This window comes from Spermophilus citellus (assembly GCF_964194105.1).
Source record: "Spermophilus citellus genome assembly, chromosome: 2".
NCBI classification, from domain to species: Eukaryota; Metazoa; Chordata; class Mammalia; order Rodentia; family Sciuridae; genus Spermophilus; species Spermophilus citellus.
This window is the reverse complement of record NC_138183.1, coordinates 246896377-247040555: the sequence shown is the minus strand read 5'-3', so window position 1 is coordinate 247040555 and position 144179 is coordinate 246896377. Positions and strand designations below refer to the sequence as shown.

General features: G+C 44.1%; 2 protein-coding genes across 6 annotated transcripts; both read right to left on the bottom strand.

Annotated features, from left to right (window-relative positions):
- Nucleotides 1–10326: 10326 nt before the first annotated feature.
- On the bottom strand, nucleotides 10327–13295 carry SCGB2A2 (secretoglobin family 2A member 2; the record flags this gene model as incomplete). The annotated part of the gene is made up of 3 exons (XM_081280484.1): nucleotides 10327–10365; nucleotides 11631–11818; nucleotides 13241–13295. The coding sequence occupies 3 exons, from the start codon at nucleotides 13293–13295 to the stop codon at nucleotides 10327–10329; spliced, it is 282 nt and encodes a 93-aa protein (XP_081136610.1).
- A 27659-nt stretch (nucleotides 13296–40954) lies between these two features.
- On the bottom strand, nucleotides 40955–75822 carry INCENP (inner centromere protein). 5 transcript variants are annotated; one of them, XM_081281303.1, is made up of 20 exons: nucleotides 75699–75822; nucleotides 72590–72740; nucleotides 72037–72150; nucleotides 70450–71243; nucleotides 64746–64797; nucleotides 63409–63466; nucleotides 63170–63293; nucleotides 62115–62166; nucleotides 61367–61481; nucleotides 61160–61294; nucleotides 60711–60722; nucleotides 49366–49475; nucleotides 49168–49288; nucleotides 48673–48795; nucleotides 47580–47761; nucleotides 45976–46051; nucleotides 45706–45813; nucleotides 43665–43818; nucleotides 42097–42304; nucleotides 40955–41772 (listed from the first exon to the last, which is right to left on the bottom strand). In XM_081281303.1, the coding sequence occupies exons 2-20, from the start codon at nucleotides 72727–72729 to the stop codon at nucleotides 41754–41756; spliced, it is 2697 nt and encodes an 898-aa protein (XP_081137429.1). In that variant the 5' UTR covers nucleotides 72730–72740; nucleotides 75699–75822; the 3' UTR covers nucleotides 40955–41753. The 5 variants fall into 5 exon arrangements, with proteins under 5 accessions (XP_081137429.1, XP_081137430.1, XP_081137432.1 ...); XM_081281304.1 differs by having other exon boundaries at nucleotides 70450–71240; XM_081281306.1 differs by lacking the exon at nucleotides 48673–48795.
- Nucleotides 75823–144179: the final 68357 nt, after the last annotated feature.

The following is a 144179-nucleotide window of genomic DNA, read 5'->3' as shown; positions in this document are numbered from 1 at the left end:
CTATGCTCTCCAACAGATGAATGGATAAAGAAAATGTGATACATGTACCCAATGGAATATTACTCAGCCATATAGAAGAATGTAATTATGGCATTTGCTGGCAAATGGATAGAACTGGAAACTATCATGCTAAGTGAAATAAGCCAATCCCCCCAAAAAACTATAGTCTGAATGTTCTGTCTGATATGTAGACAAAGGGGAATGAAGGGAAGGGAGAGAGATGGGATTAGGAAAGAGCAGAATGAATTGGACATAACTTTCCTGTGTTCAGTGAAACTTCCACATCATGCACAACCACTAGAGTGCAATTCTAATTAGAATAATGTATTTTCTTTGTATGTATTATGTCAAAATACACTCTACTATCATGTAGATCTGAAAATAATAAATAAAAAACAGTGAGTGCACACCAAATGACACAATGTGCTATAATGTTAAATAAATGCTTTACAACTAAAACAACAACAACAAAAAGAACATATCAATAGATTCAGAGAAAGCCTTTGACAAAATTCAACATCACATCATGATAAAATCCACAAAGAAATAGTTGTAGAGTAATTACACTCCTTGGGCACATTAGTCCAGGAGCAGCCCTATAGAGTTGATATTTTTAGCTGCCCTAATGGATTCAAGTGGCTCCTGTAGCTCAGCAGGGCTGAAACTGAATTCACTTAGGAGGTGTGTCACAGCTGGGAGTAGGGGGCAGGCACAGAGATACATTTGGAAACAACTGTGGCATTAGGAACTGACCATGTATCATGTGATAGCACACAGACATACTTCTCTGCAAGTCACCAAGAAGCAGATGACCTAACTAAGGGTGGAGGACTGGAGATGTGACAGACTAAGATGTGACGGCTTCACTCATGAAAGGGAAGGGAAGCTCTCTGCGCCCGGGCTCTTACCCTGCCAGTTCTATGACACAGTAGTCAGTGCCTCATAGGGTGGGGCAGGTAGCTCAAGGGACATGCCCTGCACAACAGTGGCAGGTGGGCTTCAGGGGGCCCTTGACCTACTATGAGTAGAAACCCACACGCACTGCAACAGGCCTAGACCTGCAGAAAGGCCTCGGAGAAGGCAACAACCATACAAGACCTCAAATGCTTGGTGCCATACGTGGCACCTCCAGATATACACAATGACAAGGAAGCACACCCAGCAAGCCACATGCTGTGACAGTGGCTGAGCCCTGGACACACACTGGCATTTCAACTTACCATATAGCTCAGCTGCAGCTGGGTCGACTGCTGGGATGAATGGCCCACTTAAACAGAAACTAACTCAAAATATGATTCCGATTCACCCCCAAGCAATGATAACTGCCCATCAGGACACCAAATATATGAGAGCCGCACAGGCCCCAGCACCTGTCTGATGTCAGCACAGGAACGTGGTGACCCCACGTGGATCCCAATGACCACAGCATGGGTGGTTCTTGGGGTGAAGCATCAATGACTTAGAATAGTGTTACACACTAGAAAAGGCTCCATGAACAGTATGTATGTTATTTATTATCATTAATACTTACTACCCGTATTAAAAATATAAGCATTTTAATATTTACATCAGAATTCCCATTAAATGGAGAATTGAAAGATTACCAAGAAAAGTTGTTAAAATTTTTTTTGTTTTAAAAAAACACACACAAAAAAAGGTGCTTATAAAGGAGATGTATCCTCCCCAGTGGAAACACAGGATGCCTTTCTATTGCCGCTGTCATATGACCTGCCACGGGGAATCCATGTATTCTATTGGCCATGGGAATGGCAAAAAGGTCTCAGTGGTTGGGGATCCCAGGTCCCAGGGCAAAGGTTCTATAAGACAAAGAAATAGGAAAAAAATTAACCCCTAGAGGAAAATATGACATTTCATTAGGGACTCCCCCACCAAAACCATAAAAACCACTAAAACAAAAATAGGTGGCATTGTAAACATGGGGTTTGACCATAAGCCTGCGGTATTCTCATCCTGAGTGATCAGGTTGCTTAATGTATTGAACAATATTCAAGATTTGCCTGTATTATCACCTGTTAAAATACCTCACGTTTAATCTTTAGAGCTTAACTATTTCCAGATGGGCAAATACAATTGCTAAGGTGGAGAATAGAGCGGATTGCCGGGTGTACGGTGAGCTGCCGCTGACCTCCTCCGCCGGCCTCCTGTAGCACCAGCAGTGGCCACCAGGATAGAATGGAAGCAGATGCTAAGCTGAGCAACAGCAACCACCCACAGGCACAGCTGGCCAGCTGACATACAGACGTTAACATGAACCTGTAAAGGACTCCAGACACGTCTTCTACTTCATGCAGGGACAAAGGACATGGGTAAGCACTTGGTGACGTACACTGTGTTTGATGCCCCAGGGTGGCTACAGGCGGCAAAGCTGTGAATGAAAGGGAGAGCTCTTCTCGTGTGTAGAAAGAAACAAAGAGTAATACCTCAACACCCTCTTTAAATATGGGTGAGACCCCTGTAAATCAATACTATAACCATTGCACCCCAAAACACGGACCACACAGGATGGGAAAATCAAATATCAGATGCAGAAGCAGCCTCTCCCCTGGGGGGTGATTGTGGGCACGCAGCACCTAGTGATGCCGTACCTGCCTCATGACTGGATTGACCAATGTCATTAGGAGAGAGCTTGTACCCATGCCTGCAGGCTCCCCTTTGTTTATGACCCCTGCTAACCGGGAACTGGGACCAGGGAGACAGAGTAACTCGAACTCCCTGTGCACTTTACCCAATTGCTCTATTTTCTCTTCAAACTGGAAGTATCGAGCTCCAGGTCAAGACCTCAGCTAAGAAACTCCTACTGCCTTCAATAATACGGGGCCAGGGCTTCGGTTAACCAAGAGACCTCCCAAAGGTGGAAGGTGGTACGTGAGAGTAGAAAGGTGCTGGACACACTGAGCGCAGAGCAGGGAGGTGATGGACCCTCATGAAAACAGAACCATGCATCTATCTCCCTGATAATTCCCACGATGTGCCGCGCAGGGTGCTGCAGAACTGGGGGCACTGTAGGCACACCCGTGCCACCCGTCCTCCAGGCCAGGGAGGGGAGGCACCACCTACGGAGGCCTGCTGAGGGACTGAGGGGACCTGTTCAGTCTGTTGTCACAGAGCACTCCTGGGAACCATCACCTATCTCGTGTCAGCTTTCACCAATAAGTCACGTGCCTCACACAACTCCAGCCACTGTTTTTGGCCTTCGGGGGCTCACCCCGCTGCCCAGGCACAGGTGGGCTGTGGACCTGACTGCCGCAATCTGGCTGGGCACAATTCAGGAGCCACTTGTCAAAAGAAACGAACTTTATTTTTAGAACCACACGCCAAACAAAACAGCTCCTCAGGAAAAACCTTCAGAGCCCAACTGCCACCACAGGCTTCCCACAAGCCTCTCCACCTCCCCCACTCCTCCTGCTCTTGAGGCTGATTGGCTGGGTTGCGTGGGCGGAGCCAAAAGAGTCCCCCAATGAGCAGCTCTGTGGTCTGAAAGGGCGGGGAAACAGCCCAATGAGCATCACCACAGAGGAGCCAATCAGTTGGCAGCTAAAGGTTGCTGGGCCGCTGTGAGCCAATCATCAGCTGGCAGCTGGAAGTTTGCTGGCAGCTGGAAATTTTGCTGGGGCCCCTTTGCTGTGGCTCTCAACATCTCCCCCTCTCTGTTTAAACAACAAGCATGTGGCTTAGGGACCATGCCTGCCTTAGGTTTCCAATACTACATATGGTTCTTACCCGTTATTGCATGAGCTGACCTCAAGGCGTTAGCCTCCTGTCTTAGGTTGGTACCATTGCAATTGGATCTTACCCGTCACTGACTACCCGTCCAGTATACAGCCACACCTGTGGAGAGGTCTTTGTACCAGCGGGGGGGGGGGTGAGGTTCTTTGCCTCACCTCTGTTGGCCCCCAAATTTTAGCTGAACCATCATGACAAGCAGAAGGGAGGAAGATACACCAAGCCAATTGACGGCTCCTTTTGGAAATATTGTACCACCGATGACATCATCAGCAAAAATACCCCAACACTACCACAAGTCGCTGCACCAACAGATAGTTCACAATGCATACAGGTGAGTTCACAATGCATACAAGTGATTCATAGTCCAGGCAAGTTCTGCAAGCAGTTCAGTGATGGCTCCTTTTGGAAAAATTGTACCACCGATGACACCATCAGCATAAATACCCCAACACTACCACAAGTCGCTGCACCAACAGATAGTTCACAATGCATACAAGTGAGTTCACAATGCATACAAGTGATACATAGTCCAGGAAAGTTCTGCAAGTAGTTCAGTGATGGCTATTGCAGAAGCTGTAGATTGGTTTTATCTTTGTCTTCACCGGCACTGGGATGAAGATAGGAATTCTGGCAATAATGGCTAAAGAAAAAATTATATAACATTCCAGAAGGCACTAAGAGAAAACAATTTTCTTAACAATGTACCTTATCTTGAACAGAATTATTAAATATAATGAAAAGGAAAGGTGAAAGTAAACAAACAGATCTGTTAACCTCCTTTTTTGTTCATATATTAAAACAATCCTCAACAGCTGTTTACCCAATTTAAATTAAACCATTTAAATCAAAAAAATATTTGGATCCATTTTTTCATGAGCGCTCATCATATATGATATATGGACATACGTACATTCAAACATATAACACAAAACACAAGTGTGCACACATAATATAATACATACAACACATAACATAATAGTAAAGGCCTTATAACTTTTTACAGATGAAATCTCCATTGCAATGTTTAAAAACTCTATAGTCAAAAAATAGAACTGATCAGCAAAACATTAACCTAGGTCTGTATGAGCTCAAAAAACAAAATAGAACTTCATGATGTGGGAAAAGGCAATAATAAAATAGATATTGAAAAAAGCATCCTGGTTCTGTTGCAGATGTAAGGGTAGCCAAACTGGAGTTCTGGATATCAGCTGTTATGGATTTGAGTCAAATCATCTTCTTTTTCTGTAGAAATCGCTTTAGTTAATCTCTCTGGAATCCAAATCGGTTGCTGTTCTCCCTGTGGAAACACACAAACAGACCCCCGATCCAGACAATTACTGCGTAGGACCTTTCCATTGTCCCGTTAGAATATCCTTCCAAAGTACCTTGGGCTTATGCACATTTTTTGGACACATATGCCTTTCCGCAGCACTAAGTCCTGATGAATTCAAATTTAAAAAGTTTAGAGTAAAAAGGGTTATTTTAAGTTTATCTTTGGGGAATATATATATATATATATATCCCTTCCCAATTCCCTCTTTTTGCTTTAATAAGTACATCTTAATAGTTTGATGAGCTCTTTCAACTATGCCTTGTCCCTGTGGATTGTATGGGATTCCTGTTATATGAGTAATGCCAAATGATGAGCAAAATTGTTTAAAAGAGGTAGAAGTATAACCAGGGGCATTATCTGTTTTTAACTGTTTTGGAATGCCAACAGTGGCAAAATTTTGTAAGCAATGAGCTATAATATCTTTAGTTTTTTCTCCGGCATGAAGGGAGCCCATCAAAAATCCAGAAGTATCAACTGTAACATGCAAATATTTTAATTTTCCAAATTCTGGCAAGTGTGTGACATCCATCTGCCAAATATGGTATCAGTCCTCTAGGATTGACTCCAAGATTAACTTGTGGTAAAAAGGTCACACAATTTTGACATTGTTTTATTATATGTCTGGCTTGTTCCTTAGTTATTTTAAAACGCTTTTATAAAGTATTAGCATTAACATGAAACCTTTTATGAAAATTTGTAGCTTCTTCTAGTGTAGAGAAAATATGTATGTCATGTGTAGTTTTATCTGCTAAATCATTGCCCAAACTAAGGGCTCCAGGCAATCCTGTATGTGCCCTGATATGTCCTATAAAGAATGGATCTTTTCTGTCCCAGATTAGACTTTGTATAGTGGAAAGCAAAGAGAAAACAGTAGAGGAAGGGGAAATCCTACCAGCATCCTCAAGGGATACTATAGCATTAACTATATACTGACTATCAGAAAATAAATTAAATACAGAATCTTTAAACATCACAAAAGCTTGTAAAACTGCATTAAGCTCTACCTTTTGAGCTGATTGTTTGGGTACTAAAAATGTAAAAGTTTGATCAGGTGTAACTATTGCTGCTGTACCATTATTTGACCCATCAGTGAATATATTTGGAGCATTCATGATAGGTGTTTTTCTTGTCATTTTTGGAAAAATTACAGGATGCAATGACCAAAAAGACAATAAAGGATTAGATGGTAAGTGGTTATCAAATGAAACATTAGATTTGCACATGATTATTGCCCAAGAATTTAACTCATTAGCTAACTCATCAATTTGATTCATAGTATATGGAGTAATAATTTTATTGGGAGAAATTCCAAACACTTCCTTTGCTGCTTTTATTCCTTTGAGTATTAATTGTCCTACAGCCTCAGGATACCTAGTAAGAATAGTGTTAGGAGAATAAGATAAATGTATCCATAATAATGGACCTTCTTGCCAAAATACTCCTGTAGGAATATTTTTTGTTGGTAGTACAGTAAATAATAAAGGCAAACTTATATCAATTCTATCCAAATGCATATTTTCCATATATGTTTCAATGATTTTTAATGCCTTTCTTGCTTCAGGCGTTAACATTCGGGGTGAATTTGGATCTGATGGACCTTTTAGGATATCAAATAAAGGTCCCAACTCTCCTGTTGGTATGCCTAGATAAGGCCTTATCCAATTTATGTCTCCTAATATCTTTTGAAAGTCATTAAGTGATTTGAGTTGATCTACTCGTAATTGAATTTTTGGTGGACGGACCATAGTTGAGGATAATAGAACTCCTAAATAATTAATTGGAAAATTTAATTGTACTTTATCTATTGCTATCTCTAGATTATAATTTTTTAATAAGTTTGTAAGTGTGGTATAACATTCTAGCAATGTGTTTTTATCTTTATGTGCTAATAATACATCATCCATATAGTGAAATATTTGTAGTTCAGGATTTTGATTTCTAAGTGGCTGGATTGCTTTGTTAACATAAATTTGACACATAGTTGGGCTGTTAGCCATCCCTTGAGGGAGTACTTTCCATTCATATCTCTGATCAGGACCTTCATGATTCAGTGCAGGGATAGTAAATGCAAAATGTGGACTATCCTCAGGATGAACTGGAATTGAAAAAAAAACAATCTTTAATATCTATAACTAAAACATACCAGGTTTTTGGCAAAGCAGACAATTGAGGAATCCCCAATTGAGCAGGTCCCATAATAACCATCTCATTATTAATGGCTCTTAAATCTTGCAATAATCTCCATTTACCAGATTTCTTTTTGATGACAAAAATGGGAGTATTATGGGGAGATACAGAAGGTTGTATATGTCCTTCCGCTAATTGTTGTTTGACCAGATCATGGGCTGCTTGTATCTTTTCTTTAGTCAGGGGCCACTGAGGAACCCATACTGGTCTTTCTGATTTCCAAGTAATTTTTATTGTCTCAGTGGCCCTTTCTGAAAAATCCAACCCATGTCTGTCCGTTCCTTGGTCTATTTGTATTGGTGCTGCTATACCTTGTTCTTGTTTTTCTAATCTTTTTCCTTTCCTAAAACCTTGTCTAGTCATAATAGTGGGTGCATTTTGGTTGATGTTATTTGTTAATGTCAAACCTAATTGATCTAGGACATCTCGTCCCCATAAATTTACGGGAAGATGATCCAATACATATGGTTGTATAGTTCCTTCACATCCTTCAGGATCCTTCCAATCTAATATCATTGTACTTCTATGGGGATTAGTCGCCACTCCTAGGCCTCGAAGCGTTTGAGTGGCTTGTTGTAATGGCCAATGTTTTGGCCATTCTTGATGAGAGATGATGCTAAGGTCAGCACCTGTATCCAGTAGCCCATTAAATTCATGTCCTTGAATATTTAGTTTTAGCATGGGGCGAGAATCTAAATTTAAAGAAAGCATAGCCCAATCTACACCTGTGGAGCCTAATCCCTTGGAACCTCTTTCTACAGTACGACTGGAAAATTTATCATGTAGGCTGGGTATTATTAGTAACTGTGCTATTCTATCTCCTGGTGAAATTACTGATATAACCTTTGGAGAACTGGCTATAATTTTTATTTCATCTTCATAATCGGGATCAATTACCCAGGACTTGTCATAAGTCCTTTTAGAGTAGAAGAGCTGCGTCCCAATAATAAGCCTACTGTTCCTTGGGGAAGAGGTCCTTTTACCCCTGTGGTAATGATTTGAACTCCCATCTCTGGAGTTAGTACTGCTCTGGCAGAGGCGCAGATGTCCAACCCTGTGCGCCCTCTGGTTTGTCTGATGAGGGATCTAATGGACAGTGTGTCCTGGGCACTACCCTGATGGGGTTGCTGGGTTCCTCCAGTGCTCTGTATATTTGTGGTTTTGGGCCCCGGAGCATTTGGCCCCCCTGTCCATTTTTTGGCAATGGAGCCTGATGCCTTTCTCCACGATATCGTGGATAAACACCTGGTCCTTGTTCGTTTTTTGATAATGGTTTGAGAACGGCATTCATTAGCCCAATGTCTCCCTCTACAGCATCGTGGGCAAATACCCGGTATTCTACTCTTTTGATACCTAGTTTTGTTAAACCCTCCTCCTATGGGGCAATTCCTTTTAAAATGTCCTGTTTATTCACAATTGTAGCATGTTCTTGGCCTGGCATCTAAAGCCTGTTGTACTGCAGCTGCCAAGACTTGCTCTTGCTCGCATCTGTTGGTCCTCGTGCTTATTGTCATGCTCCCTCAGTGGATCCCACAATGATGATTTATTATTATTACTTCTCCATCCAACAGTTTTCTGGGACAGTGGGAAGCCCCACAATATACACAGGAATGCTGGGGCACTTGGTATGTTCCCCAGGGTGCAGAGAGTGCAGAAGGTGCACCGTCTGTGGAGAATTGTAAAATAAAAGCATATTGGAATAAATTCCCTCTAGTTTTCCTTGACACCAGGGGATGAATGTCCTAACACTGGTGAAACGTAGTCCACTCTGAAAATTTTTTGGTCTAAGTTTAAATAAGTGTTTACAATGATTGTGACCTGGAGCAGATCACACCCAGCCCCATCTCCTGGTCCACTCTTGGGTCCATGCAGTCATTCGGGGACTCAGGATCTTGCAGGAAGGGGCTCCAGATGTCTGAGGACCTGAGATTTCTGCTGGCTGTCTGGCATGTGGTGGTGGATGATAGAAGGGACAAATGCGGAGGCAGCTCTCTGGGCCACATCTGGACAAGTTTGTCACTCCTCCACATTCCATTGTCCAGAACTCAAAAACCACATGGCCACAACCCCTGGACACTGTGGCTCTCCCATGTGTCCAGGAGGAAAGGGAAATAGCTCTCTAGATTTTGTTTTTATTATCATTCGGACTACAGCACACACTGTTTAAAACTGCTGACCTGCGTGAGCTCAAACCTCATTTCGTTTCTCAGGATGTCCTCAGCAGGAACCTGAAAACACCTTGGTGACAATGACCCTTCCCAGGCGATGGCCAGCCTATTCCCTTATTCTGGGAAAAGTGGCTGAATTCAGGTGTCACTTCTACCTCCACCAGATGGACAATTTGCCTAAATCCATCCATGCACGTGTGTTAAAGTGGAGGCAGAACGATCCTTTCCGGCTAGACCCGGGTCACCATCTCTCTTCCTCCCCAGCTGGCCCCTCCTCTTCCTGTGGCTGTTCCTGAGCACCCTCTCCACGGAGTCCTTCCTGTCCTCCTCTTTCCTGAACCATAAGCCACGAGAAGCAGGGCTCCAGGTGGACGTGAGGACAGTGGTGGCTGCAGGAGTCTGAGCAGGAGCTGAGCTCAGAATCGAGCAGCCTGAGGCCTCAGAAGGTTGTGTGATGAGGTGGTGGACACAGGGCAGGGAGAACCCGTCTCCCATCACCCAGGAGAGCACCCCTGCTTGGAGACAGGCAGTGAGGACAAAAGTGTTGTTCAGAGGCCTCAATTCCATGGCCAGGAGACCTTTAATAACTGTGTGTGTGTGTGTGTGTGTGTGTGTGTGTGTGTGTGTGTGTCAGAGAGAGAGAGAGAGAGAGAGAGAGAGAGAGAGAGCGCTCACCCAGGCGTGTGTGCAGAAGTCTTCCTAAGCCTCCAATTTCCAAGAAAAATGAAAAGGAGCTTTAGTGATTGCAGGTGATTTATTGAAATTGCTTTTGAGGTTTCAACAATTGTCTTGCAATTTATAGGTAGAAGAACAAAATTGGGAAAGAGCAGGACAGCATCCGTAGTCAGTTTCTGAACATGTTTTGCAGTTGAGTCAAGTTCTTGTGGAAACTTAGAAAAATGCACAGTAAATGCTGTTGTACATGATGTTCTGGAAAAGAAAGGCAGGGACGTCACTGAGATTTTCAACTCTGTCCTGCCATGTCAAATACTCAAAACCAAAAATATCTGCTCCTTGTCTTCTTGTTTTTTTTTAGTGAACATCAAGTCTCCCACAGAATTCAGAAAGCAAGATCGGTTACCAACTTCTGGGTTCTATTGTTAGAAGACTTTTATTAATTCCAAAGAATGGCTGATATTTCTGAATCATTTCTCCAAGGACTACCCCCTGACTACTGTTCTTTAAAATAACTTTTCATTAAACGTGCTACAGGTCATATGTGTTGAAGATAGAATTTGGTCCATTTTGATACCACTCTTCCACCCTGAATTGTTAAAATCTCTGCTCAAGTAAATGGATGTGATCTTTCTGAATTCCTCTGTGGCCTGAAAAGTGAGAAACTACTGAAAAGAACCTGTGACCCTCCACCCTTATCACATGTTCTATGCAATACTGGAGTTTCTCACTGTGAATGGTGAGTCTAACCCGAAATGCAGGCACTCTGTGTCTCAAAGAGAATATTGATATATTAAGTATATTCCCAAAGAGATTAATTAGCAAGTATCTGTCATTAGAAAGAAATACTCATTGTTTTATTTGAAATACTCCATCACCTATGCTATTGTGTAACTCTTCTACCTGGGTTTTCATGGCTGCTAAATGAAAGGGTCCATAATTTCCACACATGTATGCTGACAAAGTAGGTTGAATAGAAGTGCATCTTAAATGTTTTCATTCAGGAACAAAGAATATGACTCAATGGTACGTTTGGGACCCCTCCAAAAGTGTCTACAAAATGGCCTCTTGATGTTTGGCGTTTTGCAATAGGGGACCTGGCTTTCATATCATTAAAGGTGAGGGCATCCTAAGAATCAAGGATTTTCTTTCTGTAGAAAGTGTGTGTGTGTGTGTGTGTGTGTGTGTGTAACTCCGCCTTCTCCAAGGGGTGTATGGAGAGATGAGTATGTGCACATGTGTATGATCTGAGGAGCTGAGAGGTGGGGATCAACCTCTGGGACTGCTTTCCCTTCTTTTGTCTTTGGCTGCCATTCACTGAAGAGTGTCAAAGTGAGATAGAAAACCAACCCTGGGGCCTTGGGTGGCTTTCTTGAGGAAAAAGTCATTAACACCCTACCACTGAATTACATGATTTTTTAAAAAACATGTGCACCAATTTCTTTGACATTAGGACTCAAAAATCTCAGAGCCTGCTTGTTTCCGATCACTGATCTTACACGAGAAGAACCCCAAATTACCATCATCCCTTGAACATTGGCCAGAGTTTCGTTGGACTGGTTCAGGAAACATTGTTTAAATTCCTCCACGGCTGTCTGAGTGGAATTACTATGCACAAACTCCTCAATGAAACTTAGGAACTCTTCTTTGGATATGTCTGGAGCAATTGCCTGTGTGACAACTTCCTCGAGAAATTGGCAGCCAGAACCTGGGAAGAAGCATCAGAATATGGCTCACGACTGGTGGTGGGAACCCATGACGAGGAGCACCTGTGGTATCACTCATCTGTGAACATCTCAGGAGGGCATGGCTAGAGATCCCAATTCTAGAAGAGGAAGTTCAGGCTCTGAGGTTCCCTAGAGCCCTGAACTTGCTGTACCCAACACAGCAACCCAGAGGAGTTGAACCCTGTGCCATCTTGATTACCATTACATAAGAAATGAGATAGTCCAATGTATAGGACTTACTGAACAGCGGTTCTTCTGTCTTTGTTCAAAGCCATGCCACACTACTCTGTCATCATTCAGAACATCAGTTAAGATTTTCAGGGACCCTAGAATTACTGGATTCAAAATTCTGTTCATTAGCTCTGTTGACTCAAACTAAGCATCAACATTCAGCACAAAGAGGAACGTCTAGGCAGGCACAGTGATGCGTGTCTCTAATCCCAGCTGTTTGGGAGGCCAAGGCAGGAGGATCGCAAGTTCAAAGTCAGCCTCAGCAATTTAACAAGGCCCTGAGCAACTGAGCGAGACCCTGTCTCAAAATAAAATATTTTAAAAAGCACGGCTGGGGATGTGACTCCATGGTTAAGCACCACTGGATTCAATATTTGGTACCCAAAAAGAAAAAGAGAAAAGTTCTAGTGCATGAAGTGATCTCCTGGACCAACCTGCAAGGAGAAAGCTCAGGACTTGAGTTCACACGAGCTGATGTAACTCTTGTTTCTGGAATTTTCTATCTAGTTCTTGGGCACATCGCCTTTTTTCCCCTACATTAGGAACAAGTGAGGTAGGCCCTATAAAAAGCTTTGTAAATCAGGTCACACATGTCACGTATCCTGGCGGGGCCTCCTTCTCCTCCACTGCTGAATGTGGGCTCCACAGAGGGTGAGGTCTCCCCTCCAGCAGCGTGAACATGGAGGCACTGGAGCTCAAGGGCCGCCTGGAAGGGCTCAGATTAACCCTGCGGATGTCTGTGGAGTGGCCGAGTCCCAGGCTGTAGCCCGGGCCTTCACCTCCACAGGCTGCCATCTCCTTCACATATAAGGAGATGCATGAGGCTTCTTTTAGGAAACACATCTGGGCCCAAAGCCATATCCCCTCGTCCCACTGAAACGTCTCATTCCAGAATTCCACAGTGAGACTCACTCTTGTCTTCAAGGTAGGTGGGACCACGGTGGGTCACCTTGAAGACAATGACACAGTCAATGCAGTTCCAAAGTCGGAGACCAGGCCACAAGGGAGCTGCTTCTTTGATTATTTGTAATTAATGGTGATTGTGGGGGTTTCCTACTCGGAAATTTGGAAATAGGACTGAACCATATTGCGGCTTGGGAACTGGGACTCCTCCCCAGGGGCCCTGGCTCCCCCCGCTGGCCCACAGGCAGCCCTCCCTGCACAGAGCTCACCTGCAGAGCAGTAAAGGGGGAGGGCAGCCAGCAGGAGGACTGCGAGCAGCTTCATGGCGAGGTGGCTCCTGGTGGCTGTTCCCGAGGGGGGGCAGGATCAAGGAGTTCACTGTGGGCTGAGTGGCCACAGCTCCTCTCTTTATTCCCCAGGGAGCTGCCTTAGTCCCTCCCAAGAACGAGGGAGGGAGGGACAGGATCCACCGGGGATTGGACCAGGGAACCACAGCCTGTGCCAAGGGGAAGCAGCCAGGCTCTGATGGCTTTGCACAAACCAGCGGGCAGTGAATTTGGAACCAAGGCAATCTTGAGACTGCAGTGACGGCACGTGGCCATAGGCAAGAGGGAGGAGGATGTTTTCTAAATGATAAGCACATCCCCACTGTGAGCTTGTGCCGTCATCACCCTTATTACTACTATTGGGTCGGACTGGGTTCCTCCATCACTTTTCCTCCTGCTTTGTCTCCTCTTTTTTCACACTGTCACCTGTGTCTGCTTCACCTCGTGCTTCTTCTTCAAGGCGAGAGCAGTTTCACAACCTGTGTGCCGGACCCTGCTCTAATCAGCCTGCTAGGACAGCGACAGCCCTGATTGACCTTTAATGGTATGCCATTGGCAGTGAGGAATTGTCCAGCACTTCCTGGATGGCAGGGCCTCTCCTAAGCCTCTTTAACCATTACCATGGCAACCCTCTGTGGGGGAGCCATGGACCTTACTTCCCACCCCGGGCAATTTAGATGGTGAACAGATGCACAAAGTGGACGGGATGCCAGGACTGAAGAGGAGCCTGGACCATCCTGGGCAATCTGGAAGTGTCCCCACCTGCCTTAGGAGGTGGGCCGGTCATTGCTCTCAGCCTCAGAGAATGATGCTCAAAGATATAAGTAAGACTTCCTCAGGGCTCGATTAGTAATGAGCACAACCAGGACATGAATCTGAACTCTCAGCTTCAGAGAAGGCTCTTGGTTCTATTTTCCTGCTTCCCTGGACCCTCAGGGACATCCCAGCACAGCTCAGGTGTTCCCCGGAGGCCCTGACTCCACAGTTGCATCAGTGAACTCTGGGTTGATTTCTGGGCAAGCCCCACAGTTTCCTGCTTGAGGCCTCTGCTGCCTGTGGGCTCCCCTCTGCTGCCTCAGTCACTCAGGGTTGAAGCACCTAATTCACTGCCTTGGCCACAGGGAGGACAGCCCACGTCTGTGCCCTCCCTTGCCTCTGCATCTCTAGGGCCATCCTGGTTCCCAGGACCCCTGGCCGTCCATGAGCAGCTCCCCTCCAACACCCCCAGAGCCTCATCCTGACCACTTCCTCCCTGCTCTTGCTCCTTGAGGACATGGCCCATGCCCTTGTCTCCTTGGTTGACCGGCGTAGATGCTGTCCTTAAGAAGTTATGGTGGGGCCAATCCCTGAAACACAATTTATCATTTTAACAAACATTTCACTGGTTGCGTACTTCTTTACTATGTTTATTTACAAACAGGAGCTCCTTACCGATACATTTTTTCTGAAGCCTGGCATCCAGTTCCAATTCTAAATAACATATTGGTGTCAATTGCTGGTGTCAGTTGAATCTACCATTTTGATTTCATGAATGAAGACTTTGGGGTCAGAAGAGAAGAAGCAGGAAAGGGGAGCACGTGGCTGAACCTCTATCATCCTATGTCACCTCAGTGTCCCTTTTCCCCCAGAAGGTACCCTTGCCATGTGATCTAATCTGAATCCATCTTGTGTTTTGGGACTGGGAGCTACATTTGGAAGCAGAGCCAGAGTGAGTTGCCAGCCACTGACTAATTCTCCTGGACTTCTTCCCCCAAGTCCTAGATTTAACACAATTTCATATTAGCTGATATATGTGGCTAAATATTTAATCACTTTACCCATGTGATGTTTATTTGATTCATTAGTTTTGTCCACCAACATCTCCTGCAGTGGTTGGTGGTTTGTGCTTCCAATGCAATGCCAGCATTTCCCTGCTACCGTGTGACCTTCCATATTTCTGGGCCTCTTCAGCATATGGGCATCAGAAGAGGTGAAGTTTCTGTAAATATTTCCTCTGCTAACGTAGGGATTCAAAGGTAGGGGTAATTTTATTTCCTCATCTTCTCAAGGAGAAACTGATATTAGGTCCCAGAAATACGCAACTGCAATAATGATACACACTTTCAGGAAAAATAGATCCAAAATGTTTTCCGAGTTATAAAACAGTGTGATCTCCTATCATCATCTACTCTAGGTAATGCCTCTATCACATGCTGTAAAATAAGATAGTCATGAGTAAATGATCATGGACAGCTGGAGTTTTCATCCTTCTGTCCGTCCAGTCCTGTCTCCCGCACTGAATGCAGGCTTCATGAGTGTCCTTCCCCGTGCCCCAGGCCCTGGGCTGTGTGCTGCAGATTCAGTTGCAGGAACAAGTTAATCCAGGTTCTTGCTTTTGAGGAGATTTGCTACAGAGGACTACAATGAACAGATGGAAAAAGTGGTCCTTAGAGAAAAGAATACAGGGCACTAGAGAGTAGAATGAGGCAACAGATGGACAGATCAGGGGGCAGTGTCTCATATGCCATTCAGGGCAGCTTGAGGGAGGAGAGACCACTTTAGCTGAGACTTGGATGAGTGGACATGACATCCAAGGGCTGAATTGGGAGAGTGACCTACACAGAGGGAAGAGCAACTGCAGAGACCTGAAGGCAGGGGGTCATTGCACAGCTCAAGGAAAGAGACCACTAGGGGCCAAGAGAAAGGTAAGGCAGAATCAGGTGATAGAAAGGCCAACCAAGGTCAATTAGGAACAAGGAAAACAAACTTGACTCAGGTGCTAGAAATCAATCAATAAATGCAAGTGCCAGAGTGATGAGCCAAATGACCCATGAATGCTTTATTTGCTCTCTGGATTACGGGCGACATTGTGTTTTTCATCATTCCGATGAGGCATAAGATGCCAAGAACAAAACCGGCTTAGAAGACAACAGAAAGCGGAAGCAGGTGTTCTCTGTAACTTCAGCAGCTGCCAGTTCTGAAGTCCTGAAGTACAAAGTCAAGCCAAAGACATTGACAAGAAATGGGACATTGTCTCCTTGCCCAGGACTTCATGGGACTCTTCCTGATTCCCCAGTCTTTATGCACCTTCCCTGTCACCTGCTGAGCCAGAAATGCCCTCAGAGGTTTCATTCATCTAAAAAAAAAAAAAAATGCCCCACATCAGGTGGGCCCCCCCCCACTAGAGACTGATTTATCTTCAGTGGTTTACCTAGACATCTCCTTGTGATCAAATGATTCTAGTGAATCAAATAGCAGTAACTTAGCCCAGAAAAGAATCAGTGGAAAACCAGTGCTTAGAGGGAAGAGAAGGAGACCCACAAGTTCAGAACATCTTGCATTCTCTCACTCCACAGGGACTTTGAGGTTCAGAAGTTCAGAAACTGGAGATGTTTCCTATCCTCCAGAATCTCCCGTTTGTGACAGGTATTTATAGAGGACCTGCTGTGATCATCTGCAGACATATATCACTCACAGATTCTATTTCTATATTTCTGTAAATATTTCCTCTGCTAACGTAGGGATTCAAAGGTAGGGGTGTCTTTTCTGGTGTCTTTGCTGAGAAACAAACAACGTGGTGATGAAGAGTGGTATTTGACCTGATTTCAGGTTTCTAGAAGACCTCAGACATGACAAATTTGAGGCATTGGAAAGCTCTTGCCACGCTAATGGAAGTAGCTTCTTTGAGAGCCGTCTTTTTCAGTGACTAGTGAACTTGCACAAAATCCTGTTAAAGAAGGTTTTTGAAAAGTATATGAACATTAAGTTCATTTTTAATTTTTTAATTTGTTCTAATGAGCTCTGCATGACAGTAGAATGCATTTTGACACATCATACATAAATGGAGTATAACATCTGATTCTTCTGGTTGTACATGATGTAGTTACACAGGTTCTGTAATCACATATGCACATAGGGGAATAATGTCTGATTCATTCTACTATCAATCTTACCCCCATTCCTCTTCCCCTCCCTTCACTCCCCTCTGTCTAGTCCAAAGTATGTCTATTCATCCTTCACCCCTTATTATGAATTAGCATCCACATATCAGAGAAAACATTTGGCCTTTGGTTTGGGGGGATTGGCTTATTTCTCTTAGCATGATATTCTCTAGTTCCATCCACTTACCAGCAAATGCCATAATTTCATTTTTCTTTATGGCTGAGTGATATTCCACTGTATGTGTGTGTGTGTGTGTATGTATGTATGTATATATATATATATATATATATATATATATATATATATATATATATATATATATATCACATTTTCTTTATCCATTCATGTGTTGAAGGGCACATAGGTTGGTTCCATAGTCTAGCTACTGTGAATTGAGCTGCTGTAAACATTAATGTGGATACATCACTGTAGCATGCTCCAGTTCATTTTTACATTCTATGTTTCAGGTATGCATCTGTTCCACACTATTTTGGGGAAAAATATCCCCCATTCCTTTTTTCACGATGTCTCTTTCCACTGTGGGGGAATTTAAACTCCAGTGTCTTCCCAACGGTAAACTCTTGTCTCCTTGAGCAAGATCACAAGACTAGAAGTGGGGCTGGGAGACAGATGCCTACCCCAGACATAAATTTGGGGAGAAGCCCCTGCTATTGAAGACATCTTGGTTGACCACAGATATCATTATTCAAATCACTGAGTTCTTTCTTAAATCAGGGGTTGCCCTTGCCTGGGATCTAACCTGGTCCTGGGATTTTAAGACCGTGTTTCTGAGTGTTCAGTCCACATCCCAAGACTCCAGTGCATTCCTGCTCAGCGCCTGGGACCTGTGAGAATCCTGCGAAAGACTGATACTCCCCTCTTTGCAAGAGTGTGTGTGAAGAGATAGGACTTGAGATTAGATGAAGGGAAGTCTGTAATTACCCCCTGATTTAGCCAGCTTTTTTGCTGCTGTGACAAAAAGACCTGACAAGAACAATTTTCAGGAAGAAAAGTTTATTTGGGGGCTCACGGTTTCAGAGGCCTCAGTCCACACATAGCTACCTCCATTCCTCAGTGCTGGGGACGAGCAGGACATCCAGGTGGAAGTGTGTGGCTGGCAAAACCAGCTGGAAACCTGGTGACGGGAAGCAGAGAGAAACTCTCTTCCCCCACACAAAAGATACATCCCAAAGGCATGTCCCCAAAGACCCAGCTTCTTCAGCCACATGCTGCCAGCTCAAGTTCCACCCGGGTAATCCCTCTCAGGGGACTGATGCATTGATTAGATGAAGGTTCTCATACCCCATCATTGCACCTCTAAATCCTCTGGCATTGTCTCACATGAACTTCTGGGAGACACCCCACAGTGATTCCCAACAGGAACAGATTTACTCCTCACTTCCACCTGCCCCTGTAGACATTAGTCACTGGCCTGTGGTCAGGTAAAGCATATTTTTGCTCAGATGTAAGCCTCATCACAGAGGGATGGGTGCCAGGCTACTAGTCAATGACTTGTAGCCTACTACAAGTGGCGCTACTACTTGTAGCCTACTACAAGTGGCACGACGGACGTGGCTGTACTCTAATGCTGTGATGTGGGTCACACCTGAGCCCACACCCCACTGAGACCACAGCAACACAGGGGCAGAATCATCAGTCATTTGCTATGGGCAGCCTGCTGTGGGGTGGGCTCGTGGCCAACACCATGACAACAGGCCACAGGTTATCCTGGCTAGAATACAGTTCTGGGGCTCTGCTGCTGCAGATCTAGACCTGGCCCTTGTCTGAGTCCTGAGGCTCTGTTAGTGGGCACTAGCCTGAAAAAATTAAGATCAGCTCAGTTTGGTTTCATTAGCTGCACTGACTTCCAAAGCAATATTCTGTGCTCACTGTCTCCCCTACCCTCTACCTGGTAGAGACTTGATCTTTGGTGCTTGATCAAGTTTCGGGGAGGAGTGTTGGAGGCACCAAGACTGACAATAAACTGTTTCATGTGAATCTGAGGGTGCACCTGAGGCCTATCCCATGGCTGCCAGTAATATGGGCCAAAACACAGGCATGTCCCTGGAGGGGGTGGTCCCAGGTCTCCCCTTTGTGCCCAGTTGAGATCTAGAGGCTCAGTCTGTAAGCACTGCCTTAGGGCTCTTCCTGGTGGGAGATCTGGCAGTGTTGAGCTGAGCCCTGACCTTCAAGACAAAGCCCTTGGCTCACTTTCCTACATTCCCCTCAGCAGTTTAATTTTCACCTTGCTGGGCTGTCTGAGGTTAGAGAAGGGATGGAGGAGGCAATTTCTTGGCTACCTGACTAAGATAGAGCTAGATTCTCAGTCCTGGGGCCTGGCCTAAGGGCAGAATTGTGGGGCTCTTCCGGGTGCTGGGCTTCATCTTGGCTGGCTTGGGACTAGCTCTGAAGTCTCAGGCCTGGTCTTAATTCCCTTTCCCTGGTGCAAAAGGGAGGTGTATCTCTCCACGCTGCACTTCAAGTTCAGGAGAGCATGATATGAGCAACTCTTTTATTCCTGCCATCTTCAGTGTGAATTTCCTGATATTCCTCTATTAATGGGTACTGTGGTTTCTCACCTGGACTTCCTACCTCCAGTGAAAGTAGTCCTAATTAGAATAAGATATATTTCACGTTGTATAATTTTGTCAAAATGATTCTACTGTCATGTATAACTAAGAACCAATTTTTTAAAAAGTAGCTTGGTATGTGAGTTATTGGTCAAATGGTGTCTCTGTGAAGATGAGTCAAGGGAAGAAAACTATACAACAATATCCCCGATGAACATGGATATGAAATAAAATATTAGCAAACCACATTCAAAAACACATCAAGAAGATAATACACAATGATCAAGCTGTTCGATCTCAGGAGCACAAAATTGGTTCAATGTATATGCAAGTCAATAATGCAATTCACCACATAAATACAATTAAGCACAAGAATCATAAGATCATTTCAATAGATGCAGAAAAAGCCTTTAATAAAATCCATCACCCATTCATGTTAAAAACACTGGAGGAACTACAAAAAGCAACAGGATACAGGATCAACATTCATGAATCAATAGCTTCCCTATACTCTGACAATGATTCTGCTGAGAATGGAATCCGGAGAACTATCCCATTCAAAATAACCTCAGGGGGAAAAAAAACCCTTGAGAATTAATCTAACCAAGCATGGAAGATCTCTGTGATAAAAATTAAAGAACACTGAAGAAAAAAAATTGAAGACCTTAGAAAAAAGAAAGATCTCCCCTGTTCTTGGATAGGCAGCATTAATATTGCCAAAATAGCCCTACTACCAAAAGCACTATACAGATTCAATTCAATTCCCGTCAAAATACCAAATGCAGTCTTCATAGAGCTAGAAAAAAAATAGTCCTTAAATTCATTTGGAAGAATAAGAGACCCAGAATAGCCAAAGCAATCCTGAGCAAGAAGAGTGAGGCTGGAGATATCACTGTACCTGACTTCAAACTACACCACGGAGCCACAGTAACAAAAACAGCATGTGTTGGCATCAAAAGAGACATAAAGAGCAATGAAAGAATAGAAGACACACAGACAAACCCATATACTTTCAGTCATCTGATACTTAACAAAGGTGCTAAAAGTATATGTTAGAGAAAAGATAGCCTCTCTAACAAATGGTGCTGGGAAAAATGGCATATTTGTATGTAGCAGAATGAAACTAGATCCTCATCTCTCACCCTACACAGAAGTTAAATCAAAGTGGATCAAAAACTTAGAATTAGATTGGAAAATTTTCAACTTCTAGAATAAAACATAGAGCCAACACTCCATCGTATAGATGCAGGCCCTGACTTCCTTAAGAAGACCCTTGAAAGCTCAAGAAATAAAACTAAGAATCAATAGGTAGGACAGCATCAAATTTAAAAACTTTTGCATAGCAAAGGAAACAAGAGCAAAAGAAAGAGCCTACAAATTGGGAGAAAATCTTTGCCAGTCACTCCTCTGACAGGGGGATTAATATCCAGAATATACAAAAAACTAAAAAAAAAAAAAACAAACCCACAAGTAGCCTAATCAGTAAGTGGGCAAAAACACTAAACAGCACTTCTCAAAAGAAGAAACACAACAGCCAACAAATATATAGAAAAAATGTTCAACATCTCTAGCAATTAGGAAACTTCAAATCAAAACGACACTAAGATTTAATATCACTCCAGTCAGAATGGCAATTATCAAGAATACAAATAATAATAAATTCTGGCAAAGATGTGGGAGGAAAGGATAATTACATTGTTGTGGGACTGCAAATGAGTATGACACTATGGAAAGCAGCATAAGTATTCCTAAAAAAAAAACTAGGAGTGGAACCACCACATGATTCAGCTATCCCACTCCTTGGTATTTATAAAACAAAACAAAACAAAAACCTAAAATTTGCACATTATAGTGATAAACCACATCAACATTTTGTGTGTGTGTGTGTGTGTGTGTGGTGCTGGGGATTGAACCCATGGCCTTGTGCATGGGAGACAAACACTGCCAACTGAGCTATGTCCCCAGCCCCCATGTCAGCATTTATAGAAGCACAATTCACAATAACCAACAAGAGATGAATGGATAAAGAAAATGTGGTGTATATATATATATATATACACAAAGGAATATTACTTAGCCATAAAGAAAAATGAAATTACGGCATTTGCCAGTAAATGGATGGAAATAGAGAACATCATGCTCGGTGAAATAAATCAGACTCAGAAAATCGAGGGTCAAATGTTTGCTCTCGTATGTGAAAGAAAGCCAGAGCAAAATAAAGAGAAAGCTGGAAGGGGAAATATATATCAGAAAGACATAAGGAAGATCAATGGAGGAGAAGGAGACTGAGAGGGAGGGACCAGGGATGGGAAAGGAGAGGGACTGTGGAATGAATTTTTAAAAATCACCTTATGTGCATATATAAATATACCACAGTGAATCCCACCTTTATGTATATGTATAAGGCACCAATTAAACAGATGAGTGAAAAGAAGATCAATAAAGAAAGGAGAATATGGGAGGCATGCCGGGTTGGAAGGGGCCAGAACAGGGACTGAAATGGAGTAGACCAAATTCCACGCATGCATGATTCTGTCAAAATGAACCAAAAATACTATATATAACTATCATGTCCTAATAAAATAAAAACAGAGGATATATCAAAATAGCTAGAAGAGTAGATTTTTAATGTTTTCACCACAAAACAATGATCAATATGAGATGATGAACTGGATAATTAGCCTGATTAAACCAGTTCACACTGGAAGGATATAGCAAAATGTCAAATAGTACACCATAAATAATTATGTATATATAATTATTGTTTGTCAATTAAAAATAAATATTCCATAAATGGAGGGAAATATATTAACACTATTTTCTTCAAGTGAAAAAAATCCCTATTTTTAAAAAATAAATAAATGAATCAGTCACTATTTACAAATATTTATTCAACTTCCAGAGGTCTAAATAAAGCAGTATACACCTTCTTCTGAGGCAAATATTAGAAAACTGAAACTATTCTCAAGAGTATTCTACCAATTAAAGCAGCCCCACCATAATCCTAACAGAGTAGTCCTGTACTTTGTTTGAATTCTGAATTCCTGTTTAGATCTCCCCAAATTAGCTTGTATTCACAGATTGAGGAACAGGGAGGAGCCCAACCTCAGGCAGCACAACCTGGGGTCAAGCTCAATTCAGGCAAATGTTCCACTTGTGGGGGCTCCAGCAGGCTGAATCTCACAGTCTCACTTTGCTGATCTCTAAAACAAAGGTGACAATAATAGGGCCTGTGCATTGGATCTGTGAGAGGAGTCAATGAACTAATAAAGGAAAAATTCTCAGCAAAATGCCTGTCTATAAATGTCAATTATTTGATTTAGAAAAGGGAAATAGTCAAACAAAATAAATGACCTTGACCCCAAGGTAAAATATCAAACTCAATCTAACTGAATCTGTCAACAAGAAATGTTAATGCTAAATACTAACAAAAATGTCCTTCAGACCTGGCTCTGTTTGCACTGGCACCTCTCACTCTCCTGTTAGTAAGTTCATGTGTTCCCTATGGTCAGGAAGAAGCAACTGTTTTTTCATATTAACATCCTTAAAAATGAAATTGGAGCAGAGGCTATAGGAGGGGGTGTTGGTTGGAATAGTTAGCATTCTTTCTGAAGGGAAAGTTCCTGGACTCACATCCTCATCTAGATGAGGTCAAATTTGTCCTTTGGACTAGGGATAAAAAATCCAGGAATTCTCTAGAGAGTTGGTGTTTGAACTGGTGGGCACAAACCTAGGGGTCAGAAGAGGTCCTAGTACCCTCATAGACGTTAGCATGAAGGAACCTTGCGCTCACACTGGTTCTCATCTCTGCCTCCCTTTCCACATTCACTCAAGTTCCGGTTTGTTTGACAAAAGACCTGCCTGTCTTCGCTGAATGTTAATACTTGGCATTGATGGTGAACGTAGATATTTCTAGACTTCAAAGAAAAATTTTGAAGTATTATTTTGTCACACACAATTTTTTTCTCTATCAAATGGTATCTGATTTCTTGTCTTGAATAAAATCAATCCAGTCACGGGCACTATATCACTAAAAAGAATTTTGAGTAATAGATCTCCCTATTCTTTTTTAGCCCATAGCACACAGGAATTCAAAGAATCAAGTGACATTTCTCCCACAAAACTAATTGTTCCCACACGTCCATTCATCTGAAAAGTATTTTCAGAGTTATAAAAATTTAAAAAAAAATCAGAATTAGAAAAATGAAAAATGCCCTATAGATGCAAGGAGTGTGGAAAAGGATTCAGTCGATTCAGTCAGGTTCTCAGACATCAAAGAACTCACACTGCAGAGAAACCGCATGTGGGTGAGCAATGTGGAGAAGCCTTTAGTTCTTCCAGCTGTATTAAATACATGAGAAACTGCATACTGGACTGAAACCTCATGTGCATAAGCAACGTGGGAAAGCCTTCATCCAATCCAGCCATGTTCTCATAGATGAGAGAACTCATATGGGAAAGTAACCATGACCAAAAACGTGGTAGGACTTCTTTCTTGAACTTTCTATCAAATATGAACAGTGGAGAGAACCCATATTAATGTCAAGCGTGTGGGAATGCCTGCGGTCATTGTGTTCAATATGCACATATAAATGAACAGAGCATGGAGAGAGATATGGAATAGAAGTGACGTGTAAGAGCCTTCAGTTGACCCGTGTATAAGTATTGGCACTGAATCTAAAGGCTGGGAATGAGAAAAACACAAGAGAGTTGTCATTTAAAAGAAACAGTTGCAGCATCCTCTGAAAAGTTCTGGACTGGAATCCTAGATATAATTAATATAAAGACCTTGTTGCAAAATAATTGTGATTAGAATGCTCCAGAAAACACACTGCCGGAAGGAAACGTATTAGTTATAAATCAGTTGTGCTTATCAGTGGCTTTTTTTTTCATTGTTTTATACTTATAGGGTTTGTTTTCCCTGCTGGATGCAAGCTTTAAAGGGCATGGGTATGTTTTACAAATACTCCACCACCTCAGCTCAAAAGCTCAGGGAGGGACCCCTTGTGGAGGGATGAGAATGTACAACTCTGAACCAGGCCCTGGGACTCTGGGTCTCGGTCGTCTCTGCCTCTGATGACTGCAGCACCCACTAAGTCTCCTCGGGCCTCACATGAAATAGGGGTGACGCTTCGTCCCACCAATCTCTCTTAACCACAGGATGGATAAGAAAAGCTCTGCAAGTTTTGAGGCAAGCTGCAAAATGAGAGGGGTTCTCTTATTCACCAGGCAGAGGCAGTTCTACAGGGTTGGAATGCTCTCAGTGGAAAACGAATGTCTATTCTACTGAATGTAGACATTCAGACTTTAACCAAATAGACTCCTGTGTGATTCAGAAAATATCCTGAATTTCTCATTTTGTTTCAGTAGTCTCCCCACCTAGGCTTGACTCCATTTAGGCCTGGTGTAAATTTACTTTTTAAATCTCTGGTTTGATTTATAAGCAAATCAAGCACACTGATTTGAACCATCAATAAATAAAAATGGAAAATGAAAAAAATTATCTTGTTTAGCAATAATATTTTATGATGCATGGACATATAAACACAAAAAAACTGCATTCAACTTATGAAAAAAATGTATTAAAATTTTGCTTCATGTACTTAATACTTTTTCAGAATTGAAACATATGGGTCTGGGGGTGTAGCTCTGTGACAAAGTGCTTGCCTGGCATATATAAAACCCAGGATTTAACATGTAGAACCAGAAAAAATGTTTGGAAATACATGGCAGGTCCTCTATCAAAATGAATCTCTGCTGGTACCCAAATCATCAATGTGCCTTATGCTACAAATTCCATGGAGACATTTTCTTATTATTTCCTTGTTCCTGGTGAGCCTGTATGGTTCTTGCCTCAAGCTCTTCATGACAGTGAATGAGTGCTGTAGCCACCACTCCCATGCCCTCAGACCCAGGCCATACCTGTAGCACACCCAATGCACCTGCAGACTTTTTGCTGCCACCTCTGATTTGCACAGTGAGGCTCACTGACATCTGAGACAGTGACCATCAATTTGTGCACCAAATCATGCCAAATGGATGGTCCTGTGGTGTCTAAATCCCTTTTCTGTGATATATCCCAGGAAGAAGAAAGGAAAAATCTTAAATGCTTGACTTACCATGGAATTATCAAAGTAACTTCCCTACTTGGGCTGTTTTTAATGACAGAAACCAGTCCCAGTACCATCTGAGATACAGCCTACAGTTGGGGACCCTTTAACACCTATATGTTGACTTCACACGTCATCTCCATAGTCCAGGTATTACACGTGCCCTCTCTTGCTTGGCCTGAGGCCTTCTCTCCAGGTAAGACCAAAGCCTTTTCAGCATGAAAGTTTTGTCTTGGTGATAGAATTCACTTCCTCTTTGAAAATCACTTCCAAATCACAGAAACATTGCAATGACAGGTAGAATAGAGATCACCTCTACAAGCCGGTCCAATAGCAGTTCTTTTGCTTTGATAATACAGTCTCCTTGATTCCACTGTGCTTAACATGAATCCAGGATAAGGGTCACCATTTGTGGGACAGACGTTCCATCAGGTATTCAAGCTTTGAAAATCAAATGACAACCAGACTCCCCCACCCCAGCCCTAGAGTTCTGGCAATATCATACATAAATCCAGTGTTGAAACAAGAATCACATGGCCGACACTGAACAGGCTTTATGTGGAGAAAGCCCTCCCAGTGTCAATGACAGACACACAGACAGGGTTCCAAGGAGCAGTAGGCTCTTCTTCTGTGAATTTTTCACAGGTTGTTGAGAGATCCAGTTGAGTCCCAGCAGTTTTCCTCCAGCATGTAACAGTCACTTGAACATGAAGCATTCTCCTTCAGGGCTAAGTTCCTTTCCACAGGGTTGAGACCGCTAGACTAATCTAAAGCTCAGTTCCAATACTTTGGTTCTACCAAGAGAGTGAAGCCTAATTAAATGGATTTACAAGAATTTCCTTGCAGTGACGCAGTCCAGGTCCCATCAGCTCTTCTCTCAGCACTGCTTTGTGCTGGCAAAAGGAAATTTTTCTCTTTGTAGGCAAATGTGACTCCTTCTAGCCTCTCTTTGACATCTCCCTCTGCACATAGAATCCCTAATCTTCCTAGATTTCTGGTAAAGACAAAGAAGATAATCCCAAGCAAGACAGTTAGCCACAAGGGAACCATGTTCCAGTTTCTCGTTTACAGGAGGAAATTAACCTAACTTCCCAGAGCCAGTTTAGAATTTGTCTTTCTGTGGGACACCACTAGTTGGAGGTCCTGACGCCCTTCAGGTACAGAGGGAAGAGGTGGCAAGGCCAACTAGCACAACCAAAGATGTGAGATGGGGGTATATTTTTTCATCTCTGGATTATATGAACCACATGAGTTTGAAAGAGCCATTACTCTTTCTGTGTCCCAATAAATGGAGACAAGAGCTTCTTTACATGAAGGTCCTAGATTAAATAATTACCATGTGTTAAACGCTCGGTACCGCGTAGTACTCAGACGGCCCTTCCACCTGGGCCAGGTGGACACTTTCATCCTCTCTGAATAAGGCAGCTCTATTCTTCCATTCTCACTTCCTTTACCTTCCAAGACACTAATACAGCAGTGTCTTTCCTCTTTATTCCCCTTTATTAAGGTCGACCCTCAGTACAGTCTCTACTCAGTCTTTACCTCAGTTTCTTCAGCCCTGTTGCCCTCCATTCCTCATCCCCTTCTTTGTAGCTATGAAATATAAAATGACAGGCATAGTAAGCAACTGCCATGGGGACGCAGAGCTCTCTTTGGTCAAAAAAAGAAAAATTGGTCAGCTGTTTTGAACTAAAATAAAAAAAAATAAAATGAAACTCATTTCCTTTGGTTCACTTTGAGTGTGAACTTCATCACCTCCCACACACAGGGACTGTTGGCAGATTGTAAATGTTCCATGAAGTTCCAGATTCTACAGGAAATGGTGCCACCTTGAGGTTCAATCTGTACACTTACATTCAGTTTTAGAAAAATACCCCACAGACACTTCCTATTACATGCCAGTCCCTATGCATAACTTTGGTGATTAGAACAACAAACTCATTTGAGACCCTAGGATGTTCCATCCTGTGCAGGAAGTAGACACCTAAATATGACACTGCAAAACAAGGAACATGGTCTTTGGGAGACATGTGCTTAGGAAATTGTGGAAATATAGAAAACGGCCACGTAAACCAATCTGGGCATTCAAAGGAGGCTTTGTGAGGGGCAAGATGAGGAGAGAAGTAGAATTATTTTGTCAAAATGAACCTGAATATTATATATAGTCATAATGCTCTAATAAAATGAGAGAGGAATAAATAAATGTCTGACCCGGAGTATCAGTCAACATTCACTTAACCTGCACAGGGACACTGCAGAGGAAGACCTGATCGAGCTGGATGCTGGGACTTAGATTGGACTCCTGGGAGGAGGATGGGTGCTGAGAGCCACAGCCGAGTAGGGATGGCGCCAGAAGGAGTGGTAAGTGGTGACAACAGGGAGCCATTAAGATGATGATAATTAAGTTATAATTGCTGTGACTGGATGGTGCTGGATTGGGACAGGCTGTGTATTGAGTTGTATATGGACCCGGCTGTCCAGCAATAGGGTGGCTCGGGAATAGGGCGGCTCCAGGAATAGGGTGGTTCCTGCTGCCTTGGGCGCCTGCCACTTTGGAGTTCCTGTGGAGTTCTCTGGGGGGGGGGGGGAGAGAGAGAGAGAGAGAGAGAGAGAGAGAGAGAGAGAGAGAGAGAGAGAGAGTCCAGTGGAGAGCTGGGAGAGTTCCCGGGAAGTGTGTGTGGAGTGGCAGCTTGGTTATTTTGTGCCCAGCCAGGCTGCGGCATTGGCTCTCAGCAGATGGGGTTTACAAAGAAGTGAATCAAGAATTGGAAAATCACCTCCAAGTTGGCACAGATGATCAATTCAACCCTCATGGCAGGTTGGGTGACAATAACTCTGCAAAATCCAAGTGACCCAGGTACACTGAGGGCCAGGAAGGATGATAATCCTGGCAGAAAACATATCCAGACAGCCATCCTTGTGGATGAAGACAATATAGCTGCAGTTGAGGGAAGACGACGGCTTAGGGGAAACATGAAATCCTCTGTGGTTTGTCATTTGGTCATTAAGAAGTCATCAGAGTGCTGAGGAGTTGATAATGGTCAAATTATATTGTTACATTATATGCATATATGAATATCTAACAAATTCCAACATCATGTTGAAAGGGTAAAGTTTCTAAGCTGCAAAGCCTGAGTTAAAATGTAAAGGACCAGGCATTGTAAAACTGCTTCTAAACTGCAAAGCCTGGGTTAAAAAGTAAAGGACTAGGTATTGTAGAGTTTCTGAACTGCGCACAGAACCTGAAATTCCTAAGGCAGTTAAGACAATGCCCTACTGGCCATTTAGTTGTTTAATAACTTAGGACCCTGTGTAGCCTGGCACGTAGGCATCCAGGGCTCAAAACCAATCAGTTTAAATGTGTACCCCACTTAGGAGTGACCAATCACCCCCGCCCAGCCTGTTCCCGCCAATGAATGTACTAATCATGTCTAAGAGTTGTTGTTTGATTTTCCCCGCGTCTCATGATGATTTGTTCTAATGTATGCAAAGCCCCCGCCCTCCCCAAAAAGTGTACTTAAGCCCTGCTCAACCCTTGCCCGGGGCTCTGGGCTGCTCTCCTTTCTTGAGTGGGCACGGAGCCCCAGCATGCTGGATCAATAAATCCCCTTCTGCCAATTGCATGAGTGGTCTCTTGGTGGTCTCTTTCTCCGACGCTTCGCCAGACCCTTACAATGTACAATTAAAATACACAATTAAAAAATGTGTAAAGAAGGCTGGGGTTATGGCTCAGAGGTAGAGCGTTTGCCTAGCACATGTGGGGACCTGGGTTCGGTCCTCAGCACCACATTAAAAATAAATAAATAAAATAAAGGTATTGTGTTATCTATAACTAAAAAAACTAATTTAAAAAATATGTAAAGAGAGGAGATAAAAGGAAGTCACCAGAAATTCATGGAAGTCAAATCGTTGGCTTGCTCACCACCTGTAAAGAAGAGTACTATTGACTGGGGATTAATAAATACCATCATAGCTGTAAGACATTTATCAGGGAGGAGTACACATCTACTTCCCCACCTCCAAGGGTGGAGGTAAACCTTGCACTCTCTTAAAGTACTGCTGTTTCTTTTAACCATATTTGGTATAGCCACCATCTTTCCACATACAAATATACTCTTGGTTTTTGTTTTTGTTTTGTTTTTGCAGTGCTGGGGATTGAACTGAGAGTCTTGAGGAGGCTAGGTAAGTGTCTACCACTGAAGTACGCCCCCAGGCCCCAGACAAACACTCCTGAAAGACCCCACAGAACAGAACCATTTTTCACATCCTAAGGACCAGAGTACTTCCTCAAGTTTAGGTCCTGAAGACTCCAATGATACAGAAGAAGATCCTCATCTGAGAATGAGACTCACTTTTCTCCCAGCATTAGAGGGTGAGGGAGGAAAAAAGTCTACAAAAGATATGAAGAAAAAAATTAAGAGAATATGACAATGTTTGTCATCAATTTTTGAGGAACGTTATACTAAAACAAAAAGATAGCAAAAGTAACTAAAAAAGTTATCCAAAACCCCACCAGAAGGCATTTATAATTACTGAGAAATAGGAGAGCCCTAACCAATGTCAGGAATTGAAAAATGAAAAGAACGTCCTATACCTAAACAAATAATATCTAAAAACAGACTCTCTTTAAACTTGAGGTGGGTCCAGAGGCATTACATCAATTCATCCACATTCCCTCTGAACCACCATCTCATTCAGAGGACGTTGCTGGTGTCTCAATGTTGCAGTCACCAAACAATTCAATATAACATTTGTTTGTGGCAGATGCTCATTATATATTTGTTAAACAAATGATCGGGCTGGGGATGTGGCTCAAGCGGTAGCACGCTCATCTGGCATGCGTGCAGCCCGGGTTCAATCCTCAGCACCACATACAAACAAAGATGTTGTGTCCGCTGAGAACTAAAAAATAAATATTAATAAATTGTCTCTCTCTCTCTTTAAAAAAAATAAAATAAAATAAAAATAAACAAATGATCGTCATTGAAGTTCACGTCTTTCTCTTTGCCTGGAGTCTAGCTATTAGGTTCTGAGCTTAAAGAGACTTCTAAGTTAGTTTCCATAAACAGATGAATGTCTCAAGGACATGAATGTTCTAATCTTCTTGACTCTTCTTTTCACATGATTTAGTTAAAGTGCTGGGTACATGTCATTCTCTTTGGGGCCTCAGAATTGTGATGCAACCTAATCCAGTAACCACTACCAAGGTACTGAGTAAGGTAAGGATCATGTCAAGAGTCAGAGGTACACGAATTCAGCAAAATACCATGGAATATATAACTTCCAAACTCAGTTAACACAAAGCCATGTAATGGAAGGTAGAATGTGCCTTCTGTTCAGGATGCACATGGGTCAGGAAGGAGTTCAACTAAAGTAACTCGGATTCCAGGATGTCACCTGAGAGGCCACAGAACATGCCATAGCAAATGGACACCCAGGCTGCACAGCTATCTTACCTGCCTGGTCCACAGACCTTCTTTGAACCAAGGACTAAAATGACAACAGAAATTATTAGTTGCATGAATGGACGCTCATGGACACATTTGTTCCTTACCACTTCTGGAGTCAATATCCCTTTATAACCTTATTTGAAATTGAAGTAAAAATGGGAATATAAAAGAACATTTAAATAAAAATATTGGAAAAAGTCTTAGAGGAGGCAATAATGACAGTGGATCATATGCTACGCGGTGGTATTAACCCTGGAATTCAGAGTCAAAGAATAAAAAATAAGCCAGGAGCGGTGGCGCATGCCTGTAATCCCAGCAGCTCAGGAGGCTGAGACAGAAGGATCACGAGTTCAAAGTCAGCCTCAGCAACAGTGAGGAGCTAAGCAACTCAGTGAGACCCTGTCTCTAAATAAAACACAAAATTGGGCTGCGGATGTGGCTCAGTGGTTGAGTGCCCCTGAGTTCAATCCCTGGAATCCCGCCCTTGAAAAAGGATAAAAAATAATTATAAGAAAAAGGAAAATAACAATGATATCTATGCATGAATATATCAAGAACAGTGTTAAGATTTAGCCTAGGGGAGAACCGATAGATGAAATAAAATCCTAGTCAGCTCTAAAGGAAGACAAATAGGGAGAAATAGCATGACAGATGCACTGAGTCCCCCTCATTAGGAAACGAGATAAAGCAGACAGACACAATGGTGAAACAACCAGGAGCACTGTCCAGGACACAGGGCGCTACCAAGAGCATGAGGAAATACCAGTGCTAGATCTAGGCAGGACCCAGGCACAGGAAAATGACCCACACTAGGCACTGGTTGTTCTGCAAGAGGGCGTGATAGGTCAATTAATAGTGGAGTTCAAGACCTACCTAAGAGATTGCTCATTTCTTTTCCCCTCAGGTTGAGTCAAGAGAAAAACCTAGGAATAAAAATTAAATAGAAGCAGAAAGGCCCTTGAAGGGACAGCAGCCCATGAAAACAGGATTAAGCTGATTCTGAAATCTGTGTCTCCGGGCATTCTGATGTGTCAAGTCCTGGCAGGAAGAAGATAATCAGAAGATGACACCATCCCAAGTCTTAAATTACTTTCACAATGTTTTTGCCAAAACATTATGCAGAACACAATTTTAGAAAGCAGAAAAAGAGCCGGGCGTGGTGGTGCAAGCCCGTAATCCCAGCCAGGCTGAGACTAAGACAGGAGGATCACAAATTCAAAGCCAGCCTCAGCAATTTACCAAGGTCCTAAGCAACTCAGTGAGACCCTGTCTCTAAATAAAATATAAAGAAGGGCTGGAGATGAGTTCAATTCCCAGTACAAAAAAAAAAAAAAAGCAGGAAAAGAAGGAAATATAAGATTAAATATGTGTCTGGTGCGGGGAGAGCCACACTGAATGGCCACACCTTCCAGTCCTGATGCACCAGGCTCAGACCAACCACTGCATTCCTTGTGGCTTGGGCAGTGACCCACTAGATAGCAAGGAGGTCTTCTTTCTGGGCGTAACCCTAGGGTTGAGTTACGCCCACCTGTTCCCTTGTAGTCCTGCCCCTTCTGCCCTTTTATGGATAGAACTTTGTAAGAACAGTGCCCCCCCAATAAAAGGTGACTTCCAAACGTGTTCTCTCTCTCTCACTCATACACACACACACACACACACACGCACACACACACACACACATCAGCCTCTCCTGACTTTCTCTTGCTCTCTCTTTGGGGAGCCTGAGGTCAAGAGCCAGGGAAGCCATCCTGAAGCTTGTGTAAAGGTAAATTATGTGTTTTATTTTGTGTCCCTGAAAATTCATAAGAGCAACCTTAGTTCAGCTGCCCGCATTGGTCATAGGCAGTATGTGTGTGCGCGTGCATGTGTGCGTGTGTATGCGTGTATGCATGTGTTTTGTGAGAAATAAAAGTTTTTAAAAGATCTGTAGGGGTTCCAGATGGTTGTTTAATCAGAGAGTTTGGGGGGTTTTTTGTTTGTTTGTTATTTCAACAGTATCTCACTAAGTTGTCCAAGCTGACTGGTCCCCAACTTGCCATCCCCCTGCCTCAGCCTCCCATTTCCTCTTTACAGGCATGTGCCACCATGCCTGGTGAGGGAAATTTTCTTTTTTTTTTTTTACATAATTATGATAAATATATTTGGTGAAATAAAAAAGACAAGATTCAGAATTCTGGAAGATAACTGAAAATAATAAAAATCAAAATATCAAATTGAAAATACACAATGTTAGGTTTCAACACCTTTTGCTACCTTGACATGGGATGCTACAGTAAGAAATGTGTAAATGTGGGAGTGAGTTTGGAACCAGCAATGGGAGGATCCTGGGAAGAAATACATGCCAGGTGCAGTGGCACATGCCTGTAATCCCAGTGGCTCAGGAGGCTGAGGCAGGAGGATCACAAGTTCAAAGACAGCCTCAGCAACAGCGAGGCACTAAGCAACTTAGTGAGACCCTGTCTCTAAATAAAATACAAAATAGAGCTGGGCATGTGGCTCAGTGGTTGAGTGCCCCTGCGTTCAATTCTTGGTACCAAAAGAAACAAAAAAAAAAAAAAAAAAAGAAAGAAATACAGGCTCATGTTAGAGTCCAAATTGCCCTGGACAGACTCAACGGAAGTTGGAACTTTTACGACACTCCTGTTGAACACTCACAGGAAAGAGGAACGTGCTATCAGAGAGCAAAGGGGAAGGTCTATTTACGATGCAGTGGCAGAAAGTTATCAAAATTGTTTGTCTGCTGACCAGGTCAAGATACCACCATGCCTGGGTTCTTGGTTACCCACATCATTCCAAACCAATCATTCTCCTTTTCAAAGGCACTGCTCACTCAGTTTAGAGTAACGTGGTTACAAACATGCAGACAACACACCCTAAGTAACTGAAGCAGGAGTCCACTAAGATGTCACAGTGTTCCTGCCACTCCTGCAGTGGTGGCTTCTGCCATGCGACCAGCACTAGCTGCATGAAAGAAGGCTCGGTTCGTAAAGTAATTGCTAGGGAGTTTTAAAGAGACTCTCATTACCTTTAATACCAGCTCCGAGACGGCTTCTCCTAGCTCCCGCCTCCAGCCACCTAATGCTGGCGGTGGCGGTGGCGAGGTGGCGGTGGCGAGGTTTGCAGAAGAGACAAGAGAGAGAAAGAGGAAGAGAGAGAGAGAGAGAGAAAACACGTCAGGGAGTGAGCTTTAATTGGAGAACAAAAAATTCCAAGGAAAATCCCATCCAATGAAGGTTAAGGGGGGCAGCATCCCAAGGTCAGGGGTGATGATTGGGTCTTCAGGGCAGTGGCCAGGCACGCCTCTGCACGGACCAGCCCTCGGACCTGGAAAAGGAAGGCTCTGACACAGCTGTGTCTAAGCGCCTCTCCCCCAGCCAGGGAAGTAACTCAAATCACGTGCGAGGATGGCCTCCCACAGTGCCCCCCAACACCTTTACAAGGTTTCTGAGGCCAAGCAATTCATTCTAGGAGCCCACATTGGGGGTAACCCCATAGTTATTTTGTTAAAGAATCCCAGCACAGGGACCACAGGGGACACTCAGTGGGCCCCTTTCTCAGCTATTCTCTAATCACAATTGAGACACTACACTCTTGAAGTTCCCCTCCTCTGCTTCCCTGGAACCAATTCTCCACTGCTACGGACCCCTCCAGACTAGAGGCAGAGCAGACAGAGCAAATAGAGATCCAAACAAACGTCATAGCATGCATGAGTTATGGCCTCCTCTTCTTTTAGCTCCAGATTAAGCTGAAATGAACCTCTATTACCAAGATTAAAGCTTCATAGCCTGATGTGGTGGCCCACACCTGTAATCCCAGCAACTCAGGTAACTAAGTCAGGAGGATCACTAGTTTGAGGCCAACATCAGCAACTTAATAAGACCCTGTATCAAAATAAAAAATAAAAAGTACTAGGGATGTGGGTCAGAGGTAAAGGCACCTTTGGGTTCAACCCCCAGTACCATAATAATAACAATGTTATTAATAATATTATTATTAATGATAATGTTATTGTTATTATTATTATAAGTTTTATGAATTTAGTCAACTAACCTGAATCAGTGTTGGCCTTCATGTCCACACTCAGACTTAATAAGTTGCAATAAAATCAAGTGTCTGTCAAGGTATGATTATGTATAATGCAGCTTAGCTCACCACTACAAGACAATGAGTGTGCTTCCCTTCTCAGCATGCAAGGTAAACTGCTTTTGTGGAAAAATTTCAAACTTTATTAGACAGCGGTGGGGATGTGGTGGAGTTGACCACGCAAGTTATTTTTTATTGACTGATTAAGGGATCAAGCTCAGTAAGGGATACAAGTCCGAGCTTCAGTAGCTCAGACTCTGGTTTTATGTGCTACCATCCAGGTTTCTACAGATGTCCAAAGGAGCCTCAGTTGAGCTCCAAAAGACTCAGATGATGACTGTAGCTGGGGCTCCAGGTAATCTGTAACCCCTTGGAATACAGGTGATGGCTTTATATGGTTTATATCTAAAATGTTCTTCCTCTCTCTCTCTCTCCCCCCCCTTCCATCCCCCATCACGAAGTGAGCCTCTTGCTCAACCACATGTTCCCAGCCAAAATGTTCTGCCTTGCCTCAGGCCCAAAGCAATGGAGCCAAAGGACCATGAACTGAAATCTCTGAAACCATGAGAGAAAATAATTTCCTCCTTCAGGTTTTCTCCACAGGTATTTTGTCACAGCATCGAGCTGCTGGCCGAAGACAGCTTCCCTTCTAAGCCTCCTCTGCCTTCTTTCCTAAACCTTCTCTAGGAATCTTTGCATCATAGAAGCCCAAAGGGAGCAAACAAAGGCTATAACGATGGCTCTGGCCAAGCAGAACTTGCCCAGCATTCAGACTACCTCGGCTCATGGCCCTCAACCCCACTACAGCACGTGGACTTGGACTTGTGCTATCACAAGCAGATGGAGTCAGAAAGGTTTGTCCACCTCTACCTGAGCCTCGGGTTTGACAAGGATGTGTGTTGGGTAAGGAAGGGGTGGGCCACAGTGAGGGGTGGGGTTGGCAGTCAGGGACTGGTCTTGGTGAAACAAAGGAGCCTGGGTAAGCCTGTGTGGCATGGCTCTGGCTAGGTGGTGAAGAGGGGCCCACTTCTGTCCCTATAGTAGGATAGGTTGTGTACAGCATCCCTCCAACAAGGGGGCAAAAATAAGTTGGTGGCTAACAGTGACTTTTGAAAAGCAGAGGGATTATACATGACAGTCGAATCCATGTAGAACTAAAAAGAACAGCAAATTTTTAAAAAGCAAAGGGGTTTAATTTTGATGAACTATAATTTATTACTTTTTTATACTTTATACTTTTTGTGTCATGTAAGAAATCTCTGTCAAACACAAAGACACTTAAGATCCGTTTCCTGTTTTCCTCTAGAAGTCTTAAACATTTTTAGCTTTTACATTTAGGCCTATGATCCATCATAAATTAATTCTGATATATGTAAGGACATGTAATAATTTTTCAAATATATCCAACTGGACCAGATGAGATGTTGAAAAAGTATGCCCCCCACACTGAACTTCCTTTATACCTTTACTGAAAACAAACCAATTAGATATGGTATAGAACTATTTCTAGACTCTTAAAATTCCAGATCTCCATCTACCATGATGCCAATACCATACTGTCCTGATTTCTGTAGCTTTGTATTGTCTTAAAAAGTCCTGTTGTGTGACCTCTCCAAGTTTTTTTTTTTTTTTTTTTTTTTTTTTGTCATTTGGGTTATTAAAAACTCTTTGTAGTTAAATACGAATTTTTAAACTAATTTGTAATAAACTTTTACCCTTCCATCCTCCAAAAAGGAGGATATTGGGCTTGGTTAAGGTTGAATAAAATCATTGGGGAAGACTGACATTTTAAAAATATGGAGGATCCGACCCACAAACACAGTATATACCCCATGTCTTCATTCATTTCCCTCAGAAATGTTTTGTTATTTTTCACTGCATAGGGCTTCAGATCTTTTTTTTTTTTCTCAAATTTATTCCTAAGATTTTGATATTTAACATTACTGAAACTTCTATTTTTAGTTGAATTTGATTGCACATAGCCAATACACAGAAATACAATAAAATTTTGCATATCATTCTTGTATCCTGCAACCATACTAAACCGACTTACTACCTACCAGCCTTTGGTTGATAATACTGGATTCTCTAGAGGTTATCATCACTTGTTTTTGTGCTAGCAGTTGAACCCTGGGCCTCTCATGCCAAACACACACTCCGCCTCTGAGCTACACCTCCAGCCTCTGAAGATCCTTTCCAATACTTTTTTTTTTCTACTGCACTCTACAACCTCTAGATAAATGCTCAGAAGTAGAGTGGGCATCCTTGCATTGAGCTCAGTATAAGGACTGCTTTCAGACATTCACCATTTAGTATGCATGTTAGGTTTGTTTTGTGGGTTTTTTAAATAGAAGCTTTATCAAGGTGAAGAAATTTTCTTTAAATCCTAAGTGTACTTAGAGCCTTTATCATGAGTTATTTGCATAGAATTTTGAACTTCTCCATCTACTTAGTCATGAATTTCCTTTAGCATTGTTAATGTGGTAAATTTCACTAACTTTCCAATGTTAACTCTACCTTGCATTCCTGAAATAAATCTCACTTAGTCTGTTACCCAGTGTATTTATGAAGGTATTTTGTAGAATGGTGATTTGCTAAAATTTTGTTGAGAATGTGTTTATGTTCATGAGGGATGATGATCCAATTTCCTTGAAACACCTGTGTGTGGTTTGGGGATCAGGGCAATACTGGCCTCAGAAGACTCACAAGTGTTCTTTCCTCTTTAGTTTTCAGAGAGAAGTTGTGTAAAATTGGTATTATTTCTTCTTTTAAAATGTGGTAACAAGTACCACATCTATACCTAGAGTGTTCTTTGTGAGAGGAACTAAAAATCAAATTCTCTTACAGATAGGACTACTTACACAACTCACAATAGCTAGACTGTGGAACCAACCCAGATGCCCTTCAATAGATGAATGGAGGGGCTGGGGATGTGGCTCAAGCGGTAGCGCGCTCGCCTGGCATGCGTGCGGCCCAGGTTCGATCCTCAGCACCACATACCAACAAAGATGTTGTGTCCGCCGAGAACTAAAAAATAAATATTAAAAATTCTCCCTCTCTCTCCCTCCTCTCTCACTCTCTTTAAAAAAAAAAAAATAGATGAATGGATAAAAAAAAAAATGTGGCATTTATACACAATGGAGTATTACGCAGCACTAAAAAATGACAAAATCATGGAATTTGCAGGGAAATGGATGGCATTAGAGCAGATTATGCTAAGTGAAGCTAGCCAATCCCTAAAAAACAAATGCCAAATGTCTTCTTTGATATAATGAGAGCAACTAAGAACAGAGCAGGGAGGAAGAGCAGGAAGAAAAGATAACATTAAACAGAGACATGAGATGGGAGGGAAAGGGAGAGAAAAGGGAAATTGCATGGAAATGAAGGGAGACCCTCATTGCTATACAAAATTACATATAAGAGGTTGTGAGGGGAATGGGAAAATAAACAAGGAGAGAAATGAATTACAGTAGATGGGGTAGAGAGAGAAGATGGGAGGGGAGGGGAGGGGGGATAGTAGAGGATAGGAAAGGTAGCAGAATACAACAGTCACTAATAGGGCATTATGTAAAAATGTGGATGTGTAACCGACGTGATTCTGCAATCTGTATTTGGGGTAAAAATGGGAGTTCAAAACCCACTTGAATCTAATGTATGAAATATGATATGTCAAGAGCTTTGTAATGTTGTGAACAACCAATAAAAAAAAAAAAACAAATAGGACTAGTCAGGTTTTCTATTTCTTGAGTAAACTGAGATAATTTCTACCATCCAAGGAATTTGTGTTTATTTCATTTAAATCATCAAGTGTGCTGCCCTAAGTGTTTCAGATAGTCTCTAATGATCATGAACATCTGTATGATCTGTAGTGGTGTGATCTCTCTCCTGACAGGGGTAATCTGTCATATCTTTTTCTCCTAACCAGTCTAGACAGAGGTTTATGAATTTTTTAAGCTTCTCAAAGAAACAGCTTTAATTTTCTGCTGTTTTTCTGTTTTCTCTCTCTAGTGTCACTGAATTCTGCTCTACTTTGCTACTTTTCTTCTTATACTTCAATTTGATACTGTTTTTCTACTTTGGAAAAGTGGAAATAGAAATTATTACTGAGACCTTTTTACTCCTATCATAGGCAGTTAGTCTTATAAATTTTCATATGAATATTACTTTAGTTGCATCATAAGATACAAGGCCAACACACAAAAATCATTTGTATTTCTATATATCAGCAATGAACAAGCATAATTCAAAAATTAGAAAAACAAAACTATTTACAATAATGGCCAGAAAATAAATATTTAACAAAATATGTACAAGATAATGTATGCCAAAACTACAATGTGCTGATGACAGAAACTATAAAATGTGAATACATGGAGACATATCACATGCACGAATCACAAAACTCACTATTGTAAGTATGTGAATTTACCTCCAAACTCATCTATAATGAAATTCCAATGGAAACCCAAGCAGGACTTTTGTATAGATAGACCAATTCTAAAATATATGTAGAAAGGTAAAATTAATAGTAAAAACAAATTGGAAAGGAAAAAGAAATCTGGAGGGTTTAAATTATCAGATTTTGAGATTATTACAAAGTATGGCAATCTTGGCCATGTGGTTTTGGCAAAAGAAGAGACACAGATGAATGAAGAAAAAAAGTCCTATATATAGGCCCATATGAATGTGGCTAACTGATTCTTGACAGAGATACAGAGGACATTCAGTGGAGGAAGGACAGTCTTTTCAACAAACGGTGCTGAAACAACTAGACATCTGTCCACGTGCCCCAAATAAAAACAAAAAGCACGAACCTCACACTTTAAAAAGTTATCTCATGTCTAAATATAACATTTAGAATAAGAAAACATTCAGAAGGAAACATACAAAAGCTTTGGGACTTGACGCTAAACAAAGATTTCTTTTGGACAAGACACCAAAAAAGTATAACGCATAAAATGATAAGTAGACTTGCTGAATTTAAAATGTTTGCTCTGTAACTGGAAATAAATGAAAAGGCAAGCTGCAGAACGGCAGAAAATAGTACAGAGCATGTATCTGGCAGCAGATTTGTATTTACACCACGCAAGGATTCTTAAATTCAATGGTTAAACAACACAATTTAGGACTGAGTGAGACTTGAACAGATTCTTCACCAAAAATGATATACAGAAGGCAAATAGGCACTTGAAAAAATATTCACCCTTTTCAGCCTTGAGGAAATATTAAAACCATGAGACACCACTACACTCCTATTACAGTGGATAAAGAAATACGGACAACATCAAATGCTGATCAAGACACAACTGAAATTGCCTTTCTGTTGAATAAGTGCTTCTTGGACACGCTGTATCAATATGCTTATCACAGTGAAAATTTGATGTTACGATTTCAGACAAAGACACGCTCTCCAGTTTACTTAACGTAAGTTTCCAGTCGGGAGGACAGATGGAACGAATCTGCATGTCCACCATATTTGAATGAGCTGTAAAATGTTTCTCTTTGCATGGTTTATCATGTGTTCACCGTTTCTTTTCTTTTTAAAGCATTCTTCTATTTAGCCTTTATTTTGTCCTAAAGTAGGGGTCAGGAAGTTTTTCTGTACAGGTTCAGACAACAAAAATGGACAGCTTTATAAGCCACAAGGCTTCTGCTGCAAAACTTAATTCTACCCTCAAGTGAGTGCAGGTGGGGACGGACAGACCAACCAGCATTTTCAATCTGCATGTTCCAATAAAACTAAAAGTTGACTGTGGCTTGATCTGGCCCATGGGCCATAGTTTACCAACCTCGACTCTAGGGACTTAGAGCAGCAGGACACCTAGTAGCCAGGACCAGGGCCACTCTTGATTGGCACCAACCATTTAATTAGCAGCTGTCTGGTTTCAATGTTGGGGCACTCTCCCACTGCCCTGGTCCCAAGGTGGTCTCAAAGGACCTCCTTTTTTTCTAATCAGAGCTCATGCACTTGAACTCTTTCAAGTCCTTTCACCACCCATGCAGCAAGGGTGGAGCCTGAGGAGTAGCTAGGCTGAGGGACTAAGTGGCAGGGCTGTGTCAAGGCTCAAGTCTTTCCAAAAGAATGAAATTCCTTTACTAACAGCAAGCATCTTCACTGCCCCATCACGAAGTCATTAAAGTGTCTCCCCGGGTATCGGATTCAGCCCTCAAGTCAGTACCTCTGGGGCGGGATCCCCCCACCAGTGACCACGGAGCACACCCAGGTGAAGGAGCAGTGCCTTGCTTCTCCAGACTCTCTGGTGGCCAGAGACACACGCCTGCAGGACCAGGATCCGGGGCATGATGCCGCAGAGCCTGGTCTTCACGACATCCACAGAAGGCTGGAAAGAATGCACTTTATTAATCCACCTCTAAAACTCTACAGACTAAAATTCTGCTGAATTGTAATAATCTATTTACACAGTGCTGCCTGCAGGCTGGTTGGGGCTGGGCCTGCTTCCTCCCCAGCCATCCACCAAGCCCATGGCCCCTGCAGGCCTGGGGCCACCTTCCATCTGCAGCACAAACACCCGCACACCTAGGAGGCTCACAGCCACCTGACCAAGCCCTCAGCACTGACAGACCAAGCAGGAGGATGTCAGCCAACACAGAGACAGACAGATGGGCGCAGAGACAGCAGAGAGGCCATGGGCCTGCTTCAGTACTTCTTCAGATTGTGGACCAGGATGCCAGGGGTTCTGGTGCCCTGCAGGGGCGGCGAGTTCCAGACAGCCGAGCTGGTGCGCTTGTGGTAGCGGGGCTTGCTCTTCTTGAAGATGTCCTCCAAGTCCAGCGGGAGAATGGGTCCAAAAAGCTCCTCAGTGTTCGGTGGGTTAAAGTATTGAGGGATGAAAGTCTGTGAGAGCTGGGCGCCTACGTGGAATGCAGAGGCCTGGTCAATGTCTTAGGCGCTCCATGAGGTCCCTGTCCCTTGCCCTACACACAGCCCTGCCACTCTCGCCACCCTAGCATGCCCTGCCCCTGCTCCTCTTGCAGAGCCTTCAGGCTCACCCGCCACCCACACCAGCTCTTGTTCGTCTGCAGTCCTCTGGCAGCTGAACCAAAGTTCCCCAAGAGCGGACAGAAGCAGGTGCTTTATTTTCCCCGTTGTGTAGATGGAAGACTTGCCCCAGGGAACAGAGCCCGTGGCTAGTGGAGCCGGGCGTGAAGACAGGTCTCGCCCAGAGACCAAGCACCAAGCGAGCCTCCTCGCCTCAGAGCACAGGCTGACAGGGGACAGAGCTGAGGCCGTGAGAGGGCACAGCCCTGCCAGCAAAGCTGAGGAAGATCCTGAGGGATCAGAGGTGGGAACGTGCACCCAGCACTTGCCGGGCATTGGGTGCCACTCCACACTCATTGTATTCCCAAAAAATCTCCTCAGCCAGGTTTTACTGTTAACCCAGCTAACAGATAAGTAAACTATCTAAGGTCAACTAAGCTTAGGTGGCTTCTCTGCTGGCACTGGCCCCTGCTCACTGCAGCCTCTTGGGTGACTTGACACTTCTAGTTCGACCAAGATTCCGGCTATCGAGTGGGGTTCAAAGGAAGTGAAATTGACAAAAGCAAGCTGTCTTCTGTAGAGCGCTGACCCCCTGTGGGATTCCTGGCTGGGACCGGTCTGGCCCTCTGGAGGTCTGCATCCTGCCCCGACCCCCAGCACACACCCTGCAAACCACTACTGATGGCACCAGGCCCTGCTCCACGCCAGCAGGCCTTGCACCCAGCCCAGGGCAGCAGTCTCACTCACCCGCACACGCTGTTTAGATGCTGGGGCCTGTAAATTCCAGGTCAAATCCTGATCAAGTGTCCCGTGGCCCTCCTCCAGGTCTTTCCTGCCATTCCCAATGGCTTGAAGCCCCTGGCTCCAGCTCTTGGCACTCTGCCTAAACCCTACTACCATCCTCAGCCCGACAGGTTGCTTATGTGGGTCTAAGCCTCATTGGCCCTCCTGAGTGGGGCTCTAAGAGGAGCTTGAGTCCATCAGAGCGCCTGGTAGCATGCCTTGCCTGGGCTGGCTACAATGTACTCACTAAGAAAACAGGCACCCACCACCCTAGGCTGGTCCTCAGATGAGCCCACAGGCCCAATGCAGGCTTCTTAGGCCAATTTCTCAAGCTGCCAACCCCAGCACAATAGCCTGCCCCCTGCAACAGTCTACCTGCCACTTCCAGGGCCTGAGAAAGTGAGGAGAGGCAAAGGCCTGAGTCTCCTGGGCACTCTAGGCCCTGCTTACCTTGGGCCCAGCGGGGAATAGGCTTCCGGGGGTTGGCCTCGTCATCAGTAGAGTCATCACTATTCAGGTCCATCCCATAATCCTCTGTAATGATTAGTTTGGGGTAGGTCCTGGGCCCTTGTGGAGTCATTTGATATGAGGTACAAACTGGAGACTGGGGGAAGAAAAAAAAAAAATCAATATGGCCATCACCTCCCTTCCCCTACCTTCCTACATCCCACCACTGGGGGACGCTGGGCTCCAGCCACCTTCCCTCACCTCACAGGAAAAAACAAAAGGTTTAGGGTCACATTTTAATCTTAAAAAGTCACAGAATACATACTGCTCTGCATATTCGTTTTCCACACAAATATTTTTCCAGGTCAGTGTGTCCAGATTCATCTCTCAGATCCATGATCTTCAACTTAACCCTCCGACACAGATGGACAGACCCAACTTCCAGTTTTCAACATCTTAACTTTGCTGCAGTGAAAACCCTTCCTTCACACTGTTTTGTTTGGTATCATCACTGAACTGAAAATAGCTGAAATGCTCAGCAGGAGCTGGCTAAATTCTAGTATAAAGAATGGGGACACAGACATCAAAAATAAGAAATGCACAGGGGGCAGAGCTAGGGAGAGAGATTGGCCAGAATACATTGTTATATTGTGTGCCTGCACCAACAGGTAACAACAAATCCCATCATCACCTACAACAATAATATACCAAGGGAAGAAAATGTGGAAAAAAAATTAAGAAATGCACATGTGTTGATATCTCACTTCAGTTAGAAGGGCGAACATCAAGAATAAAACAAAAATAAATGTTCAAAAGGGTGTGAGGAAAAATGAACATTTTTACACTGTTGATGGGATTATGTATCAGTACGGCCACTATGGAAATCAGTATGGCAGTTCCTCAAAAGACAGGAATGAAACCACCATATGACCCAGCTATGCCACTGCTCAGTATCTACCCAAAAGAACCAAGCCAGCGCACTATAGCCACACAGACACGCCCATATTCATAGCAGCACAATTCACAATAGCCAAATCACGGAACCAGCCTATTTTTTTTTAAAGAGAGAGAGAGAATTTTTTTTTTTAATATTTATTTTTTAGTTTTTGGTGGATACAACATCTTTATTTTATTTTTATGTGATGCTGAGGATCGAACCCAGTGCCCCGTGCATGCCAGGCGAGCATGCTACGGCTTGAGCCACATCCCCAGCCCCTGGAACTAGCCTTGATGTTTACCGATAGAAAAAAAGGTATATGTACACAATGGAGTTTTATTCAGCCGTAAAGAAGAACAAAATTATGTCATTTGCAGGAAAATGGATGGAACTTGAGATGATGTTTAATGAAATAAGCCAGATTCAGAAACTCAAGGGAAATATGATTGTCTCTCATGTGCAGAAATTAGAGAGGAAAAAAGAAAAAAAGGGTGGTGGGAGGGGGAGGATCTCATAAAAATAGAAGGGAAACCAGAAGAACAGAGGAAGGGTATCAGAGAAGAAAGGAGGGGGAGGGAAAGGGGAGGTAACAGGGAATGAGACTGATCAAATTACACTGGGTGCATGTACAAATACATCACAATGAATTCCACTATTCGTATAATTATAATGCACCAGTTTAAAAAAATGGGGAAAAATAGAAATGCACGTGTTGAAATGTCTATAATATATACTAAATGAAAAAAGAAAAATCAAACTTCCAAATAGTATATGGTCATACTCATTTAAAAATGTACAAGTGTATGTGTATGGAAAAGTACGTCCATGTGTTTGTGTGCATGACCTGGTTACATATGTAAAACTCTAAAGATATATATTGAGTTTAGTAGTTTCCCAAGGGCCCTTTTTTAAACTTTATACTTTTATTTATTAAAACTTTTTTTTTAGTAACAAATTCTACTTTTAGAATATAAAAATAATATACCTTTCAAAAACAGTAGATACAACAAGGAGGTGGACCATCCTCCTTAGGGTCCTAACTTATAAAGCCCCTGTCTGGACACAGAACAAGAGCAGGCCCCTGGCCACCCTGGGCACTGGCCTCACCTGCACATCTATGGTCACATTCAGGCCCTTGCTGGCTCCAGTCGCCTTCTTGGCTTTGCGCTCCTGCTCCTCCTGCAGCTGCTGCTCAGCCAGGCGCTGCTGCTCCTCCTGCAACCCAGCCAACAAGAGGGTGTTGTGTATGGGCCCCACTGCCACCCCAGGCAGCACAGCAGGCCAGGCAGGCCCTGCGCCAGAGATTGAAATCAGGCTACCATCTCCCCAGCCACAGCCCAGCAGGCCCAAAGAAGCCCACCCATGACTTCCCCCTACCTTCTTCTTCTCCTCCAGTTCCCTCTGCAGTCGCTCCTTCTGTAGCCGCAGGGCCTTCTCCCTCTCCTGCAGCTCCCTGAGTACCAAGCAAGAGCCTGTCAGGGCAGGAAGTAGAGCCCTGGCCCTGTTCCCACCCTGCTAGAGAAACCAGGCCAGTGGGTATGCCTTAGAGGATGGGATGGCAAAATGGGATACCAACTCAGAGCCACAGCTGCACTTTTGCCCCAAAGGCAGGGTGTCTGCACCCTGAAGGGCCCTGCCTTGGCGATCACTAGCATGCAGTTCCCACTCCACCACACAACTCAGGTCTCAGCCTCACTCTTCTCTTATGCGATGGGACTGTAACACCTTTCTTCTAGCATTGTCACAGAGTCAAATGAAACTTTCTGTGCTACCTGCAATCATTCTAACCCACAGGGCAGACACCAGCTCAACCCACGAAGCAGAGGAGGAGCTGTGATGGGTCTGGCATCCCCTCTACAACAAACTAGCTCATGACCTTGAACAAGTCACATAACCTTTCTGAACCAGTTACTTCCTCTGTGAAGTGGAGTTGATGGTTCCTAAGCCACAGTGAGCTTCAAGTGAGAACGCAAGAAGCGTGGGTAAAACACAGCTTGGTACCCACCACGGCTACCATTATAATTATCCTGTCACCCCTCGTAGGGTGACAATACCACCTTGCACTATCCAATTCTAAAAGCACATTAGCTGCCACCCCTTTCTCCTGTCTTGGACTTCTACCTCCGACTCTGTCCATAGGACTTGGGACAACTTTATGTCAATCAATAAGCACCAGAAGACAGCACTACCACAGTCCAGCCCTTTGGCTGTGACTCCTCACTTCTCCGTTAAGCCTGTATCCACCACAAAGATGGCGTTTCCCAGGAGATGGGGCAGGAAAGAGGACAGCTGCTGGGCTACACACACACGTGGGCACAGTCCTCTTACATCTCCTGGCCAACAGTGAGTGTGGCTTTTGTCCCTGACATCCCCAGAACCCCAGCGACCAGGCACAGGTGGGCCTCAGGTAACTACTTGGAAAACTAACTGCGGAATCCTATCCTGCCTCACAGAGACCACTCCTCGGCACAGCCAGCAGGTCCTAGGGTTCATGGAATCCAGAGTCCCCAAGGTAGGGAGCTGGGGTGGAGGCACCCTGGGTCATCCTCATCTTCATGGGGTGTACATCTGGTGGGGGCAGGGCCCAGAGTGCTGAAGGCCCCATGCTGCATCACAAAGATCCCTCTGGCCCAAGATGCCAGTTTTGTTAACAGAAAAAAAAAACCTGTGGGCTTCCGGTAGTCCCAGCCCACAGCAGCCCTGCTGGGAAGTGCTAGCCTGCCTGTCACTGAGGAAAAGACACCAAAAAGGCAGCACCACTGCCTGCAGGCAGAACAGAGCCGGAGCCAGGCCACCCCTCCCATGGCTCCTGCGTCTGCTGTAGATAAAGTGCACCCTACTCGGAGGCCAGCAGCCATGGGCACCCGGCTCTGAAGGTAAGGAAAGAGCCTGCCAACCCAAGAGAAGCCGGGAGCCACACTGGTGACAACGCACCGTCTCATTCCCACGCACGGGAAGGCAGGCTGTGAGCAGGGCCTCACCTCTCGGCCTGGAGCCGCTCCTGCTCCCTCTTGCGCTCCTGCTCCCTCTTGCGCTCCTCTGCCAGCCGCCGCTCCTGCTCGCGTTGCTCTGCCAGCCGCCTGGCCTCGGCCTTGTGCAACCGCTCCTGCTCCTCCTCCTTCTTCTTCTGCAGCTGCTCTTGATGGCGCCGCTCCTCCTCTTCCTGAGACAGCCGTGCAGAGGCGGGTAAGGGCACTCTCGCCAGCCAGGGCTCCCAGGGAGGGAGAGGCTGGCCGAAGGGGTGAGGGGCTGTGCCAACCCAGGGTCCTCTGGCACAGGCAACGACAGGGGCTAAGCCGCCAGGTGGGCTGCCAGGTGAAGCTCTGTGAGCGCCACTATGGCCAGGCTGAAAAGGCATCTGGTGACACCAACAGAGGCAGATTCAACAAGCAAGGGCAGAGGCTGGAGCTAGGCCCACCAGCTGTGTAACACTCAGTAAGTCACTTAACAACGCTGGCCATGGCTTCCTCATCCATAAAATGGGAACAAGAATAGTACCTGACGCCCCAGGGAGTTGTGAGTTCACCCACATGACACTTAGGACAGTGCCCCGCACAGAACTCCCTAATGACAGATTCCACTCCCTACAGGAGTGAGACACAGTTCCCAGGGAGAGGCAGGCCCCTCCTGTTCAGAGGAAGGGTGGCTCTAAGGGCAATCATGTGGAAGACTTTTAGCACATGCCAGACACCGCCTGACGACCTCACATCAGGTGACACTTTTAACCTTCACAATAACACTATCCAGAAGATACTTCTCCCACTGCAAGTAACAGAAGCAGAGAGGTCAGGTAACCTGCCCAAGGTCACACAGCTAACAAATGGCAGAGCTGTGTCAGAAGTCTGACTCCAAATGCATGCACCTCACCCTCAAAATGCCCTCTTCCTCAGAGATAGGGGGCAGGTTAGAGTCACCATCCCCACCCCAAAGGTACTTGCTGTTCCTCCTCCTGGGCTCACAGCAACAAGATCCACCAGAATCAACCCCAATAGAAGGTGTGCCTAGCAGGTCCTCGGGCACCAAGGCAGTGACCTTCTTGCCCACCCCCTTCCCTGCAGCCCTCCTGCATCGCACCTGCTGGAGCCACTTGAGCCTGCGAGCTTCCTCCTCCTGCTTCCTACGTGCCTCCACTTCCTCCATCTTCCTGGCCGCTGCCTTTTTCTTGGCCTTCTCCTCTGCCAGCCGCTCCTCCTTGGCCTGCAGAGCCCACCCACACGTGCCCATTGGTGGAGGCCCTCACACAGCTCCACAGAGTAGGGCCCAGAACTCTGCATGATGGGTACCGGTGCCACTAAAAACCGTGACTGCTCCCCACAGCCTAGAGAAAGGGCAACGGCCGCCATCCAGCGGGTCAGTTCTGCCCACTCGCAAAAGGCTGCTGGGAAAACCCAGAGCCCAGAATTTCAGCCCTTGGCTTGGTTCAGAATGGCCTTCAGGGCCCAGACAGGATAGCGTTAAACCCACAGCTTCCCAAGAGGCCCAGCCCCACCCTCAGCCTGCCAGGTCTGAGTGCTCAGGCCCCACCAGGGCGAGCCCACCCCGCATGGCAGCCCCAGCCCAGGCTCTCACCTTCTCGGTCTTCTCATCGATCTGAGCAAACTTCTGCTCTATCTGCTTCTTCTTCTCCTCCTTCATCTGCTCCACGCGCTCTCGGGCCTGCATCACCTTGCGGAGGCGCTCCTCACGCTTCCTATGGGCACAGAGAGTCTTACGAGACCCGGGAGGGCTGGGGCTGGGAAGGGAAGGGTCAGGGGCCAGGCCACTTACAGCTTCACCTCCTCCAGCCGCCGCCGCTTGTCCTCCTCCACCTTCTGCCTGCGCAGCTGCTCAGCCTCCTCCTTCCGCCGCAGGTTCTCCAGGCGTTGGCGCTCCTTCTCCTGGGGGTGAGAGGGGCTGGGACATGAGCAAGGACAAACCCCACTCCAAAGGCTGCCCAGCCTAAGCCAGGTGGACAGCAGCAGAGAATGTTCCTTAGAGGCAGAGGTGCCCCTAGCATGCCCTCCATGCTCACCCAGGCTGGGCAGGGGCTTCGGTCTCTGCTCCCAGGAGGATCCAAACACCTCCAAGGGCCGGAGTCACAAAGCACCCTCAGCTGTGCCCTGCCAAGTTATGGGCAGCACAAAAATCAGGCTCAAAATTGAAATGTGTGTGCTGATTCTATAAATAATGCATTTGAAAAAGGGAATGGAGGCTGGGATTGGAAAGTGACAAGAAGACAGCTTTGACAGCTCTGGCTGCTGTTCTGCATAAGGGGCCAGCACATACACAAGCACTGTCACCATCATGCTTTATAACGTACGCTATTTGTGAATACTTTATTCTTTTGTGTACATCAACTATTTCAGAAGTGTTGAAAACAATAAAGTATTGTCAAGTGCTAACAAAGGTTACTATGGTGACAGATTAAATATGATATTTCTTAATTTTCCGAATTCCCATGATAGAATTTTTTAAAACAAGTTTTTAAAAGTAGTAGTAGTTGTATAGCAGATTGATGCTATCACCCCATCTGGGCAGACCCAAAAAGCCACAGGAGGGCACGGTTAGGGCGTGGACAGTCAACAGGAGCCCCACGCCCTCCCTGGCCAAGGGCAAGTCTGCTGTTTTCCCCCTAAATGGTCTGGGGCTGAAAATAGAGGCTGAGGCCAAGACCATAGCCCTGCACACACCACCCTCAACTGGCTTCCCACTCCCTCTTTGGACTCAGCTTCCAATAGCCAGCCACCCCGCTCCCCCTCCAACTGGTTACTATCAGTTTCTCCCTGGCTCCTGGCCAACTGACCCTGACAAGAAGAGCACTCCCACCCAGAAATCTAGCAGGGACGTGGCACGATCCTCCTGAAGCTCTGGTTAAGGGCTAGAGCAGAGTAGGCACGCACCACCTATTCTTCCCACCTATGACGGTCACAAAACCTGGCAGAACGCAGAGAACAGCTACTTGAAGCCTCTGAAGAATAAAGCGGCAGGCAGATCTGGAAACAAGACCAGACTCTGAAGCACCAGCAATAAGTTCTCCTTTACCTCTCCTGCCCAGCCCAGCCTGAACTCAATGCAACCTGAAACCCCAAAGGGTCAGGATCAGCTGGGTGCAGAAGGAGAACTCCAAGAAAAGCCCCCTAGATCTGACTCAGGGAGCAGAAAGAGAAAGTCTAACAGAGACAGTACACAAATCTTTTCTGTCATGGTAACCAGGGGCTGCAGCAGTTGCTGCAGACTCCAGACTATGGAACTATGTTCCTGAAAGTCTAAGCTCAACCTTGTTTATTACTCTTTGCTTCTTGGTCTTTCTGCCAGGTGGCCCTAGGTGCAGTTATAGAAGCACAAGGCAGAGCCAGGTAACCAAAGTCCTAACTCCCTGGATGGAAAAGGAGAGTTCCAGAGAACTGGAAAGTACTGAAGGAATCAGGAAAGGGATTCCATGGATTATTTATGAGTTCCTAGGCTCTGTTCCAGGCTGCAGATGCAAGCATCTGACTCTAATTATCACACCCAAAACTAAGATAAAACAGATCACCTTCAAGCCCCTTCAGACTGGCACACACTCCGCTAGACCCATACAGCAAAGGCTTGAAAACATGAACTGACTTTGGATGCACATGCCACAGAAGACAGATGGGAACCTGCAGCCTGAAAACGAATCAAGTCGCTTGCTGCTAAATTGCAGAGTTGGTAAAAATATCAACACTCTCCATAAGATTTAAACAAGACCCAGAGCCTCAAGCCTAATAAGAAGAACATTGAGGAGACAATCCAAAAATCACTCAACATGCAGAGAAACAGGAAAATCTCAACTGACATGGGAAAAAACAATTAACAGACTCCAAGGTGGCATGGTTGTTGGAATTTATCTGAAAAAGACTTTAGAATGGGTATGTCAAAAATGCTCTGATAAGTCATCACAAATATTTTCCCGAAAACTAGACAAACAGAAAAATCCCAGCAAAGAAACATGAGATATAAAAGAAACAAGTGGAAATTTTAGAACTAAAAATGCAATAACTGAAACTTTAAAATTCAATGGATAAGTTCAACAGCAGAAAAGACAGGACAAATATAGCAAAACTGAATATAAATCAATAAACATTAATCAAATTGAACAGAAAAAGTTATTGAAGAAAAATTAACCAAACTCACTGTTTTAAGACAAAATCACAAGGCCTGCAGGCGCAGTGGCACACGCCTGTAATCCCAGCAGCTCAGGAGGCTGAGGCAGGAGGACTACAGGTTCAAAGACAGACTCAGCAACTTAGTAAGGCCCTGAGTAACTTAATAAGACTCTATCTCAAAATAAAATTAAATAAATAAGTAGGGGATGGGGCTCAGTGGTTAAGTGCCCCTGGGTTCTATCCCTGGTATCAAAAAAACAACAACAACAACAAAAAAACAACAACAACAACAAAAAAAAACAAAACAGGTCTTCATGTGATTTATTAGTATCTTATAATCTCACAAGGAGAGGAAGGTGATGTTGGGTGCAGAGCAGGCTGAACAGATGTTGGCTGCAAGATAGCCCACGCACTCAAACCCCCCTCTATCTGGTCCTTTATCACCTGTTTGCCTCAAGTCTGAACATTCAACCCTGCTTAAGGCTGAGCACTGAACCCCCCTTGGGCCAACAAGGCAGCTTGCAGACCCAGAGGCCCCATTAGATCTGGGCTATAAAAACTCCCTCCTGCCAGGCCCCTCTCTCCCTTGCTCTCTCTCTCTTTCCTTCCTTCTTTTCTCTTTGTTGCACTGCTGCAATAAAGATCTTTTGGTCACTCCGAGTGTTGTGGTCACTTTCCTTTCATTGGTGCCGAAACCCGGGAGAGGGTTAAAACCCACTTTTGGGTCCCTCTTCCCTCGGAAGTGCCACTCACCGGATGGCCTGAACCCAGGCCTGAACCCATTTTCTCGACTGCCAGAACTGCATCCACCACCGACCTTCGATTGGTGAGTTTCCCCTTCCTGGAGTCCTAAACCCAAAGGTGGTGTCAGGAAGATTTGACCATTGATTGTCTGGCAAACCTCTTTGCCCACCTGCGGGGAGGAAAACACCCCACCACAGCCTTCAAGGCCACGGTGGCCCTCAGGGACTCCTTCCTAGGGCAGAATAGACTCCTGGGTTCAAAATTATTCCCTTCCCTAACCAGCTGGTAATTTCCCAGCATAGGCTTTGTAGGTCTCCCTCGAAGGATTGTGTAACCTCCAGGAACACATAACAGAGAACTGAACATCACACCCCACCCAGACCTTCACGGCCTCGGTGGCTCTCCTAAAGTCCTAGTCCTCACCTTCAAGACTCAGCCGCCAGAGAGACGCTTACCCTCCCCTTCCTCTCTCTTCCCCTGTCTCTCTCTTTCCCTCTTTCCGGCCCTGCGAGTCTCCGGCCTCTCCAGGAGGGGTCCCGAAAAGAAAAGCCTTGGCCAAGGTCTCCCACTGCTCCGGCTCCGTCCAGGACGAGAGCTTCGACTGTCAGGATTCGGTGACGACCAATCTCTGCAGCTCGAACCTGCCACTAAGGCACTCCTGATTTTTGGCTCTAGCGGGGACGCCCCTTTTGCCAATAAATCAGTTTCCTCCTTCTCTCTTATACTACGGTTGCGTCTCCTTCCTTCTCCTCTATACCAAGTTTGCATCCTCTTCCCTCCTCCTTATACTACTTTGCGACATGGGTAATGTGTCCTCTCTGCCGGTCGACTCTCCCCCACAATGCCTCTTGGATAACCTCAAAACTCTCTCCTTGACACCAGACATCAAACCCCCCAAATTGATCAGTTATAGCACCCAGGCCTGGCCCACTTATCCCTTAGACAACCAAAGCAGATGGAGCCCTTTTGGGTCCCTGGATCCCTCCATTCTAAGGGATCTCTCCAATTACTGTGAGCATTCGAAAAATGGGTAAAAAGCTGCTACATCAAAGCTTTCTTCTTGCTTGTGCTCTCTGCACCTCTTGCAGACCTCTGCAAATTTTTCTAGCTTGCAAACCAACACCCACAACCACTGATCCCCAATCTTCTCCTCCTCCGGACTCATCCACTACTTTTGACCCTGCTGATGAATTTCCACCCTACTGCCCGGCTCAAATAGGTCCTCACCCTCAACCTTCTGCCCTAGCCCCTCCACTGTCTCCCCCACCTGAACAACCTGACTTCTCCTCTCCACTCACTAGATCAAAAACTAAACAACCGCCTTTCCTCAAACCATTGCCTCTTTTTTGAGGAAACAGGTACTGAAGGAATCCCTTCACCCACTCACTCCTCTCTTCTTCTGTCAGTGCCCACTCCAGGTCCCACCAGGTCCTCTTACCAGCTAACCCAAAGCTCAAACCGGCTGAGGAGAGCCCTTGGACCCCTATCAGAGATCTGGTAAAAATGGCCTTTAAAGTTGCTTTGTCATCACTGAAAACAGGTTACTAAGAATTGTCCCTTACAGGCTTTTTGGGATATTCACTCCCATCCTCCCCTCTGCTCTACCTGTTCTACTACTCAAGTTTTCCTTGCTAGGGAAAATCCTATTCTTTTACATCACTCCTTCCTCATTCTCAGATCCTCCGGAGTTGCTCTCAGCCCCGCCTTCCCGTCTTCCCCCTCCCTACCCAGGCCCACAGAAAAGGCTTAACTGACCTTCTCCAGAAATCTTCACCATGGCTGATTTTAGGACTTTCAGCAAAAGAATCTCTACAAAAAAAGTTGAATGTAGATAAACTTCCTATTTTCATGTTGCCCTGTTTTACTTGGTCACTGGAAAAATCAGCACTCAAAAAGCTAGATACCTCCTTACTAGTTTTTCCACAAAATATGTGAACAAGGCCTCTGGCCTTGAGCTGGGGCTTCACAGAGAAGGCTACATGTCTAAGATAAGGAAGTTGCCAACTGGGCTCCATGATAACAGCTGGCAGGGATGGGGAGGGTGGAGGGAAGAGGAGAGAAAGGGAAGAAAAAGCTCTCCCCCTCCCAAGTGTCCTTGAAGGGTTAACTTGCCCAGAACAGAGGGGAAAAAAAACTGCTTTTTGTGAACTTCTGCAGACTGTGAACTTCTGAGCCCCTTCCCTTACATGTTGGGTACAAAATTCTGAAACAACCTAAACTTGGGGTTCAGGGGATTAATTGATTACAACAGAAGCAGTGCCCTCTGAATCTGGCTGCAACCAAATAAGACTGTTTCCCTAACTTCGGTGCTATCTTAGGTGCCTCGCCTTGTCTGTCCCTACAATTCTATATACCTAAACATCGTTCATGTTTTCATGAAATGGTCAACAGATGTGATTAATTATGTGTTGCAAATAACAAAATATCTCTTGTTAAAATGGAAAAAATTGCCTAAATTCAGAAATTTACAAGGATTGTTTCAAAGTGTGAAAAAAAAAGTGTTAACAGATAGGAAAGAGAAATTAGAAGGTTCTAGGTATGGATTTAATAGAAGGAAAATGTGTTTCTGGATAAGAGAGTCTATTAAGTAAATAAGAGAGTTTAAGTAAGTGCTAAAGAAGGTCTGTGTATACAACTATGGTTAAACAACAACTGTTATTTTGCAATATTGTAATATGTTATTTCTTTAAAAGCTAAACTTGATTAATATAAAAACATCAGTAATAATTGTGGTACTATTACTCTTCTCTGTATATTAAATGTGTTCATATTTTCCAGGTATATAAGTCATTAAGATAGAAGTTTTAAAAAACTATATCAAGCTGGTGTTCTCCAAAAGGTTGCATGGTTATTTTAGGCTTATAAAAATAACATATTGGAGATTTATTTATATCATTTAATGTTCTATAACTGGACCTGTTATCAATAAGATTAATATAAAGTTCTATACACTGGGTACAATTTAAATGTAATATACTGTATTACCTAGTATTCATGTGACATCAAGCAACAATAAATGTAAACTTTATAAAACAATATTTAAAAAAAAAAAAAAAGATCAGCTTCAATACTAGAACACTTTACCTAAGATTTATAAAGAGCCCTGGCTTACTTGAGATAAGGCTATGCCTCCCATCTTACTACATCTCAGAATGACTCCAAAGTAGGCCAGACTTCAGCTAAAGCCCAATACTCTTAATTTAGGGTGAAACTGACTTTGCTGGATGTTTATGATCAAGACTTAAACTAAAATGGCCAAGAAAACCAATATTTGGCTCTTGCCCTCTGAGTCAGTCTGAATCCAGGGAACAGGGGACTTCTCTAAAGAGCTCTGCAACTCTGGGCCACATAACCTCCTGATCAGGGAGATTATTGAGACCACTGGAGAGTGAAGGGCAATCAGTGCACTTGCTGTGAATAGGAGGGTCATTGGAGACAGGAGACATCCCTGATGCTTCCAAGGGAAGCCACATGGTCAAGCAAGACCTGGACCCATCCTAGCGCAAATGGCACTAGTAGAACTGAGAAGCTGTTCTCAAGTTCCCCCACGAGCGACCCCTATGGGAACTCGGCTGACTCTTAACAATAGATAGAAATAAAGTCATGGGCTGGGGATGTGGCTCAAGTGGTAGCGCGCTTGCCTGGTATGCGTGCGGCCCGGGTTCGATCCTCAGCACCACATACCAACAGAGATGTTATGTCCGCCGAGAACTAAAAAATAAATATTAAAAATTCTCTCTCTCTCTCTCCTCTCTCACTCTCTCTTTAAAAAAAAAAAAAAAAAAGAAAGAAAGAAAGTCAATTTTGACCAACTTGATCTTAAACACCTACCAAAACCAGTTAAGCCAAAACACAGTCATTCCTGGGAGTAGTGAAAGACAAGAACAGCTAGAAAAGAGGAGACAGCAACTAAGCCAACAGGCTCCATGGGGAATGTTCAGTCAAGTATGGCCTTGGCTCCTCCCCCTCACAGGACCCCTGTTAGTCCTTTCTATGTTTCTCCTAATAGGACCATGTCTATTAAATTGCCTACAGAAGTTCCTGCAAGATCAGATACACAAATTCACCAACAAGCTGGTCAATCAACTACTTCTTTAAGACTACCAGCCCTGATGCCCAAGATGGACACCTACGACTCATGACCAACTCCTCTGGCTCCAGAGACTCTGTGCCCATCTAAAAACCCTCTTCTTCTTTTACTAATCATTATTCTCTCTCAAGTTTTTATCTCAAACCACAGATGCCGCTTCTACATCCAAGCGACATGGCACCAGGATGACACCACCCACTCTCAGTTTATGGGTCAAGGCAATTGCCCTTCCACTGGCTGCAATCAGTCTGTCACCCTTAACATTACTGGATTCAACCAGCCACCTCCAAATACTTCCTAGAGTCCCTGCTACAGGACCAATGGCTGATACCAAGAATCTCCTCCATCCAGGACTGGTTTGATGCCATCGAGGACTTGTGGCTTCAAGAAACTTTTATGGGCTTTACCCCACCACAGTAGTTGTCTGTAGCCACTGAGTGTTATTTCTGGCTGCTCTGGTGTTCTCAGACCTGTCCCCGAACATTCCTCCGCTTCCCCTTCTAGGTCTAACCCCGCCCACCATTAAGCACGAAGTAGCCAGAGGACTTTACGCCATCCCCCATGTCACTTAGAAAAACAAAAAGGGAGGAATGTTGGGTGCAGAGCAGGCTGAACTGTGTTGTCTGCAGGGCAGGCTGAACAGATGTTGGCTGCAAGATAGCCCACGCACTCAAACCCCCCTCTATCTGGTCCTTTATCACCTGTTTGCCTCAAGTCTGAACATTCAACCCTGCTCAAGGCTGAGCACTGAACCCCCCTTGGGCCAACAAGGCAGCTTGCAGACCCAGAGGCCCCATTAGATCTGGGCTATAAAAACTCCCTCCTGCCAGGCCCCTCTCTCTCTTGCTCTTTCTCTCTCTCTCTTCTCTCTCTCTCTCTTTCCTTCCTTCTTTTCTCTTTGTTGCACTGCTGCAATAAAGATCTTTTGGTCACTCCGAGTGTTGTGGTCACTTTCCTTTCAGGTGATGCTTAAGAACATTTAAAAAAACAATGACTGATAATTCTGCCAAGTCCAGTGAAATATATGATCTTGGGATTTAAGGTCAGTGAACCACATGACCTTGACAGGAGATGCACCCAAAACTATAAAGAAATCCATGAACACATGCATCATAAACAAACCTAAAAACTAGAAACAAAAGTAAAGTATTAAAATCAGACAAAATAAAAGGATACACTCCCTACAGAGGAACAATATTTGGAATGACTAAAGATTTCTTATGAGAAGGAAATTTTTAAAGTTTTTAAGAAAAAAAAATTATACCCAGTGTAAGCATCTTACAGAAATAGGAAGAGAGCTAGGCTCCTCAGATGAAGGAAAACTAGAGAATGAGTTGCCAGCACACCTATTCTAAAAGAACCATTAAAAGAAGTTTTCCTCTCCACAAAGAAACATGAAATATCCAGAACAAAGAAAGAGCAACAGAATTGGCAGATAGCCAGGTCAAGAGAAAATTCTTTTCCTCTTGAGTTCAACAAGATATTCAGCAGTTGAAAGCCAAAATTAGAATGTATCTTAATGGAGTCCTCAAAACCAAAGGATGTAATTTGCAAGACAACTAGAGCAACAGTGGGGGAGGCCAAGGGGCCCAGGGGGAGGTTTTTGCACATCCCCACACTGGGGAAATGGTGGCTCAACAGACTAAGTGGAACACGGAATTCCTGGAAACACCTGGAGAGAATGCTGCAGAAGGATAGTCAAAATCACAGCAGATAAAATGGAACACACAAAAGTTTTCTAGTCAGCCTCTGAAAAAAGAAAAGGGAAAAGGTCAAACAAAAAAAATGATAATAATAATAAAGTAATGGTGGCCCTAAATTCCAACCTATCATTAAATATAAATACATCAAATTAAGGCATTGTCAGAATTATTTTTTAAAAACCAAATATCTGCTGTCTGTAAGAAACTCACTTTGAATATGATGGTTCAGATGCGTTGTTGAAAGACCTTGGGCAGACAGCAGGAGGCTAATCTCCAAAGGTAGCTATGACTCAACAATTAATATGACATTCTCCAAAAGTCACCACCACACTGAGCTGAGGGCAAACAGGTCAATGGCTGCTAGGATCAAGGCAGAGAGATGGTATGACCACACAGGGGCTGCTACTGGCGCTCTGTGGTGATGGAGAGGTTCTGCATCCCAACTGTGATGGCGGTTACATAAATCATGTTAAAATTCATTGAACTATACTCCCCACCTCCCGAAAAAAAAAAAAAAAAAAGTCCATTTTACTGTTTCAAACAAAACATTTCTTAAAAAGTGAAGAGAAAAATGGGAGGAAAGAGAGACACAAGGAGCCACAAAAGTCAAGCTGGGTGCAGAAAAGGCCTGCAGGACACTGGGGCTCCACGCGGAGGGAGGAAGGGCAGGCCTTCAGCACACCGCGGCTCTGCAACTACCCAGACCTGGGGAGAACAAGAGGAAGGTGGGGCCCACAGGCTTCTCCACCCAGCTGCGGCCATCTGCTCTCCTTCCAGGAAAGCACCTCAGAAGCAAAAGCCATATGGCACCCGACTGCCACCCTCTCCTCCTGCTCCAAGAGCAGAGCAGACTCCAACTTTCAGCAAGGCTCAGTGAAACAGAATTGTGTCCCAAAGCTCAAATGACAGCTTTCCCAGCACAGACCAGAGCCCTTCATCTTGTTGCATTACAAATTTAGTAAGAAAACTTGGTGCTTCAGAGTAGCTCGTGTCACAGAATCTGTTTCTTCTCTGTCTGCTTCTCAAAAACAAGCTGGGTTGTTCCTGCTACCCAGAGGCCCAAGCAGAGGCTGGGAGGACACCATGAGCCAGGGAAGCCCCTTCTGCCTCCAGAGCCCTCACCTAGGCAGTCTGTCCTGTACCCAGTGCTGGCTTTATACCAAGTCCTGCAGTAGGTACCTGACACAATTACTCTCTGGGTCATCAAATCTCTTTGAAGTTCTCACTAGTCTCTTCATTTTGTGACCAAGAAAACACAGGCCCAAGAAAGTGTGGCCCCTGGTTTTTCAGCTAAGGACTGTCCATACCCACCAGATGCCCTGTTCAGGGGCCTGGACTCCCCAGAGCAGAAAAGGGCAACGTCCCAGATGTCTCAGTCACACCCATGAGAACTGCAAATCTCTAATAAATCAGGGTGTGGGGCACACAAGGGCTAGCTAGTCCTCTTCACTACTGTGGGCCCAGGAGCCTAGTGGGAGCCTAGCACAGTAACAGGAGTGTAGGGCCTCGGTCTCCTGGCTGACGAACTGGAAGGCACACTATCACCCCGTCCAACCAGGGAACGGGGCTCCCTGCAAGAAGGGCAGGCTCCAGACCCACCAGGCCAAGTACTGGGAAGCCCTTCCCACCTGCAGAGGTGATCCGCTGGAGGCAGAAGCCCTTCTGGTAGTCAGTGGGCAGCCCTCCAGGGCTCCCACAGGAATCAAAGGAACAAAGGTTAGCCTTGGCAGCTGGCACAGGAGCCCAGCCTGAAGGCTAAGCAGGCCCGAGCTCCTCTAGGTTCTTACTCAAGGTCAGTAACCTGGCTCAGCTCAGCTGAGGTGTCTGAGAAGAGAACAGCTTCTGTGGCCTTGTTTCTAGATGTCACTGCAACAATTCTACTGTAAGGTTTGGTGTTTTGTTTCATTTCAATACTGGGGATTTAACCCAGGGCCTTGTGCATGCTGGGCAAATGCTCTACCACAGAGCTACAGACCCAGAGACAATTCTCTATTAATAGCCCAGTTCAAAGCCAGACCTCCCTCCCCCGTAGCTCCCCCAACTCAAGGCTACTGCTTAGATCTGTGACCCAATAAATCTCAATGGCTCTGGGGACCAGAGACAATCTGTCTGTTCTCTTAGCAGACCCACAGGCCCCCAGTGCTGGGGACAGGGAAGAGAGGGGGTGGTAGGAAACAACTGGAGCTGTAGTCCCAGTGAACAGCTACAGGACACACCCTGCTTATGTCCTTGCCAGAGCAAGGTCACAAGCAGAGGGCAGACTCAGCAGAGGGAGGACACCAGACCCCAAAACTTCCGAGTGCCTCCAATCAGCCACCCGGTGCCTCAAATGCCCCTCACCGCCATCCCCGTCTCTTCCTAATGCTCCCCTTGCAATGTTAGTGCTTCCACAGCTGTCAGTTACACAGACAGGGCTACCCAGGGAAGTGCTAGGTGAGCTGTTACAGGACAGGAACAGGCTTTACTTACGACAAAGCTGTACTGTAAAGAAGACAGGAAAAAGCCAAGAGTTATTGCCAAAGTCCCAAACCTGGCAGTGACAGCAGGCGTCTGCTCAGAGCCTATACTCTCACTAGCAGTACCACCCCATGCCCACCTGCAGCGTCTGTGCCACTCCTCACCTGAGTGAGCCCTCACACTTGGGAGGACGGTGAGCACTGTAGGTCTGCTAGGCCCATCCTGCCACTTCCCAGCCCAGGGTTCACACTGAGCCACCAAGGCTCTGGGCCACAGTCCAGAGGACTAGAAGGTCAAGGCAATGACCCCAGTGTCAAGCTGCTCATGGCCACAGAGCCTTGAACTGGCCCTTTATCAGAGCCAGGCCATACCTGCCTCTGCCCCCGTCTCTGTCCGGACCCACACTACTCCCAGCAGCCCCAGCTTGAGCAAAGCCGGACCAGAGAACGGGGCTCCCTCACCTTGGGGTCCACACGCAGGGGAGTATTGCGCTTGATGAAAGACTTCATGACACTGCTGCGGGACCCCGAGGTTGGGGTCATGAGCATCTGGTTCCTCTGCACTGTGTGCAGAAAGGTCCGGAGGGGCCGTACCACCTGCCAGTGAGAAAAGAGATTAGGACAGGGCAAACAGGACAGGGAACAGCACAGAGTTGGGAGCCTACTCACCTTGCTGGCTGGGCAGGGTGGGGAAGGAGTCTTACACCTGGGGGGCCGCAGCTCCTCATCCCCCAGATGATGCTCGTCCAGTTCACTCATCGCCTGCTTATAGCTGCGTTTCCTCCTACCCAGGCACATTGGCAACGTCACAGGGCAGACCCATGCACCCTCCCCACACTCCGCCACACCCCATAAAAAAACATAAAAAGTCAGCCCTAGCCGGGCACGGTAGCTCACGCCTATAATCCCAGCAGCTGGGAGGCTGAGACTGGAGGATCATGAGTTCAAAGCCAGCCTCAGAAAAGGCTGGTGAGGTGCTAAGCAACTCAATGAGACCCTGTCTCTTAATAAAATACAAAATAGGGCTGGGGATGTGGCTCAGTGGTCAAGTGCCCTGAGTTCAATTCCTAGTACCAAAAAAACAAGTCAGGATTCTGGACTGGAAGGGACTATAGAGTTGGGGTCTCCCTGGCCAGCCCTCTGACTCATGCAGAGAAAGGAAGGTGACCAGTCCAGGGTCACATAGCCAAAAATACTCAGAGGGACAGGGTTTATGACTAGATCACCCCATTCCCAGGCCAGTGCTGGCACCATAGCATTGAATAGCCTCCTTCAATAAGTCAGAACACAGGCCATGAACCCCAACAAGAAAGGAGCCCCTCAACAACGTCCCCCTCCTCGAGCAAAGCCTTCCAGTTCATGCCCCTGTGGACCCCTTGAAAGAAAATCACCCACATGCCCCTTCCCAGGTGCAAACCTGACACTCCGGGGTGGCTCTCTGTGTCTATCTGCTTCATCAGTCTTGGCCTCTGTGAAGAGAGCAATTTCAACAGGGCTGCAGGACAATGTTGGTGGGCTGGGCATGGAGGGACTGGGAGAGGTGGCTCCCAGCTGGAGCTATAGGAGGGGCAAGGCTCTTCCTGGCAGCCCCCAGGGTGGCCCGTGACAGAAGTGTAAGCCTTAGCAATGTAGTCACTGGCTCTAAGGAATTTATGTTCATCCAGAGCCTGACACACTATCCCCAGGTCAGAACCCTCAGCCCCAGTGCCTGGTATCGGTGGCAAGAATGGCAGGACAGTCCCACTGGAGCTACAGCCCCTGAAGCTCCATGCACAGTTGCTAAACTGTCAATGGGCCTTGAGCCGGTGACACCATGGCAGAAGGACAGGCTCCTGTACAGAGTCACCATGTGGAATGCAGGCTCAGGATTTGCTTCACACTAGGAGAAAGTGCCCCTTACTCCAAAGGGAACTTGCAGCCACCCTGGGGGCTGTAGGGCTGGCACAACCATTGTCATGGACCCTGTCATAAAGAGAAGGAAGCCACAAAATCTTACAGCTACAGTATTCTCCCCACCAGAGGAGAAGCACTCTTCCCAGGAGATGTAACCCCAACCCCAGGATCTCCCGAGGAGCCCAGAAAGCCAGGGAGGGCTGCAGGCCAGCTCCCAGAGCCACGGTTCTCCAGCCCTCTGTCTACAGGGAAGGACCTACGAAGGTCAACAGTGAGCCAGATACAGAGACAAAGCAGGCGGCCAGGCTCTCCCCTCTTCTCCTTGGAGTAGAGTTCAAAGTCTGAACCAGGCACCTCACATTCATACCCCGATTCAGGCCCTTCCCCCTGCTTCCTGCCCCAGCCAGCCAAGGCCACTCGAGCAGCACCCAGCAACAGCGCCAGCCAGAAGATCTATGCTATCTTCAGGTTTCATTTACTCCAGAAAACGGGGTTCCTTGTCCCAAGACAGGCCAGGCTGAGACCAGCACGGCCTCCTGTGGCTCTGGTACCTGCATGCAGCAGGTCAGGAAGACTCACCTTGTTGCCCTTCAGAGGAAGAGGGTGCTTCCTGGTCACCAGCTGCAGGCTTCAATGTGGACGTACTAGGGGTAACCTTGGTGGCACCATGGAGTCTCGAGTTACTCCCATCGTTTTTGGAGGCCTGTGAGAAGAAGCAAGCTTAAGGGGCCCTGCCTGGAACTGAAGGCCTGGGATGACTGTGATGTGGAACAGAGCCCCAGGGGCCCTCAGGCCCTCCCCCCGGCTGCCCGCCTCACCTCTGGCTTGTCTGCCTCCACAGGTTCATCCTTGTCACTGGACTCCTTGTGCTCAGGGCTGAAAGCAGAAGGGGATACTACAGGGACACCCCGGCAAGTCTAGGCCCTCCCCCTGTCTCTGGGGTAGTCGGTGTCAGAGGACTTGACCTGGGCACACACCGACAGCCCCAAGGCATGATGGGAGGATGACAGCCATGACCAGCAGCTTCCTGGGCAGAGGATGTCAGCTTTGAACCTGGTTTCATCTCGCCCCCATCATGGCTTTGATTGGGAGGGCAGCTTGCTATCCTTTGTTTTTTTTTTTTTTTTTTTTAGTTGTCAATGGACCTTTATTTTATTTATTGATAAGCGGTGCTGAGAATCGAACCCAGTGCTCACACACGCTAGGCAAGCGCTCAACCCTGAGCACAGCCTCAGCCCCAGCCCTATCATTTGGTTCTTAAAGGCCTGGTCCCCAAAGGTCCCTATGTTAAAGGGCTGGTCCCCAGAGTAACACTACTGGGAGGTGATGGGCATTTTAAGAAGTGGGGACTAGTGGAGGTCGTAGGGTCAATGGGATGTGGTCTGGATGGGGATAGTGAGGCCCCACCGGCTCCTTCCCTTCTCTTCCTGGCCCGGAGGTAAATGGCCTAGGCTCTCCTTTGTGATGCATGCTGCTGCCAGAAGCCCAAAGCAACAGGTCAGTTGGTCATGGACTGAGACCACTAAAACTGGGAGCTTTTTCTCTTATTAGTTGGTTACCTCAGGTGTCTGTATTGGAAAGTTAACACAGAGCCCACTCCCAGCTCACTGCAATCTCCTGGACCCAGATGAGCCCTGTCTCTGGGTCCAGGGGCTGGTCAGGCCAGCAGGTATGCCCAACCCAAGTGGTGGCCCTCTGCTCCAAAGCCAGAAGGGAGGGGGCTGGCTTTAGTGATGGCAGAACGTGGCCTCCAGGAAGAGGAGTCAGTGTCATGGCCCCAGGCAGTGTGACCCTGGAATGGGGAGCACTCCAAATCCTCCAGGCTACCCCCATTCTACCTCACCCGCCCCAGTCTAAAGGCATTCTTTGTGGCTGCTCTGCCTCATCTACAACCTATGGAGCCCACCCTCCTGCCAGGGCAGGCCAAGCAGAGCTGACAAGTACTACAGAGACTGGCACCCTGCTGCTCACTGGCTGGTTAAACAGGCTGGGGGGAAGGGCGGGGCTGCCAGCAATGCCATGGATGGTCCAGCCCGGGGAGGGAGGGCTCAGCAGCAGGAAATGCTTCCATCCTTGGTGCTCACCTCAACTCCCTGGTCCCCAGAGTGCCCTGCCCACACCTGGGAGCGTCCCTTAGCCCTGGAACTGAACTCACCTGACTTTTTGGGGCACCTCAACATTCAGGAGCCTCTCCAGGTAACTGTGACCTGATGGGAAAACAAAGGAACAAAAGGTGTCTTCAGAAACTGGCCATGTACCACACTAAGAGGCTCACAGAATCAGCTCTAGCAAGAGCTTAGCCATCGCGACCTTCAGGAGACACAGGCCCACCATGTCCTGGGCCCTTAGCCTGACTTCCTCAATGGACCTACAGACTTTAGGCCTTCTGCTGCTGCCTAACATGGCACCGGAGGCCTCAACTCAGCTTCTTCACTAGGCATAGCTCTGGGTCCTCAACTCCCAGCACAGGTGCTACACAAGGAGCTTATTCATTCAACAAACATTCATTGAGTGCCTGGTATGTACTGGGCCCTGAGTCAGGCCCAGGGAACCAACAGTGTCACTGTCTGGTCTTCACAACCAACAAATAATCCCATAAAGGACATTATGGTGCAATGACAAAAAAGAGCAAAGGTTTTTAAAAGCCTAAAGAGGGGAATCTGAACTGGTCTGGAGGATTCAATGTGTAGAACAAAGAAAAGGAAGAAATGGGAGGGAGAAGGAAGCCCAGGCCAGTGGCTCTCAAACAGTAATCTCCCAAACCTGGATATCCCCAGACCTTTTCCGGGGTTCCACGAGGTCGTAACCATTTCACCCTAATATTAAATAATTACTTTCCATTTTCACTAGGTTGACATTTGCCCTGAAAACACAAAAGGGGTGGGGTGGGAGAAGGGGACTATGGAAGCTTAGCACCAATCAAGACCACAGCAGAAAGCATCATCTTATCTCATATAAACAGTCTAACACTGTCCTGTCTGCTATGTGGGTGCTAACACACAATAAGGGGTGGGGGCAAAGATAGAAGTTCATTGGATTAGACAAAGGGGAACAAGGGAAGGGAGGGAGGATGAGAATAGGAAAGACAGTAGAATAAATTGGGCATAACTTTCCTATGTTCATATCTGAATACATGACCAATGTAACTCCACATCATGCCCAACCACAAGATTCGGATCCTAATTAGCATAGTTACCCCATATATGTATGACAAAATATACTCTATTGTCATGTATATTTAAAAAGAGCAAATTTTTTAAAATGTCCTCAGTGAAGAAGCATTAATTTTATTAAATCTAAACTCAAATGCATGTCTTTTTAATATTGTGCTCAACACAGTGGTTAAGTATGTAAAATGTGCATCTACTACAAACCCAGGTCTCCATGAAAAGTGCCTGTGTTTGAATTGCCAGCTGAACTAGCAATTTTTCTTCAACTTTTTTAGTTGAAAGAATAATTAGCAATCTTCAGCTATCCAATGTTGGATATCTGGACAATATCCTAAAAATAAATGAAGTGAATCCATCCCTTAAAATATAACAACTAATGCATTTGTTGACAATAAAAAAAAGAGCTCTCCCCCAAAAAAGTAGAATTTTGAAAAACATGTGTCCACCACCAGAAGCACGGCAGTTTCCCGAGACCTAAAGACTTTTCTGATGAGATCAGAAAACAAACATGCTTATTTGATATTACAAAAAGAAGTCTGTGGATGTTTTTGAAGATGTATAATTCAAAGAAACACATCTTCCAAATGACCAATGCATGAGGTTATAAAACCACTTTGATTCAGTCAAAGCGCAAGACAGGTCAATGAGGAATCAACGACATGATTTCATTACAAGGAGCCTTCATGAAACTGTCACTTATTACACTGGGTATAATAACAAAGGACATGCACAATTATCTAGAAAAGCCAGATAAAAGCCCTCCCTCTTCCCATGATTACACGTGTGTAAGGCCAAATTTCTCAGATACATCAACCCAAACAGCAAAATGCAGCAGATAAGATGCAGAATCTGGCTGTCTTCAGCTAAGCCACACATTTAAGAGATCTGAGAAGTGTGGAATAAGGTCAGTCAGTTTTGGAAAAGTCGTTTCAGCAAAAATCTTATGTTAAAAGGTAAAAGGCTTGACACTTTAGTTTTTTAATACTAAGATATTAAATATTTTAAATCCTTTAATATTAAAATATTATTAATAGATAACAACTATTAAGTAATTTCTGTTTTCTATAAAATATTAACTATTTTAAATACTTTTAAATTCCTTACTTTTAATTTCTAATATAGTAACTAGCTTATAATCAAAAGCTTTTTGCAGTCCTCACTGATTTTTAAAACTGGAAGCAGGTGCTGAAACCAAACCTTGAGAGCCACCAGTCTAGGGAGAAGGAGAAGCACCTCCCAGAGCCAGAGACAGAACAGCCTTCTGGGGGCGTGGAAGGCAGACCTGCACAGCTGGCTCATCCTGAGCCATGGGAGCGTGACCAGAGCTAAGGCGGAGAGGCAGCTAGGATCTACCGGCAGACAGGCAAGGGGATGGAACAACAGAGCGGCAAGGCACCGAGGAGGAAGCAAGAAGCAGGAAGGGGGGACCTCTCTTTCTGGGGTCTGGCAGCCAGTGGGAGGAGCAGCTTCAGAGTCAGAATGGCAGTTATGGGTGATGACTATTCACACGAGAGGGCTCTGTTCCTAGCTTCCATTCCAGCGTCAGAGCAGGTCTGGTGGCAGGGAGGTGGCCTAAGGCCAGGCATAAGGACTAAAAGACTATTCCCCAGTGCAGAGGTGGCCAGGAAGCCACAACAGAATCTGACCTACATAGCAGAACCTTCTAGAAACCCTACAGTAGCAGCCCCTGACCCTTGCCTATCCACTTGAGAGCCAACCTGCCTGTCCACTGCTGCTAGACAGCCCCTCCTCAGTATTTGTGCACCAGGCCAGGAGGGCCAGGGCTTCATGTCCCTGGTCAGCAGCTCCTCACCAGTGCTTCACGCAGGCTTCCAGATGTCCCGTGTCTACCCTTTCCTGCCAGTCACCTTTTCCTATCTCATTTCCTCTCTACTCTCCTGCTGCAGGTACTTCCTTCATTTCTAAAAAGAATGAGTTGGGGGCTGGGGATGTGGCCCAAGCGGTAGCACGCTCGCCTGGCATGCGTGCGGCCCGGGTTCAAACCTCAGCACCACATACCAACAAAGATGTTGTGTCCACCGAGAACTAAAAAATAAATATTGAAAATTCTCTCTCTCTCTCTCTCTCTCTCTCTCTCTCTCTCTCTCTTCTCTAAAAATAAAAAATAAAACTCTCCTCTTTAAAAAAATAAATAAATAAAATAAAAAGAATGAGTTGCATGTAAATCCCTGCAGCAAAGGCTGCTTTAGGGGACAACCCCAACCAAGATGCCACCTGAGTTGCCCATCCAGCCACACCCAAGTCTGGAGTCAGAAAGACACCCACAAAGTCTCCACATCCCCTCTTCACCACCCCATAGCTGTGTACCCTGGTCACACCTACATGGAGCTTCAGGGACACTGCCCTTGCTGTGTTTGGCTTGTTTAAGTGAGATCTACTAAGCATGTGCCGTACTCAAGCACTAGACAGGTTCTCCACCCACATTCAAGGCAGGTACTATCACCATTTCACAGATGCAGAAACTGAGGTTGAGAGAAGGGGTATACCCAAGGTCACCCAGAGTCTCTATGACTCCAGATCCTGGACCCTACCTCCTCCTCTCCCTCTTCCTTCCATCTTAAGAAGGAATATGAGCAGTAGGCTTGGAGTCAGACAGACTTGGTCACATGCCAGTCCACTCAGAAGACCACCTGGGAGCAGAGAAGGGGCAGAGAAGGAAGAGCAACCAGAAGGGCTTGGAACTACAGATCTGATCTCAAAGCATGAGAGGAGCTCCAGAGATCCTCTCTCTTCCTATAGCCCCCGCCTGACCTACCCCTGCTGGACCTCTCAGGATCAGATTCAGGCCTGGGGAAACCTCCAAGGCAGATATGAGCCACCTAGGTACGTCTGAGAATCTAAAAGGGACAGTGCACCAGACTCCTGTCTCATGTCATGCTTCACAAGACCCAAATTACACCACCACATGACCAAGGGCAGTGCCCAGGAGAAACCTGCCAAGGTGAGGTATCTGCACCTGCCTGAGGGGCCCTGCCCTGGGGCTTTCAACAGGCCTCAACAAGCACTTGCCTTCCTGGACAGAATAAAACTAGTAGGGCTGAAGCCCCAGCTTTCCAATTAATAGACACCATGATCTCCAAAGCCTGTCTCCTCCTCTGTTGAAGAAAGGAAATCCTAATAAGCAAACAGTGCTGTTCACAGACCAAAGGAGATAACCTTTTCTTTTGCAAATTTTATAAGTTCCAGGCAAATGCCAGTTACTTTGTACCACCCACTAATATAAAACGTGGCCCATCCTCTCTATCAACCTCACTGTCCAGACCAACCTCTAGTCTGCCCTGCAGCAGCCTCCAGCTCCCTGACTCCCTCCCTCCTTCCTCTTGGCCTTTTTTTTTCCCCATAATGCTGGGGATTGAACCCAGGGACTCACACATGCTACGTAAGCATTGTACCAGTGAGCTACCTCATCAGTCCTTTTCATTTTTTATTTTGAAAAAAGGACTTGGTAAGTTACCCAGGATGGCTTCTGTCTCGGCCTCATAAGAATCTGCGATTTCAGGCATGTGCCATTGTGCCCAGCCCTCTCGGCCATTTTTCACAAGGTGCTAGGAATCTTCTAACAACTATCATGGGCTACTTCCTCTGCTCCAGTGGGGCTATGCCCAAGCTCCTCAGATGGCACATGAGCCCAGACACCCTATCACTTATTGCTCTGACCCTCAAGGTCTTTGTTCAAACTGTTCCCGTTAGGGATGCCTGTCCCCACATTTTTCCCATCTAGCCAAAGCCCAGCCATCCTTCAAAACCCTCCCAACTCAGACCCGCCCCCATCATGCAGCCCTGACTCACAGAGATGCCTACTTCCCTTCTGTGGCTCATAACACTTAGGGCACAGGTCTCCTTCACTGAGATCTGATGATAATAAAAGCAGCTAATGCCATGGAGTCCTTCCTGTGCCAGGCATGATTCTAAACACCCTAGGTGCAATAATGAAGAAAAGCTCATGATGCCCCTGTAAGGTGATGCTATTATCCCAGGTCACAGATGAAGAAACCAGGCCCCCAAAGACATTTACATACCTACCCAAGGCTGTAGGGTAAGTAAATGGCCCAGCTGTCACCCAAACCCAGAACTCTAGCTCCAGAGTCAACTTGGTCCTCCTACTCCTCCCAGCAGATACTTAGTCATCTGCTCCAGAATGAGCCTGGGGCAGTGAGAATCCACATTCCAAACTAAACATGATTTCACCAATAGGAGGTGGCATTCCAGCATGCTGCATCTAAGTCAGTCTCTGCAGGACAGGGAAGGGGAGGAACACACTGGCTCTGAGAAGACCCTCCTCAAAGGTTCCAACTTCAACGTGGCCATGAAACACAGGGACTCTGGGGCCAACCTCTCTATGCTTCAGTTTCCTCATCAATAAAATAATGGTTAGATTAGACCTTTATCATCCAACATGGCAGCCACTAGCTATGTGTAGCCATTTCAATCTAAATCAAATAAAAATGTAATAAAATTTAAACTTAGCTCCTCAATCAGTCTAGCCATATTTTGAGTGATCAACAGCCAGATGTGGCTAACTGGCAGCTACCATGCAGAACAGCACAGATACAGAACAGTCACAGCATCACAGAAAGTTGTTCAGAAAGTTCTCTGCTAGGTGGTCCCTCAGAAACACTCAGCTGAATCAGGGACCAGGGACCAGTTCACACCACCCCCCACACTCACAGATGATGCGGGCAGAGGCAGCTGGCTCCTTGGCAGCCTTCTTGATCTTTTTGCTTGATCTGCGACTGGTGCCTTCCTGTCTGGACACCAGGGAATACTTTTGGGTGAGTAAGACTTGGGCATCTGGGGAGGAAAGGGCAATCAGGCTGCGACGCACTGACTGAGGGACTGCATGGGAGCCTGTGGGGGTGGAGAAGTTCTCTGGCAGGATGGGGGCCAGCACCCGCTCCTTCCATGGAGAGTCTGGAGAGCTGTGTGAGTCCCACAGACCTGGGGAAGCCTGCGCAATCTTGAGCTTGGACACAGACCGTCCAGTCCCAACCCCTCGACTCTTGGTGTCCTGGGGCGTAGCCATCAAAGAGCTCACTGTGACAGACTCCAGTCTTCCGGCCTCTGACTTCTTAGGTGTTGATTCAACATCCGATGTCGGGATGCCCTGGGAAGCCGGAGGTGCAGCTGGAGTGGGAGCTGGGGATGGAACCTGTGACAGAGCTGAGGCAGCCATGCACTGTTCAGCACTCCGGCGCTCGGTAAGGCCTATCACCACCATGGGCTTCTCGGTCAGCATGCTGGGAAGCTCGGGGATAGGTGAAGATTCAGCCGATGCTGTGGAGGAGACTGCAGCGGCGGCTGCAGCGGCGGCTGCAGCTGCAGCGGCTGCAGCTCGAGTCACCCGCCGCAGCACAGGAGAGCCATTCTCCCCCATCACTGTAGCCAGCTTCTCCACCTTGTCCTTGCTACAGATGTGCCGGGAACTCAGCTGGCTGCTCCGAGTCTTTCTGCGGGATAATCTGCTGGGGACAGAAAAGCAGGGGCTGAGATAGCTCAACAGGGCAGTGGGCACCCCTCAAAAAACTCAAGCTAGTACAAACCAATCTCTTCAGAAGCCACCAGCTCGGCTGGAGTGCAAATCAGAGGATTGGAGGCAAAAGATTGGGGTTCCAGGGCATGCTCTGCCACCTCTAGCCATGAGACCCTGGCTGCTCAGTCTCTCTAACTATAAGCTAGATGCAATGTCCAGTCCTCACAGAACTGCTGGGAAGATTAAATTACTATAAACTTCTCTCTGACTGAGGTCACACTGTCTAGCACCCTGCTATGAACTTCACACATGATCTCAAGCTGCAGGGATGAGGAAACAGGATCAGAGAAGCCCAGAGACGTACGTACAGCTAATAAGGCACAGAACTGGTGTTTACATCCAGACTGCCTGACTCTAAGACTCAGTGACTTCACTCCAATACTTTGCAGTCACCATTTCTGTGAGGAATTATAACATGCCCAGCAACAAGAGGGCTGGACCAGTCATCTGGTCCATACCTCTGGTCACTCTAACCCAATACAGACTGGTTCTCCCAAACTAGGAATCCTTCCCCTCCCCCACCCCTAACATATACACAGGCATCTGCACTCACACACTCTCTGAATTTCATGGTCTTGGTTATTGCTTCACTGCCTAGTTAATGCTTGGTTAATGCTTCACCCACCAGCACTGCTGTAGGTAGCTGCCCCTCCAACACCTTCCCAGAGGGCACCGAGCCTCAGCAGAGACCACCTACCCAGCACACTTGGCCCTGGCACTCCTACCTCTTCCTGATGGGGTCTCTGTTTTCATCCTGAACACAAGAAACCTGTCTCTTCTTCCGTCGGTTCTTCTGAGAAGGAGTTTTGGGCATCAGCTCTGGCTCTTTGCTGAATTCTCTGTTTGGTACAAGGACAATGACACTTGAGACTTCCTAGCAGAAGCCAGGTCCTCCTTTCATTGATTTGCCCTCCTCCCATTTCCCAGCAGTGACAGGTAAAGCTGGGGTTGCTAGCACCAAGAAAGCTCTCCAAGGCCCTGTGTGAATCACCTGCCAGGCACTCAGAGCTTCCTCCAGGACACATGACAGGGAAGCAAGTTCCCAGGTGAGTCCTCACAGCCCCTCACCTTGAGAGGCCCCACCAAGTACAGTGAGCCAGGCAAAGACAACCTCTCCCTCTCCTGCCCATTACACTGGGTCAGGCCCCAGCACACTGGGCCCTCGGGAAAGAGCTGTCTGCTTAGCTGTCAGGTAGGAAGTGAACCTGCTATGTTTCCAAAGCCAGAGCATCCCAAGCAGCCCCTGGTGCCCACACCGCACAACACCCCTGCCTTCACCTTATGAACATGCGCTCCGCCTCCTCCTCGATCTCCTTGAGCCACACCAAGTCCTTATTGTCCATGTTGCAGACAAAGTCCATGAGCTTCTGGTCACATAGCTCCAGCAGGTGAATGGGTCCTGGGGCAGTGGTCCCCATGGTGGCTCTTTCTGATGAAGGCAGAAAGGTTCAGGGTTAGAGACCAGTACTTTGTTCAGCAGAAAAGAGTTGCCAGGCCATAAACCCCACCCCTAAATCACTATAAGACACCCAATGCCCAAAGCAGGGCCCCTCTCCAGATGCAGAATTCCAAACACCAGTCCAATGGTTTCATTTGTACATAAAGAAGGACCCTTGCCCTCAAGCAGTCCAAGCACCTCCCTCTCCTAAAATATACACTCTCAGGGAAAGGCTGTCCCAGTAAGTCCACACTTCCCATCCAATTCTATTATGAATGTTACAAATCACCTTTTTCAGGCTTAAGATGACAGGCACTGCCACCTGCCTTCTTGGATCAGGAAGAAAGCAGGCACCCCAGCACCCCTCTCCCTGCCCAACCACAGGCCTGCTCTTACTCTCCTGCCACCTTTCATCCTAGCACTTGTGGGTGAGTTATGTAAGGGCTTAGGACACCGCCACCCTGGGCTGCACATGAGCTGACCCCGGGCTCTAGCCCATCAGACATCAAATGCAACTGCCTCTTAAGAAGTTGGTAAGAAAGTAGGGGTCCAAGGGTATGTTCTCCAAAGGATCCCACAACCTTCTCCTTAGAGCTGAAATGCCCAATAAATGGATAAAGGAACATGAGAGGAAAAGATAAGGAATCCCTTGCTTCTGAGAAAACTTGTCTCCAAATATTAGGAAAGGGAAAACACAAATGAGGTGGGCTTTTTTCCTTACTTTCTTAAAAAACTAGAAGCTTAGATATCTTCCTTATAACTTGGTAAGAGAATCATCACAGAAGTCCCAAGCTAAGATGAAGTATTCTATTACAGTCAATCGAGGGGTTCAATAAATACCCCAACTGTTAAGTGAATGAAAGAACAAAAGTGTGGGTGATGGCCATAAGCCATAATAACAGACTGCACATCTCATGTCATGAGTGACACCCTGATTTATACCTTCAAAACCAAGAAGAGCCATGCACAGCTCAACCTACCACCTAGGATGGAAGGTCTGGGAGTAAGGCCAGATTGCTGACCCCTTGATCCTTCTGGAGCTTAACACTAGGTCAGGTCACAGCCTCAGAGGACTTTCTTAGGTCTAATTTTGGGGCACACACTAGCCTTTGTTCTTCAAAGGAGCTCTGCCCTCCATCTGGAACATTCTCACCCATTTTCTACCACTTGGATCTCAGATCCTCAGTGAGGACCTGACCATCAATCTAAAACAATCCCAACCACAAACCCATCCATTGATTCAATCCCATGCACACCACTGGGTGTGTTTAACTGCCTGTCTCTGCTCCCAGAAGACAGGCCTTTGTCTGTCTCACTCATCACTGAAAGCCCAGAGCCCTGCACAGCACCTGGCATTTGTTGAATGAATTAATCCATCCATCCATCAATCTCATAGGAACCCCTCTCCACCATCACAACAGACAGTGACACTAACTGAACAACTCAAGGTACAGGTTAGGGCAAGCCAGTACACATCCAAAGCTCCTGCTCCCAAATGCCAAGGGCGACATTAACTGGGTAGGGCCAAACAGGCAGAAACACACAGGTTCTGGGCAAAGCCCTCATCTGTAGTCAGCTAGACATGGGCATCTCCTTTCCACTGCCAACCCTCTCCTGCTCCCAGCACTTCTGCACCCAGGGCACAGCCCAGATTCGGGTCCAAGGCCAGCAAAGTGGTTTGTAGAGGAACTAAAGGGAGCAACAACTGGACAACTTTTTAAAGTATTTGTTTAAACTGACAAAGTGGATGAGTGATTCTTTTGCTAAGTTCAAAATACCATTTGAACTTCTTAGGGTAGATGTGGTTTTAGCAGACTTTGAATTAACTACTTAAAAAAGATCACCAATTGGGGCTGGGGATGTGGCTCTTGTGGTAGTGCGCTCGCCTGGCGTGCGTGCGGACCGGGTTCGATCCTCAGCACCACATACAAAGAAAGATGTTGTGTCCGCCAAAAAATAAAAAATATTTAAAAAAAAAAAACATCACCATAAGTTAGAACAGAGGGAACCCTGAGAAAAAAGGAAGGAGTGCCATCAGCCTCCTGGAAGAGCAGCAAAACCCCCATCTTCAGGTTAAGAACCTATGAACAGACCCTGAGCAACCATTGAGGAGGGAGATTTTCTTCCTCTCCACAAACACTTTTTCCACACCGTACACCAGACGAGAGCCCCACCCCCCACCCCACGGCCCTCCTCTTTTGGGAGTACAGGAGGTGGACACCTCTCCACCACATCTCCGTGCAGGTGTTACAAGGGCTGCCCCGATTACGGAGTCGTACTCCATGCCAGGGCCAGGCACAATCACTTTTGATTCTCGCCCCAATCTCCAGGACACCCATGTGCAGCTAAGGAAACAGGAAAAAGAAGTCAAAGTCGCCCAGTCAGTAAGGGGCGGAGCCTAGATTTAAATTGTGCTCTTAACCACTAGCTGGAGGCCTCCGGGACAGCGGCCTGGGAAAGCTGGGCGCCTAGTCTCGGCTCCAGGCACCCTCACGAGCAGCCCGCAGCTGAAGGGAACCGCGCTTGACAGCGAACGCGCTTGGGGGGTGACAGAATAACCCGCAGCGTTGGCCTGTGCGAATGGCCAGTTTAAAATGCTACTCAGCTGGGGGGCAGCATGCCGAGCTAGGGATTTAACAGAACCGAAACGTCCTCTGGCACCGTCCCTCCACACGGCCCGGCCGGTTTGGGGCTTCCTGGGGGCCCAAGTCAATCAAAAGCCAAGTCCTTGGCACACAGCGCGATGCTAGGCCCCCGGGTGGGGAGGGGACGGGGTTATTCTCTCCGACCCTAGGCGTTAAAGGGGGATGGGAGTGTGTGTGATCTCGCCACTTAGAAGGGACCCCTACGTTTCTGCGTTGCAAGGGGCAGGGGTGAGGGGGTCAAGAAGCGGGGGAACAAGTCGCTAACCTCCCCCCCCAACCCCGCCCGCTGCCCGCGCTCACTCACTTGACTGCACCGAGTCTCTAAAGGGGTTGCTCCGATCCAAGTCCGCGGTCTCCCTAAGTAAGCCCCCGGCTCCCGGCCTCGTAGGCTCTCGGCACCGGAGGAGCAACCGGGCGGCGCTGCGCGGGCGAAATCTACGATTTTCAAAACTGAAGCGTCAGCCAATCCGCGGCGAGTTTTTCGGGACGGTTGAAAAACTCGAAGCCAATCAGATAATAGGAAGAATCAAACAGGTCACTCATTGGCTTTCCTGGTTGTCAATCGGAAGGATTAAGAGGCGGGGAAAGGACACTTTAACCCTCCTCAGGTTCCCGGAACCGCGGTGCGCAGCGTCTAGACCAAGTCGCCCGCTGCCCGGGCGTCGCGCGCCTTCCGGAACTACAAGCCCCAGAGTGCACTGCGAAGGCGTCGCGCGGCACGGGAGGGTTGGGGAAAGGGTTCCGCCTTGTCCCGGATGTATTCCCCAAGCCTACAAATTCTCCTGTTCTGTCTCTACCGTTTTCCCTCACAAGGATTGACGGCTTACCGATTTGGAGAAGTAAAAAGAAAACGCTTTGTAAATCGCGTCGGAGTTTATTTCTGCAGAGTCTTCCGTCATCTCTGGGGACGGTCACCTGGGTCACATCTGCATGTCCAAGTGTTTCTAGTAGTTCTCCACGGGAAGCGGTTTTGCCCCCACCCAGCACACACATTTGGCACTGTATGAACACATTTGTTCTGGGAGGTAGCACAGCCACCCACCCACAGCAAACAATTATCTGACCTTATATATCAGTGTTTCTGCTGTTTGAGAAACTGCTTCAGGCACTTGTGTTGTGGAGGGAGGTTGCCATGGTCTGTAAAAGAAACCAGCTAAATCAGCTCAGCCTGGGTTTAATGTCCAGTACTGAAGAAAGAAGGAAGGAAGGAGGGGGGAAAAAGTAATTTTGGCCTGGTGCGGTGGCACACGCCTGTAATCCAAGCAGCTTGGGAGGCTGAGGCAGGAGGATCACAAGTTCAAAGCCAGCCTCAGCAAAATCAAGGTGCTAAGCAACTCAGTGAGACTCTGTCTCTAAATAAAATACAAAATAGGACTGGGAATGTGGCTCAGCGGTTGAGTACCCCTGAGTTCAATCACCAGTACCAAAAAAAGTAAGGGATTGAAGGGATTCAGGAAGTACAATCCCAAAATATGCAGATATGCTGGTTACGTCAGGCTGAAGGGAACTGCAGATGCAGAAGAGGGGCTCTTCCTGAATGTCCTCTGCCTGATCAAAAGCAGATGCTCCACCTACAATCCAAGTGTTATAGAAATGCTCCCCATAATTCTTATCTATCCCATCAGGGATGAGCAATACACCATAGGTGGAAGAGAGTAGAATCTCTCATCCTATGCAGAGCTAACCTCCCCCTGAGAGCCCATTCCTCTTTTCATGATAACTCCCTCTCCCTGCGTTGCCTGCCTCTCCTGTCTCTTATAGAGAGGTTACATAGACCTTTAGGTTACACTAGGATTGGGGATGTTCCCTTTTCCCTCGGGTGATGCCCCCATGTACAGTAATAAATAATAAATCCTATGTCATTGTCTTCTCTCAATTATCTGTCAGTTGTTCAGATGCCAAATTATCAAACCTTCAAAGGGCAGGGAGGGGAAGCTCTCTTCACCCCTACAGGACGCTAGAGAAGGCTTTCTGACAGCAGTTAAGAGGAGTCACAGGTGGAGATAGCATGGAGACGACTGTGATAGAATAGTGGACTTGAAAGCAAGGAGGAAGCCCCTCTGATGACCACTGTGGTCCTCTACTGCTAGATCTTTTGGAGACCATGGTGGGACCTGAAATGTGGGTTCCTTATGAGATTAAGGGACCCTTTTTATTATTTTTATTTTATTTTATTTATTTGGTTTTTTTATTGGTTGTTCACAACATTACAAAGCTCTTGACATATCATATTTCATACATTAGATTGAAGTGGGTTATAAACCCCCAATTTTACCCCAAATGCAGATTGCAGAATCACGTCGGTTACACATCCACAATTTTACATACTGCCCTATTAGTAATTGTTGTATTCTGCTACCTTTCCTATCCCCTACTATCCCCCCTCCCCTCCCCTCCCAACTTCTCTCTCTACCCCATCTACTGTAATTCATTTCTCTCCTTGTTTATTTTCCCATTCCCCTCACAACCTCTTATATGTAATTTTGTATAGCAATGAGGGTCTCCCTTTATTTCCATGCAATTTCCCTTTTCTCTCCCTTTCCCTCCCATCTCATGTCTCTGTTTAATGTTAATCTTTTCTTCCTGCTCTTCCTCCCTACTCTGTTCATAGTTGCTCTCATTATATCAAAGAAGACATTTGGTATTTGTTTTTTAGGGATTGGCTAGCTTCACTAAGCATAATCTGCTCTAGTGCCATCCATTTCCCTGCAAATTCTATGATTTTGTCAATTCTTATTGCTGCATAGTACTCCATTGTGTATAGATGCCACATTTTTTTTATACATTCATCTATTGAAGGGCATCTGGGTTGGTTCCACAGTCTAGCTACTGTGAATTGTGCTGCTATGAACATCGATGTGGCAGTATCCCTGTAGCATGCTCTTTTAAGGTCTTCGGGGAATAGTCCGAGAAGGGCAATAGCAGGGTCAAATGGTGGTTCCATTCCCAGCTTTCCCAGGAATCTCCAAACTGCTTTCCAAATTGGCCGCACCAATTTGCAGTCCCACCAGCAATGTACAAGTGTACCCTTTTCTCCACATCCTCGCCAGCACTTGCTGTTGTTTGACTTCATAGTGGCTGCCAATCTTACTGGAGTGAGATGGTATCTTAGGGTGGTTTTGATTTGCATTTCTCTGACTGCTAGAGATGGAGAGCATTTTTTCATGTACTTGTTGATTGATTGTATATCCTCCTCTGAGAAGTGTCTGTTCAGGTCCTTGGCCCATTTGTTGATTGGGTTATTTGTTATCTTATTGTCTAATTTTTTGAGTTCTTTGTATACTCTGGATATTAGGGCTCTATCTGAAGTGTGAGGAGTAAAAATTTGTTCCCAGGATGTAGGCTCCCTATTTACCTCTCTTATTGTTTCTTTTGCTGAGAAAAAACTTTTAAGTTTAATTAAGTCCCATTTGTTGATTCTAGTTGTTAACTCTTGTGCTATGGGTGTCCTATTAAGGAATTTGGAGCCCGACCCCACAATATGTAGATCGGAGCCAACTTTTTCTTCTATCAGACGCAGAGTTTCTGATTTGATATCAAGCTCCTTGATCCATTTTGAGTTAACTTTTGTGCATGGCGAGAGAAAGGGATTCAGTTTCATTTTGTTGCATATGGATTTCCAGTTTTCCCATCACCATTTGTTGAAGATGCTATCCTTCCTCCATTGCATGCTTTTAGCCCCTTTATCAAATATAGGATAGTTGTAACTTTGTGGATTAGTCTCTGTGTCCTCTATTCTATACCATTGGTCCACCCACCTGTTTTGGTACCAGTACCATGCTGTTTTTGTCACTATTGCCCTGTAATATAGTTTGAAATCTGGTATCGCTATACCGCCTGATTCACACTTCCTGCTTAGAATTGCTTTTGCTATTCTGGGTCTTTTATTTTTCCATATGAATTTCATGATTGCTTTATCTATTTCTACAAGAAATGCCGTTGGGATTTTGATTGGCATTGCATTAAATCTATAGAGAACTTTTGGTAATATCGCCATTTTGATGATGTTAGTTCTGCCTATCCATGAACAGGGTATATTTTTCCATCTTCTAAGATCTTCTTCTACTTCTCTCTTTAGGGTTCTGTAGTTTTCATTGTATAAATCTTTCACCTCTTTTGTTAGGTTGATTCCCAAGTATTTTTTTTTTTGAGGATATTGTGAATGGAGTGTTTTTCCTCATTTCCATTTCAGAAGTTTTGTCGCTGATATACAGAAATGCCTTTGATTTATGCGTGTTGATTTTATATCCTGCCACTTTGCTGAATTCATTTATTAGTTCTAGTAGTTTCTTTGTAGACCCTTTTGGGTCTTCTAGGTATAGAATCATGTCACCTGCAAATAGTGATAATTTAAGTTCTTCTTTTCCAATTTTTATGCCTTTAATTTCTTTAGTCTGTCTAATTGCTCTGGCCAGTGTTTTGAGAACTATATTGAATAGAAGTGGAGATAGAGGGCATCCCTGTCTTGTTCCGGATTTTAGAGGGAATGCCTTCAACTTTTGTCCATTCAGAATGATGCTAGCCTGAGGCTTAGCATAGATAGCTTTTACAATGTCAAGGTAAGTTCCTGTTATCCCTAGTTTTTCTAATGTTTTGAACATAAAGGGATGCTGTACTTTGTCGAATGCTTTCTCTGCATCTATCGAGATGATCATATGGTTCTTATCTTTAAGTTTATTGATGTGGTGAATAACATTTATTGATTTCCGTATGTTGAACCATCCTTGCATCCCAGGGATGAATCCTACTTGATCATGGTGCACAATTTTTTTGATGTGTTTTTGTATTCGATTCGCCAGAATTTTATTGAGGATTTTTGCATCTAGGTTCATTAGAGATATTGGTCTGTAGTTTTCTTTCTTTGAGGTGTCTTTGGTTTCAGAATCAGGGTGATGTTGGCCTCATAGAATGAATTTGGAAGAGCTCCCTCTTTTTCTATTTCCTGAAATAACTTGAAAAGTATTGGTATTAATTCTTCTTTAAAGGTTTTGTAAAACTCCGCTGTATACCCATCCGGTCCTGGGCTTTTCTTGGTTGGTAGTCTTTTGATGGCTTCTTCAATTTCATCCATTGATATTGGTCTATTCAGATTGTGTGTATCCTCCTGACTCAGTCTGGGCAAATCATATGACTTAAGAAATTTATCGATGTCTTCACTATCCTCTATTTTATTGGAATATAGGTTTTTAAAATAATTTCTAATTGTCTTCTGTATTTCTGTAGCATCTGTTGTGATATTGCCTTTTTCATCCCGTATGTTAGTAATTTGAGTTCTCTCTCTTCTTCTCTTCGTTAGCATGGCTAAAGGTCTGTCAATCTTATTTATTTTTTCGAAGAACCAACTTTTAGTTTTGTTAATTTTTTCAATAGTTTCTTTTGTTTCAATTTCATTGATTTCCGCTCTGATTTTAATTATTTCTTGCCTTCTGCTACATTTGCTGTTGTTTTGCTCTTCCTTTTCTAGGGCTTTGAGTTGGAGTGTGAGCTCATTTATTTGTTGGTTTTTTCTTTTTTTGAGGAATGACCACCAGGTGATGAATTTTCCTCTTAAAACTGCTTTCATTGTGTCCCATAGATTCCGATATGTTGTGTCTGTATTTTCGTTTATCTCTAAGAATTTTTTGATTTCCTCCTTTATGTCTTCTGTAACCCATTGATCATTCAGTAACATATTGTTCATTTTCCATGTGCTGTAGGATTTTTCCTTCCTTCTTTTATCATTGATTTCCAGTTTCATTCCATTATGATCAGATAAAATGCATGGTATTATCTCCACCCCTTTATATTTACTGAGGGTTGCCCTATGGCATAATATATGATCTATTTTTGATAAGGATCCATGTGCTGCTGAGAAAAAAGTATAGCCATTTGATGGTGGTTGATATATTCTATATAAGTCAGTTAAGACTAGGTTATTGATTGTGGTATTGAGTTCTATAGTTTCTTTATTCAACTTTTGTTTAGAGGATCTGTCCAATGGTGAGAGAGGTGTGTTGAAGTCTCCCATAATTATTGTGTTGTGGTCTACTTGATTCTTGAACTTGAGGAGAATTTGTTTTATGAATGTCGCAGCACCATTATTTGGTGCGTAAATATTGATAATTGTTATGTCTTGTTGGTGAATGGTTCCTTTTAACAGTATATAATGACCTTCTTTATCCCTTTTGATTAACTTAGTCTTGAAGTCGATTTTATTCGATATGAGGATGGCCACCCCTGCTTGCTTACGAGGACCGTGTGCATGGTATATTTTTTCCCATCCTTTCACCTTCAGCCTGTGTATGTCTTTTCCAATCAGATGTGTCTCCTGGAGGAAGCATATTGTTGGATTTGTTTTTTTTTAATCCATGATACCAGCCTATGTCGCTTTATTGGAGAGTTTAAGCCATTAACATTCAGAGTTACTATTGATATATGGTTTGTACTTCCATCCATGTTTGATTGTTTATCCTTTTTTAAAAAATTTTTAGTTTGTTTCTCCATGATTATCTTTCCCCTTGCCCTCTGTCTTTACTGAGGCACTTCCCACTGATGGTTTTGGTTATTGTTTTTCATTTCTTCCTCGTGTAGTGTTTTGCTCAAAATGCTTTGCAATGCTGGTTTTCTGGCTGCAAATTCTTTTAACTTTTGTTTATCATGAAAGATTTTTATTTCGTTGTCATACCTGAAGCTTAATTTTGCTGGATACAGAATTCTTGGTTGGCATCCATTGTCTTTCAGTGTTTGAAATACATTGTTCATGACCTTCTTGCTTTCAGTGTCTGTGATGAAAAATCCGTTGATAACCTTATTGGTTTACCCCTGAATGTAATCTGTCTCCTTTCTCTTGTAGCTTTTAATATTTTCTCTTTGTTCTATATATTGGATATCTTCATAACAATGTGTCTTGGCGTTGGTCTACTGTGATTTTGTGTGCTCGGTGTCCTGTATGCATCTTCAATTTGTATATCTGTTTCCTTTTTTATTTCTGGAAAGTTTTCTGTAATTATTTCATTCAGCAGGTTACTCATTCCCTTGGTTTGAATCTCTGTACCTTCTTCTATCCCGATGACTCGTAAGTTTGGTTTTTTTATGTTATCCCATAACTCTTGGATGTTTTTCTCATGATTTTTTACCAGCCTTTCTGAGTTGGCTAGACTCTTTTCAAGATGATATATTTTGTCTTCATTATCTGACGTTCTGGCTTCTACTTGCTCCACTCTGTTAGTGATACTCTCAATTGAGTTTTTAATTTGGTTTATCGTTTCCTTCATTTCTAGAATTATTGTTTGATTATTTTTTATAATCTCTATCTCCTGATAAAGATGCTTAACTTCTTCTTTTATCTGTTTATGTAATTCATTCTCAATGTGTTCTTTCGCTGCTTGAATTTGCTGTCTTGTATCCTCTTTAAGGTTCCATTCCATCGTGTCTAAGGTGTTCCTTGAGTTCTTTATATGACCATTTTTCTGATGACTCTAGGTCCTCCTGAATATTTAGGCTGTCCTGCATTGTTTGTACTCCTTTTCTTCCTTGTTTTTTGAAGCTGCTCATGTTACTTCTTGTTCTGTTTGACTGCTGAGTTACTGTTTACTCCTATAAATTTATTTGATGCTTGGGAGGAAAGGTATTTGAAGGGAAGGGAAGAAGTCACTAAAGAGAATGAGAGTAAGCAGGTAGAATTCAAGGAAAGGGGGATAAGAAAAATGAAAAGACTAAAGAAGAAAAAAATAGGAACTAAAATAAGAAAAAAATTAAAAAAAATAATAATAATTTAAAAAAATTAAAATTAAAATTAGTAGAAAAAAATTTAAAAAATATTTTGTAAAAAAAAATTAATAAAACAACAATAAAGAAAAATGAAAATGAAAGAAAAACCCAAGTCAAAAAAAAAGAGAAAAGGAAAAAAAAAAAACCTAATAAATGCTGTCTTAGAGTTTGATTAACTTCTCTTCCAGTGGGTGGCGCTGTGCCCACCAGGCCAAGTTTCTCCTGTCAATACGCGGGAACCAATCACTGTGCAGCAGCTCCTCCCAGACTGGGCGAGTCTCCAATCCTGAGTGTCTAGGGCCTCCTCTTGTGTCTAGTCACTTCCCACTTTTTCTCTAGCCAGGCCCCTCTCACCACAATACTGGCTACACGCCAGGTCTGCTGCTCCCGGGAGCCCTGTTTTCATGAATGACTGGGCATACTCTTCCAGTTTGCCATTCCCTCAAACCCTAAGTTTGTAGAGCTTGGGGCTGAGAATCCTCAGCGGATTTTACTTGCCCTCCGGTATCCACTTCCCCGTAGCTGGTGCAAGAGACCTCAGCAGTCAGCCCTGGTGGGAGCGGTAGTTCCACGCCGCGGGGCCCGCACCACCTCTGATTCCCTCGGGCTGGCTGTAGCACTCACGGGAGAGCTGGGAGGGGCCCTTACGGGAGAGCTGGGAGGGGCCCTTAAGGTTTCCCCGATGTGTGGAGAGGGAAGGCTAGGGGATCACACACCTGTATCTGCAGGTTTCAATGAAGTTATCTCCTCCGCAGCAGTCTGATGACGTCAGTTCTCTGTCATAGTGGTGTCTCTTGCAAATGGCGACAGTTCGTTTCCCTTTGCCGGGCGACCAATGCAACGGGTGGGTCCTTACTGTCTCTCTCAAGCCCCGTTTCAAACCTGTGGCCACTACTTATGAAGGCTCGGTAGGCATTTACCTTCGTAGGATGAGAAGGGCTGACCAATTGTTTCAGCTGGATGGATTAATGCTGAGTCATAGCTGTTTGTCTGCGGGAAGCAGGTGACCGGGAGTTTGAATTCAGCCGATCAGGGCTCAGTGCGTGTTCTCGGATCACTTGGATTTTAAATTGTCACTCATCTTATCAGCTGTTTCATTTAACTCGGCAGGTCACTCGCGCGGTGAAGAGTCTGCTCTATGGTGCTCCGCGGGAGGCGGCGGCGGCGGCGGCCTTCGGATGCTGAGGGCCATTACCAAGTAGGAAATTTCCTTGCCAGCGTACCCCATGTTAATTTCGCTGTTGACATTGCATGTTAGGTGACCCTGCCCAAGGACGAGGGTGGATCCAGGATTAAGGTGTATCCTGCAGTTTGAGGAAGTATCCCAATCCTTGGGTTTAGGGCGTTCCCGGTTTAAGACAAGTTTAAGGCGTTCCCAGTTTAAGACCTTGGATTTTAGGGAAGTTCAATGTTGAGGATTATTGCTGCTGGAATTAGGGCGTTCCTGCTGCCTAAGCTCCTGTTGAACTCTCGTGAGATTCAGAGAGCATTTTGGGAAATAAGCCTCGTGGAGTAGGTGAATTGGGTGGCAGCAGAACTGGGATTGCCCCAGAACGTGTGTGGAGGCCGGTGTGAGTTCGGGAATAAAGAATTGCTGTTTGAATCTACAAAGCTGTGTGGTGGCTCGTGATTCTGTGCCCAGCCAAGACTGCGGCATTTGGTGGCCTGTACGCGGAACGTCTGAAACTTGGAGGTAAGTGAAATTCCTCGCCCCTGAGGGAAGGCGAGAGAATGGGTGACTATTTTAAAAAACAATGTGTTCTTGTTTTGATTTATTTCGTTTTTGTTTCAAGCTGCCTGTCCCTAGAAATTTCTCAGGCAAACTGGGAAAAATGGATGGCTGAAGGTTTGAAGTTTGTCAGCCCAGAGAAAGAGAAAATTGATACAGCGAATTTTTATTCAGTTTTTGTTTCATTCAGTTTCGGTTTTGTTCTGTGTTATCTTATTGGGTTGCGTTATTCTTATAGAAGATTAGAAATTAGTAAAAAAGAAACCGAAAAGGTGTTAAGCAAAGTGTTAGAGATTCAGACCATGGAGAAAGACATTTTAGATCAAGCAAAAGAGAAGGTCTCTCGAGCTAGTCAGACAGAGGAAGAAAATTTAAAGGAAAAGGGGTTATTAGGAAAAAGGCCACAACAAGAGGCTGTTACTAACTCCGTTTTATTACCAGAGGGCGTAATTCAACCAACAGCCCCACCGATGGAAACAGCTGAGTGGCCCTCAAACCCCGTAGTTGATAAGTGGGATCCTGAGACAGGACCTCAAAGATTAGCATGCCCTGTACTTGAACAGGTAGGAGGGCAGCGAATTCACCGTGCTTTAGATTTTAAAACAGTGAAGCAGTTAAAGGAGGCTGTAACAACCTACGGTCCCCAAGCTCCCTTCACGGTAAGCATGGTCGAATCCATTATTAACTTGGACATGACGCCAGCAGATTGGGCTAGCATGTGTAAATCTGTGCTAAATGGAGGACAATATTTGTTATGGAAAGTTGCCAATGAGGAATTTTGCACGGAGACAGCTAGGCGAAATGCAGCAGCCGGTTACCCTCAAAGAAATCTAGAAATGCTTTTAGGAAAAGGACCTTATGAGGGTCAACGGCAACAAATTGAATATGATCCTGCTGTATATGCACAAATTGCTGTAGACGCAGTTAGGGCATGGAAGACTTTACAAGGACATGGAGATTCACAAGGTCAGCTATCTAAGGTAATACAGAGACCTAATGAACCTTACGCTGACTTTGTAGATAGGCTTATTCAAACAGCCGCCAAAATTTTTGGGGATACAGATCAAGCAATGCCATTAATAAAACAACTTGCTTATGACCAAGCGAATCGTTGCTGCAGAGAGGTTATTAGACCATGGAGACATGAAGACTTAAATACATATATTAAACTATGTAGAGATATTAATGAACAAGGGCAAGTCTTGGCAGCTGCAGTACAACAGGCTTTAGATGCCAGGCCAGAAACATGCTATAATTGCGAACAAACAGGACATTTTAAAAGGAGTTGCCCTATAAGAGGAGGTTTTAACAAAACTAGAAATCAAAGGAATAGAATACCGGGTATTTGCCCACGATGCCGTAGAGGGAGACATTGGGCTAATGAATGCCGTTCTCAAACCACCATAGAAGGTACTCCGTTATCAAAAAACAGACAAGGATCAGGTATTTACCCACAATATCGTGGAGAAAGGCATCAGGCTTCATTGCCAAAAAACGGAGTGAGGGGCCCAATGCTCCGGGGCCCAAAACCACAAATATACGGGGCAGTGGAGGAACCCAGCAACACCATCAGGGTGGTGCCCAGGACACATTGTCCATTAAATCCCTCATCAGACAAACCCGAGGGAGCGCAGGGTTGGACATCTGCGCCTCTGCCAGAGCAGTATTAACTCCAGAGATGGGAGTTCAAATCATTCCTACAGGAGTAAAAGGACCTCTTCCCCAAGGAACAGTAGGCTTATTATTGGGACGTAGTTCATCTACATTAAAAGGACTTATGATAAGTCCTGGGGTAATTGATCCCGATTATGTAGGTGAAATAAAAATTATAGCTAGTTCTCCAGGAGGTATATCAGTAATTTCACCTGGAGATAGAATAGCACAGTTGTTAATAATACCCAGCCTACATAATAAGTTCTCTACTCATAATGTAGAAAGAGGTTCTAAGGGATTAGGCTCCACAGGTGTAGACTGGGCTATGTTGTCTTTAAATTTAGATTCTCGCCCGATGCTAAAACTAAATATTCAAGGGCACGAGTTTAATGGGCTACCTGACACAGGTGCTGACCTTAGCATTATATCTCGTCGAGAATGGCCAAAACATTGGCCATTACAACAAGCCACTCAAACGCTTCGAGGCCTAGGAGTGGCTACTAATCCCCATAGAAGTTCTATGGTATTAGATTGGAAGGATCCTGAAGGATGTGAAGGAACTATACAACCATATGTTTTGGATCACCTTCCTATTAATCTATGGGGACGAGATGTCCTGGATCAACTAGGTTTGATGTTAACAAATAACATCAATTCTAATGCGCCCACTACTAGGGCTAGACAAGGTGTTAAGAAAGAAAAAAGATTAGGAAAACAAGAACAAGGTTTAGCAGCACCAATTCAATTAGATCAAGGAACAGACAGACATGGGTCGGATTTTCAGAAAGGGCCACTGAGACAATCAAAATTACTTGGAAATCAGAAAGACCAGTGTGGGTTCCTCAGTGGCCCTTGACTAAAGAAAAGATACAAGTAGCCCATGATCTGGTCAAACAACAATTAGCGGAAGGACATTTACAACCTTCCGTATCTCCCCATAATACTCCCATTTTTGTCATCAAAAAGAAATCGGGTAAATGGAGATTATTGCAAGATTTAAGAGCCATTAATAATGAGATGGTTATTATGGGACCTGCTCAATCAGGGATTCCTCAATTGTCTGCTTTACCAAAAACGTGGCATGTTTTATCTATAGATATTAAAGATTGTTTTTTTTCGATTCCAATTCATCCCGAGGATAGTCCACGTTTTGCATTTACTATCCCTGCATTAAATCATGAAGGTCCTGATGAGAGATATGAGTGGAAAGTATTCCCTCAAGGTATGGCTAACAGTCCAACTATGTGTCAAATCTATGTAAATAAAGCAATCCAGCCACTTAGAAATCAAAATCCTGAACTAAAAATATTTCACTATATGGATGATGTATTATTAGCACATAAAGATAAAAACATATTGCTGGAATGTTATGCCACACTTACGAACTTATTAAAAAATTATAATCTAGAGATAGGAATAGATAAAGTACAATTAAATTTTCCAATTAATTATTTAGGGGTTCTATTATCCTCAACCATGGTCCATCCACCGAAAATTCAAATACGAGTAGATCAACTCAAATCACTCAACGATTTTCAAAAGTTATTGGGAGACATAAATTGGATAAGGCCTTATCTAGGCATACCAACAGGAGAGTTGGGACCTTTATTTGATATTCTAAAGGGTCCATCAGATCCTAATTCACCCCGAATGTTAACTCCTAAAGCTAGAAAGGCATTAAAAATTATTGAAACTTATATGGAAAATATGCATTTAGATAGAATTGATATAAGTTTGCCTTTATTATTTACTGTACTACCAACAAAAAATATTCCTACAGGAGTATTTTGGCAAGAAGGTCCATTATTGTGGATACATTTATCTTATTCTCCTAACACTATTCTTACTAGGTATCCTGAGGCTGTAGGACAATTAATACTCAAAGGAATAAGAGCAGCAAAAGGAGTGTTTGGAATTTCTCCCAATAAAATTATTACTCCATATACTATGGATCAAATTGATGAGTTAGCTAATGAGCTAAATACTTGGGCAATAATCATGTGTAAATCTAATGTTTCATTTGATAATCATTTGCCATCGAATCCTTTGTTGTCTTTTTGGTCTAAGCATCCTGTAATTTTTCCTAAAATGACAAGGAAAACACCTATCATGAATGCTCCAAATATATTCACTGATGGGTCTAATAATGGTACAGCAGCCGTAGTTACCCCTGATCAAACTTTTACATTTTTAGTACCCAAACAATCAGCTCAAAAGGTAGAGCTTAATGCAGTTTTACAAGCTTTTGTGATGTTCAAAGATTCTGTATTTAATTTATTTTCTGATAGTCAATATATAGTTAATGCTATTAATTCCCTTGAAGATGCTGGTAGGATTTCCCCTTCCTCTACTGTTTTTTCTTTGTTTTCCACTATACAAAGTCTAATATGGGACAGAAAAGATCCATTCTTTATAGGACATATTAGGGCACATACAGGATTGCCTGGAGCCCTTAGTTTGGGCAATGATTTAGCAGATAAAACTACACATGATGTACATATTTTCTCTACATTAGAAGAAGCTACAAATTTTCATAAAAGGTTTCATGTTAATGCTAATACTTTACAAAAGCTTTTTAAAATAACTAAGGAACAAGCCAGGCATATAATAAAACAATGTCAAAATTGTGTGACCTTTCTACCACAAGTTAATCTTGGAGTCAATCCTAGAGGACTGATACCTAACCATATTTGGCAGATGGACGTCACACACTTGCCAGAATTTGGAAAATTAAAATATTTACATGTTACAGTTGATACTTCTGGATTTTTGATGGGCTCCCTTCATGCCGGAGAAAAAACTAAACATGTTATAGCTCATTGCTTACAAAATTTTGCCACTGTGGGTGTTCCTAAATAGTTAAAAACTGATAACGGTCCTGGTTATACATCTGCCTCTTTTAAACAATTTTGCTCATCATTCGGTATTACTCATATAACAGGAATCCCATACAATCCACAGGGACAAGGCATAGTTGAAAGAGCTCATCAAACTATTAAAACGTACCTATTAAAGCAAAAAGAGGGAATTGGTAAGGGGTATATATCCCCCAAAGATAAACTTAAAATAACCCTTTTTACTCTAAACTTTTTAAATTTGGATTCATCAGGACTTAGTGCTGCGGAAAGACATATGTATCCGAAAAATGTACATAAGCCTAAGGTACTTTGGAAAGATGTTCTAACAGGACAGTGGAAAGGTCCTGATCCAGTTATTGTCTGGAATCGGGGTTCCGTCTGTGTTTTTCCGCAGGGAGAACAGCAGCCGATTTGGATTCCAGAGAGATTAACTAAAGCAATTTCTACAGAAAAAGAAGATGATTTGACTCAAATCCATAACAGCTGATATCCAGAGCTCCAGTTTGGCTATTCTTACATCTGCGACAGTGATTAAACATTGCAATGGAGATTTCACCTAGGTAAAACTACAAGGCCTTTATTGTCTTATATGTTGTATGTTATGTGTGCACTGTTTTGTGTTGTATGTCTGTATGTGTGTATGTCCATATTTCATATATGAGGAGCGCTCATGAAAAAATGGATCCGAATTTTTTTTTATTCACGTGATTTAAATGCTTTAATTTTAATTAGGTAAACAGCTGTTAATGATTGTTTTTAATGGTGGTTAACAGATCTTTTGTTTACTAATTTAAATTAGGTAAACAGCTGTTAAGGATTGTTTTTTAAGGAGGTTAACAGATCTGTTAGTTTACTTTCACCTTTCCTTTTCATTATATTTAATAATTCTGTTCAGGATAATGTCTCTTTAGCATCATTGCCAGAATTCCCATCTCCATCCCAGTGCCGGTGAAGACTAAGATAAAACCAAACTACAGCTTCTATGATAGTCATCACAGTAAACTGCATAAACTGATGCATCAATGAAATTAACTCAACAAGTAATGCTCAATCAAGGACTCGATTTACTTTGGGAGGAAATGGACATATTGATAGACTCCTCCGATTTGAACTGCCTGCAGAACTTGCCTGGACTATATATCAGTTGCATGCATTGTGAAATATCATCTGATGCAGCGAATTGTGGTACTGCTGGCATATCTTTGCTGATGGTGTCACCAGTGATGCAATTTCCTTGTCAGCGCACCCCATGTTAATTGTGGTAATGCTGGCATATCTTTGCTGATGGTGTCACCAGTGACGCAATTTTTCCAAAGGAGCCGTCAATTGGCTTGGTGTCGTGGCATTTCTGTATCCTCCTCCCTTCTACTAGTGATGGTCTAAAATTTGGGGGCCAACAGAGGTGAGGCAAGAACCTCACCCCCCCACTGGCACCAAGGGTATTTGGGGGCCAACAGAGGTGAGGCAAGAAACCTCACCCCCCCACTGGTGCATAGGCCTTTCCACAAGCTTGGCTGAATGCTGGACCGGTAGTCAGTGACGGGTTGATCTGATTGCAGTGGATTCAACCTAAGACAGGAGGCTGACGCCTAAAGGTCAGTTTTCCCATGACGGGTAAGAACCATATGTTGAATTGGACAACCTACCAGGCACGGTCCTTAAGCCACATTGCTTGTTGTTTAATTAATCAGAAGGGGGGAGATGCTGAGGGCCATTACCAAGTAGGAAATTTCCTTGCCAGCGTACCCCATGTTAATTTCGCTGTTGACATTGCATGTTAGGTGACCCTGCCCAAGGACGAGGGTGGATCCAGGATTAAGGTGTATCCTGCAGTTTGAGGAAGTATCCCAATCCTTGGGTTTAGGGCGTTCCCGGTTTAAGACAAGTTTAAGGCGTTCCCAGTTTAAGACCTTGGATTTTAGGGAAGTTCAATGTTGAGGATTATTGCTGCTGGAATTAGGGCGTTCCTGCTGCCTAAGCTCCTGTTGAACTCTCGTGAGATTCAGAGAGCATTTTGGGAAATAAGCCTCGTGGAGTAGGTGAATTGGGTGGCAGCAGAACTGGGATTGCCCCAGAACGTGTGTGGAGGCCGGTGTGAGTTCGGGAATAAAGAATTGCTGTTTGAATCTACAAAGCTGTGTGGTGGCTCGTGATTCTGTGCCCAGCCAAGACTGCGGCATTCGGACCCCCGGGGAGGGATGTGCGGGTTGGGGGAGGGGAGGCGGCACCTTGGGGCCACGCGGGCCGGGTACCAGACACGTGGGAGAGCGGGCGGGGTGGGGGAAAGAAATTGAGATCTAGATTTAGAGACTGAGCTTGGGAGGAGAGACAGCTGGGGAGAAGCAAAGCGGAGAGGCGGAGAGGAGAAGGAGATGGGGCCGATAGAGCCGTGCAGCTGGGGCTGCAGCCTTACTGCTCATGCTGAAGTCGTGATGGACTCCCTCCACCTTGGCTGGATTCGTGGCGGATTCACTCCACCTAGGCCCCTTTCTTGACACGGTGCTGGGTTTTTGTCGACAGATCTCCTTTAATGATCTTTACCTCATCTTTTCAGACGCGGCGGCGCGGAGCACGGAGCGGCTTACTCACTTCCCGCCGCCATATTCCCCCTAAGGAACCCTTTTTATATCAATCTGGCCAAGGGAGAAATTGGCAGCTGCCGGGCTGTGAAACAAAGTGGAAGAACATCCAGAGATAGACAATAGTAGTTATCCAGTCTTTTGTTCTTGCATCAAATAAGAAACTTTTAAAAACTCAGGTCTACATTTGTAATTGACCTCTAAATTCTTTTCTCATCGTTTCAATGGTTGCAAAGGATGTGATTTTCAATGTGTTGTAGATTTTGACGCTCTACAATGGGACTCTCACAGCACTCTTTTAAACAGGAGGCAGGCTACAGGAGAAGACAGCAGTCCCTTTGGAAGTTTATGTTCCTTGTCATTCTCACTTGTGGGAAGAAATTGAACAAAAGGTGTAAGTGATGGTGCCATGCCAGGGACTAGAAGGGAGTTCTCCTTCAAAGAATAGCCTGACAGTTACAAGAAACAGCCCCCTGGGAGACATCTTGCCTGGGAGACACCCTGCAGCCATCCATCTCCCTGAGACATCCTGCAGCCATCTGTCTTCCTGAAACATCCTGCGTTATCTCACCTTGTGAAGACATCCAGCAACTGCCGATAAGAGAGCTCCCCCATTCCCAGCCCATAAATACCCCTGTGTGAACAATAAAAGTTTGCAGCTTGATCAGAACTCCTGTCTTGCTGTCACCCTTCGTGTCTCTTGTCCCTTCATTCCTCCCCATCTAGGTTCGCTGCCCACGTTGGCGCCCAGTGTGGGGCTCGAGCCTTTGACTGAGGGGGAACGCCATCCTCCGGGAAGACTTGGCCAAGTGGGAGCTCGAGATCGCCTCGGCAGACACGACCGAGAGACAGATCCAGGAGGAGAGCGAGGACGACGCAAGGTGAGTGACCCACCATGGGACAAGCAGTTTCGTCACATGAGTTGTTTTTGTCAGGCCTCAAGGAGGCCCTCAAGACACGGGGGCGGGGGGGGGAGCCTGTGTTAAGAAAAAGGACTTAAAATTATTCTTTTCATACACAGGAGAATTGTGTCCATGGTTTCCCCTTGAAGGGACCATTGATGGTAAAAGATGGCTTAGAGTAGGAGAATGTTTAGAAGATTATTATGAATCCTTTGGCCCAGAAAAGGTGCATGTTCCCACCTTTTCTTACTGGAACTTAATTAATGAACTTCTTAAAAGTTCACCCTTTGATAATGGTACCTTAAAACTTGTCAGGATTGGGGAAGAGGCTATGCAAAAGACCTCTTGTCCCCCCTCGGCATGCCCTTCAGTTAGTATAGACCCAGACCCTTCTCAGTCTCCCCAGGACCCTGGGAACCTTCCTGGTCCTGCTCAAAACCCCACCCTAATAAATAAGGCTCCAATGGTTACCAACCACCTTTATCCAGTTTTAAATCCTGGAGACACATTGACCCCTGGAGAGGAAGCTACCTTGGAGAAGGAAGCAGCTCGCTACCATTCAGAAGACCTGCCACCTCTCAGGACCCTGCCACAGTCTATAGGACTCACACATCCTTAGGCACAGAGTCAACTTGAGCTGGCCCAAGGCAGTCTAATACAAAGGCTAAGCCGCGCCATCGGCCTGTTCTCGCCTTCCCAGTCACCCGCAGTCAGACAGATAAGCTGAGGACAAAGAGGAGAAAGTGGAGGAAACAGAAGCGGAGGAAACGGATCAAGGGGATGAAGTGGGGGAATGGCAAGAGGAAGATCAGGACTCAGAGGATGAGGAGTTCACCCCTAGGCAGGAAGGAACCCAGAGTGTTTACAAAAAATTAAGCCTGCGCTTTCTTGAAAAACGTAAAAAAGCTTGTGCTCACTATGGACCCACTGCGCCCTACACACTGGCTTTACTAGAGAGCCACAGCGCACAATGGCTTACTCCCAATGATTGGAAATTTTTAGCCTGAGCTACCCTCAGTGCCGGAGACTTCCTGTTATGGAATGCAGATTTCAAAGAGCACTGTCGGGAAACTGCTCAAAAAAATTTAACTAAGGCCTCCTCTAAATCCTGGACTTATGTTAAGCTAGTGGGCAATGCGCCTTTTGATACTAACCCTAAACAGGCGCATTTCCCTGCTGGACTTTTGGCGCAGATCCAGATGGCTGGCTTACATGCTTGGAGACGCCTCCCTCAAAAGGGCTCGACTACCACTTCCCTAACAAAAATTCGACAAGGGCCTGACGAGCCTTATAGCGTCTTTGTTGCCCGGCTTAACCTTGCCGCGGAACGCCTGCTTGGACCAAGCGAAAGCAAAAGCACCTTTGTAAAACATCTTGTTTTTGAAAATGCCAACCTGGCATGTCAGGATGTTCTTCGACCATATAAGGATAAAGGGGAACTTTCTGACTTTATTAGACTCTGTGCCAGGGTGGGTGCAGCCCATGCCATGGGTCTGGCCATAGGTGCTGCCTTTACCAAGGCCTTTTGCAATCCTGGCTCACTTACTTGCTTTACTTGTAAACAACCTGGCCATTTTGCACTCAAGCGTCCGACAGGCAAACAAAGCCTAGAGATAGCGTCTCCTCAAACCAGGGCTAAACCGCCCCCAGCCACCCTTTGCCCTAGATGTGGTAAAGGTCGTCACTGCGCCAATGAGTGTAGATCTAAGACAAATGCCCTTGGACAACCTATTTCTTCCTGCTTCTCGGGAAACTCCTCTTTCTTACCTGCACTTTAAGGATTACTCCACATCTGTCTACTTAAAAAAGGGACAATGAATGCAGTAATGTGTTGATATTATAGATTGTTTCTTGGGGATGATCTTGGCTGAATGTGTATCTAAAAGATGATTTTTTATTGTAACAATCTGGTACCTGAATGGGTTTCTAAAGCATTGCACAATCTTGCAGTTAAAAGTTGGGTTTAAGTAATTGTTTAGTTTGTGATTTCAGATAGTTCATGCTAGAAAACTTAAATACTTAGGATGGAAAATTAAAGAACTCTACTTCCAAGTTGGCAAGTAACTCCCAATCATTGAGTTTTATTTTTTCATCAATTTTTGAACTGGGTAGCCTGAAAAGATTTCACTAGGTGTACCAGTATATTAACTTGGGCAAGGATAATAAATTATGATATGATATTTGTTCCCCTCTGTGTGTAAGATTCAAAAAAAGTGTTAAATTAAAACGTTAGTCTGGCTTATTGAAATGACATTAATTAGCAACAGTCTTGGAAATTTTCAAAGCTTAATTTTGGATATACATGGTAGTGTGTGGATTTTTTCCAGGTGATTTAATGTAACTTAATACTACTTTAGGAACTTCAGAACAAAGAAAGTAGCTTAATGATCCTAAAGAAATTTCTTCTGATGGTAGAGATCCTATTTTCAGTTTTGTGTGAGCAAGTTTTTCTAGTGTAGAAAGATATAAAGATATAAAATTTTGAGAATTGCATCTTAAACTTGTATCATAATTTTCAACATCCAAACCTGGAAATTATGACTTATGGTTAAAATGCCTTAGGCATGAGGTTTCTGCTCAGAATTCCAGTTTTCCCAGTTCCTTCCAGACCTCAGCCAGGACTTAAGTTGATATGCAAATAGAAGAAGCCTGGAGTCCGCTCAGTAGGAGATAGATCTGATGATAGACCCAACCTGATCTTTTCTTAAAATTGGGCATCTCGCCATAAAACCATGAAAAGATAATTTCGGCTTTACTATAAATTACTGCAAATTCTGAACATGCTTGGAATGCCTGCCCGTGCCTTGAACTCACCCATGCCTGGCTCTCTGACCAGATAGCAGCCCTCTCTGAAATTTAGTGACACCTCATAAATATTGGCCTTCCCTGGCCAGACAACGACCCTCTCTGAGGCTCTAATGGTCTTCATAAATTCTGATGTTGGGGCCAGCAAAAAAAAAAAAAAAAAATGTAAACTACCATTAGTGTGATGCTTGTCAGAGTTCTGTTATCTGTAACCCCCCTTTGTGTAACTTTCTGGGCTATAAAGCTGGGCTGTAGGAAAGGTGGGGGTTGTCTTGTTCCCGCCGTTTTGGGAGGGAGAGGCAGCCCGGCCGGTCGAAATAATAAGCTTGCTTTAATTTGATTTTAATTGGAGTCAGTGGTCTTTTCTTGTGTCCTGGTCTAACATTTTGGAGTTCCCCAGCGAGATGACCCTGCCCAGCCAGATCACAAGACCCGACTGCTGGAAATTCTGAAGCCGGCCTTCGCTCCAGGGCTCCGGGCTGGAGAGCCACTCTAGGGGGTGCGCAACTTGAGACGTTCCAAGGCTTCCGAGTGAGCCTTCGGTCCCCGGAGCACTGCAGTGAACTGCCGCACTAAAACTATCAGCAAGCACCTGGTGGAGGAGGCCTCCATAGGTAAGTTAGGCGCGATGCAGAATAATACCTATGATATTGATGTTGGAGTTACTTCCTTTGGAAATTGCTCAACAGTAAAAAATTATTCCTCACCCACCCCATCTCTTTGTCCCCCCAATGGCACAGTTTTTATGTGTGGAGGAAACTCAGCCTTCCCCAGGCTTCCAGCGAATTGGACCGGTGGCTGTGTTCTTGCCTTATTACTCCCTGATATAACTATTGTCCCAGGAGATGAACCTCTACCCATTCCTAGCCTAGACACCTTAGTCAAAAGACACAGGCGGGCAATACAGGCCTTACCACTCCTTGCCAGCCTTGGAATAACAGCTGCTGTGGGCACAGGTACCGCTGGCTTAGGCACGGCTATACACTCTTACAATCGCCTATCTCAACAACTTATAGATGATGTACAAACTCTATCAGGAACCATTAAAGATTTACAGGACCAAATAGACTCCCTGGAAGAAGTGGTCCTTCAAAACAGATGAGGCTTAGATCTGCTGACAGCTAACCAGGGAGGTATTTGCTTGGACTTAGGGGACCGATGCTGCTTTTATGCCAATAAATCAGGCATAGTACGGACTAAAATTAAGCAGCTTCAAGAAGATTTAGAAAAGAGATGAAGGGAACTATTTGAAAATCCCCTCTGGACTGGGCTTAATGGATTTCTACCCTACCTTCTTCCACTATTAGGCCCTTTGTTGGGTTTACTTTTAATGATGTCCATAGGACCCTGAATTATAAACAGGCTGGTACAATTTATTAAAAAAAACAGATTAATATTTTAGCCTCTAAGCCCATACAGGTTCACTATCATCGTCTGGAGATGGAAGACTGCGCTGCCAACATTTAAAAGGATGTTCTACCCTTCTCACAGGCTTATTTCTTAAGTTTACATCCCCACAGATCCCCCTTTCTTAAAAGTGTCCTTTTACCTGAACTCAAACAAGACCAAACCAAAAAGTAAATTGTATGGTATTTACTAATTACTGGCCAGTCATTTTGACTCTTGTTTTTTCCTTAGATTCTGTTTTTTTTTTTTTTTTTTTTTTTTTGAGCTCATGGTTTTGATCCTATAGACAAGTTAATGTTTTCTGATCAGTTCTATTTTTGATCAACTGTGGAGTTTTTAAACATTGCAATGGAGATTTCATGAAAAAAAAAACAGCTACAAGGCCTTGTGTATGTGTTACATTTGTGTTATGTGTTGTATGTCAGTATGTCTATATGTGTATATGTCCATATATCATGCAGTTATATGACAATTGGCAGATATACGAGGAGTGCTCATAAAAAAAAAAAGGATCCAAATATCTTTGATTCACGTGATTCAAATGGTTCAATTTAAATTGGGTAAATAGATAAAAGTAAAGATGTCTTTAAAATTAAGCTTATAAGTTTTTCTAGGTGTTCAAAAATAAAACCTAATAAAATGTTGATGTCTATGAAATAATTGCTTAAATTCACAAATTTATAAGTATTGTTTCAAGATGTGAACAAAAAAGAAGGTTAACAGATGGAAATGAAAAACTAAAAGGTTCTAGATATGGATTTAATAGAGGAAAAATGTGTTTCTGGATAAAAAAAGTCTATATGATTAAGTTAACAAAAGAGTTTAAGTAAGTGATAAAAAAGGTCTGTGTAAATTGGTTATATGTGTAAGTTTTTGAACAAGTAATCTTAAAGAAATTAAAAATTATACAACTATGGTTAAACAACAACTGTTATTTTCCAATATTGTAATGTTATTTCTTTAAAAGCTAAACTTGGTTAATATAAAATCATCAATGTAATTATGGTGCTATTAATTCATATCTTCCAGGTATACAAGTCTGTAAGGTAGAAGCTTCAAAAGAGCATTATATCAAGCTGGTGTTCTAAAGTTGTATGGTAATTTTAGGCTTAAAATAAAAACATGTTGGAGATTTATTTATATCATTTGTGTTCTCTAACTGGACTTGTTATCAATAAGATATGTAAAGTTCCATGTTACTTTTACACTGAGATACAATTTCAATGTATTTTTAAGTTAATGAGAGCCTAATCTGTGTGAAGGTTTTATTGTAATACACAAAAGTACTTTGCTACTTTTCTATAAAAAAAAAGGGGGGGGGTTAGAAGTTTTCAGCCTTTAATTCATGTTTTAGATGTGATATTATGTTGTGTTAGCTAATGTTCATGTAAATTTGAGCAACAATTTATGTAGGCTTTGTAAAATGATGTCTAAAAAGCAAAGATCAGCTTCAGAACTATAGTACTTAAGATTTATGAAGAGCGCCGCCTCACTTGAAATAAGGCTCTATGTCGCATCTCACTGCATGTGAAAGAGACTATGAAAGAAGTAGGCCAGATTTCAGTACATCTAAAGTTGTGTCCAAAAGTTGGTTTTTGCCAAGATTACTAGGATCTCAAACAGGGGATTATAATGTATAACCCTGCCAAAATTTGAGGTAGCTATTATATAAACTAAATATGTTTTTACCCTAGTTAATTTTAGTTTGTAGTTTGCTTATAGGTGGTCTAAGGATTGCTTGTTAATGTTTTGCAGAGGTACTGATTTAAGAACACACAACCTGGGTTAATTTAAGATAAGGAGTTATCACCTACAGGATAGAGAGACAGACATTAAAGCCCAGTACTTTTAATATAAGGCTGTTAAAACTTATTTGCTGGATGTTTAAGATTAAGTTCTAAAATTAAAGTTAAATTAAAAGGGCCAAGAAAACCAATATTTGGCTCTTGCCCTCAGAGTCAGTCTGAGTCAGGGAATAGGGGACTTCTCCAAAGAGCTCTGCAACTCTAGGCCACATAACCTCCTGATCAGGGAGATTAATGAGACCAGTGGAGGACAGAAAGCCAATCAGTGCATTTGCTGTGAAGAGGAGGGTCATCAGAAAAGGGAGACATCCCTGATGCTTCCGAGGGAAGCCACATGGTCAAGCAAGGCCTGGACCCATCCTAGCGCAAATGGCACTAGCAGAACTGAGAAGCTGCTGTAAGTTCCCTGAGGACTCCCAGGAAAACTCAGCTGACTGTTAACAATAGATAAAAACAAAATTCAGTTTGGCTTGCTTCATCTTAAACACTTAGCAAAGACAGTCAAAGCCAAAACACTGCTATTCCTGGGTATTTTAAATGATAATAATAGTTAAATGTAACTTCCAAAAATAAGTAAACTGGAGGCTGCAAAAGAGATTTTCAGACAGGAATGCCTGATAACCATCAAAAGGGACTGCCAGAATAGTTTTTAGTTTAAGGCCTTTATTTCTAACCTACACAGGTAGGCTTACTGTTTGCTAGTATGGTTATCCAGCCCTACGTAACAGAATTAAAGATTTCTCTATTAGACACAGGCCGGTAAGGTATGGTCAAATATTTTATATAAGTAAGGGGGAGATGCCAGGGACTAGAAGGGAGTTCTCCTTCAAAGAATAGCCTGACAGTTACAAGAAACAGCCCCCTGGGAGACATCTTGCCTGGGAGACACCCTGCAGCCATCCATCTCCCTGAGACATCCTGCAGCCATCTGTCTTCCTGAAACATCCTGCGTTATCTCACCTTGTGAAGACATCCAGCAACTGCCGATAAGAGAGCTCCCCCATTCCCAGCCCATAAATACCCCTGTGTGAACAATAAAAGTTTGCAGCTTGATCAGAACTCCTGTCTTGTTGTCACCCTTCGTGTCTCTTGTCCCTTCATTCCTCCCCATCTAGGTTCGCTGCCCACGTTGATGTGTCCTGCCGGTCGGGACAGTGCCATGAGCTGGGGCCTCGAAGAAGATAATGAAGATGTGGTGCTTGCAAGGTGGACAGGTCTGATTTGGGGGCCATCAAAGCTGAAGTAATTGAGGAGAGCTGAACAGTGGGGGAAGCGCCTTGGAATGAACCTTAAGGGACTAACTGGTAGGATTTCAGAAAGTGATGATGGGGACAAAGAACATTCCAGATAGAAAGGAAAGGAACACAAATTATGAAAGTAGCATGTGTGATCTGAGAGTAGAAGGTACAACTACCCACCCAGAAACTCCTCCATCAGTTAGATTTGTGGCAGAAATTCATATGAATGGGGTGGATAATTCTAGAGGGATGGTGGATGTACAGAGCTTACCTGCAGTAGCAAAATGGCAAAAATCACAGAGCATAAATGTCTCTCTTCAAGAGCTAAGATGTGGGGCTGCAGATGTAGCTCCGTGGTCAAATGCATGAATAGCATGCATGAAGGGCCTGGCTTCCAGCCCCAGGACCAAAAACGAAATAAAAAGTAAAAAGAAAAAAAAAAGTTAAGATATCCAATGATGTTCCAAAGAAAATACGAAGCTTTCAAGGCCACCAGAAGAACAAACATACGATATTTAATTTTAGTGAATCTCAAACTTGTCTTGAATCAACAACCTTCAACTCACACTAATGTCTTAACTAAATATCACCATGCAACATACCTACACACCAAGCAAAAGAATTCCATGGGTAAACATGACCTGGACATTTGTAAAAATTTATTTATTATATGTACAGTCACTGTGTTCTCAGGTAATTGAGGGGAACACAGCACAATTTTTTATTTTCTTGTTAAGGCACTGTCATTAAAACAGGAACCTGGCAGACTTAAAATAGAGTTCAAGTTTTACAAGATGAAAGCCTGCAGTGGAGATGTGTTTTCCGAAAAAAAAAAAAAAAATCTCAAGAAGGAAAAGCAGAAAACCAGCTTTACTCATCTTGCTTAGTAAAAGCTATGGTTGAAATTGTCTATTGTAGCCCCTAAAAGGAATGGTGTCAGAAATCGTGGTAATTGTTGAAGCAGTGTGGGTGTAATTACTAGAATGATATGTGCAGGATTATTCTGATACCTGTTTTTATAATTTAAAAAAAAAAACAACACGTTGGGGGTCAATAAATTTGTTTAAAAGCTTTTCCTGTGTGTTATGAGTCATATTTGTTTGCAGTTCTTATCTAACAAATTATGCTTTTAAGCTTAAGTGGAAGTCAATAAAAAAGGAAATTGGTGTATGGATATGTGACCTGGAGATGAAACTTCAAATGGAAATGAAAGGTGGAATGTATCTCCAGAAAAAAACTTTAAACAAATGAAATAATAAATATGTCCAATAGAATCAAAATACCATAGCAATTTGATACTCACTGTTACAGTTTGGCCCTTCCATGTCCCCCAGAGCTATGTGTTGAAGGCTTGGTCCTCAGCTGGCGCTGTTATTGGGAGTAAGGGCCTTGCTGAAGGAAGTAGGTCACTGGGGGCATGGCCTCAAAGGGTATATATTGTCCCCGCCCCCTTTTTTTTCTCTCTCTCTCTCCCTCCCCTTCCTTCCCTCCCTCCCTCTCTCTTCTCCCTCCTCTTCCCCCTCCCTCCCTCCCTCCTTCCTGGATGCTGTGAGGAGAGCAGTGTTGCTCAGCCATGCTTATCTGCCTCTCCACCAACCCACAGTGATAAGGCCAAGCAGCTGTGAACCAAAACCTCTGAACCACAAACCAAAAGAAAGCTTTCCTTTTGCAAAGAAATTAAGTTGGGTTACAGAGGCTGGAGGGGACAGCCCTTGCTTATAAAATCTCTCACCCTCTCACCCTAACTGTGACGGAGATACCAGACCTGATGATAAAATGAAATTCTAAGACTGTTATGATGAAGAACCAAAGCCTGGGGGAAGGGTTCATCTTCCTAGACTTTGTAGCTTTCTGAACTCTGTAGGAATGGAGCTACATCACTTACTTGCTAGTATAAATTGTAGGTTACTACGCCAATGAACTCTTGCCTAAACTATAACCTCATTGGCTTAGTTCGTAGGAATTTAGCTCTTAAATCTCTCCACTGCTTTCCATAGTGGCTGTGCCAATTTGCAGTCCCACCAGCAATGTGTAAGTGTACCTTTCCCCCCAACATCCTCACCAACATTTTTTATTGTTGCTTGTATTCTTGATAATTGCCATTCTGACTGGCGTGAGATGGAATCTCAGTGTAGTTTTATTTGCATTTCTCTAATGGCTAGAGATGTTGAACATTTTTTTCATATATTCGTGGATCAATTATATTTCTTTATCTGTGAAAAAAAGAAATATAGCTCTTATGGAGACAAATGAAATCATGTTGAGTTACTGCTGACTGTGATGAAGGTCACTGCCACAGTCTGGCTGGACACAAAATAACGGAGCCGCCACGAGGAACTAGTAGGTTCAAACAGGAACTACTTTATTGCCCGAACTCTCTCCGCCCTCCGGGAACCCCGAGAGAATTCAACGGGAACTCCAAAGTAGCAGGCAGTAGGAGCCGCCCTATTGCCAGACAGCAGGGGTCCATATATACAATACACAGCCTGCCCCAATCCAGCATCATCCAGTCACAGCAATTATACACAGCTTAACTTAATTATCATCATCTTAATGGCTCACTGGGGTCACCTCTCAACCACTCCTTCTGGCAATGCCAGGCGCCATCCCAACTCGGCTGTGGCTCTCAACAGGCCACTTTGCAAAACAGGTTGAAAGACCCAAGCAATCTCATTCTGCTTGGGACTTCATTTTGCTCTGAAACTTAACCTCTGACCTACTGTAGTCCTAAAGTCAGGAAAATACTACAGAAAATCTCTGTGGAAACAGTTCTCGGAAAAGCCGCAGATGGTGATCACCTAAGATAGGCCAAGATAACCACATATCTGAAATTCCAGATGGCCCCCACCTAGGTGTGATGACCAGTATCTAAAGTAGAAGCCCTGAAGTTTGGCTCGTACCTCCCTTGCGACATCCTCACAATTTAAACCAATCAATTTTAAGTGCATCAACCCCTTGAACTAACCAATAATTCTTTCCAGATTCTTTCCCGCCACTTGATACACTAATCATGTTTTACAGTTGTTATTTGATTTTCCCGCGGTGTGTGATGATTTGCTAAGAGATGCTATGATGTATGTGGGGGTCCCTGGCTTCTCCAAAGAATATATAAAACTGCTGCAAACCCTGACCTTGGGGCCTCTTAGTGTCACCTGTTGCTGTGTGCGCACGGAGGACTGAGCTAGCTCGCAATAAACACCTCTTTGCTGCTTACATCGATCTTGGTCTCTGGTGGTCTTTAGGGGGTCCCGAATTCGAGCATAACAAGGTGTTCTACACTTAATATAAATTCCCTGTGCCACCTGTAGGCTATTATGTCCCTGGTATCACTCTGGTCACCCCAGCTCTGGTTCCCTTCACTACCCTGTAGTGGGAGCTATGAATTCTGCCCTGTCCTATAGACTCAGCATTGGTGAATCCCCACAAACTGACGAGATTCTACTACAACCTTCAGTAGCACCGTGAACTTGGCCAAACTTCTACAGGAGCGTGGCATCTCTGCTAAAGTGTACCCCAGCCCCATTTCAGAAAACCCCTTTCTCCAGCCTTTCCTAAAGACCTACTCTCCCTTCCACACCAAATTCCCTGACATGGGCCAGTTGAAGATGAACAGGCACAGCCAGAGTGCTCAAGACCACGACACCCAGGAGAATGGAAAATGCCAAGAGGCAGAAATTGGTCTTCAAAAATCAGACTCTACTGTTTACTTCAATTCAGGTAGCAGCTTATTGGTTGGGCTGAGGATGAATCAGTCTTCCAGTCATGGTGGGCAAGCTTTGGTGCCCCTATTTGCACATCCTCACCCAAAATGAGTATCCTGAAAGAGGAGTGGAGCTCATCATTAACTGACCTCTTGTACAGATTAGCACATGAAGGATAGATTCACACTGACCAAGCAATCTGGTCTGACTTGAGAGAAAAGGCATGCTGCAGAGGGTTGTGAATGAGAGGGCAGAGGAGGCATGGAAACAGACTGGGGTGAGGTCCTTGTGGAAGAAGCCTAGTAAATTGAAAGTATAAATGAATAGCTATGAGTGTTTGGACACAGAAAAGGAAGAAAGGTCTAACAGACTCCTTCAGTTGAGTTCTCTTGTCTTGAAAATAAAAAGTGAATAGAGCCAGGTGCAGTAGCACATGCCCATAATCCCAGCAGCTGGGAAGACTGAGGCAGGAAGATTGAGAGTTCAAAGCCAGCCTCAGCAATAGTGAGGTGCTAAGCAACTCAGTGAGACCCTATCTTTAAATAAAGTACAAAATAGGGCTGGGGGTATGGCACAGTGGTTGAGTGCCCCTGAATTCAATCCCTGGTATCCCCCCAAATTAGTCAGGGTTCTCTAGAGGAACAGAATCAACAGGAAGCATAATTATAAAAATGGGAATTATTAAGATGGCTTATGCAACCAGAAGCTGAATAGTCCACAATGGCCATCTGCAGACTAGAGTGCTGGAAGAACCAGTAGCTGTGCAGTCCAAGAGGCTGAAGCCTCAGTACAAGAGGGATCAATGGTGCTACCCTAGTCAGAGACTGCAGGCTTCTGGAAACTCTCTGGACAATTACTGGTACTATCTGCTTAGGAAGAGTGAAGAAGAATCAAGAGTCTGATGTCCTCAGGTGATGGCAGCAGCAATCAACAACCCATTCAAGAAGAATGGAGCTTGCATCTGCTGCTGCTCCCTTGCTCTTCCAACTTTTATTCCATCCAAGCCATCATCCTATTGGACAGTGCTGCCCAAGCTTAAGGAGGGTCTTGACTTCAGTTGGCTATCCCACATGCCAATCATTCCTAGACACACCCTCATTGACACACCCATCAGCCTCTTAATCATTGACATCCCTTAATCCAATCAAGTGGATGATTCAAATTGACCATTACATACCCCCCTCCAAAAAAAGTGAATAGGAAATAAATTCAGTAACATTAAACACATCAGAAAACTGAACTTGCTGACACCTTTACGTCTGGTGAACAAAAGCAGGGAGAACCTGTCTCAAAGGATGGGAAGAGGATGATTGCTCAGAGAAAGTTCTTCTAAAGGGTTGGTTGGGGTAGTGACCTCCATCTCTTACTCAGACAGTAGCGAGATGCTCAAATGTTATTGTGCTAATGTCTGGTTAAACTATGCATCTCTCTAATGGTGTGCTCATAGTATTAGTAAAATAAGGAATTTTATGCTTTTCATTAGATCATAAGCTGAGACTCCTTTTTTCCTGTTTTCAGGTCTTTGAAACACTGTGGGCTCAAAAACTAACCAAATTCTTTTATATTAATGACTACTGAAAGCTCATTTTCCAATTTATATTTTTATACAATATCCAAAAAAAAAGCAGGTAGGGATTTGAATGGATTTACTTTGAGAAGGAAAATATAGGTAAATTGGAACAAAGAAAAATTCTTTTTAGAATACTTTTTCTGGATAATATAGTGGCCAAGAAAGACAAACATCAATTTCATGTCTTTCAAATTTCCTTGGAGATTAGAAGGAGTTAAACCAAAGGTGCAATCTTTAGGAATTGGGTTATGTTGTATATTTATATATGTAAACATATTTTTGTAAGGAAAATTTTTTTCAAAGTGCGCTCTGCATATTTTTAGTGAGAGATGACATGCATTTGCACAAAAATTTGCAGGCACATTAAATTTTTATAAATTAAAGTACAACCCAGGTGCCTGCTTTGAGATTGTGTTGTTGTTATTTTGTCTTTTTCCCTAATAAAACACATTTCATCATACAGTATCTATAGAATTAGAGAACAAACAAACAAACAAAATCCCTGTGCAAAGAAATCAAACCCACTGCTGTTATAATGGTTAAGAAATGGTGTCTGGGGCTGGGGTTGTGGCTCAGTGGTACAACGCTCGCCTAGCACATGTGAGGCCCTGGGTTCGATCCTCAGCACCATATATAAGTAAAGATATTGTGTGCAACTACAACTAAATATATATAAATTTTTTAAAAAAGAAATTACACCAAATTTCATATAAAAGCCCCCTAACCTCAACTCGGGGGGCTCAGAACTTCAGAGCACTAGCTCACCTGGGTCCACTGGCATAAATAAACCTGAGTTCTCCAACCCTCCCAGTGGTGCTTGGTCTCTTGCTGAGCATGATTGCCATAACATTTTCTATAAATCTGTCACCCTCTCACTCTAACCACAGAAAGGAACAAAGACAGCCCTTCTAGATGAATATGTTTCTAGAACAGAATCCTTCCCTTCTCTAAGTCTTTTGGGGCCTAGCTACATTCCTTAGTGTTTCTTTTTCTAATATAAATTTAGACCTGGGACCAATAAATCACGGGTCTCCAGCCAAATCTAGCACAACCACATTTGGGGGGTTTTGTTTTGTTTTGGTTTGGTTTGGTTTGGTTTTGGTTTTGGTACTGAAGGTTGAACCCAGGGGTGCTTTACCTCTGAGCTATGTCCCCAGTCCTCTTTTTTTAAAATTATTACTTTTTAAATTTTGAGATAGGTCTAGTTAAGTTGCTAAGGCTGGCCCCAAACTTGCAATCCTCCTCCCTCAGCCTCCCACATAAGTAGGATTATAGATGTGTCCCACCTCGCTCAGCCCTCCTCATCCACCTCATGTTTTTGTATAGCCCATCAGCGGAGAATGGCTTTCACATTTTTCAAAAGCTAAAAAAAAAAAAAAAAAAAAAAAATCAAAAGAAGAATATTTTGTGATGATGAAAACAACACAAAATTCTAATTTACTCAGCCCAAAATAAAGTTTTACTGGAGCCCAGCCACTATCCGACAACACAGTCTGTGGCTGCTTTGGAGTAGTTGGAATAGAATGATTGCTACGTTCATCTCTTCACATCACTGTCTGGCGTGGTAAAAATGGAAAGATGTAAAAATTCACCATCATTTCAAGTGCCTTGCACATTATATTCCACAATATTTTACTTTTCTAATTACCTATCCATCATGCCAAAATAAGAAAAGTGGATTTAGAATACTGTGCTTCTAGGGAACAATGGAGCATAGATTATTCATCTTCTTAGGTGGCATAAAAATTGTGTTTATTAAGCCATGGCAGGAAGCTGAGCTAAAAGAATACAATACACATCAATTTTTTTCAAACTGAGCACTCATCATAATATTTCCAACTTACAGGAAGCAACCATCAGAAAAATAAGAAAATTTAAAACATTATATCTCATCATAGCAGAATTTCTTCACAAAAATGAAAACTTGGCTGTAACCAAAGTGAGTTTCCTGTGCTTCGTTTGTTAACCAAGCAAGGAAAACCATTTATTCCTGGTGAGTTAACTAAATTGTGTTTAATTGCAGCAGCAAAAAGAAAGAAAAAAAAAGTTCAGAGAAAATAAATGTCTTTAAAACCGTTAGCCTTGATGAGAACATTTGCTTAAGGAGTTGTAAGTACTGGGAACAGTATCAGTAGTTGATGGGGAGAGTCCTGAAAAAAGATATATCCATGTCAAATTCATGCAGTTCAAACCCCTGGAATCTATGAATGTGACCCCGGAAAAAAAGATCTCTGCCGATGGATTTAAATTAAAGATCTTGAGATGAGATTATCCTGAATTATGTAGGTGGACCCTAAATCCAATGTCAAGTGTCCTTATAAGAGACAGAGAAGAGACACACGGGAAAAGAGATGGTGAAAATGGAGAGTGAAATTGGAGTGATGTGGCCACAAGCCAAGGAAATCAGGAACTACCAGAAGTTGAAAAAGACAAAGAACAAATTCCCTCATAGAACCTCCTGAGGGAGAGGGTATGTGGCTTGCCAACACCTTGATTTCAGGCTTCAGGCCTCCAGAACTGTTTAGGAAAACATTTATGTTGCCCAGTGCAGTGGCCCAAGCCTGGAATTCCAGTGACTCAGGAAGCTAAGACAGGAGACCTGCAAGTCGAAGCCAGCCTGTCTCTTTAAAAGATAAAAAAAAAAAAAAATTAAAAGGACTAGGGGTATAGCTCAGTGGTAAGGAGCCCCCAGGTTCAATCTCCAGGAGCGGAAAAAAGAAAATACACTTATGTTGTTCCAAGCCACCAAGTTTATGGTCACTTGTTTCAGCTGTCCTAGGAAACATAGTCAATTGAAAAATAATACAAGCACATCAGATAGAGCACTAATCTCTAGGATATATAAAAAACTCCAAAAGCTAAGCACCAAAAAATAAATAAATAAATAACCTAATCAATAAATGGGCCAAGGACCTGAAAGAGACACTCCTTGGAAGAGGATACACAGATAATCAATAAACATGAAAAAAATGTTCAACATCTCTAGTAATTAGAGAAATGCATCTCTAGTAATTAGAAGAACTACTCCAAGATTTCATCTCTCTCCAGTCAGAATGGCAGCAATTAAGAATACAAACAACAACAAGTGTTGGCGAGGATGTGGGGAAAAAGGTACCCTCATACACTGCTGGTGGGACTGCAAATTGGTGCAGCCAATATGGAAAGCAGTGTGGAGATTCCTTGGAAATCTTGGAATAAAATCACCATTTGACCCAGCTGTCCCTCTCCTAGGTTTATACCCAAAGGACTTAAAAACAGCATACTACAGGGACACAGCCACATCAATGTTTGTAGCAGCACAATTCACAATAGCTAAACCGTGGAACCAAACTAGATGCCCTTCAGTAGATGAATGGATAAAGAAACTGTGGCATATATACACAATGGAATATTATCAGCAACAAAAGATAATAAAATCACAGCATTTGCAGGTAAATGGATGGAGTTGGAGAATATAATGCTAAGTGAAGCCAATTCCCAAAAAACCAAAGGCCGAATGTTTTCTCTGATATAAGGATGCAGGAGCATAATGGTGATTGTGGGGGGAGCATGGGAGGAATGGAGGAACTTTAGATAGGGCAAAAGGGCGGGAGGGGAAGGAAGGAGACATGGGGGTAGGAATGATGGTGGACTGAGTTAGACATCATTATCCTAAGTGCGTGTATAAGACATGAATGGTGTGAAAAGACTTTTGTTACAACCAGTGTCTTGAAAAATTTTGTTCTATATGTGTAACAGGAATTGCATTCTGCCATTATGTATAACAAATCAGAATAAGTTAAAAAAAGAAAAAGAAGTCAGATGATTTTGAGCAGTTTTTATTGCCTCTTGATAAAATGGCGAATGATACTGTAGTGAGTGTTTATAATTTGATGTTGCCTCAGCATCTGTTTTTTAAATGTTTAACTTTCTCATACCAGAAGAGGTCTTCAGCCACCCTGGACAGTTTCCATTACTATACCCTGCCCAAAGGGCTGTGGCCCGTGGCCAGAGGCAAAACTTAGAGACATCCTCTAGCCTAGCAGACTGAGCTCCTAGCATTCCGCTGGTCTCTTTAAAAGGACCCTTCAGAGGTTTTCCCATGAATTTAAAGTGACCGCCTCTCCATCCCATGGTAAACTCCAAGGAGGAGCGCTTACCAATTAAAGCTTCCTACTGAAAACTCTTTGGATGACACCCAGGACCCCATGAAGGCATTTTCCCATGAGTCCCCGCCCCCATTTCCATCTTCCTATCTTCCTACACCGCCTGACCTCAGTGTATTGTCTTCCACCCTGGCTGTGCACTCCCCCAGATTTGTTTTTTTTTTTCTCTTCCCCCCCCCCATTTGTAAGTATTTAAAAAAAAAAAAAACTCTTTTGAAGTCTCACATTGTGGTTTTGTCTTTGAAGCTGAGCCTGTGGTCAACCCCAGACAGCGGAGCCCCTGCTGTGCTCTTCTCTCTGGGTCTCTGATAACTGCTGGGGAAAACTCAAAAGATATTTATTCAGAGCCCTTACTGATGCTGCTCAGTTACTATTTACTGAAGGAGTTCATGCTGAGGTCCACCGCAGAGTTAGCCCCTATAAATAGACTGCAGGAGCAACCATAGCAGAGAATATTTCAGAAGAAATTGAGGAAACATTGCACAAGTACAAGTACAACTCTGCTAAAATGTGTTACAACTGATAGTGGCAAAAAAAAGTATAGAGCAGGAAAAAAATTAATTGGACAAATTTACAAAGCTTGTGAAAATGTAAATTGTCAAAAAAACTATGGTTGCCATATGTGTGTGTGTGTGTGTGTGTGTGTGTGTGTGTGTGTGTATATATATATATATATATATATATATATATATATATATATATTTGTTGTTGTTGTTTGTTTCTTTATCTGTTTTATGGGGGTTTTTCTTCTTCTTCTTCTTCTTTTGGTACCAAGGATTTAACCCAGGGGCACTTAACTGCTGAGCCACATCTCCAGCCTGTTTTTTGTTTTTAATTTTGAGACAAAGTCTCACTAAGTTGCTTAAGACTCACTAAATTGCTGAGACTGGCTTTGAACTTGTGATCCTCCTGCCTCAGCTTCTGGGATTACAGGCATGCGTCAATGAGCTCGACCATTACATAGCTTATCAACAGATATTTGCCAGCAAATATTAGAATCTCTCTATCATGTGTTACTGAACCTATCATGCAATACTGAATCATGTGTACAACAGGAGTGTCACAGTAAACTTGATTCAATCTCATACCTTCCCCATCTTCAGTTCCATGAATTTTGACTTGGCCTATTTTTTTAAATATTTATTTATTTATTTCTATTTCTCCACGGACACAACATCTTTGTTGGTATGTGGTGCTGAGGATCGAACCCGAGTCGCACGCATGCCAGGCGAGCGCGCTACCGCTTGAGCCACATCCCCAGCCCTTGACTTGGCCTATTACCAGCAGTTTAATGGATTACCAGTGGTAAAGAATTACTGTGATTCTTTTTTTTTTTTTTTTTTTTAGCTCAGGCTAAAATTGAAATTTTTCTGAATGAGAACTGCCCTCAACTTTGGTTACAGAACACTGAGTGGCTTTAGAACTTAGCTTTTGCAACATACTTGATAATGCTTTAATGAACTCAATCTAATATTAAGAGCACTGATATGCAAAACTTCAACAGCGGCAAGGTCATTGTGGTGACAGCTACATTGTCTTTTCTCCATATTTCTATGGGTGCATTCTAGTCAAACTAACAGAGTCAGTGACAAGTGACATCGAACTGCATTATATGCTTTCTGTGTTGTCAAAAGCTGAAACAAGAATTGAGATCTCCATGTTCATACAAATTTGGGCAGATATATTTTCCAAGCTCAAACTACAGTTCCACCTCCATAAAAGTGTAAAGAAAATTTCCATATTACAAAATCCATCTCACTGTGCAATGGAGTCACTTCAATGGAAGTAAATAACTTGCCCGCTGAAAGGCAAGTTTCCGGAAAAGAATCTAATAGATTATATTGTAAGGGTCCGGCGAAGCATCGGAGAAAGAGACCACACGAGACTAGCTTCATGCAATGGCAAGGGGGATTTATTAGGGATCCGTTCCAGCGCGCTGGGGCTCCGTGCTCACTCAAGAAGGGAGAGCAGCCCAGAGCCCAGAGCAGAGGTCAAGCAGAGCTTAAGTACACTTTCTGGAGAGGGCGGTGGGCTTTGCATACATCAGAACAAATCATCATGAGGCGCGGGAAAATTGAACAACAACTCTGAGACATGAGTAGCACATTCATTGGCAGGAACAGGTGTGGGGGGGTGATTGGTCACTCCTAAGCGGGATACACATTCAAACTGATTGGTTTGGGCCCTGTGACAAACTGCACAGGGCCCTAGGCTGAATGGTCAGTAGGGCGTTGTCTTAACTAGCTCAGGAATCTGGGTGTAACAGAGGAATTTAATAATACCTAATCTTTTACATTTTAATTCAAACTTTCCAGCTTAGAAACTTTACCCTTTCAATATAATGATAATTATATAATGATCAGTTAAAATCATATACTATGCACGATGGCAAATTCCTGTAATCCCAGCAACTCAGGAGGCTGAGGCAAGAGGATTGAAAATTTCAGGCCAGCCTGGGCAACCTATTGAGACCCTGTCTCAAAAGTAAAAATTAGAAGGCTGGGGTTGTAGCTCGTGGTAGCGCGCTTGCCTCACACGCAAGACTCTGGGCTCAATCCCCTGCACCACATTAAAAAAGTAAATGAGTAAAAATAAAGATACTGTGTCCATCTACAACTAAAAAAGTGTTTTTTAAAATTAGAAAAGGTGGGGACTCAGGCATAGTTTTGTGTTACAGCGCTGGCCTAGCATGCTCAGGGCCCTGGGCTTGATCCCCAGTCCCACATCAAAAAAAAAAAAAAAACATGGGGGTAGGGCTGGCAGTGAAGCCCAGTGGTAGGGCACTTGCCCAGGATGTGCAAAGCCCTGGGTTCAATTGCTGCTGACCTCAGCGATGGGCACCAAAAAGGAAGAGGGGGAGGAGTCATCTGCTCATGGCCTGGAATTGGTATTTAATACACTTATCTGTATGAAAAGACGTTTTGGGCCCGGCATGGTGGCGCACACCTGTAATCCCAGTGGCTCTGGAGGCTGAGGCCGGAGGATCATGAGTTCAAAGCCAGCCTCAGCAATTTAGTAAGGCCCTAAATAACTCAGCAAGATCCTGTCTGTAAATAAAATACAAAAAAAGGGCTGGGGCGATGTGGCTCAGTGGTTGATTGCCCTAAGAGTTCCATCCCTGGAAAAAAAAAAAAAAAAGACATTTCAGAAATGAAGCAGATAATTTTTTTGTTGTTGTTGTAAATCTGCATTAACAGCTGAGCACTGCATTCAATTGCAGGAAAATGGGGTGCTGGGGATTGAGCCCAGGATCTCAAGTACGCTAGGCAAGCACTCTACCACTGAGCTACACTCAGCTCTAACCAATTCTAAAATGAAAGGAAACATGAACTCTGAGATATATATTCTGTAGTTATATTTTTCATTTTGTCAATTAAAACGTTGTGGAATTGTGTTTTCTCTCTTGTTAGTTAAGCTCCTAGTTAATGTTCTAGGTGTTTGCCTCTTGGTGCACAGAGTCCAAATTATCAACTGCCCAACCCTTTACAGAAGGCTGCTGACCTCAGGGATAGGCACATGAGTGCCCCTTTAAGAACCTGCAAAAAAAAAAAAAAAAAAAAAAAGATCCAAGGGATACACTACTGCAGGTCCACAGCCAAGACCCTCCCCCAAAGGGAAGCGGGCTTCTCCCCCAAAGCAAGAAGGAGCATGCGCAGTCAAGGCTCCTGAGGTTTGCAGACGCAGAAGCTCCAAGGCCATTAGGTGGAAGAAAGAAAGCTGAGCAGGATTGTGCCGACCCAGAGCAATTTTGCCAGAGGGCTTTGTACCCACCTTCCTGAGTGTTAAAGTCAGTGCCTTTTGGAATCTAGTGACTCAGAGGTGGAGGTTCAGCCCCAGGTCGGGGGTTATGCTATGATTAAAAAATAAATAAATAAATATATATATATATATATATATATATATATATATATATATATATATATACACGCGCGCGCGCACACACACACACATATCTCAGTTTGGCGGCACATATACTAACATTGGAACGAGATCAAGAAGATTAAAATGGCCCCTGCACCAGGGTGACACGTAAATTTGTGAAACGTTCCATATTTTTAAAAAATGTTTATGCGAGATATAAAACACTTCTCAGACAAGTAGTTTTGTGGATGTGCCTTTTAAAAACTGTAGGACAATCATATACTGCTCACATCATGTTGCCGTGCAAGCATGCCTTCCTAAACATATAGAAAACAATCGAGAACCGAATGCTGAATTAGCAAGGCCACCATATGCCAGGGACTGGCCCTTTGTGGGGTTTTGTTTTGTTTTGTTTTGCTTTTTGTTGTTGTTTAAATCAACCTTTTTTGTAATATAAACATATATGACTATATTTTAAATGTACAGCTCTGTGAGTTTTGGCAAATGTATTCATCCTTGCTCACCACCACCCCAAACAAAATGCAAAATGTCTCCATCACCTCAGATATTTCCCTCCTGCAATTCTGTAATCAGACCACACACACACACACACACACACACACACACACAAATGGAATTCTGTAGAATACACTGCTTTGTGTCTCACATTTTTAGCTCACATTGTTTAGGAGAGTCATCTATGTGTGGGTATCAGTAGTTGGTTCCTTTTTTATTGCTGAGCAGTATTATGTGGTATAAATGATCCACATTTGATAATCCATTCACCACCCTGGTTGTTGATGAACAACTTTCCTTAGACAAGTGTAGGTGTATGTCCACTATACAGATGAGGGACACAGCTTGCAGGGTCACGTGGCCAGCGTCCATGTAACTTCATAAGATACTGCAGGACAGTTTTCAAAGTGGCTGTACCATGTCACTCCCACTAGCAGTTCATGAGCAGTCCACTGGTTTCACATCTTCCCTACTTTACAAGAGACCCTAATACAGATGCCCGAGGATTCCAGGCACTTCAGCTGCCCCCAACTCTCCCAGCTGATAATCTTCCTCCTTAACTCAGGTAGATTTTAGCTTACTGCACCTTGGGGCAGAAAAATAAAGTGATCCTTTCTTTCAGAGGTTATAGTTTCTTTTCCTGTGGTCCAAAGCCTTAAATGAATACCCTACTTTTTTGTCCATTTTTCTTTATGGTGGAGGTGTTAATTCTGTATCAGTGACCCCATCAGAGCTGACAGCAGACGTCCCCTAAGCTGTACTATATGTTGAAATCTCAAGGACTCACTGTCGTTTGTTGTTGCCATATGATATTGATGGCTGAGAGGCTCACTTGGGCTAACCGAAAAATGTGCAGAAGCAAGGTTAATCAAAGAGCGTGTGTATATCAACTTGCAGCGATGAATAAAAATCAGACTAAAAATTCTCTGAGTGTTATCCTTGCTGTCTCTTTCCTAAGCAGGGCACACAAGTGAAATCATAATCCAGCTCTTGATTTATAGTGAGGAGTCCCTGTCATGAGTAGCTGGAGTCAGCCTGGATGTAATCCAGTGCCTTCTCTAAGGCAAGACGGAAGCCACACCTCATCTGAAGGTTGTCGGTGCTCATAGAATCAATGTGGGCTGTTAGAGGAATGGTTAATGACATCAAGCTATGACAGCCTGACGCATCCAATTTATAACAGGATAAGTCTTGCCAGAGGGATTAGATATATATGAAATCTGTGCCTCTCTGCACCCTCCATCTCCACCTAAAGAGAGAACCTTCCCCTTGGAACAAGAAGCACTTTAAGTTTGGTGACTAACACTCGCTCTCCCCCATATACCCTTTCGACAGGAAATGCCGCATCTGCCTCTCTGACGTGCCTTTTGCTTTTGCTCTGGTGACCTTGCATTGCTCTGCTCTTATCAGTAAGCTGGTAGCAATCCCATTCCCCTCATTTCCAGATTCATAAGGAGCATGTCTCTGTAGCTCCAAGTGTTGAAGGGAGGTGAACACATTAACCACTAAAGGGCTGGAACCTCTAAAACTGAACCAAGATAAACACGTTCTCTTCTTCAGTTGATTCACTAAGGTATTCACTACCCAGTCATCAAGCCAAAGCAGAGCACTGTTTTCTGCCTTGACGGAAGGAGACCTTGTACAAGGAATTCCTCGGACTGTGATCCTTCCATCTAGTGATTCTGATACTCTGATTCATGCATCCCCACAACTTGAAATTTCTCAGCCATGGGCTGCTATGGAGAAAAGTTAGCTTGTTATGCTCGAATTCGGGACCCCCAAAAGACCACCAGAGACCAAGATGGATGTAAACAGCAAAGAGGTGTTTATTGCGAGCTAGCTCGGTCCTCCATGCACACACCAACTGGTGACGCTGAGAGGCCCCGAGCCCAGGGTTTGCAGCAGTTTTATACATTCTTTGGAGAAGGCAGGGACCCCACCTACATCATAGCGTCTCTTAGCAAATCATCACACACCGCGGGAAAATCAAATAACAACTCTAAAACATGATTAGCACATTCACTGGCGGGAACAAGTTGGGTAGGGGTGATTGGTTACTACAAGAGGGGGATTCATTTGAACTGATTGGTTTAAGCCAAGAGGGGTGTTTGTGCTGAACTACATGGTTTCCCAACATGTTATCAACCACCATAAACTACTGAGAGGGTCATCTGGCATCCCAGGTATTTCTCTGTCTCATGCTGATTGGTGGCTGCTAGGGGGTTGCTATGGGTCTCCACCTAGCCTGAGTCAAGGACACCTGGCGCAGCAGATCTCTCCTGTTATTTGTAGATAAACAACTTAGCAGGGTGGGAATATGCCTAGGAGTGCTTTGTGGGTCTTTCCAAGGACAAAGGCCTTGGACAGGCTTTGCTCTGAGGTAGAGGCTGGTTTTTCAAGCTCAACTTGGTTCTGCAAAGTTGAAGTATGCAGGACAACTGGTGTTGAGAGCCACAGCCGAGTGGGGGTGGCGACTGGCATTTTGCCAGAGAAGTGGTTGAGAGGTGAGGCCAACAAGCCATTAAGATGATGATAATTAAGTTAAGCTGTGTATAATTGCTGTGACTGGATGGTGCTGGATTGAAACAGGCTGTGTATTCAGTTCTATATAGACCCCTGCAGTCCGGCAATAGGGCGGCTCCTGCTGCCTCAGCGCCCGCTACTTTTGAGTTCTCACGGGAACTCCCGGAGTTCCCGTTGAGTTCTCACGGAGCCCCGTGGAGAGCTGGGAGAGTTCCCGGGGAGTGCGATGGAGTGCCGGTGGGGTTCTGGCAATAAAGGAGTTCCTGTTTGAACCTACAAGTGCCCCGTGGCGGCTCAGTTATTTTGTGCCCAGCCAGACTGCGGCAAACTGGAATGTGTTGAGCAGGGAAAGCTCTATAAAAAGCTGTACCTATTTGCCTGGGCTGCCAGAACAAAGTACCCCAGACTAGGCAGATTAAATTGTCTTACAATTCTGGAGCCCAGAAGTCCAAGATCAAGATGTTAGCAAGGTCGGTCCTTTCTGAAGGCTGTGAGGGAGAATCCAATCCAGGCTGATCTCCTAGCATCTGATTTGCTGGCAAATTTTGGCTTTCCCTAATTTCTGTCTCCATGTTCCTATGACATTCTCCCTGTATGTTGGCCTTCTTAGGGTACATGGACTCCTCTGCCACCAAAATTCTAGTGGGAGGCACACTACCTCTGAAGGTTTGATAACTGACTCTACAAAATAAATTGATGGTGGACAGATTAACCAGAGAAAAACTAGTTTAATTACATACCAACATATGAGAGTCCCACAAAATCTGAGGCTGGAAGAAGCAGCAGATGATTGATGCTTTTATAGCATCCTGAGCTACAGAAAGGCAGCCGGGCTTGTGGCTTCTGGGATGTGGGGGTGGAAGAGGAGGATGTGGTGAATAAAGGTTATCTGGTTTCATAGATAGAGAGCCTTCCAGACAAGCCTTTAATCCCAGTGGCTCAGGAGGCTGAGGCAGGAGGCTCACAAGTTCAAAGCCAGCCTCAGCAACTTAGTGAGGCCCTAAGCAACTTAGTGATAACCTGTCTCAAAATAAAAAGGGCTGGGGATTGGGGATGTGGCTCCATGGTTAAGAACACTTGGATTCAATCCCTGGCAATACACACACACAAAAAGTCTTTCAGGAAATAAAAGTCATCTCATGAGAATAGGTGACAGTCCTCCACATTCTCTCCTATGATTATTTGGGGGATCCATTTTCAGTCAGATAAGGGAACTTCAGGGGAAATCCTTCCCTGCAGGTGCTGTTCCTCAAATGCCCTCAATTTATAGTCATCACCATGCAAATGTGGCGTATTTGGGGGTGATATTTCCAGAATCGCTGCACTTCCTTATCCTGCTACAGGAAGACAGTAACTCGGGAGTCTGCAGAACTAGCTGGAGCTTGTGCAGCCTAGGGATGCTGCAGGGCCATGTAATGGCTTTGAACAATGGCTGTGTGGCTTAGGCAGCCAGTGTCCCCAACTCAGTAGGAAGGAGTTGGGACAGATGGCTTCCCAAGTTCCCTGCACCTCTTCAGACAAATTCTTTCAGCACCTGGGAAGTCAACTTTGAATTGCTGGATTTACAGATGAGCCCTATGCTGTGAGTCCACTCGGGTGCAGTAACCTGCATTTGAATCCACAGTCTTTCAAGGAGAATGATACAGTTATGTGGGTGGGAAGGACAAGGACTCTCTTTTGAGCTTCCCCCTTATTACTAGCCTACTCCATGGGAAAGCTTTATAAGTCAAGGCCATTTGGAACAATGAGAAAAACAAATGAGTATTTTGTTGTTGTCTGTGTCAGCTTGAACTTCACTAGACTTGACCCTTAAACCACAAGGAAACACCTCTTTACTCACATATGTTAAAGTGGGAGTCATTGACATGCTCGTAACAGAATTCAGATATGGAAGGGACCCTTTACAATTGAGCTAACAGTCCAGAGAGGGGAAGAGTTAGCTCAAGGTCACAGGAAAAACTTTAAGGGCAGGGCCAGGAAAAATCAATGTCAATTTTCTAAACTGTATAATGAGAGACCTCTGAAATTCCTTCAGGCCTAGAGTCTGGTCCCCTGGTCTCGATTATTGGATTTCTGCCGCACCACCACCCCCATGGTGGTTCAACAGCCTCGCTGTTGCTGAGGCTGGCTTTGAACTCTCAATCCTCCTGCCTCAGCCTCCCAAGCTGCTGGGATTACAGGCATGCCCACTGTGCCCAGCCCATGGGTTACCATTATTTTAAAAAAGACACTTTAACTCAGAAAGTAGAGGGTACACAATCTCAGCATACCTCACCATGACAATAATCAATTTCTTTACAAAACACTGCATCTTTCTTATTTCTTTAATTTTATACAACTCAGTAAAGCCCTTCTCACTAACTGAGGAGGACCATAAATAATTATGATCCTTGAAGAGAGCAGTCAGTTTTCAGCCTGTATAGCTGACAGTGCAAGTAATAGACACTTCATTATGATGCAGCAAGAAGGCCCTCATCAGCTGAGCAGATGCCAACAATGTACTCATAGACTTCCCAGCCCCCAGAACTAGGACCCCAAAAAAACTTTATTAAAAAAATGTGGGCTGGGGTTGTAGCTCAGTGGTAGAGCCAGCACTTGCCTAGCATGTGTGATGCCCTGGATTCTATCCCCAGCACCACATAAAAAAAATAAACAGAATAAAGGTATCTTGTCCATCTACAACTAAAAATATTTTTAAAAATGTGTACCCACACATAATTCTCCTCTGGTCTGACCTTAAAACAGAGATGGTCAACTCTGGCTGCAGAGTTAGAAACCCCTGGAAGAGCTTTTGTTTTATTTATTAATATGGTGCTGAGGATCAAACCCAGGGCCTCGCCAGTGCTAGGCCAGCCTTCCTTAGGAGGCGGTGGTTTCAACTTCCCATGTGTGACAAATCCTAAGTACCGCGCGAGGGCGCTAGAGCACAACTCCAGGCCACCAGCCCAAATTCGCCCTGCAAAACGGAATGGGCTGATTCGCTTGCTACACCCTGGATTTTTTTTTTTTTTTAATTTATTTCCATTTTTGTGTGTTTGTTTGCTTGTTGATTGTGATGCTGGGGACCGAATTCAGGGCTTCGTGCATGCTAGGCAAGCACTCTGGAATGAGCTCCACCCTCAGTTCTCCATACTGGCTGATAATCAAATGACAATTAGGAAAGGAAGAGGTCTGTCTTCCTACTGAACACAAACCACCTACTCCAAAAACCCATCGACAGTTAGGAGTTCCGTGCTTCGCTTCAGGGTGCAGCCCTTGAAAGTAGACGACAAAATGTATCGTGAATTAACTTGCTGGTATGTGTAGCAGGCCCTCCCCGCCACCCCAGAAAGTGGCTGGTGACTTGCGCAGGCGCCTTTGGTGAGGGATGCCTCTGGGTGCCACATAAGCAGATAGGGAGACTCAGCAAGTGTGGTCCTAGCTGTCTCCCCACCGATCTACAGCAGAGTGCAGGCTTGAAAGTGTTTAAACCCAGAAGCACAGCTGGCAGCTGAGATTAAGGAGGGGGAGGGATTAGGGAGGAGCAGTAAATACCCCAGGAAAGACCCCAGGTTCAGTCGCTTAGAGACAGGGAGGCCCTGGCTTCCAGGGGAAGTTCCTTCAAGGGGCTGTTTTGACCTAGAGCCGAGGCCTTTCTGTAATGGTTAAGTTTTCAGATGGAAGAACCCCTAAGTGGAGATGCAGAAATACAGAAAGAAAAAAAAAAAGTTTATTTTTTTTTTAATATTTACTTTTTTAGTTTTGGGTGAACACAATATCTTTATTTTACATTTATGTGGTGCTGGGGATCAAACCCAGTGCCTCACGCATGCTAGGCCCAGCGCTCTACCACTGAGCCACAACCCCAGCCCCAAAAGGGGTTTTTGATTCACAACACCTGTGTGGGTGAATTTGCTTTCATCGAGGGATCTGCAAAGCGGGCAGCCACAAACAGAATTTTTGTTAAATAGGCCTATTCTAATAGCATATTAATAAATGTTAATTTTAAAAGAAAAATTGGAAAATCTAAGCAAACATAAAGAAGAAAATTAAACTAAACCTAGTCCTGGCACTCTTTATCTCCTTCTAAACTTTTTTTTTTTCCTTCACACTTCAATATATAAAATAAGATCATTCTGAAAATACATCTCATGTGCTAGTATTTAATTTTATATCCTATTGTACTTATTCTCTTAAGTCAAGGCATATAACTTTGTCTGGTTTTGTTTTCTTTTTTATCAAAAACGTATATGTGGGCTGGGGATGTGGCTCAAGTGGTAGCGCGCTCACCTGGCATGCGTGTGGCCCGGGTTCGATCCTCAGCACCACATACCAACAAAGATGTTGTGTCCGCGGAGAACTAAAAAATAAATATTAAAATTCTCTCTCTCTCTTAAAAAAAAAAAAACGTATATGTGTGTAACATACTTACAAATATTACACATTCATGTACTGTTACTTCTATATCCTAAAATAACATCTGTACCCACATATTGCCATTTTCTGGCATGTGACCATCAGATAGTGCCTGCTGATTTCTAACTCCAGAAATGGGGGTTCAGTCCTCTCCCCAGTCCCCACCATCCAGTCCCTAGTATTCCCTGGTTATTGGGAATACTTTTTATTCCTACACTTTTTATTTTGCTGGATTTAATTTTGTCTTTAGCCTTTGTTTCCCCTGGACCTATCTCCAGGACCTTCACAAATTTACTAGAAGTGTATTTTAATTATTTATTTATTTTTAGTTATTTTTCTGTTGCCAATAACATACTCCTCAGATTGGATAAATTTTAACAAAATGAGGCTTATTTAGCTCAGTTCTGGAAGTTCAAGTCCTCTCCTCTACCTGGTGATGGCCTCCTTGCTGGCAGAGTCCCAGAGCAGGGCCCTGCATCACATGGCAAGAGCAGGGAGTACTGGTGTGTCCTCTGATTTCTCTCTCTTCTTATAAAGTCACCTGTATTCCACCATGGGGCTCCACCCAGATGAATTTGTCTGATCCTAATCACCCCCCAGAGACTCCACGTCTGTGTAAACCAGGTCCAAGCTGCAGCAAGACATTAGGCCTTTTTGCAATTCCTCCATCTTGAGGTGTTTTCCCAGAACCCTGGGTCTGGTTCCCAAATGGAAAGGTTGCTGTCGTCTTGAGAACTTTCTTCTTGCTCTCTCGTTGATCCTTGGTCTCCGGGATCTCATGGCCTTGTCCTTCTGGAAGTGGGTACCAAGTACCAACCATTTTTGAAAACTCTACATGACACTTGGTGCCTTTCTTTCCGTTCTCAAGGTTGACTGATGTTCTGGGCAGGAAGTGAATTCGGGGTCAGAAGCCATTTTCCCACGGATCTTTTAAAAGCACTTCTCTGAGGGTTACAGTTTCATTTTTGATCCTTTGCACAAAATCTGTGGTTTTTCTCGGTAGCAATTTAGAAGGGGTCCTTTCTTTGTCCTTCGCCCTCTGACAGATCATAACGATGCCTAGGGCCTGAGTCTGCTTTCATCCATTGAGCTTGACATTTGATGCCCCTTTAATTACAACAACTCATGTCCTAGGTTCTGGCGATTTTTTTTTTTTAATTATTCATTTAGCAATTCCTACCTTCCATTTTCTTGGTTCTCTCTATTCAGTTTGGGCTTCCTGGCTTGTGCCCTAGTCTTATGTCAGACAAATTTTCTAGCTTTCTGTCTTTTTCTCTACTTGGGAGATTCCAATCTCTCTTTTGCACTCCTAATGTTACTATTGTGTTAGTCATTTTTGCATCACTGTGACAAAAATATCTGTGATAAATCAGCTAAAAGTGGACAAGAGAATTTTTATTTATTTATTTATTTGTTTGTTTGGTGCTGGGGATTGAACCCAGGGCCTGTGCATGGGAGGCAAGCACTCTACTAGCTAAGCTATATCTCCAGCCCCCAAGGGAATTCTGTAGCTCCTGATTTTAGAGGTTTCTGTCCAAGGTCACTGGTCCATGGCTTCACGCCTGTGGTAAGGCAGAATATCATTGCAGAAAGCACACAGTGGAGCCAAGCTGCATACTTCCTGGCAACCAAGGAGCAGAGAGAAAAAGAGATGGATCAGGGTCCAATTCCCCTTCAAGGGCGCATCCTCAGTGACCTGGCAATCTTCCACTAAGCCCCACCTCCTACATTGCTGAGGCTGGCCTTAAATTTGCTATACTCCTGCCTCAGCCCCCAATCCTACCCCCTGGCCCCCACCCCAGTCTCTGGGATTACAAGCGTGCACCTGTGTGCTCAGCAGTATAATGTATTTTGATACCTTGGTTTTGCTCTCTGTCCCTATTTTATAGCATCCTTTTATTCCTTGGATGGATCATCATCTCCTGTCTCTTCTTTCTTTCTTGTCTTGAAATTGTTTCCTCCGAGTTGTCTTCTTTTCTGTTCCTTATTTGTCCTTGAACCTGTCTTTCATCTTCATCCTTCCTCAAATCCCCTAGGTCCTTTGTTCCTATTGTTAAAAAATAAACTTCAACATGTTAAAATTTGAAAGAGTTTATTTGAGCGGACTGCAACTCATATATTAGACAGCTCCAAGTCACAAGCAATTCAGGGCTCTATCACAAGGTCACCAGGGTAAGATTTTTAGATAATGTTCCTGGAAGCAAGGCAAAGAAACTATTTGATTGGTTAAAGTGGAACAATACTTTGAAGTCCCTAATTTTAGAGGTTGGTTGGTTGGTGGCTTTTGATTGGTAAAGCTTAACTTTTTTTTTTCTAAGATAAATGACTGCCCTGCCCACGCTGCATGCTGAATAGGGTTTTGATTTGCTTACATAGAAATTTGGGAACTAAAGCCAACCTGGTCTAATGATTTCCCACTTGATTATTTTAACAATGCCTCCTCTTTTGATTAGTGTTCTGGAACAACCCATCCTAGCATATGAGAACTGGTTGGGAACAGTAGGAGGTTGACCATGGGACTGAAGAGAGGCAAATAGACCTAGGGTTTCACAGAGTGTGATTTATTGGTGACTTACTGGCAAGGGTAGTCCTGGGTTGCTTCAAGGTCAGTTGGATCCCCGCAATTTGGACCCGAAAGAGGGCTAGGACAAAACTGATTTCACCAAGCCAGCATGCACCAGGTTTATATTATATAAGCTAAAATATCAAAGTCAGCACATTCCTGGAGCCAGGGTCTGGTTGTGAAGCTCCTCACACCACTCTAATAGTTTCGTCTATTTATAGTTTGCTAGGAAACTAGGCAGAAAAACTGACTAAGGTTACTCTGGGACAACCATGTCAATTACAAGTCAAGATGGCTGCACTCATGTCAAGCTGAATCTGTACAGTCAGCATCTTATTTATCAGAGGTGGACCAAAACTTGGGGATGAGTGCCAGTTCACATCACCGGCATGGCTGGTTTGTTTTTTGGGTCAATGAGAAACTCAAAAGTCACGAATCCAAGTCTGTTGAAGATTTCCTTCGGCTGTCGATCTCATTTTTGTTATTCTACATGCAATGAGAGCATCTGACATACTGCTGATGACTTCAGATGCATTTACTACCCTTGAGAGGATGCAGGGCACCAGGGAGATTACACTGATGACTACTAGGAGGACAATACTGAGAAATTGGAGATGCACCTTAGCCAAGGCTTCATGAACCAAGCTAAAAATAAAATAAAATAAAAAATAAAAATAAAAAATGAAGACCTAGAAAAACTAAAAACTCAGTCCCTGGGTCCAGAGAGCCATTGGTTGAGATTTCTAGATTTGAGCCTGCAGCATCTTCAGATGGTGGAATGAGGACAGCAGTTGCAATGTGATGATTTTCCTGGTTTGCAGTCTGAAAGTCTCTGATTGTGGCATTGGGCATTTTGGTAAAACTTTTCAAGTGGCCCATGCAGCAGCAGCAGACATGAAGGGTGGAGAATGACGTTGACACCAGGTTGTCCAGATCCATCTTGTGGGAAATTAGGAACAGGAAAGTTTTTAGAGAGATAACAAAATGTTAAAATCAAATGAACACGAAAATATGATTACAGGACCAGTGTGATTCTGTATCACGTACACCCAGAAGAATGAGAAGTTAGACTCCTACTGATGTAGGATGTGTCAAAATGCATTCTACTGTCAGGTATAACTAATTAGAACAAAGTAACAAATTGTATTGGAATGTAACCAGAAAAAAAAAATCCAATGAACAGGTGTGATGTGGTTGTACATGCCTGTAATCCCAGCAGCTCAGGAGGCTGAAGGAGGAAGATCATGAATTCAAAGCCAGTCTCAACAAATTTGTGAGGCCTTGAGCAATTCAGCAAGATCTTGTCTCCAAATAAAAAAAGGGCTGGGGATGTGGCTCAACAGTTAAGCATCCCTGGGTTCAATCCCCAGTAATATCCCCCCCCAAATTAATAATGATCTCTTTTAAGTCTACTTTGCTGGAACTTTCAATAAGGAATTTCAGATTAACATTTTTTAAAATCTTTTATTATATATATATATATATATATATATATATATATATATTTATTTATTTATAAATATTTATTTATTTATAAATACCCAACAGCAGTAGAATGCATTACAATTCTTATTACACATATAGAGTACAATTTTTCATATCTCTGTATATGAAGTATGTTCATGCCAATTTATGCCTTTATACATGTACTTTGTTTTTTTTGCATTATGATTTTTAATATACATATATACCACAATTTTTCATATCTCTGTACAAAAAGTATGTTGACACCCAATTCGAGTCTTCATACATGTACTTTGTATAATGATGTCCATCACATTCCACCATCCTTTCTAATCCCCTGCCCCCTCCCTTTCCCTCCCACCCCTCTGCTCTATCTAGAGTTCCTCTATTCCTCCCATGCTCCCCCTCCCTACCCCACTATGAGTCAACCTCCTTATATCAGAGAAAACATCCGGCATTTGTTTTTTGGGGATTGGCTAACTTCACTTAGCATTATCTTCTCCAACGCCATCCATTTACCTGCAAATGCATGATTTTGTTCTCTTTTTTTTTTTTTTCAGATTGACCTTTTAAAAGTCTCTCCTGCCCAAGAAGCTATGCCAACAACTTGCCATTAGGCTTTGCCTATAACACCTACAGATCTGGGTGAATTCCTCTTTTCCTCTCTTCTCAAGTTGCCCCAAAATACTTTGAAGTTTCCTGAGCTACTTCTTTTGAATCTGTAAGGCCAGGGAATTATTAAAACTGGGTACAGACCAGTTTTTCCAAGGGACTTAATTGGCTCCGTAAAATCAATCTTGGTTGCTTAAAAATTGTCTGGTCCTATCGGGTTCTATGCCCATGCTCAACTATGACCCTCCTGCCCCAGCCCTGGTAACACAGTCAATGTTTCCCAGTTCATGAAAATAAAAATGCTCACTAATATTCTTTGGATTCTGGAAGGATCAGGTAGGGAAAAAAAGACAATGTTTCAATTCTATTAACAAAAAGTGTTCTTTACCAAACTGCAGAACAAATTCCCTTACAGCTAGTGCATTATGGGAAAGTCCCCCAAAGGCTCCTGTGCTGAAGATCCCCAGTCTATCGAAGATCAGAGGTGGACGTCTGGGAAATGATTGGATCATAAGGGCTTTGAGATCATCCGTGAATTGATGATTAATTGGTGATAAATTAATTAATTAATTACTGGTAAATCCATTGATGGATTAATAATTTGATGGCATTATTGGGAGGTGGTGGATATGTAAGGGAGGGGGCTTGTTGGAAGAATAGGTCACAACCAGTGTGCCTTGGAAGAGGATACCTTGTCCCCCAACCCTTCCACTCTTCTTTATCTCTCCCTGCCTGTTTCCTGGCCACCATAGAGCATGGAGGCTTTCCTCCTCCATATTCTCCACGAGGTTCTGCCATCTCAGACCCAAAGCCATGGAGCCAGCTGACCATGGACCAAACCCTCTGAAATTATGGCCCCAAATAAATCTCTCCTCTTGTAAGTTGTTTATATCAGGCGTTTCGTCACGGCGATGTAAAGCTGACTATAACATCCAGCCCAACGGTCTGATCTTAAGGTTTTCAGAAATGTACACTTGGGCTGGGGTTGAGGCTCAGTGGTAGAGCACTTGCCCAGTATGTGTGAGGCACTGTGTTCGATTCTCAGCACTGCATACAAATAAATGAATAAAATAAAGGTCTATCAATGTCTAAAAAGATTTTGTTTAAAAAAGACTTAAAAAAAAGAAAAAGGAATCTCTGTTTGTCAGTGTCCTTTCTGTGAACCTCCTCGAAGACATAGCACTTTAGGATTATCGTTTCTTGCAAAAGCTTTCAAGAAAGCATCAGTTAAAATGATTGACTGTCGGGATAACAAAAGACTTAAAAGGACCATGGTTAAAAGATCTGATGAGCTGGGCTTGGTGACACACACCTGTCATCTGAGTGGCACAGGAGTCCCAGTCAGGGGGATTACAAGTTCAAAGCCAGCCTCAGAGAGTAAGCAAGGCCCTAAGCAACTTTTTTTTTTCTTTTTTTTTTTTCTATTCTGTTCTTTTTTTTATATTTATTTATTTTTTTTTTAGTTTTCAGCGGACACAACTCTTTGTATGTGGTGTTGAGGATCGAACCCGGGCCGCACGCATGCCAGGCGAGCGCGCTACCACTTGAGCCACATCCCCAGTCCCCCCTTTTTTTTTCAGAGTAGAAATTAGAAGTTTATTAAAGGACAGCAGAAAAGACTTCTCCCGGAGGAAGAAGGGGACCCAAGAGGTGGAATCCTGGCCCTAAGCAACTTAACAAGACATATCTCAAAATAGAAAAATAAAGAGGGCTGGCACTGGATTCAATCCCTTGTAGTAAAGGGGTGGGGAGACAGAATTCATTATAATGTAATTGAGAAAAAAATTTTCATTATTTCTGTAAATGCAGCATTTTAATAGAATCAATAGAATTTTGACTGATAACATTACATCAAGACATATAGAATTCAAGGAATTTAAAATATTTCTTTTAACACATATTAATAATAAGATATTAATAAAAAGTGTTTTGTAACACTTATATTAATAACATAGATCCAGCTGGGCACAGTAGCACATGCCCGGAGTCCCAGCTACTTAGAATGCAGAGACAGAAGTATTTCTTGAGCCCAGGAGTTCAGGGCCACACTGGGTAACATAGCAAGACCCAGTCTCAAGAAAATAAAATAAAATAATCCATACATTTATAACCTAAGAACATTGAACATCACTTTTACTTAACACAATTGAATGGAATAAACCTAATTAATTTAACATCTCTCTTTTTTGTAAAAAGAGAATACAAATTCTTTCGAGGTATTCCAGAAGCTCTCAGGAAAGTCCCAAAGTTAATTTAGGATCAAAAAAAGACTAAACTCAGAGGTTGATTTTGGAAAGTTTGTCAATAAGTTGCTGCGGATATAGCTCAGTTGGTAGACTGCTTATCTCCCATGCATAAGGCCCTGGGTTCAACCCTCAGCACCACAAAAAAAGTTTTTCAATAAAATTTAATGATTTAAACAATGAATTAAAGAGGATCACAGGTCACTGTGAAACAACCAAAGTGATAATTAAAAGACTTCAAAGCAAGGACAGAATGTCACATCATTGCAAAACAAACTTCAGCCCTTTTAATGGAGAAGACTGTTTTCTTAATTGATCAAAGACCTAACAAAAACATGAAGCGTGGGAACTAATTTTTCTTGATAAAACACAAGGTTTTTGTTTTCTGGGCAGACTTGACTTAAAAAGAAAAACATTTTGCAATTTCTTAAGAACAGACTGACATGTTTTCTCAGAAAAAAAAAAAAAACTTTGACATTTTCACAGAGAAGACAAAGTTCTAGTTTTGCATCAGTTTGCTTTTGAAATTAATGTTCGATTTTTTAAACTTATAGGTAACTCCATTTAAGTCTTAGCCAGCTTAAACATTGCTATAGGCCTTTATGTCCCCAGAGGCCCTTTGTGTTAGAGGCATTGTCCTTAGCCTGTGGAACTGCTGGAGGTATGTGACCTTGAGCTACTTGGAATGCTAAAGGTGGGGCCCAGGTCACTGGGGCCGGGCCTGGGGGCGGTGGGGGGTAGTGGGACCTCAGCCCTGCTCTCTCCTTTCTGTCCACAAGGTAAGCGGTTCTGCTCTCATGCGCTGCTATGGTGTGCTGCCTTGCCATAGGCCCAAGGCAACAGGGCCAATCAGTCACAATGGAGCCTCTAAATCCACACACTGTGGCTCAAGCGGTAGCGCGTTCGCCTGGCATGCGTGCGGCCCGGGTTCGATCCTCAGCACCACATACCAACAAAGATGTTGTGTCCGCCGAGATCTAAAAAATAAATATTAAAAGTTCTCTCTCTCTCTCTCTCCCCTCTCTCTCTCTCACTCTCTCCTAAAAAAATAAAATAAAATAAAATAAAATAAAATAAAATAAAATAAAATAAACCTATTCTACTCATAGGCTGATTATCTCAGTTATTAGCTATAGCAACAGAAAACTGAGACAACCACACATAAAATTCCTTACCAAAATTCCTCCACCAATCTTCTCCACCTTTCTTATACCCATTCAGTTGTTATCCTTTGCTTCTTAGTGTGAAACACCCAGTCTTTCTACTTTAGGATAAAAATTACTGTCTTTTTCCCCTAACAAAACAAAAAATCCATATTCGCCTACCTTAATGCTTCCCCCCCCAAAAAATGTCTTGCTTTCATTGTATACACTGTTGTTTATATTTAATAGTTTTAATTATATATATATATTAGAATTCTTAGCTCTTTGTGCCCTTAATTTCCAGTGAAAATTAGAAAGGAAACAATTGTGAATCAACACCAACATTCTGTAAATGGTCAAATCTATGAATACACCCCATCATCATTTCTGGAAGCATATGCTTCTTTATAGTACAATTTTTATGTTTGCTAACAGACCAAAATGTCTTTAGTCTCTCTGTAATGAGAAGTCAAAATTAGAGAACCCTATGTTCAACAATTGATGCTTTGGTATTTTATCATGTTTGGACGTGATCTAGACATTCCGTGAATAGTCATCATTCTACTTGGCAAAACTCTAAGAATTTAGGTTGCCAAAGAGATTTGGGTGACTGTTAAGTAGAAGTTATAATACTAGACAAGGCTGGCCACCATGAATAACATGAGTTTATTTGATGAGTTAATCCAGATAGAATAAAAGTTGTGTAACCAGACATAATGGGTTCACCTTTCATGAGTGCAAAGCCAAGAAGCACAATCAGGAGGTAAAAGAGCAATTTATTACTTACAGCAAGTAAGGAGAGTACTGCAGATAATTCTCAAAGCAGAATCCTCTCTAAACAAAGAAAGCAAGTTTTTTGGCTTTTTTGTTTTATTGTGGAAACGTATACATATTCACATCAAAAAGACACATCCTCACACGAAGAAGCAGGCACAATCCTGTTAGTGCTCAGTTCTAGGTCATATAACACATGTTTTTTTAAAAAAAGGTGGATAAGTCAGGTACAATTGCACACGATTCAGGAGGCTAAGGTAGGAGGATCTCAATTTCGAGGACAGCCTTGGCAATTTAGAGGGACCCTCAGCAACTTGGTGAGATCATGTCTCAAATTTTTACAAAAAGATTGGGGATGTAACTCAGTGGTAAAGCACCCTGAGTCCAATCCCCAGTGCCACAAAAAGGTGGTGGGGGGTGGGGGTGGGGGGGTAGGGATGGTGGGATGGTGGACACCAATAGATCTGGGTGGAGAAGTTAGTATTATAATGAGCAAAGTTCATTCCATGTCACCTAAAAAGAATGAGTCAGACTGACTTGGCAATTTCGAATGGATCCTTGTTAAGTTTCTTTGTATCTAAAACAAAAGAATACAGCCAGATGTGGTGGCAAACATACAATTATTGTAATTTCATTAACTCGGGAGGATGAGGCAGGAGAATCACAAATTCAAGACCAGCTCTAGCAACTTAGCCAGGCTGTAGGCAACCTAGCAAGACCCTGTTTCAAAATAAAAAATTAAAAGTGCTGGGATGGGGGCTCAGTGGGTCAGCTCCCCTTATAACATGAACATACAGATTTCATAGATCTTATTCTAAAACTTTAACCGTGTACTAGGTACAGTGATGCAAAACAGTTTTTGTGTCTCATTGCTTTGTTTGCATTTTGTTTTTGTCTTATGTGTGTTTTATTTTGTTGTTTTTATTTGTGTTTGTTTTGGTATGTTTTTTTGAGTGTTTTGTGTTTGTTAATGTGATTTGTTTTGTTTGGTTTGATCTCTGTTTGTTTTGTATGTGTTTGGTCCATTTTTTGTTCTGTGTTTGTTGTGTGTGTGTGTGTGTGTGTGTGTGTGTTTTGTGTGTATTTCCAGCTATGCTGCCCAGGGAGGTGTCCTCAAATTTTGGCCCTAAAGGATGCTTCTATTTCTGCCTCCCAAGTACCTGGGACTACGTGCCCAGCCCTAAACCTCACCATTTAGTTAAAGAACATCTTGATCTGAACTGTGATCTGGGCAGATGGAACAAGTTAAGATCACTCACTCTGACATGCCTATAATCCCAAAGATTTGCATGAGTAGGAGGATTGCAGTTTCAAAGCCAGTGTAGGTTGATCAGCAAGACCCTACCCCAAAGTAAAAATTAAAAAGGCCTGAGGATATAGGTCAGTTGGAGAGTGCCCCTGGGTTCAGTCCCCAGCACCAGAAAAAAAAAAAAAAAAAAAAGCAACTCTGGTGCTAAAGCATTTTACTAATACTCATGGGAAATCCTTATAAAGATTTTTTTCATTTGCCTAATTTCCATGTGGCTTCTGAAACTCCAGATGTCTTCCTCAGATTTAATTACTCTTCTCTCCTGGTGCAGAGAGCAAGAAGAGAAGCCATTATACGTGGAGATTTCCTTTACAGATGTAAATTTCTTACCAAGGGGACTCAAATGGGCACGGTGGCAGGTGCCTGTAATCCAAGTAGCTCTGGAGGCTGAGGCAAGAGGGAGTTCAAAGCCAGCCTCAGCAACTGCGAGGCACGAAGCCACTCAGTGAGGCTCTGTCTCTAAATAAAATACAAAATAGGGCTGGGGATGTGGCTCAGTGGCCGAGTGACCCTGAGTTCAATCCCTGGTAACCCCTCCACCCCACCCCACCCCCCCAAAAAAAAAACCTAGCCAAAATAATCTTTATTCCAGGAGCCATAACTTGGGGACTTATTCAGCTAGATGGTGGCTTCCCAATGCTGTTTTTTGTGTTTTAAATTAGATTACTGACCCTGGAGCAGACCCTCTTGATCAATGTGGCAAGTGTGTTCTGCGCCTAGTCTCAGCAGGATCGACCAGAAGGTTCCAGAAATACTACTTCCAATCTTTCTTTATAGTCAGAAACTGGTTCATTCTTTCCATTTTGTTCTATTTTGTTTATTTAAGATTAAAAGAATATTTAAGTCAGCTCTTTCTTTTTTGTTAATGAACTCTAGGAGATCATCTGCTCTTCTCCTGGCCTTTTGTACTCTATCCCTGGAAGACTGGGGCTCTGATACTCTTCTCAGGTGGCTTCGGTCACCAGAGGTCCAAGGAGTTCTCAGAGAGGGGACCTCCACTCAAGACCTGCAGGGTTCTTGGCATACGTGACACAAAAGAATTTCAGCCCATACCAGTCAGAGACATAAATAGAGACTTATTTAGGAACGCAGAGGCACAGTCAAGGGAGAATGTGAGCAACCTGGAGGCAGAGAGCTTTGGGGATAAGCAAGAAGAATGCAGCAGTCAGGGTGAGACAGCACCCGGAGGATGGGGCGTTGATGTTTACAGAGGGCTGGTTGCTAGGGGCTGGTTTAGGGGTGGAGCCAGGGCAGAGCTGCACAATTCATGGCAGTTTTCCCAGCTCGTGAGCGGTGCCCTCCAGTTACCTTTTGTGGGCTGGGGGTATAGCTCAGTTGGTGGAGTGCTTGCCTCACATGCACAAGGCCCTGGGTTCAGTCTCCAGCAACACACAAAAAGGAAAGATTTAAGTTACTTTTTGGCAGAGTTTTGGGCCCGGGTGCAGGCCAAGGACAAGGGCTGGGTCGCTCAGGAGTTGCCGCTGTTCTCGGTGCTTCCTCCTTTGGGAGTCAGCATCTCTTCCTTTATTCCCAAATTCCTATCTCCAGTTGGCAAGCTGCAGGCCAGGACGGGGCACAAGGACTCCGGCTGCACGTGTGAGGTAGGAGTTCAGGGACAGCAAGAGGGTGGAGTTAGGGTACAAGAAAAATGCTGCTGGAGGAAGACTTGGGAGATGAGTCAGCATGTCCCTGTCACCAAGTCCCATTACCATGACAACTCCCTCCAAGGAGTTACCACCCATGATGGTGACTAAGATACAATAGATAGTAAAACGGCCAGGCCAGTCAGGGCAAAGGGCCTGTGAGGGAGAACTTGACCCAGGTAATGCCATTTGGAAACATATGTCCTCCATCTTAGAACAAGAGTCATCTCTGACTCAGCCTGACCTAAACCCCAGGTAAAGACCCAGGGTCATACAAAGAAAGGAAAGCGTTATCCGGGACTAGAATCCCGAAAAGCACCTGGTTCAACCCACCTCCAAGAAAACAATGCCCAGCCACAAAAAAGTCCCCACTTCCTGACTACCCCCAGACAGGTCTCCATCTCCCTTGGGCCCCCTCAGCAGGTTTGTCCCCAATAAACCTGTGTTACTGTGGAGACTCTGGGCTGAGCCCTCTCTCTTTCCTTCATTGGGTTCTTTTCTTACAGGGAACCAATTAAGGTCTTATTCAAATATAAAGACCACTTCCAGCCACTCCTCTGGGGAAGGTGGGGTGAACCCAGATGTTAGTCACAGGGATTCAAGCTCAGTGTCTGAGGGACACAGCCAAGAGCCTCCATGATTTTTCAGTTGCCTGATCCACAGCGATTTCGGTCAATACCAAAGACTTCAGGCGGTCAGGTCCTCTCCCACATCCTGGAGTTCCATCCTGACTCACATGAACGAATCCTACTCCACTTACTCTGGCCTTCCACCGTGGACTGTGGATTTTCCTCTTCAAATTTACAAGACAAAAACCCAGAAGGAAACCAGAGAGGCCTGCAGCCAGCACAAACCCAGACTCACCTCAAACTCCAGTTTCAATAACACCCATTTATTCATCCTAAAATAAACAACAGGGTAAAGTGGACAGTATTGTAATCAGGTATCATAAAGTCACCCGATGGGGCGAGGACCTCAGTCAGGTCGGTTCAGCTCAGCATAAGAGACGCTGGTTTCTTGAGCCTGGCCTCGCTCAGCCCACTCGGCTCTGCCTTACAGAGCAGGACTCTCACCTTTACTTTCTTTTTTTTTTTTTTTTTTAAGAGAGAGTGATAGGGGGGGGGGGGAGAGAGAGAGAGAGAGAGAGAGAGAGAGAGAGAGAGAGAGAATTTTTAATATTTATTTTTTTAGTTCTCGGAGGACACAACATCTTTGTTGGTATGTGGTGCTGAGGATCGAACCCGGGCCGCATGCATGCCAGGAGAGTACGCTACCGCTTGAGCCACATCCCCAGCCCTCACCTTTACTTTCAATTAATCTGTCCTTTACCTATTACCTCCGTGGGTCTTGCTCAGTTCTTTGTTTGGGACACCAAGGACCTGGGGTCCAACCGAACACCCCAACAATAACACATGGTTCACCTGGTGCTTTTTCCATGTTTCAGTGGTTTATGGACATTTTTCTTTTGAGACTCAGCGTTCTCTGTGTGTCTATAGATTCCTATCTCACCAGTTTCATGTGAATAAATTGGTAAATATCAAGCAGTCTAAGATGAGAATTCTAAAATCCTTAGCAGCTGGGTGCGGTAGTGTGCGCCTATAATCTCAGCGGCTTTAGAGGCTGAGGCAGGAGGATCACAGGTTCAACAAGTTCAAGGCCAGCCTCAGCAACTTTAGGAGGCCCTAAGCAACTTAGTGAGACCTTGTCTCAAAATTCTAAAAATGTAAAAAATGGGACTGGGGATGTAGCTCGGTAGTAAAGTGTCTCTGGTTTCAATCCCCAGCAAATAAACAAAGTCCTCAGAAAATTTCTAGAGTTTTATCTATGTTTGGGGCTTGGTTTCTGTTGTCCTCACTGTTGTTTGTTTGTTTGGGTACCAGGGATTGACCCCAGGGACACTTAACCACCAGCCACATCCCCAGTCCTTTTATTTTTTTATTTTGAGGGTCTTGCTAAATTGCTCAGGGCCACACTAAGTTGCCCAGGCTTGAACCTGCCATCCTCCTGCGTCAGCCTCCAGCCTGGCTGCAGTGACAGGCACGCACCTCCGCGCCCAGCTGTGCTGTTCTTCCTGCTACTGTTGTCTTTTTGTTTTGGGTTTTCGGTAAGGGAGACTGAGCCTAAGGCACCTGACCACTGAGCTACACTCTCAGTCCTTCTATTTATTTATTTTGTTTTGAGAAAGGTTCTCTCAATTGCTGAGGTTGACTTTAAACTTGGGGATTCTCCTGCCTCAGCCTCCCAAGTGGCTGGGTTTACCCAGTCACAGGGATCCTGGGTGGGCGTGCGCCACCACACCCAGCCTGGGATTTTTTTCTTGAGACAGGAAACCTGTCATTATTCACTGGTTGATCTGAGGGCCTCACTTTAACTAAAAAGAAAAGGCTAGTAGTTTCAGAGCAATTAGGCAGAGGAGGATAGAGAGAAAAGTAGAAGGTACAGTAGGAAATAAACCAATTACTGCAATTTATTCATTAATCATTGTTTAAGTGCTTTTTGTGTATGTGTGGTGCTGAGGATTGAACCCAGGGCCTTGTGCATGTGAGGCAAGCATTCTACCAACTGAGCCATATCCCCAGCCCATTTATTAAGCTTTTTATTTGCCTTTTGCAAGGAGTCTTAGAGAGAGACTTTTTATCCATTAATCCTTTAGAAGCCACATCCCCAGCACACACCCCCCCCCCTTTTTTTTGAGATAGGTTCTCACTAAGTTGCTTTGGGTCTCCTTAAATTGCTAAGGCTGGCCTTGAACTTGTGAAGTGGCTAAGGCTGATCTTGAATTTGTGATCCCCTGCCTCAGCTTCCCAAGCTGCACCATCTTTTTTTTTTTTAAAGAGAGAGTGAGAGAGGAGAGTGAGAGAGAGAGAGAGAATTTTTAATATTTATTTTTTAGTTCTCGGTAGACACAACATCTTTGTTGGTATGTGGTGCTGAGGATTGAACCCGGGCCGCATGCATGCCAGGCGAGCGCGCTACCGCTTGAGCCACATCCCCAGGCCAAGCTGCACCATCTTGATCAGCTAAAGGCTTTTTTTGAGCGTCAGCAGTTCTGAATTTAGCAGCACAAAACCACAAGTGGTTCAAGGCTCCACCCAAGGGCCATTTCCTAGTTAGGGGACGGGGGCTGTAGCTCACTGTAAAGCATTCGCCTAGCACGCATGAGCCCTAGATTCAATCCTCAAAACTCAAAACACAAACTGCACTAACCAAGTTGCCTAGTTAGAGTTAGTTGGCAGTTACTATTTAAGTTTCTTTAGCTTTATTGTCCTAAGCTATGGCCACTCATGTGAAGTTAGATTTTACTTAGTACTGGTGTTGAGCTGGGTTTGGGGGTTGCCTACATAGGAGCTGTGAGAAATAGAAAGGCCTGTGGTCCGTTTTCAGAATCTGGTATTTAGCCTTAAACGTAAAATTGGGATGTAAGCAAGGCAGCCAGAGGAAAAGAGAACAGGCAGAAAGTTACGAGCAGTTAACTCACATAATAGCGTCATGGCCTATGGATGTGGCAGATCCAAAGTCCATGCACCTGAACAGACCTTTGACAAACAGGAGGTGGGGTCAGGGTCAGCCTGACCAACAGGCACACAATGCTAGGAATTCAGAGCTGCACATCAGAAAGCACTCACCCCAAGACGGCTTTCCCTCCACAAGAAAACAAAGGGAGGTGGGAACAACTAAAGGCACATTTCTTTAAAAAAACAAAGGAGACAGTAAAACCTGGGTGATGTTGGGGAAGACTGCAAAGCCCAGAGTGCTCAGCCAATAAGAAAGCGGGTACCTTGTGCTTTCAGGGATAAAATGCTGATTGTACCCAATCTGGGTGTCCCTGACCACCAGACATCTGATCTTGCAAGATCATCATTAAAGTCTCACTTTTTTTTTTTTTTTTTAGTACCTGGGGAGTGAACCCAGGGGCATTCAACCACTGAGCCACATCCCCAGCTCTATTTTGTATTTTATTTAGAGACAAGAGTTGCTTAAAGCCTCATCATTGCAGAGGCTGGCTTTGAATTTGAGATTCTCCTGTCTCAGCCTCCCGAGGTGCTGGGATTAGAGGTGTGCACCACCTTGCCTGGCAAAGTCACACTTTTTTTTTTTTTTTTTTTTTTTTGCTATATCTGGTGTCTCCAAGCCCATTTGGGTTGGGGTAGATGAAGGTGTTTCTCATAGGAACTCAGGGTGCCAGAGTCACCTCAGGGTATTGGTCTTCTAATGAATTCTGCTAGCACCATTTAAGAGTAAAACACCAGCCGGGTGCCGTGGTCCACACCTGTAATCCTGGCAGCTCAGGAGGCTGAGGCAGGAGGATGGCAAGTTCAAAGCCCGCCCAGTAAAAGCAAGGCGCTAAAAAACTCAGTGAGACCCTGTCTCTAAATAAAATACAAAATAGAGCTGGGGGTGGCTCAGCGGTCGAGTGCCCCTGAGTTCAATTCCTGGTACCCACCCCCCCACACACAAAAAAAGAGTAAAACACCAAAGTGCTGCCTAGAATCTGAGGGCTTATGGGTGGGGCTGTTCTCTCCTGGACTGGAAATAAGGTGATCTGAGCCTCTTCCAGCCCAACACTCTGGTAGATGAAGGAGAAGCAGCCTGAGGGCGTCAACAACCAGGTCTAAATCACTTACTTACCTTCCTGCTTTAGACTCTAGCAGCCTTCTCCCCACCCCGTAACTGCTGATGTGGCTGAGCTCTGCTTTTACAATAAATTTCCAGACTTCAGCTGTGATGGAGAAAGGGCCAGTTGCCCATCAACTTAGAAAAGGAGATCTGAAGAGTCTAGTGACATCTTTTTTTTTTTTTTTGGCAGGGGTTGAAACTCAAATCCTTCAGTACCCCCCACACACACAAAAAAAAATTAAAAATAATAATGAAATTAAAATTAAAAAATGGATTTGAAACAGATCAAATCTGAGTTTTATAGTAGCTACCAGTGTGTGTGTGTGTTTGTACTGGGGATTGAACTCAGGAACACTTGACCACTAAGCGACAGGCCCAGCCCTATTTTGCATTTTAGAGACAGGGTCTCACTGAGTTGCTTAGTGCCTCACTGTTGCTGAGGCTGGCTTTGAACTCTCGATCCTCCTGCCTCAGCCTCCCGAGTCACTGGGATTACAGGCGTGCACCACTGCTGCTGGCCAGTAGTGACCATTATGAATATGGTATAATTTGCTTCTACTTGAACATCTGAATGAGCTTCCTCAACTATAGAATGAAGATAATAAAACCTGCTCCATGTTGGTAGAAAGGCAATAATGGGGGGAGGGGAGAGAAAACTGTTTAAAGCGGTTCTTCCAACAATTTTTATAGAATAATATGATTAGAGTTTTTTTTTTTTGTTTGTTTGTTTGTTTTTTACTTTACTGCACTGAATTCTGCTTATAAGACTATGAGCAAGTCAACAGATGAAACCCAAGAGACAATGAGGAATTTAGTCGCCGTGCTCAAGCCTGGACTTGGGGTAAAACTCTCAGACATTCCAACCTCAGTGTAATTTGAAGCACTCTTCTTGACAGGTGACCCTCCTGTCACAGGCTGCTAGAGACCCGAAAATTAAGAACTTTACCCAGTTGCTCTAAGGTCATCACCACAAAAGAAGTATATTGAGTTACACACTAAACACTGCGGATATAGTCTGGATTACTATGAGAAAAAGACAAAGTAGAAAATCCACAAGGCTTATGAGCCTCCAAAGAAGGCCGAAAAGATGACTGGCTTCAAGATTAAGGTCAACTATGGATAACTCCATACTGATTAATGCAAACAAAACAGACGATCAAATTGTGTGAAAAGAGAAAGAACCAACAAAAGAGCAACCCTCCACTCACCCGGAACACTCCTGCAGGGCAGAGAGGGACAGCCTGAGCTAACGCGCTGTCTAATGTGATTAGATACAAACAAAAAGAGAAGGGGGGAAAGTGGAAAGTCCCTCTGCCCAAAGTTTGTGCCCAGGGAGAAAGAGAATTATTAAAAGTTACTCAAACAGAAAAGAGAAAGGAGATGTGGAAGAAGATGTTTACTCAAATCCACTTTGTTGGAAATGGCTTTATAGGAAAAGCACCTAAAATAGGAGAATTCATTAGCCAATGGGCTTACACCTCCAGAAGGCCCCAGTAAGAAATGCTGAACTAAGAGCCACCTTTTGCCTCCTGACACAGCTGTAAAAAAGAGTCCCCCATCTCCTTGCATGATTTGGGGTATTGATGACAGAGCTACTGTCACTGAGGGGAAAGAAAGGGACTTGGGCCCGGAAATACAGCACACAGTGTTATGGGGGGCAATATGGCCCGGTCTCCAAATCCTAAAAATGACGCCTGGGAAATGCTGTCTCACAGGTTTGACTTCCTCCAAGTGACTCCACCTAATTACAGGAGGCCGCACACCAGACAGAAAACATCACTTCAACCACACAACCCGCGAGCGCCAGGAGAATGATTTATTAAGTTGTGGAAAGAAAAATAACAACAAAACAAAACATTAAAATGGCCTCTTTTTATCTTGTTTGGAGACAGGGTCTTGCTTTGTTGCCAAGGCTGGTCTCAAACTCCAGGGCTTGGGGCCAAAGTCTCAGGAAGGCTGAGATCACAGGTGCGCAGCTCTGTGCCTGCCAACGTGGCCCCGTCTTACAAATCGGGCTTTGTTTGGAGGGGTCTGCCTAGGTTTAGGTGTTCATAGACTATTCAATCAATTTTAAAAGCAGTCATACAGTGTCTTACTTCTTTGAATACATTGGACTTAATAAAATGTATCATCCAAAAACCAAATAATTAAAATCCATTTAAAAAATGGGCATCTTATTTCATCAGTGTTGGCCTCAACGAGAGGGTACCAGTCGTTACTGGAAAAACCAGTGGTACCACTGGAAAAATGTGTTTGCTCAAAAATTAGGGTATTCTTAAATATGGAGAGTAAGCAAGGAGACTTTGTCACATCTGAGACCTCACCTCTAGAATCTTCCACCTCACTTTTTTTTTTTTGGTGAGGGGTACCAGGGATTGAACTCAGGAGCATTCGTCCTCTGAGCCACATCCCCAGCCCTAATTTTGTATTTTATTTAGAGACAGGGTCTCATTGAGTCGCTAAGCGCCGGGCTTTTGCTGAGGCTGGCTTTGAACTTGCAATCCTCCTGTCTCAGGCTCCCAAGCCGCTGGGATTACAGGCATCTGCCATGCACCCAGTGTCCACCTTACTTTTTAATCACTGATTCTAGGACTTGTAACATTTACTCATGGTGATGTTTGTTACGTTCATAATGGATTTACATTACGTTAAGAGCGTGTGAGAGAAGAGATACTACACCAAATAGAAAACAACTCACACCAAGAAGAATCTTCCCCTCTGTAATTAACCCTCATCTTCTCCATACCGTAAGTCAATAAATTATTATTTTTAAACTTCTTTCCCCTCTTACTCATCATATATAGTAAGACCTACTTGGAGCTGTATTTTCGACTTGAAACATATTTAAAAAAAAAAAAAAGGTGACAAAATACTAAAACCTGTGTATCTCTAGCATTTCCTATATGCTAAACTTAAGATTGTATACTTAATCCTTTCAGGATGATATTTAAAATTGATTTAGATTTTATTTTTAAAAAGAAATGACTATAGAGGGGGGATAGTAGAGGATAGGACAGGTAGCAGAATACAACAGTTACTAATAGGGCATTATGTAAAATTGTGGATGTGTAACCGATGTGATTCTGCAATCTCTATTTGGGGTAAAAATGGGAGTTCATAACCCACTTGAATCTAATGTATGAAATATGATATGTCAAGAGCTTTGTAATGTTTTGAACAACCAATAAAAAAATAAACAAATAAAATAAAAATATTGTGTCCAACTACAACTAGAAAATAAATATATTTAAAAAAAATAAAGAAATGACTATAATCTGGGTGTGGTGGAGCACATTGTAATCCCAGCAACTCAGGAGGCTGAGGCAGGAGGATCTCCAGTTCCAGGCCAGCCATCTCAACTTAGCAAGACCCTGTCTCAAAATAAAAATAAAAAGGGATAGGGATGTAGCTCAGTGGTGTAGCACTTGCCTAACAAGTGTGAAGCCTTAGACAATCCCCAATACTGCTAAAAAAAAAAAAAAAAAGAGAGAGAGAGAGAACAAAAAGCCCACTTTTAAACCTTGGAACCTGTGACTATGTCACATAGCACATGGGAATTTAAGGAACACATAGAATCTAGGTTGCTAATCAGCTGAGCTTAACATAGGAAATTGATCTGGCTTGTGCAGTGAGCCCATGTCATTACAGGGCCCTTAACTGTAGAAGAAGCAGACAAGAGAGATGATAAGACTCAGCCCACTATTTCTGGCCTTGAAGATGCAGGAGCAGCCACAAACCAGGGAAGGTGGGTGGCCTAAGAGTCTGGGAGAAGCAAGGAAATAAATTCTCCCCTTCATCCTCCAGAAGGGACTGCAGCAGGGCAGACCCTCAGATGTTAGCCCAATGAGACTTCTCGTCTGCAGAGCTGTAAAACAATAACCTTATGTTCTTCTAAGCCAACAGGTATGTGGTAATTTGTTACAGCATCAGTAGAAACTAATACAGGAATTTAACCAATCAAAAGCTCCACAGAGCAAAAAGAGGATAAAGGTAACTAATCAACTCTTGGGTCAGTCTTTTAACCAGTTTGCTAACTTACAGGTAGGGTTTGGATATGGCCTGAGTGTGTCCCCCAAAGAATCATGTGTTGCAAGCTTGGTTCCCAGAGTGGCAGTGTTGAAGTGGTGGAACCTCTAAGAGATGTGCCCAGTGGAAGGTCCATGGGTCATGGGGCATCACCCTTGGAAGGGATTGGGATGATTTGTGGAGTGTGTTCTCATAAAGGCGGGTTGTTTCTCCCACCATGTTGTGACACAGCCAGGAGCCTGTGACTTGCTGACATCATGCCATTTGGACTTTCTAGCCACTAGAACCCTGAGTCAAATAAACAACTTTATAAGGTACCCAGCCTGAGATATTTTGTTATAGCTACAGAAAATGGAAGAATACACGTACATATAAGATACTCCATTCAGCTTCATCCCAGAAGATCATAAAAACGGAACCACCCAGAAAACAGAGATCTTCCTGGTCTCAATTTTGAGTTAAACAATAGAAGAAACTGTGACCAACCCACATATGTAACTTCATAGAGCCCCATCTTGGGGATGGGCAGCCTGAAGAGGCTGACATAAAAAGGTCTTTAGGCTGAATAATTTATAAGAATCGAAGTTTATGTCTCACTGTCCCGGAGGCTGGCAAGTCTAGGATCAAGGGGCCACGGCAGTGTCTGGTGAGGGCCCCCTCTCTGCTTCCCGGAGGGCCCCTCTGGGTCCTCGCATGGTGGAAGAAGGCAGGGGTGCTGCCTTCAACCTCTTTTATAAGGTCACCAATCCCCTCAGGACTTAGTCATTTCTCAAAAAAAAAAAAAAAAACTCACCTCATGATATTACCACATTAGGGGTTCAGTATCAACATAGGAATTTGGGGGACACCATACTCAGGCCACAGCAGAGAGAATAACCTTCCCAGAGCAGTGGCTCCCCCTGTGCAGTAAGATGGTAAACGTGATCAGCTGTCTCCTGGGCTGGTCTCTGAATGTTCCACTCACTTACCTACATGATGGCTTTTCTCACCCAGGGAACACCTCATTCAGCGTCACATCAGAGGGTCATCAAAACGGAACCCTTTAGAAAATAGCCCAGTCTCCATCCTGAGTTTGATTTATTCACTTAATCGTCAGAGGTGTCCCCAAGCCAGTCCCTGAAGGCCAGGCTTCCTGCGAGCCGAGCCGTGGCTGTCCGCCTCTCCCCGCCCGCCCCTGGCTCCTCTAGGGTTTCAGCCGGAGACAGCAGGCTCATCCTCTGTCCTTCAGTGACCTCTCTATAATTGATGTACCCCTGTGGCCCCGGGGAAGCCACACTTCATGTCAGTGTAGAAAGGATTTTAACCCTCCCGGTGCATGTGCGCTGGGGAGGCAGGAAGGGTAGAGGATCCAGGCCTCCGTCCTAACTAAGGTCGAGAGGAAGTTACCAAGCACTACCCTGCCAGGGTTTTTCCTGGGCTCTGCTGAGGCAGAAGGAAAAGAAAACTAAAGAATGACACCATGCTCCCTGTCCCCAGGAGCCCACCATAAACAACTGGAGGAAAGAAGGGTCCCGTCGGAGGCGGGACCTTTACCTGCAGTTCCTACCGCTGGGCTCCAAGAAATTTCCTGCACTGCCTTCAGCCAGATCTCCTGAGGGCGCCCGTGGCTCAGTGCACGAGACACAAACCCCCAACAGCTCCGCAACTGATCATGGTGACGGTTGCTCATTCGGGACGCTCTAAATTGCACACTTAAAAGAGGTTACAATGGCGCTGGGCCCAGTCCTAGCTACTCGGGAGACTGAGGCAAGAGGATCACAAGCCCAAGGTCAGCTGGGGCAACTTAGCAAGACCCTGTCTCAAAATAAAAAAAAATAAAAGGACGGGATATACCCCCTGACTGAATCCTCAGTTTCACAAACACACACAAAAAATTAAGATGGTAAATTTTGTTTTATGTTCTGTTCACTTCTAAAGCCTCAGATTCACTCTCCATTCTCTCCTTTATTCACCCCCACGACCAGCCCCTTAGGGACTCTGGTCACGTGTTCCTCCAGGAAACATCTGAACTGTCCCCTCCATCTCCACGGCCCTAGCCCAGCTGCCCTTCCCCTCCTGACTCACCCACAGCCCGCTTCCCCGGCAGCCAGAGCCAGCTTTTGAATGCTTTGCTACGACCACAGTGTCCCCTGCCTGAAACAGTAGGTTCCCCAGTCCTTGGGATAAATGCCAAGCTTCCTCCCAGGTGTCCAGGCCCTGCAGGCCCACCTCTTGCCACTTCTTGCTCCTCATGTCCCAGCGACTCTGTTTGTCTTCCTGGTCTTTTAGCAGGCTACACACACTCCCACCCCAGGGCCTTTGCTCTTGCTGTTTCCTCCCCTGGGAATGCGTATCCCCGGGTCTCGGCATAGCCGACTCTTCCTGGCACTCAGCCCTCAGCCTGTCACCTCTCTGTCCCAGGTCCCCCTTGCATTTTCCTCATAGCCCTTGTCACTCCTTCATATTTTCTCGTCTATTTTTAAAACCCTATATGGTCTATCTGCTCCCCGAGAACCCAAACGCTACGAAGAACAGGAGCCCGCACTGCTGTCCTCAGCTCCTAGAAGAGCCCATGACAAAAGTGCTCAGCAAGGATTTATGAGCGAATGGGTGAAGAATTAGAGTGGGAATATCACTTGTAGTGGGTTAAGTGGTGTCCCCAACGAGACACGTCCCTGCCCTAGAACCTGCAATACACCCTTATTAGGAAAAAAAACAGTCTGCAGATATAGTGAAGGATCTTGGGATGACATCATCCTGGATGACCCTGATGGGCCTGACATCTGATGACAGGCGTTCTTAGGAACACTGACGGGGAGACTCAGAGAAACAGAGGGGGCGGGTCTGGACAGGAGAGGGCGGGGAGCTAGGCTGCCCCCTGCAACCTCCAGCATCTAAAGATGCAAGGATGGGTCCTCCCCTAGAGCTCAGGAAGCCCAAGGTTCTGCCAACACCTTGATTTCTGATTCCTGGTTTC

Excerpts from the sequence above, each read along its gene's own strand:
- INCENP (XM_081281303.1), bottom strand. The coding sequence starts at position 72,729 with ATGGGGACCACTGCCCCAGGACCCATTCACCTGCTGGAGCTATGTGAC. Across the intron at positions 46,052-47,579 it reads GAGCGGCTCCAGGCCGAGAG|GGAGCTGCAGGAGAGGGAGA; the intron begins GTGAGGCCCTGC and ends CTTGGTACTCAG. Across the intron at positions 43,819-45,705 it reads ATGTGACCATAGATGTGCAG|TCTCCAGTTTGTACCTCATA; the intron begins GTGAGGCCAGTG and ends TTCTTCCCCCAG.